Source organism: Falco rusticolus, chromosome 14 (assembly GCF_015220075.1).
Source record: "Falco rusticolus isolate bFalRus1 chromosome 14, bFalRus1.pri, whole genome shotgun sequence".
Lineage (NCBI taxonomy): Eukaryota > Metazoa > Chordata > Aves > Falconiformes > Falconidae > Falco > Falco rusticolus.
Window position 1 is genome coordinate 2,946,804 of NC_051200.1, and position 131,112 is coordinate 3,077,915.

General features: G+C 46.7%; 1 protein-coding gene across 1 annotated transcript; it reads right to left on the bottom strand.

Moving 5' to 3' along the window:
- Positions 1–7,711: 7,711 nt before the first annotated feature.
- NEXMIF (neurite extension and migration factor) lies at positions 7,712–66,205 on the bottom strand. Its single transcript, XM_037408350.1, has 4 exons — positions 66,075–66,205; positions 23,816–23,940; positions 15,751–20,047; positions 7,712–15,022 (listed from the first exon to the last, which is right to left on the bottom strand). Exons 2-4 carry the CDS (start codon positions 23,889–23,891, stop codon positions 14,806–14,808), a joined length of 4,590 nt encoding a protein of 1,529 aa, XP_037264247.1. The 5' UTR covers positions 23,892–23,940; positions 66,075–66,205; the 3' UTR covers positions 7,712–14,805.
- Positions 66,206–131,112: the final 64,907 nt, after the last annotated feature.

Here is a 131,112-nt window from a genome sequence, read left to right on the forward strand (position 1 = left end):
GGCAGCTGCTGAAAGCAGAAAGGGAAAGCAAAAGGAGGAGAAACTGTTTTGTTTTTCAGAGAATAAGGAAAAAGGGGATGGATCCCCCAAATCTCCTCACCACGACTATCTTCAGTCCACAGACAGGTCTGGCACTTACCCAGCTTCAGGTTGGCAGCATCCAGCTGGACGGGAGCAGCCAGGTTGAGCTCCGTCCTGGGCCAAAAAGGAGACAGGCACATCATCAGGCCACAGCTGGGTCCTTTCCCTGCAGACTGGGCTTTGCTAGACCTGGCCCGCAGTCAAATGTGCCAGCAAGATTGTGAATATCCATCATTCCTGCCAGAAATGGTATTAAAAGAATATTATAAGTTGCAATTACCATGGTATGCACTATTCCTGCTTCAGGTCCCAGTGTCATTTAGCGCCCAGGATGGATACTGCCCAATTGATGAGCAGCTATTTGGTATTTTGTTTTAATCTCATGGCCAGTGTGTGACTTTGGACGTTATTTACCGCCTGCTACCCAGACCCCACTCCAGAGACAAGGTTATTTGTTTCCTCACATTTGCCCACCCAGATTCATCACTCCAGTACCCAGGAGCAACACACATATTAATGAATTTAGCGTTGCAGAAGGGTGGGGGAAGGATTATTTCCGTGTTTCAAATTTCGAGCGTGACTGCTCGTTTGAAACAACCTCTCATTTTGGATCCATGATTTGCAACGGCCAAGACTTCCTTCTTATTTCATTTGCAGCAAACATACGATTTGACAGAATAGTAAACCATCATGAAATCAGAAAAGCCTGACTTGGTAGCATGTGGGTGTTAGACCAGAGCACCCCAAAACCTTCTGAGAAATGATCGCTCCAGTGGGCAGAGCTTGGAAGTGCAACACATTTAATACAGAATAAATCTGTAAAAATTCAGTTTATTAATCCTACCCCAGATTCCTGCTTTGGATGGTGTACTGCCACCGGCATACGCGTACAGCATGAAGCTTTGTCTACAGTTCGGCTGTGACTTTGTGGAGACGAAACGAGGGGCTCACACTGCATCCCCTCAGGCACGGGCACACGGGTGGCTGTGTTTGCATCGGGTGCTGCTGATTAGAGAGTGCTGCAAAGCCCACAGACGCACTCACAGCACGGCAACAGGCCTCCTAATTCCTTGTTCCCAGAAACACTGTCATTTCTAGGTTTGAAATATATTTAAGAGAAGCACTTACCGATACCCAACACAAAGCAAATCCCAGTTTTTTTGAATTGACTTTCTTGCATGAAGAGAGGAAAATACATCCACAATTTAAACTCATTACCTGACACCCTCTAGAGGCCTCCAGCCTGCAAATGCTTCAGCATGAGCTAATTTTACGAGAATATTCCCACCTTGTGCTAACTCATTTCAGCTAATGAACCCGGGAGGGCCAGTGACACACGTGCCTGGGGCTGGTGGCCAGGCTGTGTTGGGGCTGGTGGCACAGTGGGGAAGGTTTCATTAGGCAGAGACACCAGCCCATAAGCACAGGCTTGGGAAAAAAAAAAAAAAAAAAAAAGTTTTGAGTCCTCGAAATGCAACATTACAACTCGGTGAAAGGCACAGCAGAGAGAAAATGGTGCCACAGCCCCTCCCCCCCCCCCCCGCCCCCCCGCCCCCCAACTTTTTTTCTTTTGGAAATGGCAGGCAAGAAGTTCAGCCACGGTGCCAGCAGGGTGTAGGAACTGAAATGCTCAGCAGAGCGGGGGTTGCAGCACCTCTCCCCGATGGTTGTGTGCCTGTCCCTCTGCACAAGACCCTTCAGACTGGATCTACACCATCCCTACATGCTACATGGGCACGCAGCCCTGGGCCCAGTGGGCTGGCACTTCTGACCCTTTTTGAGTGATTTTTGCTAAGCTGACTGGGTACTTAGTTAAACAAAGTTAGGTGCTGTTGGATTATTTTTCCCATCGCTGCTTCTCTCACACTCCAGCTTCTTAGGTTGTAGCATATTGCAAATCTTCCCCCAGTGTACTCTGCAGCAAGAGGTGAATTATATGAAAGCAAAAACCAAGCAAGAAAATGTAGAGTGACAGCTCAGCTTCTACATATAATTCAATCCATGCCATTCCCCAGTGCATGAAAATCCACGTGCAACATGCAGTGTGTGTAGTGCAGCTTCGCAGCATGGGGAGAAAGTGGTCACAGCTTCACAGTTACTTGTTGCTGTTCATGAGAGATTACTTCAATGGTATCGACAGGCTTCAACACCATTTGCACATTTACAGGGAGATAATCCAGTAGTTTAGTTACCGGTCAGGAACACAGAAGGTGGAGGAGAAAATCTCCTGTCCATCACACACTTACCATCCAATTCAAGGTAAGTCAAAGATGCCCTGGAGTGTCCGAGGACTTCAGCAGGGCCACGGTAGAATTTACCTGCTTCCATCCCAATGTGTCATCATCAGGAAATTCATGCCCAATCCTATGGACACCGCAGGACATGGCCGAGGCAATTTGGTGCTGAGTAGTGCAGCAGTATCTCAGATTTCATGTTGCTGAGGTTCCCAGATCAGGCGTTTATCAAATTCATCCCTCTGAGGGCTCAGCCCATACTGAACTGCAGCTCACAGCATCAGGGTCCACCCCGAGCCCAGGAACAACCAATGCGTCCCCTCTGGGGCCATCCCACCCCTTCTGCTTGGCCACCTGGAAACAGGGAGACCCAAACGAGACCCTTGTCCGCCCTTAGCCCAGGCAAGTACTCCAGCAGCTGGAAAATGGCACGGATGCAGTTCCCAAAATGTGTGTAACCACAGCTAACGGACCCTTCTAGTCCCAAACCCATGCAAATAGCACCCAAAGAATCTCTGACCTCTCTCAGCATAGGCCCTGGATAATAATACATTAAACCATACCCTTCAAAATAAAAGGAGGCTGTGAGCTTTGGCAATACGAAATGAAAAAAAAAACCTCCACCCAATTCATGGATAACTGATCAGCTTCTCCGGCTTCCGTGCTCTGATCAGGTAAAAACCACCACAATCCAACCTGGCTGAACTAGAACTGGACACCTCCTCTCCGTGGATGCAGCCCCCGGTGTTGGGGTGGCAGCCGGAGGGGAGCTGCGTGGCCGAGCTGCCCAGCCTCGGCAGCAGGCTGCAGGGATGCAGGGGAGCCCGTCACGGCAGGAACGGGAACGCTTCCCGGGTGCTGCCCCGGGAACTTGTGCCCAAGCCTGCGGGGCTTACCTATGGCGTAATTAAAGGAGGTGAGAAAGACAGACAGACCACCGGGCCATTGGTCAGTTGAAGTGGCTCGATGCCATTGTTTGGACCACTGCAGAAATCCGGGATGCCTTGGGTGAATTCCCACCTGCGTTTGGATGAGCTTTGCAAGCGTGTCCTACTTAAGCGCACAGGTTTGCTGTGCCCAAACAGCGAAGTGGGCAGGTCTGTGCCCCACCGGCACCTCCACTTCTCTCCTTTCCTGGCCCCAGCAGCTACGCACCGCTTTGCTGCTGGCTGCAGGGGAGGCAGAGAAAGCAAGGAAAAAAAATAATTAATACATCCCATTTCCCAAGCGTTTAAATAACTGCATTCTCTGTAGAAAGCAGTGCATGGAAGGGCAGGGCTTCTGGCGTCACAGCTGCTGGGGTGATTAGCATGGTAATTAAGGTGGCTTTGAGTCAAGGTACAGCAGAGTAGCCTTTAAGCAGAGGTAAGCTCATAATGGAAAATGCTGTAGGAATTAGATTCCAAATCTAATTCATCGTGGGCTGTGTGCAGGAGGGCTGCTCGGCAGTGCGGTGTTATTTGCCTCCTGACCCCCTTGCTGTTGCTCCTTCCATTAGCCAGGCGAAGCAGTTAAATGGGTTGAAAAGCCGCTGCGCAAAATCCTTCCAAGCGCAGGTGAAGGTGTTCTAACCCATCCTACGGAATCAGTTACAAAACTGTATCGCTGCTTCAGGACGCGGTGAAGGCAGTTAGGCCAAAGCGAGAACCACGGAGGAAAGGCAGGTATTACCGGGGCGGGTTTGTCCCCAGCCTGCCTTCACCTGCCAGAGACCGCAGCTCCCGCTGACAAGACAGAGAAGCTGGTGATATTAAATTACATCCTAATTAAAACCTGACTCTGCTTTCATTCACAAGGAAAAGTCACTGGGCCGTATGCATAGATGGATGATGGTTCATCCAGAAGTTAGGAGCGTTTTAATTATACGTGCATATAATGTAAATGCGTTAGATAAACACAAACCCACTTTAACAGGGCCCCTTCTGTAGCATTACTGAGGTATATGAAGGCTCTGCTGGTTAATTAGATGTGGTTTATTTAGGTAAAAGATGGAGATTTTTTACAGTTAACAGGTGCCTTATTTTATAGGGTAGTTTTCACTGTATTTTCATTTTTTAAATGTGGGAATGTACCCCTTTAAAGGAGCAATACCATGATGACACCTCTGCCTTTAAAATGCTACAAAGATAAGAATGTGCAATTCAAGTGGAAGGTTATCTTAACCCTAATTTACCCTTCCCAGCTGGACTGTTTGTCTTTTTAGTACTTTGCTTTGCCAAGGCAATGACATTGCAGCTTACTCCCCAGCTCTGGTTAGCTTTGGTCCCACTTGGATGCTGTAGCAGGGCTGCTACATTTATCCTGCTCAAAGTTCAGAGGAATCTGCACAGCAAAAATAGCTCCTCTGGGATTTGAGAAGTAAATCATTGAAACATCTGTATTGATGGGCTTTCCCACAAAAATACAGCTGGAACCAAAATTACTTGGGTCCCCTTTTTCAACACCTTTTCTAGAGCTGTGGGTTTTATACCAACAACGCTGGAAGATGGGGTTTTATTGGAAATTAGGAGGATTCATGCAATGCTGTCCTACAGAACAGCAGGGCATCAGCTCCCAGAGCTGGGGCTTGTCTGGAAAACCAAGGTGAAGAATTTCCCCTCCGGCCACTGAGCAGAAGTTCTTGGCAGCTCACCTGATGGATGTGTAGAGACATCTACGGCTTTACTCAGCTCTGCAATAAACCACTGACCCGGGAAGTCCCTGGATGGGAGCACTTCCCAGTGCATCTTTGTGACAGTCCCTTCCATCATGCCACACCTGGGATTGCCAGCTCTAATTACCAAAGTAAAGCAGGCGAACGGCCAAATGAAAAGCAGGAGGGGTCACTGGAACAGCAGCGTTAACCTGTGCAAGCTGGTTTGGGCTTTGCCAAGGAGAGATCCTTGGGTGCCTCCAGAAATACTGCTGGAGCTCAGCAGCCAAGCATCGATTTCTGTTTCACCAGTCTGGCTGCTGGGCAGTGAGATCTGCCGTGGCAGTCACCAACACATGTTTATTGTCAGTCCTCTGCTCCTGGGCTGATCCCTGAGCGTCCCTCATCCAGCCGTGTCACCACTCCTCGTGTGTGTTCACCCACCCTAGCCCGATGCCCACACTAAGCCTCCGGCCGCTCCCCGCACCGGGGCAGCACCACTCCACTTGCACAGCCACTGCGTGCTTGACTGCAGTTAAAAACTGGGGATGTGAACAGGCTGCTCCATCCCGTTCTCAGCAGCTTCTGCATCCATGAGTTCAGCGGGTGAGATGCTGCAGCAAGCAAAAAAAAGGGCCTATGGAAGCAGCCGCCATCCGTGGCAACAGCAGAGGGGCCTGAGATGGGACAGTCCCTGCAAGGAACAGCCAAGGTTTGCTCAACCACAACCTTAACCATCGACGGGAGTTACCCGAGACCACAGGCACTGCCTGTACCACACAGGAGCGACTGCAGCTGGAGAAGCCGCTGAGCTCGGGGCTTTGGCACTGAGCTTTGTTTCTGAGTGGGAAGGGGGCTGGCATCTGTGCCAGCTCGTAGCCTTCGAGCCAGCTGTGAAAGAGCCCCCAGATCGGGTATTGCCCAAGAAACGCCATCTCATTGGGACCGAGGAGGTCAGAAACTGGAAAAGTAATTTTTGTTCTTCCATGATGGGTGTCCTCCCTGGGCGGGGGAGGCCGCACCAACACATCTCCCCACCCCAAATTGTGGTACCACTTACACTGAATGCACACCCGCTAGCATCGCAGCCGCACAGGCAGGCAGCCGAGTCTTGGTCTTGCTGCAGAAAGCACAAGATTGCAACAGGAACTCAAAAGTGCGTCTTTGAGCAACATAACCCCGATTTTGGAAACAACCTGCAATTATGGCTCAGAGAAACACCAGCCTCCCCGCTTGCCCCTCGCCCCAAGGCTGCTTGCTCGCAGGGCTGCTGCTGGCACCTTCCCCGCGGGGCCGGGGACACACAGGGAAAGCGGCTGTGCTGCTCGCTGTCCTCTGCCTCGCACTGCTGCCATGTCACAGGGTGCGCACCAGGTTCACCGAATGATGTAATGGTTTGGGTGGGAAGGGCCCTTGAAAGGCCATCTAGTCCAACCCCATGGGCAGGGACATCTTCAATCAGACCAGGTTGCTCAGAGCCCCGTCCAACCTGGCTTTGAATGTTCCCAAGGATGGGGCATCTAGCCCCTCTCTGGGCAACATGCTCCAGTGCTTCACTGCCCTCAGTGTAAAGTACTTCTTGCTTCTATCTAGTCTGAATCTACCCTCTTTTAGTTTAAAAGCATTACCCCTTGTCCTATCTAATCACCTACTGTGAAGTCTTATTGTCCCCAAGACTTATCCAAGGAGCTAGAACTATGCCCAGTCTGTGTGTCACGGGACCAGTCCCATGTAGGCGGGCAGACTGGGTGGGTTTGGTGGCCATGGGCTTGGCCCAGCCCCTCTACATGTTTTTCTTACCAGAGAGCAGACCCTCCAGTGCCAGATGAGGTTTGGTCCTTAAAGCCGAGCTGCCGACAGCCTTCCCCGTCCCGTGGTCCTGCTCCAGCGCTCGCCCTGCTCGATGCTCTGGGCTCCCAGTGTCGGGATCTGCATGACCGGCGGGAAGCACCAAACTCCTGTGTCCCGTTGTGCCTGTCTGACACAACTGTGGGGAGGCAGCACTCGTTTGAAACCAGCCCGTGAACTCAGGCAGCTTGCAGAGGTACCGGGTCTGCTCCTGGGGGTCGCTTCCCACCCCCTTGCCAAGGAATCTGCTGCTGAACACGGCGCCCGTGTCCTGCTTTCTGCTGGCAGGGCTTGGGAAGACCTGACACTGAAGTAATGCCCTTCCACTGGTCCTCTCAACATGAAGCACTAATGAAAGGAATGGTAGGGATTTTTTAAAAAATAATTTTTTTAAAGCCTTTTTCACAAGAAAATGAAGAGGGAAGACAGCAGCGCCCAGAACCGCAGGGCACTTCACTGCACCCACCTGCTCACAGCCAGGGACTGTGCTCCAGGCACTGCTGGGACCTCGCCGGACCCCCAACCCAGGCCTGGGGGGCTGGGGGAGCCCCCCCTCTCAGCCAGCCTGCCTGCACCGCCCGGCCCCATCACCACGCCCTCACAACTCCTTCCACGGTGATGAGATGAAGTTTTCATTTCTCAATTAAAAATAGCCAAATAGCCACACTTTTAAAACAGAAGTGCCCAAAGAACTTCTTCCCGCTTCTTCCCACCTGCAGCCGTGCTCCATCTCTCATGCGCTGGCGGTGATGAGCATCGGCCCCATTCAGCCGCAGGCTGGGACCAGGAGTGTGCGCAGAGGGGGCAGCCAGACTGCTCCTCATCTAGAGTAGCGATTTGTTTAAAGAAACGATTCCTAATATTCAATAAATGGCAGTTTTAATTTCTTCTTCATATATGATCTTAAAATGAGATTTTAAATTTTTTTATTTATTCCATAAACAATATAACAAAACTCAGCAAGTTAACAATATGACGTTTTCACCATACAGAGTCAGTCACAAATATTTAAAACCTTTGCAACAAGAACAACAAAACCCAAAATATTACAAGAATAATTTACAAGAGGATCTATAAAACAGCAAAGCGCTCACAAATTTTCCAGTTTCCTTTACACAATATCACTACACTCTTTCACAACATTTCTTTTTATTACAAAATTCCCAACAAAAGTTTAATTTTTTTCTTTGTATTTTGGTTTTTAAAACCAGAAACTTTTAAGTATACATCCTTTTATTAACACCCGAAGGTGCAAAAAAAGGGAAACCTCACACATACAAACACTTCACAGCACTTTTCTAAGAAAAATATACACTTACAAAATATTTTACAAATTGGCACACTTAAAAATATACAAGATTTTGTAGGCGTCTTAGAGTGATCCTTAAGAATTATACTTCAATTGACTCTACAGAATATTTATAAAGCTTATTCTAAAAGAAAAAAGGCAAATAATTTCCAAACATGTTAAAATTGCAGTGTAAAATGTGGAACAGAAATGGATATGTTACATTCATAAAAAGGGCCATTTCATAGTTCTTAAATGCTCAAGGGGGGGATAAAAGTTTTCTTTAGCACCATAAAACAGGAGCAACTTCCTAACGAGGTGCCTCTAGTTCTATGGAAGGGAACTCAAGGAGCAGTACATTCACATCTCTGGAGGCAGCAGTCGAAACGCCCCGGCCGGCGCCGCGGGCAGCGGAACAGAGCAGCTCCTTGGATTTCTACCCTGCTTCCCACTGGGAGTAAGAGACAAAAGGAGTTTAACTGGTACCTTTCTTTTGTGTAGGTGAGTGTGGTTTAGTCTGTGTTTAAGTCTTCCCTTTGTGCTTTTGAAATGGACGTTTGTCTATCTAGCGAAGGGTAGTGGTGAATACCAATCTGATTTCTTGTTTCCTTTTGCACCAAGTGTTCAAAGGCTCAGTAAACGTGTCTGGCAACCCAAGCATCCTGCGCGATGGAGGGCATCCTCCTGCTTTAGATCCCAATTCCCTTAGATGGCTGTTACTCCACTGTCATTAGTGTCAATTGTTTACCTGAGAAACAGATTTGAAAAGCCTTGCTTCTACCACAGACATTGTACTTCATTTCTTTTCTTTTTTTTTCTTTTTTTTTTTCTTTTTTTGCATTATTTCATGCGCTGAAGAGATAAAGAGGCACATTCTCAAATAGATGTCAGCGGCTTGAACCATGCAACTTCCACTGGACCCCCTGGGAGCTGCATAGGCAAAGTCCAACACACCGAGTTGAGAAAGTAAGACCGAGGGCCTGACCTTGCACCAGCTGAAGTCCACGCACCTGATCCTTCTCGCTTACACTGACCAAGGGAGTTTTTCTCGTGACTTAACAGCCAGGGGTGGCTGCCATCCAGGAAAGCACCGGCGGAGCAGGAGCCCCTGGGAGCAAGCTCCCACCCAGGTGCTTTGCTAGACAGGGACCTTAAGGAAAGAGGAATATGGTCCAGCAGGTAAAGGATGAAAATGCTCAAAACATTTTTATTTTGGTTTGTGGCTCATTTGAGCCACATAATACCAAAAAACCACCCAGCAATCCTGACTGTTGACAAAAGCAAGCTGCGCGGTAATGGTTTCACCAAGCAGCGGCCGCCGGGCTGCAGCCAGCCCTGCCTGCTGCTGGCCTCCTCCCCCCGAAACCTGGCTGAACCTGGTCCAGCAGTCATTACGCTCAAGCCATTTTTCAACCCCCTCCCCTCTTTTATGCTTAAAAAAGAAAAGCAAGATGTAAACCTGGTAAGTTTTTTTTGTTTTTTTTTTTTAAAAAAACCCTATTACTTGAATCCCCATCACTGATATTTCCCTAATTACAAAACCTCTACACGCAAGTACCTCCGGGAAACCCCACAGCCGCCAGGGGTGGGCTACTGTAGGGTTTCCTTCTGCAGAACACCCTCCGCACAGCACAGCCACCACAGGGCGATGGGTGCCTTCCCCGTGCCGTGGCAGACCTGCCCTTCTGCAGGACGGCATGGGTGCCCAGCTTGGGGGTGGAGAGCCAGGGGCTCAGGCTGAACTACCCCGCGTGGTGTCCTCTCGGATGGACTTTGTGACCTTTCTTTACAAGCAGCCGGTTTCTGCTTTTTAATTTCACTACCAACTATAAGTTGCCCAAACCACAGTGTGCCAGCACAGCGCGGCTTAGGAGAGCAGCATCGCTGCCACCGGGTCCTCTCATATGGTGGCCAGTGGGACACCAGCACCACCAGAGCAGGAGTGAAATGAGATAAAGTAGAAAAGACATTTTTAGGGATGCTGCAGAAGAAAAGTCTTTTGCGGGGCTTGGATTAGCCGCCCTGAACAGCCAGGAGCCCAACCAGAAGATGTGAGAAGGGGCTGGAAGTGCAGTGGGACTGGGCAAGAGGATGAGCCGAGATGGGAGCCAAGGCAGGGAGGTGCGGGGAGCCCCGGGCGTGCACGGATGGTGGGCAGGGATGGATGGGACTGACGTCCCAGTGCTCCCACAGCTGGGAGCAGCGCTGTGAAAAACAGAAATTCACCGGTACTGACAAGAAGGGCAAGTGGAAAAGGGGAGCTCGCATGGCAAGGAATGAGGCAAAGGTGGGAGGGGGTGAAAACCTTGAGGTAGTGATAGGCAGGGGGAGATGAATTTTAGGGAAGTAAACTTCCAGCTGTTCAAGGAGTTGGTCAACAGGACCCCCTGGGAAACCGCCCTTGGGGACAAGGGAGCAGATCAGAGCTGGCAGATCTTTAAGGATGCTTTCCATAGAGTGCAAGAGCTCTTGGTCCCCAGGTGTAAATCAGGAAAGGAAGGCGAGAGGCTGGCATGGCTGGATTGAGACCTGCTGGTCAAACTGAAGGGCAGGAAGGAAATGCAGAGGCAGTGGAAGCAGGGGCAGGTATCCTGGGAAGAGCACAGGGTCATCGCCTGGTTGTGCAGGGATGGTGCCAGGAACAACAAGGCGCGGCTGGAGCTGAACTTGGCAAGGGCACAAAGAAGAAGGGCTTCTGCAGGTATGTTAGCCAGAAGAGGAAGGTCAAAGAAATCACACCCCCACAATGAACACGACTGGCAAACTGGTAACAGCGGATGAGGAGAATGCTGAGGTACTCAACTACCTTTTTGCCTCCGTCTTCACTGGCAGCCTCTCTTCCCACACCTCTGGAGCGGATGGACCACAAGACAGGGACTGGGGGGGCAGAGTCCCTCGCACGGTAAGAGAAGATCAGATTTGTGACCACCTGAGGAATCTGAACATACATAAGCCTATGGGACCTGACAAGAAGCATCCCAGAGTCCTGAGGGAACTGGCTGATGTACCTGCCAAGCCGCTCTCCGTGACACCTGAAGAGTCGTGGCAGTCAGGTGAAGTCCCCGGTGGCTGGCAGGAGGGAAACGCTGCACCCATTTTTAGAGCGGGTGGAAAGGAGGCCCCTGGACCCACCCACCCGCCAGGCCACTGCTGTGCCTGGGAAGGTCATGGAACAGATCCTCCTAGAAGCTGTGCCAAGGCACGTGGAGGGCAGGGAGGTGATTCCCCACAGCCAGCACGGCTTCACCGAGGGCACGTCTGCCTGACCGACCCAGGGGCCTTCTATGATGGCGTGACTACATCAGTGGAGAACAGAAGAGCTACAGCTGTCGTCTGTCTGGATTTCTGTAAGGCCTTTGACACGGTCTCCCACAACATCCTTCTCTCTGAATTGGAGAGATAAGGATTTGATAGATGTGCTGTTCAGTGGATGAGGAATTGGCTAGATGGTCATGTCCTGAGGGTAGTGGTCAATGGCTCAATGTTCAGATGGAGATCAGTGATGAGTGGTGTCCCTCAGGGGTCCGTAGTGGGACCAGCACTAATAGCTTCATCAATGACACAGACAGTGGGACCAAGAGCACCCTCGGCAAGTTTGCAGACATCACCAAGCTGAGCGGTGCGGTTGACACGTCTGAGGGATGGGATGCCATCCAGAGGGATCTGGACAAGCCTGAGAAGTGGGCCCATGTGAATCTCATGAGGCTCAACAAGGCCAAGTGCAAGGTCCTGCACCTGGGTCAAGGGAACCCCTGGTTATCAATCCAGGCTGGGGGATGAAGGGATTGAGAGAAGCCCTGTGGAGAAGGACTTAAGGAAGAATTTTTTTATGCTGAGGGAGGTGAAACACTGGAGCAGGTTGCCCAGAGAGGGGGTAGATGCCCCATCCCCGAGAACGTTCAAGGGCAGGTTGAGCAGGGCTCTGAGCAACCTGAACTAGTTGAAGATGTCCCTGCTCATTGCAGGGGGTTTGGACTAAATGACGTTTCAAGGTCCCTTCCCACCCAAACAGTTCTATGACTCTATGAAGATCAAAAGGGAGGAGGGACATGGCTGGCTCAAGGCAATTTCCAAATTCTGGGGTCTATCAGCAGAAAGATTGCTTTTTCAGACACAGACAAGGGCCAGTGCCACACTGTGAGGGATCTGGGCTCTTAAGATCTCCCCAGTCAGAGATTTCTGGGGAGAACATGGGATGACCACTGAGGGTGGCAGCAAAATCGGAGCAACAGGACAGAATGGGAGAGCAACAAGGCAGCTGGTATTTGTGATTAATACTGTCCTGAAACACCTAGCTGGGTATTCATGGATTTCCAACATAAAATAGTCAATACATTTTATGCCTTATCTTCATGCCCTATTGCACACTTCTTGAATGCAATAGATATTGCTATCTGGTTCAGTACAAGGTATTTTATACGAGTCCCATATTCATAATAAGCATAATGAGCACAGTGCAGGCCAGTTGAAATGTGCTTTTAAACGATGGTTCTGGGCCAAAAAGAAGGGCAGTGCTGCATACCAGCCCTGGGCCTGACCTGTCTCTGTAGAAGCAGCAGCCTGAACATCCGAAAGAAGGGAGCTGGCAGCCCCTCATCCTGCAGCATGTGGGAGGAACGCAGAAAAAATGGGATACACCAACACCATGGCAGTGACTGGAGCTTGCAGTATCTGATGACCCTACGAACAGAAAAGACAGCTGTTGGGGAAGCAGGGGAGAGCATGGAGGCTGCAGGCAAGCCAGGCACCCAGGGATGGAGCCCTAGCACAGCTCTCCTCTCCAAAATAAACCCTGAGCAGCTTCTGGATCTCCCTCCTGGAGCCAGAGCCAGGGTGGGATGCTGCACCCTGCTCCCACCTGCAGCAACCTGCAGGGTACCCAGAGTCTGCTCCCAGCCAGAGCAACTCACTCTGGGCAATGCCAGCATTTCATTTTTTCATGGAATAAATGAACTTACGGGATTGTTTTCAGACTTACTATTTTTTCAGAGTTGCTTCTTTCATCTGTTAAATAAAATGCAATGCAATCACCATGCCGTTCTCTCTGGGATTGCAGAGCCGAGCCTAAGCTATACCTCAAGCTCTGCAAATGCCAAAAACATTTTGATTCTAAATCGACACTCTGCAACTCCACTTCATTTAAGTGTTCAGTCTGCTTTTTTGCTAAATTAACTGAAAACAATTCTGCTGTTTTGCCTTGCGCATGGGCTGAAAAAAAACAAACCTGCTTGCACAGAAACCCGAGTCTAGTCCTGCCCTCTGCGAAACACCACCTCTATGCTCACAACCATGTCGAGAACGTGATCTGTCCAACTGCTATTAAGGCTCCTCTTCCTCACAATTTTCTATTGCATAAACATGTCCAAGCCTCGCATCCTTCTGCTCCCAACAGCTCCCAGTTAGCAGGGCTCTTGCATATCAAGGTTTCATGAGAAATCAGCAGCAAAATGCAATGCACAGGCTCTCAGTTGCACAAGGAAAATAGATATTTCTTGGGTTTGTTATTCTCGTGGAGGGCGAGGGTGTGGTGAGTAGGGTTACAAATAAGGCCTTTTGAGAATACATTTAGCATGTAATACTTAATGCTGTCTTAATAAAGTCCAGTCATGTATGATCTGGCCCTGATTGGTGAGATCACAAATAGCTCCGCTTTTTTTTTTTTTTTTTTACTTATCTTATGAATTGAATGAAAGAAAAGGTTCAGACTTGTATTTAAAACTAATGACTTTGCTTTTGAAAGTTCAAACTATATTGGCATTGCAAGGTTAGACATTTAGGAAACACCAAAGCTATGATAGGAGAGCGCTTTTGACAGGCTCTGCATCGAAAATGTTTAAGAAACTACTCAAAGAAAAAGTAAATAGCAATAAATGTATGAAACTTATTAGTTCTGTTTTTATAACTATTTTAGAATTTATCCCAGGTTCTTATAAAATATATAAAACTGAGATACAAAGAATTAGCAATGTAACTTTGCATTTCAAATGATCTTCAGCTACAGGTTTTGCTTTAAGAAAACAGACACTTGAAAAGCAGCTGTTCTGTAGTCTCTAGATGCAGACACTTGAGTTCCTGGCAAACTTACCATCAGTGGTTTTCTGAACTCCTCCACCATTTCAACTCTCTCCTATAATGAAACTCAACATTTCACCATTAAGTTTTTCTGCTCATGGTTTCAAAGAGAGGACATTACCATTTCCCAGCATCGGTTTCAAAGTTCCTTTTTTCTTTTTTTTTCCCCCCTTTTTTTTCCTTTTTTTTTCCTCTTTTTTTTTTTTTTCTTTTTTCTTTTTCCCTTTATGAGCTTTAAACCACAGGGTGAATCCATGAAATGAGGTAAGTAAATTTGGCACACTTTTAGTCATGTCCATAAAACTTTTGGTAAGTTGTATAAGTGAACAATATCATTTTCATCGTGAGTTACAGGTGCTTTCAAAGGGGGGTGGTTAGTACTTAACAACTGGAATGTTTCTAGTAAAACCAAAAGGCATAGCTGCAAAAACACTCACAACCCAATGTTGATAGAGAAGTAAAAATATATACAATACAGTCACTTGTTCATAGTTTGGCACAATTTTTTTGTTGTTGTGGGTAATAGTGCATAAACTACTGTACAACAGTATGACTTTTAAAACAGTCTTTCACAGAGAATACCAGATTAGGTTTGCTTTCAAATAATAAAATTCCCACAATTTCAAACTCTTCATTTCAGCACTTACATTTCAACATACCACAAGGCAGATTTCGAAAAGGAACCGACGGGAAAAAAAAACCCCAACCAATAAAAAAAAAAAAAAAAAAAAGAAGAAGAAGAAAAAAAGAAAAAAAAAGAAAAAGAAACAAACATCAACCGTCTTTCTAGAAAAGGGAGTCTCTTCTTCAAATACAGGAAAACCCAAAAATGTTGTTTCTGCTTTAAGAAGAATGGAGTCTGATTCCCTGCAGGAAAAAATCAAACATTTGATGCCATCTTAGTTAGCTCGTCTGGAGTCACCACGACGGAGCGTACGCGCTAAAGGCGGGCGGGTACAGAAGATGCAGCTTTAGATGATGCAGGTTAGGAGATAAACAGCAGAGGGGGCCAGAAAGCACTCAAAATTGCCACGTGAAGCTCAATTAGGAACGAGTTCTCATTTGCAAAGTAAAGAGCCGTTTTAAGTTTCGAGATCTTGGCTTTTGGATGCATAACCTCTTTTTTTTTTTTTTTTTTTTTTTTTTTTTTGTGGTTTATTTTTTACAAAATGTTCCAAAACAAACAAAAAAAAAAGTCTTTCCTCATCAAAATCATTAAAAAGAGCATGTAATCGTGTTTTGTTTTGTTTTTTTCTCCCCCCAATAAATAAGTAATTAAAAACTGAAGAAGCCAAACAGCAGAAAAGAGTAGCCTTGTTAGTTTTTTTAACCCCAGCCAAGCCAGAAAATTGGTCATTCTTTTAGGTAGCTTGCAAGTATTAAGTATTTTCATGCACATAAAAAAAACCCAAACGAACAAAAAAACCAACCCCCAAACCAAAACCAACCAAAACTGTAAAAGGGGAATGTCTTTTTTTTTTTTTTTTTTTTTTTCATGCAACTTTTGCTTTCAGGAAGGAAAAACTGAGGAAGAGCGGGCCTAGCAGGTGGGAGGGAGGTTAAGGGGCATTCCAGCCAGTTTGGTGCAGCATTACCTCAGTTTCTCAAAAGCAGCTGTCACGGGTGGGTCCTTGTGGGGCTGTTCGCGGTCCGTTCGCTTTATTTTACAGTTCTCATCCCTCAGCGATTTCGAACTGGATTTATGACGGTAGAGTTTTTTATGGGTAGGTCCGTTATTGCCTAAAGTGCTCAGGTTACTATAGTTTTTATCAAAAAAGGGAGCGTGAATGTCCGTGGTGTACCCAGTTGAGCAGTTGGGGCGACCAGGGTCGCAGGTTGCGGCTTTGCTGTTTTTGCTTGAGCCCTTGTTGTTTGACTTGTGGTTCTTCGCCGCCGCCGGCGACCCGCCGTTCGCCTTCTTCTTCGACTCTTGGGATGTCCCTGCCAAAATTTTAAGAGTTTTCAGTTTCAGGCTGTTGGACTCCGGGGACCGGAATATGTCTGGAACGCTGTTGTGGCCAACAGGCCCCCACAAGGGCTCGATGGAGGCCATCATAAACCTCTGGACATCCGCCATTCCCGACGCAATGTTGGACAGGATGTTGGAAGGTTCCTCAAATTCCCTCTGGTCGTCATCCAGGAGGCTGGTGGCATTGCCCAGGCTGGCTTCTGACCAGCCCGCGCCCCCCTCTTTCCCCAGCGCCCACTCGCCGGAGAGCCCATTGTGCTTGCCCAGCTTCACCCCAGCCGGGCTGCAATGCTGGGCGCCCTCAGGGAGGCCCTTGGTGGCCGTGGCCGTGTTGCTCAGCTGGCTGACCGCCCTGCTGCCAACGGCCAGAGCCTTCTCGCCGTTGACTCCTGCCGTGTTTTTCCCTTTCCTGGCAGATTTGGGTGCCTGCCTGGAGTTTTTCCCTGGCGGTTTTTCGGTTCCTTTGTTGGTTTTGGGTGATTTTTTCCGGGTGGCTTTCTGGGAAGAGCTTTGGTTTGTAACCACATTCTTGCTGGATGAACTTTTCCTCTTCGATTTTGACACTTTGCTATTGGTGCTAATTTGACCAGATGGCTCATTAAATGTTGACAAGCATGGACTCTTTTCGAGAAGGCTGACAGAATCTTCATCGTTGAACATATGGAACTGGAACTGGTGATTATTTAAAGCAAACCCATTATCTGCCTGATCCTCAGTCTGCAGGACCCCACAGTTCCACTTGACCTTCTCAGAGCTGTTGAGGGTGGCCTGGGGGCTCTCCTGAAAGCCCTTTAGGGTGCCCAGAGGCTTGGCATCAGAGCCAGCTATCTGTGGGGACAGGTTGGGAGTGTCCGGAGGGGACATCTCTGAAAGCGACGACTGGCGGAACCTATCAGGTGTGAAGTTGGAAATGTCTAAAAGGTCCGTGGACTCCTTCAAAGGGGTGATTTCATCTATGCTCTGCTGGATCACTAGCTTGGGACTGCAGTGGGCCAAGAAATCATCATTAATATCATCCTCGCCGTCCTTTTCACAAGACTTTAAACTTAAAGAACTGTAATTGCTAGAACTAACTGACAATGAACCCACTGAATCAAAACTAATGAGCCTGCCATCATCTGTACTTAGTGTACCTCGTTGGAAATGAAAGCGCCCCTCTCCATTATTAAAATGACATGACTGATAAGAATCATCAGACTGCACTTGTTGGCTATCCGGCATGTAATTTTTTTGGTAGAGCAATTTGCTGCTATTCAGATTGACTTGAGCGTATCCAGAGGCGGGGAGGCCGTCTGCACCCGCGGCACCGCTGCCGAACTCGCTCGGCAGCCCGGCCGCCTCCCGCATGTCACCGGGGAAGTCCTGGCGGTCGCTGCCGGCAGCCTTGCTGGCCGGCCACATATTACCGAAGCTGCTCTGCTCCATCTCCAGGTGGCCGGGCGACTGCTGCAGCTCGGACTCGGAGGGCGGGGAGAGCACGCAGCTCTGCGCCGGCTGCAGGGCCGGGAAGGGCTTTTCCGCCGGGACGATGCTGGGGAGCGGGTGCTGCTGCTGCTCGGAGGGATGCTGGGCGAAGTATGAGATACCGGTGTTGCTCGACAAATCAGAAGCATCTAACAACGTCTGCAGATACCCTCCGGGGATCAGGGGTACATTGGTGGTGATATTAGCAGATGGCAGAGGCTTGTCTGAAGAGGAGGTGGATGGTAGGAAAGGAGAATTTTTAGCAACCTTATCCTCGTGGCACTCCGGGAGATGGGAGCTGTCTGAAGCACAAGAAACGTTTTCGTCCTTCAGACGCGCCGCAGAGTCCTGGTTTTCCAGCACCGGGGAGCCCTCCGCCGTACTGGTAGCAGCTTTGATCTTCTTGCACTTCAACCTGGCTTCACTTTTGAATTTGATTCTGCGGAGCACTTTCCTCTCCGTCCCCTTGTGCTCCCGTTCCTGCGATTTGCATTTCACAGCGGCGATGCCCGTGATGTCATGTACGTGTAATCCGTTGGCACAGCTGGGGGTGGCGATGGCTAACGCCGGCAGCCCTTTCAGGCCCGTGTCCTCTTTACTGCTGCAAGGCTGCTTGTGATCAGAGGAGCAAGAGCCCAGCTTGTTCACTGATTGCTCGATGGCTTTAATTCTTTGAATCCGGTGCCTGTTTGCTAGCTTGCATTTTCGCTTCCGTGGGTGAGGGAGGAATGAAGCATCTGAGCCGTTAAGATAGAAATTCTGCTTGTGGTAGAGAGACGATCTGAGCAAATCCAGCCGGCTCTGCTGCCTCTCCTGCCAGAAGCCCTTCAGAGGGGCCAGCTTCTTGTATTTGCTGAGCAGCTCCTCGTTTAGGGTAACAGTTGTCTCGCTGGCATCCACTTTGCTGAGCTTCACCAGCATATGCTTCTCCCCTTTAAACCTGTTAATGATGATGTACTTGATGATAACGGGGGGCTCCTTGCGAGAGACTTTTCGCCGCTTCTTGGGGCACCACTCGTCATCGTCCTCCTCCTTGGGCCCGTCTGGGAGCCACTCCTTCTTGTCCAGGATCTTCTCGTTCTCGATGGAGTCCACATCGTACAGGTAGTCGTCGCTGTATCGCACTTTCCTCTTCGCCCGCAACCCGTAGTTCTGCTGAATGAAGGAGCCGGAGTGGTCCCGGGACAGGTACCGGCTGCAGTCCTTGATGTCCCGCAGCACGTCGTAGGAGGACTCTGTGCAAGTGCTGTCGTCGCTGAACTCCCCGGAGTCCTCCGTGGAATTCACCGAGTCCAAGAAGTGGCTCCTCTTGGAGCCCACGTACTGCACCATCTCCGTGCTGTTGCAAGATTTATTTAAGGCAGCTTTCTCCTCCTCCTCACCGTCCTCTTCCTCGCCGTCCTCCTCCTCCTCCCCCCAGATGATGCCTTCCTCAGATTTGAATTGAGAAGGGTCGGTGGCACCGCCGGGCCCCCTTTTCAGGGTGCTCCTGCTGTCCCTTTTGGTGCAGTTGCCAAACACGCTGGGGAAGAAGTTGAACTGGGCATCCTCTTGTAGGGTGGTGGTCTTCTCCCGCACGTTGTCCTGGAAAGATTCGTATCTAATTTTCAGAGAGCAGACATCGCTTCCCAAGGTGGAATCGTCATCATCGAACATGTAATTATCGACGTCTTCCTCAGAAAACAGATTTACAGAAAGCTCATTTTTGGAGCAGAGGTCAAGCAGCTCAATTTTACTTTCACTAATGAAAGACTCAAAATAGCCCCATTCCTGGTTGGGATTTGTTAGTAAAGGTTCCTCACCATTGCATTTGTCTAATAGTAATCCCTCATAATAATTTTTCTGAGTGGGGTCCTCTGAATCACTGTCAGATTTTTCTGCATCTCTTTTGTCCGCTGCCCTCGATTTATGCATAGGGAAGCTTAAAAGCTGGTCTGAAAGCAGTTGATCCCCATATCTCATGGTTTCTCCTGTGCTCATGCAGTGAATCCCTATATCAGAGACTGAACAGGTGTCATAATCCCTATTTATATCCCCCACTTTCAAGCTTATTCCTGGCTCTGCATCAATGCCGTCCTTTGATTCAATAAAGCAGCCCAGACAGGTCCGGCTCGGCTGCATCAAGCAGTCGCCCGTCAGCGCCGACATGCCTCCGGGCTCCATCATGGTGAAGGGAGCCTTCTCGCAGTCGCCTGGCAGTGACCAGGAGCTCATGCCCTTCGTCACGCAGGACGTGAGGGAGATGGCGTGGGCGGAGGAATCATCCGAGGCGTGCTCGGGCACATCCGTGAGCCTCAGGGGCGACGGGGGGCTCAGCAAGCAGGGCTTCTTCGAAGTCAGGGGAGGCAGCGCCCGGTGGCACGCGTGGTTTTCCTTCTGAGCTGACGTCAAGGCTGAGAATGTGACCGCGGCCTCGGCGGCGGTGCAAGGCCTCTCATCGCCGTCCAGGGCGTGCGATTCTGTGAGGGTAAGGACAAGGAGGGGAGGAAAAGAGAAAGAAAGAGGGTTTACATCCCTTGCAGTTCTGCTGAGGCTCGCCACCCGCTCCCCTTCTCCCTCGGCTTCAGTGGTAACTTTTCCCAAGCGCTCCTTAGGGAAGCGGTAGGTGCTCTTCCCGCAAGAACGTGATCCTTCCCTTCTGGATCTAATTAATGTGGTGATGTGCAAGGAAGGGAGAGGTAAACACTCTCCCCCCTGCAGCCAGCTGGAAGAGGTACACGAGTAGGTTTAAATAAACCAAGCCCATCCGTTCTTTCCTCCTCATATACATACCGTTACCTGGATACTGCCTTTCAAATCTGACAAGGTTATTATAAAACAAAACAAGCCTAATAAAAATGTTCCCATTAACATTGAAAAAATTAATGGAAAAATAAGATTCTTAAAGAAACAAAGCATCCCCCCTGCAGTGTCTGCAGCTTAAACATACCTGAGCTGCATTACTGCTGGAGGGTTGGAAAGTTACAGCTATTTTTAAAAACGCAGTAGTCTTTTTGTCACTGGCCACGCCAAGGGAAAGTAGAAGGCAGCACAGGGTTTAAAGCAATTATTGTTAGAATTATTGTGGGTTTTGCCATTCTTCCCTGATCTCTAAAAATGCCTTTTTAATAATGTAAGGATTTTTTTTTAACCTAAGGATTTTTTATTTTTAACTCCTCGCACTCTTTTATGGCAGAACAAAGTCAGTTTTATCTGACTTCTGGCTCAATGGATGATATGACCCTTGAAATTTAAATATGATGTCTTTTCATCCACGAACATGCTCCGCTATCTCTGTATTAAAAAAAAAATACACCAACATGTGCATTCATACCAGGCACAGACCTTTGCCAACACAGAGCTGAGCGCGGTGCTTTTGTCGCTGCTCACGTCTTACCTTCTCGGTGGCTCCACTGAAGGCGGAGGGCGCAAGCGCAGGAGCAGCGCAGGCTTTCCGAGGAGGGACAAGTGCTTTAAAACCCAACTGGAGCACAGGCTATTGCAAGAAATGGGGCGTCCAAAGGGATTTGGCACCTACACGATTGCTGCAACCCTCTGCAACAAGTGCTTTGATTCAAAACTGATGGAAGAGCAAACCCGCTCCCACACCTACGCCAGCCGAGCCCAGCCGGCGCAGGAAGGCTCACAGAGGCACACGTACCATTGGCACCACGACCCACCCACCGTGCCGCCGCGCCGGGGCTGCCGAGGAGAGCGGGGCTCCCGCCTGCCGCTGGGCAATAGGAAAAGGAGCGGGATGTGATGGAGGGCTGCCTGCCCGTGCCAGGTGTAAAACCTAGAAGAGGTCAAAATGCCCCTAATCTCATCCCAAAAGCTCCTGGCAGTTTTGTGCTACGAGGGCCTTAGGGATGGAGCCATCGGTGAAGCCTTAAGCCAGCCCAAGCAAACTGCAGTCGGGGCCATGCAGCGCTCTAAGGGCTTTAAACAACTTTCCAAGCGCTACACAAACCAAACGAGAAGCGCAGTGCAATGCCTGTAAACGTCTTCCAGCACGTGTGGCTTGGGAGAGACCAGGCTGACTTGCTTGAAATCGGTGCTGCTTCCCTTCCCTCCAAAAAGGGTTAAAATAAATAAATAAATAAATAAGCTGATTTTTGAGTCCCTCCCACCAGTTTTTAGATCAGAAATGCAGAGGTGGTATCTTTTTCCTTAAGCACCAAAACAAAGTAACCGGTGCGGTTTCCACTGCAGAAGTAAAAGAAAATAAAAATCAGCTTGAAGCTGATGGGAAGCATGGAAAATTTGAGGATAAAAGAAGAATGTCTGTGAACGTTGTAAGACTTAAAAAAGAGGGAGGTAGAAAGCTGAAATTCAATCTCAAATGCTGCATTCAATACGCAGAGATGCTATTACATAAAATAAACTGTCTCTGGGTGTTTGTTTAGGTTTATACTTGCATAAGTGAAAACTCCTGTGAAAAACAAATGCCAAAACTTGATTTTCTGAGGCTTGTATCATCCTAAAATCAGGCTCACGTTCAATTGATGCTCTAAAGTAAACAATACTCCAAAAGGCTACAGTTAAAAAAGAAAATGCTGGAGAAGCAAAAACCACCTTTCCCAGTTTAACTCAAGAGCCATCCAAAAGCACATGTGCAGGCTGAGCGGAAAAATCCCGAACCATCGTGCTGTCAGGGGGCTCCAAAGGGAGGCCGGTCCCGATGGCTGCTCTGCACCCACAGCAGCCAGCACCCATTTATAGTTAGGGTGGGAGGGGGCAAAAAGCATCAGCCCCGTCCCCAGTGCCACCGACAGGGAGGTGGTGACATCAGAACTACTTGCTGGCTCACTGCTTTGGATTCAACAGCAACCCCATGGCAATGTTGAACTAAAGTGCTTTTTAAGCCCTGTTTAACTGAATTTCATGAAAAATTTCATTTTTAGCAGGTTCTAGAAATCACCCGTCTTTCCTGAGCAGGTAAGCACTGATTTGACTGCCTATTTGATTAGACAAGGGGACCACGGCTAGAAAATCTCCCTGCAGCTCCAGCAGCTGTCATCAGCTGTGGCTTTGCCATGTGTAGCCACGAAGGAGACGTGCTGACAAGGACAGATACCTCCATAATTACATCGCGGGGGCAAGCGCGAGCGTACACTTCACCTGCCACCAGCACATGTTGTGGGGTCCTCGCAGGCACCTGCGTGTCTGGAGTTGCTCCTCGTTTTTGGTAACGAACAAGAACAACATTTGTCTCCGTGCACCTTGTTTTGAGATGACAGAAGGATCTGAACATGCAAGATGTCAGGGGACCAACTCCTTGATATCTAATAGGGTCAAATTTGTATATAAATAAATCTCTCTGTCTCTCAAGATTTACAGACCAATATAAAATGCAAAAAGCCATGAAATAAAACATAAAAGCATGGCAAAGAATGAAAATGTCAAGCTCTGCCTCAGCACTGGGCTGCCATTGCATTTACGGTGGCTAGTGACTGAAGTCCAAACGACCTGAGAAAGTGCTCTGGCGCATATTTATTTCAATCAGGCAACAGAGCACTGTTACTCCTAATTAGTTACTGCAAGTATGGCATTGATTAAATAGATACAGACAAAGTTAGGTATTTTGGGCAGGCTGCTGGAAGGGGCTGGTCCTTCCCCACCGATGGCACTGGGAGCAGGACTGACTCAGTGGCCACCGGGAGTGGAACTGTGGCCAGCAGCACCCGTGCCCGCCCAGGAGCGGTGTTACAGGCCAGGGGCTCCCACGTGCTGGCTGACGGGCCACACAGAAGAGGCAGTAACGAGCTCACACGTTCGACCTTCCCTTTCCCTGGGTGCTAATCCGGGTTTGTTTGTCTACCCAGTCTCTTGTTTTTCCCCACTTTGTAGGGACTAAGGAACCTTCAGTCAAACTGAGCTGAGGTTGGCTCGTGGGTTCGTAAGTAACCACGAAGAGAGGGAGAGATTCCCAACAGAGGGGCTACGTAGTCCTGTATGACTTTTTTTCCCTAAGAAACCAAACTAAAATCCGTAATTCAAACTGCATGTGTACATAAACATTTCCAACCATGCATATGCATGGGCAAAAGCAGTACTTGTTAAGACCTAAAAAGGCATAGATTCATAGCTGGAGTGACATCTGTGCAGAAAATACCCATTCACCCTACTGCTCCACATTGCAGGGATACCTGCGAACCACTAACATTAAATGCACAAAAGGAATTAGGAAAATAAGTTGGCTTGCAAGTCGTCGCTGCTCCCTCATGTACTGTAATTAAGTTCCTTACCATTTTCTTTCACCCCATTAATCAGGATAGTTTCTTGGTCTTCTGAGGCACAATCCTGCTCTTGTTGGTCATCCATCAATTTAACCTCTTTCTGTTCACTCCATGCCCCACTGCATCTGGCCAACCTGCACATTTCCAGAAACATAACCACAGTCAGTACAATTCCCAGAATCGGCTCATGGAACCGTGAATAAAAAATAACAACAATAAAACACCCCCGCACAACCTCACATGCTGCCCTTACCCTGCTTAGGAGGACAAATACTATTTCTTTAGGCTATTGTATTTTCACTTTTCTACTCCAAAAGCCAAGCCCGATGTATTTCAGCAAGGTTAAACGGCTATATATCACCATTTCCTTCCCCAAAGTCCTTCTTCGGGAGGCGGAGCAGTGCTCTGCACCCCTGCAGCACCCTCTGCATCGCCCACCGCTGCTTTGCAAAGGCAGATGGACATTATCATCTCCAGACGGGTGAGTGGAGACATGAAGAAGAAAGGACTCACCCCAGTCCAGGTAACAGCAACTCTGCACTGGAGTTGGAAGAGAAATGCAGATACCCTGAGCGACAGCTGCTCGCCCTAGCCACCAGCTACTGCTCCAGTCTTCCACACGCTGGCAGGTATGAAAAACTCCCCCAAAAAGCAGGTTTTGAGGAAAAAAGTATCTCTAGTCTCATCTTTCATGCAAAACACTTCATCACGAGAGCTCCTCCCTTGGGAGCCTCGTTCATCCTGACACCTACCTCTGCTCACACCACCCTCACTGGGTGAAGCTCCATCCTGGCTGCAGGACCACCAGTGGAGGCTGACTGGGCTTGACAGTACTTCTCTGAAGCCACAAAGCTGTGATCAGAACCAAGCCCAGACCTTCCCCCACTGACGATCGCCCCACATTAAAATGACCACCTGCCTCAGGAGACGGAGAAGGTGCAATGGAGAGATGCAGTTGAGTCCCCAGGCATGGGTGGCACTGGGTAACCCTCGTCAATGCGCCAGGGACAGAATTTTACCTCTTTGACCATAAATTCAAATCAGAGTCTAGTTTTTTTCCTTCTAACAACTTGAACTCAATTTCTTCTCTTTCACAGATCAGGTACTAGATGGAAGCATTGTTTTAGGTGGGGGTTTTGTGCTTTTTTGTTTTAGTGGTGGTTTTTTTTTGTGTTTTTTTGTTTTTTTTTTTTTTTAAATCAACATTTGTCAATGTCTGATCTTCCCACTTCTTCACTGTCCTGGGTTCAGCAGCCGAACTTCATTCATATTCAGATTTGCAGTGGAGTCCTCTTAATTAACGTGAAATCTTTACAACCATCTTAGTAAGTGAAACCTTCACTGAACTTAAAGATGTTGTGACACCGAGAGTAAGATAAGAATAACAAGCATCAGTAACTCAAATCCTTTGCATATTTAGAGGAATATTTAACTAACCCTGAGAGTTTTACTTTGATGCAAATCCGTATTTCAAAGCTCTCCAAACACACGTCGGTTTGCTGCAGTAAGACCCCTCCCTGCCAGCGCCCGCACCCTCCCCAGCACCCCGGGCTCCCACAGCACTGACAACAGCTCCAGCCAAAGCATCGTTGCAACAGAAGCATCGTCGCAACAGAAGCATCGTTGCAACAGGAGCGACTGGAAATGCCAAAGCACAGGTCAGGCCTCCTTGGGAGTTATTTCCATGCAGCTTGAAGATTAACTCCTAAGTGTGAAAGCTGCTCTGCGCTTCCCAGTAACAGGCTACAACCCCATGCCTCTTTGATAATATCTCCTGCCTATTAAACACATCTTAATTGATATAAATATTAATAAATCAAGTTTTTAAACCATCTATTAATAAAAATGTTAATGAAATATCTTGAGCCTCAGGAGAGCCAGAGGCTTCTCAGGAGACCAGAGGACCACCACTGGCCCCACGCATGGGCCAACGTGCCTTCTGGGGAGGGGACTGCTCACTGCCCGAGGAAGCTCTGGGAGAAGGAAAGGCTGAGTTAGGAGCTTCAACAGATTGTGACCTGGTAGATGTGCCTGCACGCCCTTGTGGTTTGCCAGGTGGAAGAGAAATGTGCAAAGATCCTCCATTTCAATTAGCCATGGGCAGGCAGGGTGGGAGGACGGCATGTTCGGCTACGCATGTGTACGGATCTGAACCTGCTGCTCACTTCAGCACACTTGCTGTGGATGATGGGACCCTCACCTTCAACGTACAGGAAGGTTACAGTCAGCATTTCCGCATACTCTGATGGCCCTGCCATCACGCCTTGCTTGCGACTTTCTGCAGCTGAGGGGCTTCAGCATTCAGAGACTACACCCACAATTTATTCTATTAATTTCTCTAATTATTTTCAATTTAGTTGAGACTGCTGGCTATGGTTTGGTATGAACCTGCTGTCCCCCACAGGACAGGCCACGTTCCCTCACAAAACCACAGCCTCAGTCCTAGAAAGGACTTGGGAGTACGACCACCACTGAAATATTTCATAATATTTATATTCACAGCAGAATCACAGCAACATTTCAAGCTATCTAAGTACATAAGCCAAATCAGGACTCTACCGAACTTCTTGTCACCGTTCAGCGCTGAGCCCACAGCACCAGGCGAGGGGTGAGAGCTGCGGGGGGTTGTGCAGAACGCTTCATCCTGCAACTCGAGTCATTATCAGTACAACGAGCACGGACCCGTGGCTCAAGCATCGTCTCTGCACGGCTTTGCTGACCTGGTTTTTGCCTGGGTGTGCTGGTTTAGAGCGATTTGGTGTAAAATGCCACAGGTGGCCTGTTTTCAACCAGGAACATCATCACAGCCATATTAAAGTAACGGCTTCCAATGAATAAAACATAGGACAAAAGCAGAAACAATAATTCTCCAATAATGTAAATTTGTCACTTCCAGCGCACAAAACATCTCCAGAGAGAAAATAACAACGCAGACACAAAACACTAGCAAGCTCACCAAGAAAGATCCCAAGCATTTTAAAGAAGGCATCATCCTATTCCCGACGGGATTTCCACCGGAGGAGGAAGGAGCAGGGTCTCACCCGTGGGTTGCATGCCTCTCCGCCTGCCTGCTTCTTGCTCTTGCAGCCTGTGGAGTCGGCGGTCTGACTGCAGTTCGCAAACAGGTAGGTGAGGGAGGCTTCTGCTCCTTAGCTCTGGCAGATACTCACCGGCCAGCCTTTGAGGAGAGCATCTGGGCAGCGGGCTGAGGCAGCGAGCAATGGGCATGCAAGCAGCCAAGCAAATGGAGGCAGGAAAAGAGTTTATAGGTGGGGAGACCTGTAGGACTTCTAACCTCCTATTATTATTTCTTTAGGAGGCATGTGTGTAAGGGGGAGGTAAGTGCAGAAGGGACATTTCCCAGCAGATGCGACCCAAAGGCTGGAGAAGACGATGAAGATGACGCAATGCAAGAACAAAGGGCTCTGCCCGCAGACCACAATGTGCCTCAACCGCAGCAAGGCAGAGAGCAGGGCTGAGCTCTAGGAACGAGCTGAAAAGAACTGAGAAGAGTTCAGACAGGGATCGTCACATATGGTCAGAGAGAGCTGAACTGCAAAAGAGATGGATGATCTGAAGTTTGCGGACACCTGCTGAACAAGAGGACCTCTTGGGAGCAGCGTGACTGTCAAAGGTCAGATCCCAAGAGGGACAGCGAGAAACACTGGCAACCGAAAAAAGAGCTGACAAAGGAGCCTGATGCAATGCAGAGCAAGAAGAAAGAGAAGGCTGGGAATAGCAAAGAGGAGGAGAACAGCTGGGTCCCTGAGAAGAAAAACTAAACTGAGAGAGGTGTGGGGTATGGAGGTGCCAGGCAGAGAATACACCGGGTAGCAGGAGAGCACAGAACTCAGAGCTGTCTGTGGACAGAAGTATAAAAGGGAGAGAGTATGGATTTCAGAGGACGTCAAGCCACTGAAGATACACGACTGGGGTCACGCTATTATGAAGAACTGACAGGAGGAAAATCAGTCACCAGCTTGACATTTATGAACTTGACTGGAGCTGGAATGGATGGAGGAAGAGGATGGTGTGTGGAAGGTGATGGTCAAAGATGTGCAGTCAGATGAACTCCGGGTCTTTGGAGGAGGAGGGCAGAGCACAGCTTGGCAGGCTGTGCTTCAAGGGTGGTCACAGGTGGTTCAGTCGTAGGGAAGAATTCAGGCGGACTTCTCTTGAACGCACCACGTACTTCAGGGCACTGGTCTGCTAAGATCGCAGCTGGCATGACAGAGAAAGGCACTGGCTAAGAAAGGGGATCAAAGGGAAGAAGTCACAGAAAGCAAGCAGTGGAGCTAAACAATAATTCAACTAGTTTTAAGCACAAGATGGACAAATTAATGGACAGAAGGACAGGATGCAGTTGCCTGTGATAGCAATACACGGGAGACCAGGTCTTGTTGACCTGGAGAAATCCCTTTCAGCCCCATGACTCATGTCAGGTGAAAGCCTGCAAATGCCTCAAAAACACCTTCAGCATCACAGTTGACAAAATTCTCCATTCCTCATGGTTCCTGTCAGTTTTCCCAGTGCTTGTGCTAATGGGGTTGAACAAAAGCTGTCAGCGACTAGACTGCGTGCACAAGCCTGGAAGAACACAAACACAGCACCTGAAATGGAGCCTCCGCTGTAAACTTCCCGTTGCCTGGCGAGCAGGCATCCCTCAGCGCCGGTGGCCAAGGAACGCAAAGCACTTTCTTGTTCTGGTTTAAGAACCCACACGATACTTGAGCACTTTTTTGGGCACTGGTGCCACCGGAGTGGAGGCACACACGGCCAGAGGAGGAAAGCCAACGCTCCAGCTGAGGCCCCACTAGCTCCCTCCGCTCCCAGCAGTGAGGCTGGCACAACTTTTCTCCATCAGTTCTTGGGATTAAACCCAGGCTATTGCTTTTTCTAGAAATTCAACAGGGTATGCAAAGCAACAGCAAGACAATCAATGCTCCCTATAGGAAATGAAATCGAGGGGTGCCAGTTATTTACCTGGAATGGAGGAGGAAATGCCCAAATTACAAAGCTGAAACATCTGGACGTGTTCCCATATTCATCTCGTCACATAAACGATGGACCTTATGTTCACTTAAAAGTGGCACATTTTCGTACAGCTTGGATTTAAGCATGTTCCTATTAATGTTAATTTTACAAAAGCAAAAGGGGAAATGCCACCAATTTTATACAACCACGAGGGAAAAATGCACCTGCTTGGTGCCTGTCCTGTACACAGAAAACAACAGGTTGCTTTGCTTCTTTCTCAGCCAGAAAATGTCCATTCCCCTGTCATCATCATCCCCCCAAGTATTGCGTGCTGCTGCCCCGAGTGGGTGTTTACAAGGCGTCCAGCTAGGGGTCCGTCACCTTGCTGCTGTCATGGGACACACGGGGAGAGGGCATGTAGGACCTGTAGTGACAGGACAAGGGGGAACGGCTTTAAACTGAAAGAGGGTCAGTTTGGATTAGATACAAGGAAGAAATTCCTCACCGTGAGGGTGGTGAGACACTGGCCCAGGCTGCCCAGAGCAGCTGTGGGTGCCCCATCCCTGGCAGTGCCCAAGGCCAGGCTGGATGGGGCTCTGAGTGACCTGGTCCGGGGGAAGGTGTCCCTACCCAGGAGACTGGATGGTCTTTAAGGTCCCTTCCAACCCAAACCATTCTATGATTCATTTTCTGATTCTATGACATGCCCTTCAGCCTCCCCAGCTGGAGAGCCCTGGTTCCTCAGATGCTGCCCCAAGGAGAAGCTGTGCTCTGCGCAGGGAAGGAGAGATTTCCTTCCCCCGGAGGACTCTCTGCAGACTCTTCCTCGGGAGGCAGCAGTGATGTGGCTCTTGGCATTTTCCAGCAGAAGCAGTGATGGTTGCAGTGATGCCCTGGAAGTGCTTTGAGGGGATAAAGCAAGCCAGCTAGCCGTGACTGCCACATAATCCAGTGCTTGGCCACTTAGACATATACATATATATATACCCACAGCTGCCTGAACACCTTCTCGTTCATACTGCTTGGGCACCAGCATTACACTGTTGAAGCCTAATACACTCATTCCAAGCAGAGGAGAAAAAAATATCTACCAGGTAAAAATAAACAGCCTACTACACCGACTGAAAGCCCACCTACACATATGGGAAATTTTATTAGATGGACTAGATTATGGGTTAGCAATGGTTGTTCCATAATTAAAGTTGCAGGAGTGTTTCAGCTTAGAGCTGAAAAAATAAAAGGTCACTAGCACCCAGACAAAACGCAATGTGCCAGTTCCTATTTACACACAACTTTTACATACCGAGTGCTTTTATTTGTTGTAGATCATTTGGGTAGATGGAGAGGCAGTATCCAAAGTGGAGGAAATTCTTTTTATGGAGAAGTGGGGGAAGAAAGCAAAAGAGATGTGGCTTTTTTCCCACAGAGTTGTGAATAAGCGCAGGTGTTCTATATATGCGGTTGTATCTTTCAAAAAAAGAGCTTTAGAGAAATTAATTACATGTCAGAGCCTCTGACAGGTCTTTTAAGAATTATGATACTTTTGAATGAAAACATTATATACTTAAAAAGAAATACCATGTAAATGTCTCCGAGATATTTACATTCAGGGGAGTAATAGTAGATAAGAACTCAGCTCTATCGGTGGTACGAATGGATGCTGAACATGCTGTGCTCTTCTTAACGACGCCTCCTGCACTTGCAGGACTTCATTACCTCTCCTGCAGAAGCACAACACAGAGTACAGGGGCATCCACCAGGAACGGGCTGTAAACAGAACCACGGCCCTCCCGAGGAGCCGGAGCTGCCCCCTCGCCCCCTGGGCTGCCCCCTTGGGCGCACCGCTCCTCTCGAAAGCACAGCCACCCCATCACCCGCCTGCGCTGCGCCGGACGGGGCAGCAAGGCCTGTGCAGAGGAGAATATCCAGGAGGTTTCTGCCTTTTTTTTTTCTTCCCTTGTTTTTTTTCCCCCCTTTTTTTACTTTTAGCCCTGACAAAACCTGGGCAGGACATAGGACAGAGAGCTTCCCGCAGAGAAAGTGTGGTGGGGCAGCGATCCCACCATGCGCCGGCAGCGCTGCAGCGATGCTAGGGCCAGCCTTCACTGACCTGAAGGATGCTGTTTTCCTACCAGATTCTGAAATTCCCAAATACCTTTTATTCCAGGGATTCCATTTGATCCTTGGTTTTTTGCTATAATTTGATAACTGGTGGGTGAAGCGATAAAAATCTTCACTTGCCAGCAGATGGGGATGTATTTTACTACTAAGTCTCTAAAAGCACCTCTCTGAGTAAACCTGTTTTCCCCAGAATTGACATTTTTGTTTAGGTCAAGGGTCTCTGAATTTTGCCCAGCACCATGACAAGAAAAAACCACCGAGTTCACGAGGTTTCTGGAACTGGCAGGGTTGGAAAGGTGAAGATTGTAAGGAAAGGTGCAGTGCGAAACCAGCCTCCCACTCTGCCCATCATAAAGTGCTTTTCAGGCCCATGGAAGGGATGCTGGACTTAAGGGTTCTGGTTTCAAAGTTATTTTCCCAGGAAAATCTCATTAGGAAATGCTTCCAGAGGGTAAGGTTTGATAGAGTCAACGTTAGCTGAGAATAGGTTCGGCAACCTAAATATAAATACAGATAAAAGCCTCCAATTAGGAATAAATCTGGGGGAAAAAAATGAAGTTGATAAAAAAAGAGCTTGCAGAGAAAATGGAGAGAACACAAAAACCATGAAAAGAAGAAACAATTTAAGAACTAGTGTGTTCCCAGAAGGTGTAAAGTATGGATGGCTTGTTAATATTCATAGCAAGCCTCCACTTTTTCCTCAGCTGAAAGCAGATGCAACAATTATCGCAGAGCCCCAGCCCCAACTCCAGCAGACCCCAAGATATGATATGAAGAGCAGAGTATTTTAGAGCTGACTCTAAAATAAAGAACAGTTTCTGACCTTACTCTGGAGGACATAAGGTGGAAGTATTTCAAGACCTGTCACAAACAACTTTAAGGAAAAAGGAAGGAAGTGAACAAAATTATAGCCTTCCTGACAAAGCACAGGTAAAATACAGAAGGAGCTTTCTCTGTAAATGTATTCTCACACATCCAGAGCAGCACTATATCATAAAGGAAAAAAGGCAGCAATTAAAATCCTTGAGAAGCTGAAACCCATGAGGGAACGTCTGAAATACAGCGTATTTCAGCACAGTACTGTACCGGGTTAGGGAGAGGATAGCTGCTCAACCCAAAAGATGAGAGTACTGAAATGCAAGGAAAGAGAGTGAAGAATCATTGCACTACGGGTGTGAGAGGGAGCGAAAAAAAAAAGTCCAAGCAGTAACGTGGAGAACAGGGAGACTGAGAAACTGGGAGGAAAAGGGACGGTCTGAGTCCAAAAGCAAAGGGTGCTGGTCCTGAATGGGCACAGCTCAGTGCCACGTCCCCAGAGACCGCAGTCGAGGACCTGTTAGAAAGTTGATGACTTGGGTAAGGAAGAAACAAATATCCCTTTTCACCAAGCGTGGGGTGAATTTACACAGTGGGGCTGGGGATGTATCACCCTGGGAATAACGAGGGCGAGGGAAGGCAGGAGCCCACCCAGGTAGGCTGCCGAGGGCTTCAGTGAGGCCACTCTGTTCTGAGGTCAAGAAGCATAAAGGGGCTTCCTGGCTATTGAGAGCAAGGGAGGGCTATGAAGAAGAAGCGCTGGGTTTCGTTTTGGTCATCCTCTCTCATTTTATAAGTGGGGAAAGAAATTAAGCAATAATTAGTGTCACCAGCCGCATAGTTTTGAGAAGCACTGGCAAGCTGAGGGGTAGCTTTTCTCCTCCTGAAAATGAAAAAGAACACAAGCTTTGGTTTAGATGCGATGGCCTAAAGTAAAAACATTTCTGTAATTATTAAAATAAATAAATAAATAAATAAATAAATAAATAAATAAATAAATAAATAGCTAGCCTTACCCAAAGACAGACGTTTTTTACAACTGATGACCAGCAGACCTAGCATTAAGCCATTGGTACAAGCCTATTAAAAAAAAGGGCAACGATAACTGCCACAGGTACGGCTGCCACCTTGCTCCCCGTGACAGGACCTTGCTCCCCGTGACAGGCTTGCGATTTTATGAGCTAAATACAGCCTTCCTGTCTTAGCAGGCAGGCTGCTGGCGAAGGACTTGTGGTCCACCCTGACCAAAGGTCACCTCAGAAGAAAATTAACTGCAGTGGCTATCCAGGCAGGGTTAGCTCCTTCTTTTTACAGCTTATTAGGATTACTAACGCATTTAGAGAAGCAAAAGTTATCTTTGTCTGGGATGGGATGAGAGGAAGGCAAGAGAGGATTTCAGGGATTTCCTAAACTTAGCTCTTGATACATCAAGCCTGCAAAGAAAGGAGGAAAAGGTGGTATTTGTTGGAAGAGCAAGACCTGAATGTATCTGAAAGAGGAAGAACCCTGATCCCACTTCTCCGTGGCACAGGCCATATGTTAGAACCTGATATACTCTATGTATCTCCATGAGGGTCATAAATCAACAGGTCTCATTCTTTTCCAGCAGATCTGACTTCAGTAGATGGGAACTCAAATATAACCAATACTCAGGAATAGCTCACATCTACCTTACACTGCCTCTCAGCACAAGATACATACAAAGATTTTCAGGAATATCTAAGAAAAAATCAGTAAATTGCTATGGAAGGCTTGTAAAGCCACAGGAGAGTGAGTAGCTCATTAACAAGCTTATTAACAAATTTGAAGAACACAAGCCACCACCATCAGCAATATACCAAAAAGCAAACCAAAAGCCAGACCACAGCAGCTCAGGACTGAGGCCCTTCCAGCCCCGGGGTTCAAAAACCAGCAGTGGTTCCAGAACATCACCCAGTACTGGAAATCAGAGGAAAACTGACTGTTGTGCAAAGTAGTGAAGCAAATAAACAGCTTCTCTGAAACAAATACTAGGTGAGCCCAAGAGAAGCTAAAAAAGGTTGCCAACCCTGCTCATAAGAGATACTAAGGAAAACAGATGTTTCACTTGGGAAAGAAAACAGACACTTTTGGACAACTTTAAAAGGGATCTCTTCTCTCAGCTGTCTATTTGAGTTTGTGTGAGAGGTAAAAACCTCCTTCAGGCAGGAGGAGGAGATAAAGTCCTTAAACGACCCCCCAAGGGATGGGGAAGCAGCTACTGCCACTTACCCAAAGACTGAGGAGCAAGCAGATCCACCTTGGTTTACAGCTGAATTTTAAGGGCTCCAAAATGTTTTGATGGCTCTGATTAACTAGATTATGCGTGGAGGAAATACTCCCTCCTACTGGACGGGACCAAAGAGAGCTGTAGTAAGCGTATTGGTGACAGATCGTACCAACTTTGTGTCCTACAGACTCACGTCATGGATAGATGTCAATGCTGAGTGCAGGCCATCGCGCTGGCAGACGGCCACGCACTGTCTGGGCTGGGTGTGTGACTCCTGATTGGTCAGCATTGATGGCAGGCAGGCAAACCCCTGAGAAAATGAAGAGGGTACTTAATGCACCACGCAATAGTTACAAAAATAACGTTCAAGGTACCACAGCAAAGCCTCGCGCCAAGCCAAATGGGAAAAGAGCAACAGAAACATTTTTCTTCAGAGAGGAGTTGAGAATTTACATTTTTGCTTTGTTAAGCAGAGCTAGCATGTGGTGTTGCCTCGACGGGGTTAATATTAGCAAGCATGGTCCCCGCTGCTGCCACTGCCCCATGCTCTGCCGGCCACCCCGCCAGCTGTTACAGGTAGAAGAAGAAAAGATGCCCAAAGACAGCCCATAACGTGGCTTTTTGCCTTTCCTGCTTAAAAGCAATTGTATTCCAAACATGTAGCTTTCACTCAATCTCCGGATATAAAGTTAAGATAAATCAGAAATGTTAAGAGCCTGCATTTCTGAGAAAATGAGGCTGGAATGATTAAAAACTCCAACCCTCATAAATCTGCAAAGGTTGAAAATTCAGTGTGATACTGGGGTATTAACCTTACAAAAACACAAGGACCTCTCCAAAGCTAATTATGTATCAGTCCAGTCTAAAATAACAAAAGCCATGAAAGAATAGTGCGGGATGGAGATTCCTTGATGGGCAGAATTGCTTCATTTAAATGAACTTATTACCAAAATTCTCTTTCTGCTGGAGTATTTACGGATAGGTCTATAAGACAGTATCTTAAAAGCTTAGCAAACTCTTCCTGTGAACCTAATCAGGAAATATGAGACACCAAGGTCAAGTGCATTAATATTACAGCAGCTTACTAAGAAAGGGACGTTTCACAGTCCCGTGCACACTGGATATTATCAAATAACTCAGCTGAAGAAGGGCGTGTAAAATTTTGGTTAAAGATACAGATTAATACGGAGCGAGAACACCACAAGGAAATGGATTTGACAGAGGCACGCTGAAGAAAAGACTCAGCCCTAAACTTTATGGTTACCTCTTTTTTTGACTTATTAAGGCTTCCCATCAGACATATTCTCTTCTTGTCCCTCTTAACCACCAGGTTTAAAAAATGAAGAAGGAAGAGAGGGATTTTTTTCTGTACAGATTTGTAATATATTAAAGTTTGGACTAAGGAGGGCAATTAAGCTGGCTGGTGCTGGAGGATGATATGAAAGCTCATCAGGATATTTGCAGTAACCCTAGTGGGGTAAACATTTCTCTTTTCTAATATCTTCAAATTAGAAATTTTATAGGAAAAAGGAAATTTTTGCAAAGCTCGTTTGTCTCTTATTAGCAATTAGCCAACATGGACTCAGGATAAAAAGTGTTAATTTCTAAAGTATACCTAATTTTCATAAAAGCACAGCTAGGAAGACCAAACAACTGCGTGCTTGGCTTAGGCACAGGAAGAAATTAAGCTGGAGCAAGGGGAGGAAGGGCTCGCTCCTCCCGTATTTTATGCAAAGAATCATTTGGAGGAGCCTTGCAGGGCCAGTACCCACTGGGCCAGTACCCACTGATGGTGGGGAGCGATGGCTCCAGCCGGCTGCGGTGCCCAGCTGTGTCGGGGGAAGCTCCCACAGCAAAAGCCAGTCCCCCGGCGAGCTCTGCCCCGGCTGTTCCCCCCTCACCCTCCTCCCCGGGGCACTTACCCTGGGCAGCACGCACCGTGTTGTTAGCTACGAACCAAGGGGCTGTCTGCACGCCTGCAGGCATGTCTGCATGCAGAAGGACTCACTTTCTGTCCTTGCTGCAGTTCCCCTCCCACGGCACACACAGTGCACTCTAACGCGGGCCGTCGCCGGCTATGAGAAACTAAGGGAAGTAGATCGCTAGAGAAGAGACAAAGGTGAGAGACCCCCCCCAAAATGGTGATGTTCCTCAGGGATGTGGAAGACAAAAATCCCTCAGCCATCACATCCATGTTTCTAGCCAGATCCTTTGAATATTCATGGAACAACTTGAAGTTTTATAAGGATTTTTCCTTTCTATATACGTAAAAATGACTATATTGATAGCAGATGGGCTCTTCCATATGATTTTCTTTTTAAACTTCCAACTTCATGCAATTCCTGCCTATTCCTTGTGCGGGGAAAGGAAAGCCTGTGCTTTTAGCTCCAGAGTACAAAGCTGGGTTTACTTCTGTTCGTTTGCTTTTGCTTTCAAAACGCTGAATTACACAACCGGGTAGGAGCTCTGAGATACTTCGTCGTCATCATTTTTTTCCCAGAGACCACCTCGGTGCATTGGGTCTGCCAGGCAAGATGGATCTAAAAGTAAGTTACACTTAGAGAAACTACACAGTACCTATTGACTTAGCCGTATTTTCATAGCAGAGTGAGCAGCTCCCTATAGCTGACACAGTTAGACCATCAAATTTTACGGGTAAAATAGCTTCACAGTCTTGTCCTGTGATGTGCATCCGAAGGAGCGAATGCTTCTGACTAAAAAGGAATAAGGGTAGGGAGGAAAAGCAAATGATCGCAACACTCATCACACCGAGAAAAGAAATTATTAGGCCTGATAAGGAGTCTGAACTGATGACAGTTATAAGATACCACCCGTTTTTAGCTAATGATTCAGAAAAAGGATGCATTATTTGAGGGATAATAAGCGGTCATTTATTTAAAGACTTATCCTAACGTATATGCTGGAAGAAGCAGAGCAAAGGCTGTACGAACACTTTACCACTCTCCTTTCGGACCGTTATACCCCACTATTCAAATACAGAGATTTAATAGCACTGTATTTAGTTGTAAAATGCAGCAGCTGGTTTAGTTTATAGGGCTCCTGCATTTACAAAACAGCAAGCCATTTTACAGGGCCATTTTATACCCATTCCTCTTTCCCTCCACTTTCCTATTCATGTTTAATAAATCTGCCAACATTTGCCTTTGAGAACTGGTTCATTTATTTAAAATTCCCAAACAGCCCCATCCACGACTCTGCATGCCGTAGCAGTTCACCCGATTAGACGAAAGCATCAATTAAATGTAAAGTTACATCTCTTAATTTTCACTTGGAAAGATTTTGGGTTCCGCCAAACACCGAAGGCAATTTCTGAAGGCAAAATCCCGCATTAAGAGAGATTGCAGCTCCTAAGATATCAGTCCAAATCCCCATCCGTATCCAGGTAACAATCTGGAATGCTGATATTTAAGAGGAAAAATATCTGGACAGCTGCCCCATCTCCCTGGGAAGCAATGTTTAGTTAAAGTCTTGGATATCACTGAAAGAAGATGTGGAGATGTCACACTGCGGCTGAAGCATTTTTTCAAGTGCTGAATTATTCACCCGTGAATCTCAGATGTGAAATCCAAATGCTCCGGTACTGCCCTGGCTTTAGACAATGTCTAATTCCTTTCTGTGCCACTGCAGGGTCTCTTCATCAGCTTTCTTTCATCTATAATCACAGCCAGGTCATGGATTATTAGTCATATTCACTGCAGAATTCAAACCCTGCTACACCAATCAGCCAGCCTGGGACCCCCGAAAGGCTCCCCCCGCATTACTAACCGCATGGCTCACCGCCGTGCCGGGGACCCTGGTGCTGCTTCGCAGGGCACAGGGGGCACAAATCGCCGCAGCCATTTGCCCGAGAGGAGAGAGCTGAGGGGCCGAGCTGGGGAGAGCGCCCCAGACCCACCTGCCGCCCTGCAGCTCTGCCCGCCCGGCCATGGCACGGCATGACCTGCGGCGGTGCAGCCGCACGGCACCAGGGAAGCCAGCTCTCCACCGCCACGCACGTCAGAAACTTGAGGTATTTGCCCCACACACGGCGCCTGTTCCTGGGATGTGAATTCCTGCAATTCAGGAATGGAAGGAAAAGCCATGTGATGCTTTGGGCTCCTTTTTCACAAGCCTCAGGTACAGCGAGGCCGGCAGAGCACGCCAAGCTGCCTGATGTGCAGCCCCGCCAGCACAGCACCCTCACTGGGGACCTGCTGGGGACTGAGGACCCTTCATCAGCTGGCACCAGCCTCAGCACCCCCTTGCAGCCCCAGTGGCTGAGCATCACCTGGCCACACGCGGGCCACTGCCCTGGCCACGCTCCCCAGGTCCCGCAGCCACCTCGCCTCCCCCACTACCCAGCATCCAGCACCCATTATTTTCCTTTTTGTTAACTTTTTTTTTTAAACCGAAAGGAAGACAATATGTTTCCCCGTTCTTTCTCCATGCAAACGGAGTGGGAAGAAAAAAAAATCATAAACAAAGGCATTTATCAGCTTTTGCTGGAGGTGCTACTCTGCATATTGAGCTGCACGGCTGCAATTGTTCCATTAGGAGGACCTCGGTTATGTCTGCAACGTTAACGAGTCTTGGAGAATAGAGGAAAAAATACTACGGGCAATGCCGCAGCAAAGATAAATAGGTAAACATCCTATGCCTGACATTAGTTAATACATCACAGCTTTATTCACTTAGGGCAGCCGTGAAATCAATTCCTCAGTAAAAATAAAAAATTTGTAGCCAAATCTGTGTTCACAATATGAGTGAGGCAAGGAATGATGTAACGGGGAGGGAAACCTTGCCTTTGCTGTATGTTTTAAGTCTTGCTGATTTGTCTTGCCTAATGCAAAGCCCTGCTAAGTACTTTGTTTTCCACAAAACACAATTTTTGCCATTTTTCCTCAAAAGTAAACAATCTGTCTTTTTTAAAACTTTCTCAGAAGTCAGCAGCGATGTGTTCCCAGCCTCTGAAGGACACTTTATTGTAGTTTCCAAAGTATCCTGGCTAAATTGGTAACAATGATGGAAACCACAGGAACTGCTAAAAATAAAAAAAAAACACCTTCTCTTTGGTAAAAGCTAAAAACCATTTTAAACTGGTCAACATCCAGTCTTATTTCTGGATAAACTTCTGCCTTACACTGTTAAGAATGAGACTCCGACAAAGTCAAAACAAAACCGAAAGCAGCCTACTAAATGGAGACCGACGGCTGAATCCATGGTTTCATGCCGATTCCCCTGGAAAACCAAGACTAGATCATGGATAACTCCTCATCTGCAATAAAAACAAATCTGTCGGCATTTCCTGCAGATCCCGACGTGGCTGGAAACAGGGCTCGCTCTTCAAAGACAAGCAGTCATGACATGCAATCCAATAAAGCAAATTCTGCCCAGCGACCGAGCATTACAGCCCTCCAGCAGCGCGCATGCCGTGGCCACCGACAACCTCACCTTGAATTAAAAGGGCTTGGAGGGAGGAATCCGGCTTCTACGGGAATGCTGTGAGCTTGGGGATATCCACTGTTGCTGCAGAGATGCAGGAAACCACTACAGACCCAGGATTTTGCAAAAGCAACACGCACACTGCACCTGGAGGCTTTCCTCTTGGGTGCACGTTGCTCGTGTCCCCATGCCACCCATCCCTCTGTCACCTGCCCATGCCGCCCCGGCCCCCAAAGGCATGCAGAGATGGACAGGGGGACCACCTCTGGGGGTGTGCCTGGCCAAAGGGCTGCGTGAGGGGCAGCACGTCTCCATTTTCAAGAGCAGGATGCAAGTGATGGATGGGCACGCAGTGCTGCTCAAACCCAGTTCTCCATTCACCTAACAGACCGATGGCTGACATTCATTACAGAGCCCGGCAAACAGTGACAAAAGGGGAAACACAAAGGAAAATGAAGCGTTCAGGCTCTGGCTTGGCAGTAGAAACATCATGAGGGAGGACCGGTGTCACTGAGGTGGCTGCACAGTGCCATCTGTACCCTGCAGCGCTCGTAGCTCCAGCAGTCGCTGCCAACACGACTGGCCTGATCTGGACAAAACCCAGCTGCTTCCGCTCCTCAGAGTAAGTGTTAGTAGATCACCAGGGTGCACATTTATTATCTATAAGAGGAGCAAGTAGCTTCTTTTCTACACCCTACAGCCAGCCCTACTGCTGGGATAAACAGGCGGTGGGGAAGGATGCGACCTCCACGTCCCGTGGCAGCGCAAGGAGACACAGCCATCGTCAAGGGATGTAACACAATCCAGGCAACGCCACGGCTTAACAATCCTGCTCTCCAATCTGCAATTAAAAGGCGCGCAAGGCAGGAGCTTGGGGATCCCGCACATCGTACTGGCACCTCGAATCCCATTCGGACTTTCCAAACCATTCAGTGCTTTTTTGGGCGGCAGCCGTGGGTTACGCAGGGGCCTGTCTATTTTGAGCTCAAATTGATTGGCAACTTTGAAGAAAGCACTGCAAATTGCGGTGCTAATCACAGCAACTCCAGCCATGTAACTATATTAAAATAACATCAGTTCTGAGACAGAAAACTGAGAACAGCCAGGAAATGCTGAGCTGAAGTTGCCTGCTCTGGATCCTTCATCTTGCCCGCTCGTATCAGGATGCTGTACCCTCCCTGTTTTTTTCCCTCTCCGCAGTGATCTGGTTCCAGATTCCAGATGGCTGCTCGCACCGATTCAACAATAATAACACTCAGTATTTCAGCGCTGCTTTCTGCTTCCTAAGCGCTGGGGCGTGTTTTCAGAAAAGCGAGTGTTTTTGCGGTAGCTGCGCTCGAGCGGTGGGTATTGACTTTCCCAGGCTGCAGACATCTGCCCGATGCCACCTGCCTGCCGGCACACATCACTTGCTGGTGCAGAGCTGCAGCCCTGTATTTTTAAAATACAAGTGTCAACCGTACCTGGAAAAGGCCACTCATACAGCTGAAAAATAATGTATCCCTCCAAGGAAACATTGACAGATGCAGAATAAGGAGATGGTTTAAAATTTCTCCTATGCCAAGTTGTCTCTAAATCCTTTCACCGGAGATAAGGAGAGACGGGGCTTTTTGACAAGCTGGGAAAGGTGGCAATCTGCTCCAGGCACGTGGGTGCCTGCACCTGCCCCCCAGCCCCATGCAGCTCTGCCTTCCCCCAGCTCTAAACCAGAAGAGCCTTAGGGAGCACCATCTTCTCTGTTCCCCAACAGCCTGCAAGGAAAGACCAGGTTTCCATCCCCTGCAGTGAAGACTGCTGGCTGCCTCCCTTCTGCACAGGCGGGGTGAGACCTCAGCATCTCTCACCAGTGGCTGGAGAACTTGGGGCACCAACTCCCACTCCAAGGTAAAAGCTCTTCAGTCGTAGAGACATGATGACACTGTGAAGCATGCTTTGAAAAGTGCATTCTGTGGGTGTTATTTTCCAGCTCATCAGTTAAGATGTAAAAAAAAAAGTTTCATTTGGACTAACCAAACATCGTCCTTCAGACTCCAAGCAGGGACACACACCCAAGGCTGGTCCTGATCACTGCCATGGGTCAACCAAGCCATGGGCATTTGTGTTCTGTGGGGTGCTCTCGAGCTCAGGCAAAGGGGCAGGATCCTGCTCGGGAAGAGGATGTGCTGCATCCCGGCTGCCTGCGTGGGACAGGCATCAGCATGTGTGGGGGGAACAGCTCTTCAGTAGATGTGGATTAAAAACCTTCAAGAAGAAGAATCTGCCTCCCATATGCTGAAGGGTGTCCCAATTACTGACTATCCAAAACAACAGATAAAAAGGGAAAGGGAACAATACCCTCCCCGCCGGCTGACAAACACAAAGGTCGTTACAGAAGGATAAATCACTCAGTTCTCCCCTTCCATGCACTTCACTTAGACTGGTGAAATATCCTTTACAATAGATTAAATCAAAGTCCATCGTCAAGTTCAAGAACACGTTTAATGCAGACCTATTCATTTCAAGGAAGGTCTGTACAATGGATAGCTTTCCCCTTCAAAAATTATACAAAACTGCATGCTTCCTTTTCATTCTTCTGCATCTTAACATGTAAAAGAGAAATATGGCATATTTGTAACACAGGAACGTGTTCTAGAAATCGTAGTCTGCTGTAAAAAGTGTATTTCACAAAGACTTTCCATGGTACAGGGACAAGGATCACTTGTTGATAAATTACTTTCACTCGAGAGAGTGGAAAGACACATTCGTGTGCACCATAAGTGGTGTGATTGTTGAGCAATTTGATGGAAGTCCAGTAAAACGTGCTGTACAGGTTTTATTTAAACTCATTTAAATCAAATGAATAGACAGGGAGAGCACTGAGAGACAAAGCAGAGTCCTAGATGTATATGCACCAAAGCGTATCTTTGGAGTTAAGGAATATGTATACCGAATTATTCACTTAGGCTGCCCTTAACCTCTTGAGACTCACCTGTAACAACCGTGACCTGAGCAGCTCCATGGTGTAGCTTCAATTCTACATTCATTTTTAAGTCACGTGAGGAACGGGCAGCAAGGGACACAGCGCAAAGCGCCATCGTTGCAAACAGCTCCACACCACCACAGGCACCTCACAAAACCAGAAACCTCCACTGGAGGCTCAAGACCACGCATGCATTTGCTGATGGAAAGAGGTTTGGTACCACCTCAAGAGCTGCAGGTAGACACATGTGCATAAAAAAAAGAAATAAAAAAATCCCTACTACCATAAACCCAACACGAGAACAGAGCCGAAAGCCAAGACACACTCAAACCACGCAGCAAGCTTTTCAAACCAAAGACACAGGAAAAAAAAGACTTGGGTAAATGCTTCTTCTCCCAGTCAGGGAGAAGAGCCAGAGTTTTGTACCTGAACTCTTCCTATGGCACAGAGGAAATGAGCCCCCGGGATCTGTGCCAGGGAAACACCATGTCCATCCCAAAATGAGAAAATTCATTTTGAAGATTTAGACTCCTGGAAATCAGTGCAGAGCTCTGGATTGCAAAGATAACAGGCTGCCTAAAAAAGTCCCAGGATTTCATTAGGACTAATAGCTGTGGGGAAACAAAAATGCTCCCAAACATGCCTTACAAACACAGTCTCTAGAAATTCTTTCAAAGATATCTCAGTTAGAGCAAATGACGTGCAGAGACTTGGTTTGCAGCAAATAAGTGATCCTGCCTCCCGGAGAGCAGTGGGAGGAGGAGCTGGGGGGACAGAGGCTGCAAGGAAAGCAGGGGGCAGGCTGAGCCTCTGCCCGGGGCAGGGTGGGAAGCAACCAAAACCTTTGCTGTGGCCAGGACCTCCAGTGAACTCTACCTGCACAAGTGCCTACAGTTCCGAAGCAGGAATTCATCGCATCTCCTCTTTGCTGAAGAAAATCCAGTTGCAAGACAGGAGCTTGGTGAACTCCAGCGTGGAGGGAAACAGAAGAGCAAAGGTGAGCGGGCAGAGGCACTGGGCGCCCAGCCTTGTGCTGCCACAGCACCACGCGGTCAAACACAAGCTGCTGTCACTGCAGGCTTTCTGCTGATTTCATCAGCAGAAATCTTCCTGATGGAAGAATGCAAGAGAATTGTAGAATCACCGAATCCCAGACTGGTTTGGGTTGGAAGGGACCTTAAAGCCCATCTAGTTCCAGCCCCCTGCAGTGGGTAGGGACACCCACCACCAGCCCAGGCTGCTCCCAGCCCTGTCCAGCCTGGCCTTGGACACTGCCAGGGATGGGGCACCCACAGCTGCTCTGGGCAGCCTGGGCCGGTGTCTCACCACCCTCACGGTGAGGAATTTCTTCCTTCTATCTCATCTAAATCTCCCCTCTTTCAGTTTAAAGCCGTTGCCCCTTGTCCTATCACTACATGCCCTTGTGAAAGCTCCCTCCAGCTTTCCTGCAGCCCCCGTCAGGCACTGGCAGGCTGTGCAGGGTCTCCCTGGAGCCTTCTCCTCTCCAGGCTGAACCACCCCAACTCTCCCAGCCTGTCTTCATGGGAGAGGTGCTCCAGCCCTCTGATTGCCTTCATGGCCCCCTCTGGACTTGCTCCAACAGGTCTGTGTCCTCCTTGACCCATCCGGTCCATGATGTCCCCCATGGTCTAGCAGACAGTAACATCAACTGGCATTGTGAAAAAACAAGCCTGTGTCTTAGCAGAAGAGATAAGAGCAACAACCCACTGAAGTAACTTAAGAGCAATGCATAAATTAAGTTTTAAACTAGTCCTCTGGCTGTGTCCAAGGCTCTTGTTTAAGGGAAAGACATTAGCGCAACATCTTAAAGTCACTTAGAGGATTCCTGTCCATTACCATGGAGAGGTGAGGCCGTGAATGATGCAGCAGGCAGAGCCTGGTTTTTCACCCTGGATCTTCAAAATGGGGATTGGCATGTCGAAGTGTATCTAAAGCACAGGGGACAGGCTGCTTTCACAGCAGGACAAGGCCTGCAGCAATTTAAAGTGATGGCTTTTGGCTTGCCACGTTGGAGAGGTTAATGGAGGAGGTATTGGACGGCATGTCTCTCAGCCTGTTTGTTAAACCGACATGATATCCCGGTGCATGCTAAAAATCTCCGAGCAGGAACTGATAAATGGGCTGCGGTAAGCTTAGGGTTGCAAAGCTGAAACTAGACCCAAAGAAACGTGAGTTGTTTCAAAAAGAGCCAATTTACCCTGGGCACGGTGAGGTGGAAGCTGTCACAGCCTAAATGAGAACAGAAGCTGTGAGGACCGGCCAGCCCCTCGCACGCTCCTGGATGCGGAGTTGCAAAGGGCTTAGGTTGCGTTATAAAAGGTTTATTTGCAAGTCTGTCAGTATTGCAAAACTGTGTGGGAAAACAGAGTTTTTTTTCAGTGGCAAGCAGAGTGAGACAAGCACCCCGAGAGCTGCAGCCTGGCTCACCCCTGGTTTAAAATGCTTTCATGGGATGGATGACAGTTTTAGGGCTTCTGCTTCGGGTTCACCCCCACCTGAAAAACACAAAGGTCTTGACAGAGGAGTGGCTTATCACAGCAAAAACTAAGCACTGTAGCTTAGAAGCAATTAAACCACTCAGTGATTAAGTCCATAAAACATTTCCACTGCTATTTGTCTGGGAATAACTTGCTAGAAATGACAGACCCCGCTTATGTGTAATAGGTTTAGGAAGCTGTAGAAATCCCATGGGATGGGATGCCAGGCATCCAGGCATCCTGCGGCACCAAGATGCTGCAATCAAACGCAGCCCAGGGCCCAGCAAAGGTTGCACTGCCGCCTTGGCTGCAAAGCTGAACCCCATCTGATGGGAAAAAGCAAAGCACTTGTGTGCAGGAGAACAACTGTGCCCAGAAAGAGAGGTCTGAAACAATGGAAACCTGTGCTAGAAAACATACAGCTCGCACCACCGTGCGTGTAGTTACAGGGTATTTTTGCCAAGTATTGCAGCAAAAATAGCCAAAACCAAAGAAGTGAGGAAGTAACTGAAAACCATGGCTCAGGGCAAAGACACCCAAGATTCACATCAACTGAAGAAATCTTTAAAATCTGAGAATATTAAACATTTCCTGGTCTTTTTAATAGAGGGGGTTGCATCAAGGAAATAACCTATGACAACAAGTTTGCTCTCCTACCTGAAGCGACCCACAGAACTGGGTGCTGCAACTACTGGGGTAAGGGCGGTGGTGCAGGGGGTACTCACGGGCTCCAGGGCTCAACCTACACCTCGGCATAGGGAATGACGATGAGCTGCCACTCAACCGCACAGACAACGGCCATGCAAACCAGGGCTGGGAGGAATCCAGGTTTTTTCAGTGTCCCCTTGGGCAAAAAACCCTCGCAGTTGTGATTTTGGTGACCCTTCCACCTTTCACCTCGGCCCTGATGCTCCACGTCCAGCCAGTTTCCCCCAGGAATCTGCCACGCTCCATTAGCCCATGGACAAGCAGGAGATTTCCACGTGCAACCCTGAGCCCCAGTAACGTTTATTTACATGGGGGCAAGCAGTCCGGTTACGTGTCTCAGTTTGCCAGGTGACAAATGCCCTCAGCTCCCATTTACTCCAAGATGTGCTGAGATCCTTTCAGAAATTAAACCTCTTTATTCCAAGGTAAATGACGCATGTTTTGCTGCACAATCTCTTTGCCTATTATCCACTGTGCCCATTACTGAATGCAGGTGTCACAGATGGTGCAAATCCATCGTACTGAAGGGCTTTCGTCCTCCTTTCTCTGAGCAAGTAATATTTTCTCTCAATAGCAACCAGAACTCTGGGTTGAATTGGCTCAGTCGTGTCAGGTCACTGCTGTAACTCCCCTGCCAACCAGCACAGATTTCTCTTCTAGCTTACTGTTGCTTTTCCTGGCATTGATTTGCTAATATTTCATTAATATATCCCTGATATGTGTTCTTTGTATAGCTTGGGAAAAAAAATGACATCGTTACTCTCACTCTTTAGAACCGATTGTGGGAGGAAGGTGAAGTGCCACTGAATTTATGCTAAGATTTAAAAGGATGCTATCAATTTGAAACTCACAAAGTACTTCAATTTTTTTTCACCTCAGTTAACAATCTAGCAGCACTGTAGAAGTGAAGGATTTTAAATGATCTAAATTTAGTGCTTCCAGCTCACCCAGTGTCATCAGCTCTGACTGTCTGGTGTCTTTCCGAATGCTTGAGCTCCTGGAGTCAAGCGATAACATGAGAGTCTCACCTAAAACAAACACGTGCGTCTAGCCCATCAGACTGCAAAAAAAACCCACTTGAAAATATGAATCAAATATGACCTAGAGGCTCAAAAAACAACCCGCACGTAAAAGAATTAAAGATTTAATTATTTTTTTTAAATTGTGTGATTTAAGTCAGTCTTACAATTCCTGAGCATGTAAGGATTAGCCATGTTCCTTATCTTCTACCATTTCTCTAGTTGGTTCGTATTTTACCCTGAGCTCATCCTTGCGCACTCACCGTTGCTGCGGCTCCTGCTCTGGTTTACCTATGTGATGTCACAGTTGCATTAAATGATGTTGATTTGCTTGGAAATGCAAAGCTACAAGATGTCTTATTTCTTCCTTTTTACAGAGGTTCAAACGAAACAAAAAAAGGTTTTGGATGGCAAATGACATTGTACTTAAAATAGCGTGCAAATAATAGTTGTGTTTGCTACCAATTCACTACGCAAGGTCTCTTTTACAGTCATGAGCATGTACTCACACTACAAGCTAAAGAAAAACTAAAGTACAGGAGATTTTTTGGGAGTCACATATTCTTGAAAACTTTATAACGTGTAGATGTGCATCATCCACAAAAATACTCCACGGCAAGTTAAAATCTAACTTTTAAAAACACAGCTCTAAAATGGCTCAATGGATGAAAACCATTTTTGTTTTCCAATTTTACTTTTCTTTTTTTTTAAAAAAAAATTGCATCTGGGCTGACAGCTTGAACACTGAGCTGCAGCCCATGAGACAGAAATACCAACTCAATCTTAACAGTAGTGCTGCTACCAGTTGCTATAATGATCTTAATCAAAGAGTATTGTGATAAAAAAAGGACTCTGGTGTGGCTGCCTTTGGCATACCCTAGATATCAGTGTCCAGATTTCACACGATGCCGTCGGAGAAGCAAATTTCCCTCTCTGGCGAATTGCTCCCTAATCCATTCTCTCGTAAAAGGGTACCTGCACGGCACTCTCAATATTCTCGACGCTCCAGTTTATCCCTCTACACCCCAAAGTCAGCAGGGAGCCAAGGGGAGAGATGCTGCCTCTTGCTCCTTCCCTTCTTGCCATCCCTGCAGCAGAACCACTGCCTGCTGTCAGGAGGAGAGACTGCAGTGTTAAACGTCTATTAGCATGCACTGACCTTGCGTTTTTCAAAACCAGAGTGCTGCCGCTGGGTGACAGAGTGGGATTTCCACGCCGCGTTACACCAAACACAAGCACATGTCAGGAGGCAGACGCACGCGTGCAGCTGAGCAGCAGCGGTTTTACCGCTGTCGTAGGCAAGAGCATCTAAGCAAGAAGCCAGCACGAAGGCTCAAGCCAGGGAACCGGGCTAAAAGGTATTTGAGGAACCAAAGCAACACTTTTCAAAGTTCCTGATGGTATTTCACAACGTTGTCTGGTCTTAAAAGAACGGCCGCCCACAACCATCTCCCCTCGCTGGATCCCTGCCATCGCCCTCCCTGCTGCCGTGCGTGGTACCCACGGACCCCGGGCAGGATCCAGCTCTGCAGTGCTCAGAGCCACACAGGCACAAATTATCGCTGCTGTGAAAATTTTACGGTCTAATTTGTGGCAAAATGCAACAGGTGCTATAACACAGGCAGGGGAATGTGAGGAGGAGGAGAGTAACACCAACGGGAACAAATGCCTAGATAGACAAGGCATGCACAGGGAGATGCTCTATTTAAATACTATGCCAGTTAAAAGTTAAGCAAACAAGTCGATGGAACAAATAATGCACTCCTACCTCCCACCAGCTGAGAGATACCACGGCAGAAATAGGTCATGCAAGTTCAGATAATGAAAGCGTATCACGAAATACTATTTACACCACATACAACCGCATGTGGCTGTGTATCTGCTAGATGGAGGCAGCTGTAGCAGGCAGGCTGTGTCTGCGGGCACGTCAGTAACCGTGCTGAGGCTTCCCCTCTGCTAGGCAGGCTGGGGGCGGGGGGGGGGCTGGCTGCAGCCAGAGTCATGTCTCCTGTGGGGCACACAGGTGCCAGCGCTGCAACAGAAAACATCTGGAAAGCGTCGTGTGCTTGGGACACATCTGCCGGATCAAACCATACAAGCTGCCGGGAATCTGCACTGCCGGGCAAAAGCAGGAGGAGAATGGTTTTGAAGGCAGCAAAACAAGCCAGCAGCCCGGTATCCCAGGTTGAGCCAAGTAAGAAGGCAGAGAGAAGCTGCAGCCCACGGTGCCTCGTGGGCAGAGGGCACTTTGTCCTGAAAAGACTTGAACGATGATGCTAATAATAACAACCTCTAAAAGCTCGAACGTATTTATACTGGGGAAAAACAAAGAGTTAGCATCTGTCACCAGCCCTCGCTTGCCAAGGCGCAGCATCCAAAGTACTTCTTCGAGTCCAGATTGGCAACTCTGGGCAAGCGTGGCCAGAGCGGCATGGGTACATGATCCGCACACGTGCCACCGGCCCGGCCACCACGCCAGCGTCCCAGCCACACCAGCACCTCCACTGCCACGGGCACCCTGCAGCTTCCCCTCGGGTGGCGGGGTAGGTCTCCAACCCCCCCAGGAGGACAGAGGGTGATGAGTACGATGGGTGCCATGGCTGGAAGGATGCACTCTGCCTCGTAGCATCACGCATCCCAGCTCCAGCTGCCCGGGCCTGTTTTCCTAAAATTATTTTTCACTGGAAAGAGCCAATGCATTGTGAAGGTGTTTCGGCTCCGTGAGGGCATTTCTAGTGTCCTGGTGAAGAATCCACTGTGAAAAGCAGGAGTAATTGGAGAAATTCAGCTCACTTCATGGCATCTCTAAGCACAGATTAATTATTGGGGTTTAGATCACTTAGATCATTTAGAGAGGTATCTCACAGGCAGCTAACAGAGATGACCGAGGGATTGCCATTATGGCTGTAAATCCATGTTAGCTTTCCTCCCTAACACTACCAAGCCACACACTCTCCATCATTTCCTAATTTGCAAACCAGACGACTACTGTCTTTAAAGCTGACACTTATTTCACTGTATTTCCCAAGGATGCCAATATATAAGGTGACTTCCCTTCTGTGTGTTATTACTAAAATAACTGAAGATCACTGGCTGCGGTATTACTGGAAACAAAACAATAACATTTTCATTTCATTCCAGAAAAGTGTCTTTGCTAGACAGAAACATTCTTACCTTTGCACCATGCCTATTTACTGGGGGAGCAAAGCACAAACAGAAATAAGAATAAATGTTCACAGGGAAATACGAGCAGGTTTAAGTGCAACTTCAGGCTTAAGCAAAGCATTGTTTTACATAGCTATGATCAAAAGAAATGCTTCCTTTTTATTAGCTTAAATTAAAATAGCTATTTGGTTTGAACTTCCCTCCTCTGCATTTAAGTTGCAGCAAATCCGCAGCATCATATGAAGTTATAAGAGCAGTAAAGATGCCACAGGAAAAGTAACAACACACAGAAGTGGAACTGGTGGATATTCACTGTCCATGGCCAGCAAAGCACCAGCAGTAACCGGTCTCCATCATTAGCGAAAAGAAAACAGCATTTTAAAATTCCTTTTATTTAAATAGTGTGGTGCCATTGCTGTGCTGTGCGTTGATGGGAAGAGCTGGCAGAATTCCCTCTTCCCCCCTTTCTTGCCTCCCAGCGCCACGCGTTTAGCAGAGGACAAGGATCGCTCTTCCACACAGTCCCACTGGTGGGGATTGCTGTGGATGAAGATGCCCAATGCATGAAAGCCCAGTGCCGAACAATTGTCACCTGCCAAACTGGGCAACATGCAGACTGCTACGTACCACCCCGGGCAGCAGCAGAGAGCTGGATGAGAGCCTGTCAACAAGGAAAAGAATAATAATGATGATGATAAAAAAATCAAAATGCTGCCTCCAAGCCTTTCCCACCAGGAAGGGATGGATGTACACAGGAGCAAGGTGGTGCAGGTGGGTGCAGCACATACCAGGGGGCTTGGTGGCTGGGAGGGGTCCAGCAGCGATGGGTGCAGCACATCCAGGGCCTGTCCCCGCCATGGAACTGCAGCTGGGACCCAAACCCGTCACTGAATTGCACTGATGCCAGCCTCCAGTACCTCTGCTGATAGCGGAATGACTGAGCTCTCACTGCTAAAAAGGCCTCTTTGAAAGTATGAGTGTCTTACATAAGATTGCTATAAACTGGTACCAAAGAAGAAAGCAAGTAATTACACTACTGCCTTGTAAGCTTTGATTCTGTGTTGGTTGGGAACAATCTTAGGATTTTTTGTTAGGCTTATGAGGGTAATGCAGAGAACAGCAAAGGTTTGGAGGTGGGGTGGTCTAGCTTTCAAGCTCCTATGTAAAAAGCAGGTTTCCTTAGAATCTCACAGCCTCACAGGCATGACTGGAGAGAAGCAGGAGACATTTCTGCCCTCTCCTAGCAGCTTATGTATTATTCCTTAAAACATAAAAAATAAAAAAAAAAAAGGAAAAGAAAAACTTTCAGAGAAATATGGTGCCTTTATTCCCTTATGTTGTTTAAACCTTTTTTCATGGCGCCACACAATGAGCTTTCTTTGGGAAGCAGAACAGTAGCTTTTCCTTAGACCACAGTAAAGCAGTTACAGCTTCAGTGCCTTGAGAAGGTGGTAGGTAAAATAAGAAAAAGGAGAAGAAGAAAAAGAAACCAAAAGAAAGGGAGAATGAATGAGGATACAATAGGGAACTTGAATCACTGAGAGAAAGGGGGGGTGGGGAGGGAAGAGAAGAAAAAGGCATCAAGTGTAGGTATAATTGCAAAGTACCAGCACAGTTCTGGCACCCGGGAAAAAAAGGCATTGTAGATGATTCAGGATTGTGACAAAGAATCCCTTCAACAAGTTGTCTTTTATCACAACTTTGCTGCCATACAGCTACACCGCAACAGGGAGAAATTGCATCATGTCAACAGCAAGTTTATAAAGATAAACCGATTCTGAAGACAGTGGAAATATGCTGGCAGTTACTTTGTGTTTTGCTTATCACGCTGCAATAAATTCACTGAGAACAGCATAAACAGGACGTTAGAAACAAAAATATGCTGGCACCTACAAGGGTCAGCTCTGCAATACTTTGGGGGCACAGACTCGGCACGCCGCCCAGCCCGCCCCCCCAGCCCCCAAACCACGGTCCCCAGTGAGGAAAGCTGAGGGCACTCGGATTCAGGCTCCTGCTTAAAACTCATTAAAAGCTCCTTAGGCCAGCCGCTACAGAACACCCCGACACCTCTTTGCAGCAGTGACTGAAGCCTCCCAATACACCAAGCAATAACGCTGTTAGCGTACGGCTGAAGTAGTGATTGTGTACGGGTGACCGAGCGCGGTGTCGCGTTTTCTGGCCCCAGGATGGTGGCAGGGAGGCAAGAGCTGCCAACCGCCGAGGGGACCTCTCGCTGCCCCGCGTGGGAGCTGACAGCCCCATGTTTCAGACCATGTCTGCAGGGAGCAGCGAAACCTTTGCAAAGCACCTGCCCCAGCAAAACAGCCGCTTTGCCCTCGCAAGGCCTGAACGACGAATGCGTTCAGAGCTCAGGAACACAATACTCTTTCACCACCTCTTTCCCATCGTTCGCCAGTCAGAGTGGACGTGGAATTGTACGGAAGGGCTTCTCCTGCCTCCTCTCGCAGGCTCCCTCGCCCTCCTGCCCGGCCTCACCCCTCCGCTCCATCCCAGGGAACGGCTGCTGGTTTAAATGCAAATAGCGCACATGCAGGCACAGGATCTTTTTTTAAATTCTGAAAGCTGAGACTTCTAAGTTTATCTCAGAAGGACACTGGAAAGATGAATAGAGAGAAATTATGCAGAGAAAGAGAAAATATTCAAAGAGTAGAATTATGTATGCATAATTGCCTGGCTCCCTGGGGTGCATGGGTGAGTACACCAAGTCACTTTGTGAAATCATTCCCCACAACTCCTGTATCCTAATTATAGTGCTGTAAGTGGGGAGAAGCTAATTTCTAAACAGTCCTGATGGGGTAACTGGAAGAACCATGAGGATGCTGTTAACCCCTTGCCTACTGAGGGTCTTCAAGCAAAGAAGCAAGCACAGAAGAAAGAAATGAAATGCCAGTGAGCCCAACACATCGTTTTCTGGTTGATTTAAAGGTGTCCAGCACCAGAACCGAGCAAGCACAAGCTTTCAGGCTAAAGGAGAAAAAGGGCAGACCTGAGGAAATAGGCCAGAATGAAAAACTGCCAGTGAACACGACCCCTGCCCAGATTTCAGAGTTGTTTGGAGTCAGTGTTACGGTGCTTCTGCATCCCTTTGCTCTGTACAGCATGTTCTCAGCCAAAAGCTTTATAAGCCCTAAATACGCCTGTAGAGGAACCACTTTAACCATCCAGAAAAAGCAGCCACAGCTGCATGGTACCTCCACATGCCCCCCAGCGCAACATGACTACTTGCAGCAGAAAAAGCTCAGTTTGGTGCTCCCGGAAAGCAGCCGGCTGGTTCGCACGGGAAGGACCTGGTTCCAGTCAGGACCTGCTAATAGGACTCCTCATCATGCCCACACAGGTCACAGACATCTATGCAACAGCAAGCGAGAAAGGTCAAAACAATGTATTTTTGATTCATTACCTATGCAGTGCTTGAACCTGGCTCCTTTCACAGGAAAAATAAAAGGCACTGGCAGGGCAGCCCTGCCTTCAGCCCGTGCCCTCACATCGCCCTGCCATCTCCACTAATGCAGAAATCAGTCACCAACCGCCTTTTATTCTTGCCATGCTCAACAAGTTTAAGCTAACTAAAAACACTCCTGAAGTCCCTAAACTCAGATATTTTGACTAGAACTGTCACTAGTATTTTGACCAAATTCCCTTTAAGTTTCTCAGCCTGGTAATGTTTGTTCTCATTTACTACAAATCCCTTAAAACGTTCCAGTTAGCATGGGTTTTCCTTATTGGAATAGGTGCAGGCACGCAATGTTAGAAAGGAAAAAAGATAAAATACTCCCCTTTACTGATCTTAGGCAGGCAAAGAATTATTTTTTCCCTCAGCCATGCCCTGCACAATGTCACTAAAAGCATGAAATGTTGCTTAGGGCTTCCCCACTGGGGCTGGTGGGGCCGCGCACACACGCTGGGCGGCGGCCGCATCAGCCCACTCCTTGCAATACCAGGACTCCAACAGCTATCGCTGGGAGAGAGAGAACAGCGAAGGCCTTCACTCCAGGTTGCATTATTTGGAATCCCCTAGTTGTCTGGGTCTCTGTATTTCTACCACGCTCGTTCAGGCAGGGCTTCCCATGGCCGCCCCCCAGCAAAGCCCCACACGGGGCTGGATCTCCTTCAGCGCCCGCAGAGTCTATTCATCCAGGTAATGCAAGGCTGACACTTGCGTTTCCCCTCTCTGGGAAAAGCTCCCTCCAAAATTTTATAGGTATCCATGGGATTTAAGACTAGAAGATCATTTAAGAGGACCTCCTACGATAATGAGCAATTAAATCTTAGCCAGGCACCTCTTTGTTCAGGCCAATTATTTGTTCAGAGGAGAACTTCCAGAAAGACGTGCTTGACTTCAAGCATTGATCTCAGCACGTGAAGAACTCTCAGCGCAGTCTTACAAGTGATGAACTCTCTGCCAAGCCCAGATTAATATCTAACCCTTGCGTCCTGAAAATTAAATATTCAAGTCAAATTAATAGTTGTTGGGGTTTTTTTTGGCCAAAGTAATAGACACAATTTTACTACTTAATCCTCTCATATTGTCTCAAGCTCACTCCAATTACAGCCATTTGAACTGTGATCTGAGCTCCCCTGTGCTTAACGAACTAATTAGACCAAGGACAGCCAAACGTCCCAACTTCCTGAATACTAAAATCTTTGCCTAGCCAGGAGCGGCAGGACGAGCACCGCGTGGGGTGCCAGGGGAAGGAGGGGAGCCACTAGCAGAAGCGGGTCCCGTGTGGGTGACTTGGCCCCAGGGGTGTCCCAGGGCTCATCCTCATCAGCTGCAAGGCAGTGGGAACCACCACGATGAGTTGAGAAAAAAAAAAAAAAATCAGGAGACTGGAAAAGATAGTTATTCTCCTACGTATTTCTGTATTTCCTCGGAAGGAAATGTTCTGTTCTGTCTGAAGAAAACACACCATTTACAGACCCTCGTTGGAGATGTGAAGGACCAGACCCGTAAAGCCATTCCTGGGGGTGTGAGAGGTGACAGCAATGATCAGGGGCTTCTTTATGTCAACCAAGGGACCTGGGCCCACCTTCCCCTCTTTCAGAAGAGGGCCGCAAGCACAGACAGGGCAGGACTGTCTGAAGCTGCTGCACTGGGCAAAAAGCAAACACAGACTGCAACGTTGTCTTCTCTCTCTGGACCAAAGGCCATTTCAGCAGTCAGGGAAAAATAATTAAGTTCTAACAGGAAAACCTGAGGGAGAGCATCAAAACCTTGTTCTTCAGGGCATTTGCCCCAAAAGAGGAGATTCTGGTTTATAACCTTATTTCAGGGGAGGGTGGGATTCCGCCTCCCTCCTATTGATGCTGTCTTCAAACCCCTCCACAAGGAGCGTGCCATTCGCCCAAGTTCAGACGGCCCCTCAGGCTTTCGGCTTGCACCTCCTACCACCTCCTCTCCAGCAAGGGGAGGACGATGCAACCACACAAACTTAAGTAGATGTGGGGTGGCATCTCGCTGGGGCACACAAGGTCAGCACTGTAACATACGGACACACAACGCTGTCTGTGCAAACTTACTTCTCTTATTCTTGGGAGAAGAGAGGAAATCAAACTGCTGGGGTAGTAACATTGGAAAACAGATGCAAAGAAAGAGGCTGAGGAGGAGAAGTAGGGCTGGAACCGCAACGTGACAGGAGCGCCTCACCTTTAGCTCAGATCTGGACCAGATCAGCAGTGAACCAAAAATTTCCTGATAGACTGTTTATGGCTGAGCCTGGTTCTGAGCCTGCCGCAGCCACCAGCAGCACGATAGCAGCACGATAGCCTCCCGCATGACAGTACAGCAGACACGACACCACCTCAGCAGATACTGAAACTGCTGTCCATGGGAAAGGTGGTCCTGTCTGGACAAAAATTTGTAACTAAATTTGCACCACCTGGGTTAAGTTCTCTGGATGAACTTCAGGGTTGTCAATATAAGACTCATCAACCACATTAAATTCTTCTTATTGTTATCGTTATTAGTCGCCACATACCCAGAGGTATTCCCGAAGAAGAAACCTGTTGATGTTTGATGCAGCATCATTGCGTTTGCCATCAGCAAAGGTGAAGGACGTGAGATCAGGCAGAAAGGTTACAAGGATGAGGTCACAGGCTTACTCGATAAGACTTCATAACACCAGATATATCTGCCGTCCTTTTACACTGTCACCTCTTGCAGACCAGATGTCGGAGAAGAGTTTAAGAAGGGTCTGTAGGCACATAAGATGTCCTGCAGGAGCCTGTTCAAGCCACTTTCAGCATAACACAAGAGCAGGCTTGCAAGTGTCGGGAAGACATAGCCAGGAGACACAATGGGTGGTACAGAGGCAGAAGCTGCAGGACCAAGGACCATTGGGCAAGGGCAGGAAGGAGGAACCCTAGAAGAAGACTAAATTCAAGCAGCTTTCCACAAGAATTTGCAAACTGGCTAAGAGGGTGTCAGGAGATTGAGGACAAATCCATTCTAGTTGCTTAGCTGGGTCCTTGGTGCCTCCTGGAGACAGATCATCACGTTGAACTGGGCCCACTCCACAGCAGGGAGGTTCTGAGATGGGCCATCCTGCCAAGTAAAAGTCAACCAAGTCCTACCCCAGAGTCAGTCTCTTGGCAACACCGAAGAACAGGCCTGGAGGACCAGAGTGCATGTGTCACCCTTCCACCCTCAGAGCTTCCGTTTGGTGTGGGTGATCTTATGACAAGATCAATGAATCCTGATATAGCAGCACTCGAGATAAACGTTGCTTCAGAAGGGCTCTCGTGTATTTGGAGTGAAGAGGAGTTTGGGAGGGATGGATAAGGAATGAGAAACAAAGGAACATCACCAGCTGTTGGAAGCACTATACCACCTTTTGTACAAATACACCTTTCGCGGGGCGATACTTAAAACTACCTGCAAAATTATTTCTTATTTCCAAACCTTCCAATAGCTCTTGCAAAAGCTTTTTTTTTTGCATCCGCACAGAAAACAGCTATGGCTGTCTATGACACAAAGAGAGCTCCTATGTAATTTGCTCAAACGTGCTGCTGCAGCTCCCGCAGACAGGCAGCCCCGGTTATGAGGCAGCCCCAGGTAAGAGGCACCCACAGCAGCTTTCACATCCACACCCACGTATCTCCCTCAGCTCTGCGTAGATGAGTGCTGCACTCATCTCCCTCCTCCAAGCCCCAGGTTCTTCAGAGGGATGCGCTCCAAAATCCCAGGCATCATGAACCTCACGCTGCTGCCGACCTGCCAGTATCCTGGGATGTTACACGGGTTAAACACCTCCAAGAGGACTGCAGCAGGCTGCATCTCTGAAACGCATCTAGTTAGACCACAACCGTGTCAACAGAGAAACAATCACCCCGATGCCTCCTGAGACAAGGCTGCAGCAAGCGCTGCACACCACGGCAGCACCAGCACCAGAGGCTGGTGGCGCAGCACGGGGTGAGCCCTGACCCCCGCAAAGCCAGGAACAAGCAAGAGGCTGAGGCACACCAGCGCATCGTTTGAGCAGGATGCACAATCTAGGACACAGATCCATAGACAACAGCTTCTTCAGGGACTCAAGTCCCATAACCACGTAGTTTTTAATTTCTGCATTGATGTTAATTAAAAAAAAAAAAAAGGCAGGAAAAAAGTTAGGAATCTTCCCTCATCCTTTGGCCAGGTAAAGAAACGTAAAAGCTCCCAGCTCTAGCTGGCACAATGGACAGCATCACGGAGGGGAGGGAATGTTTATAAAACGTTTTTAAACAATTCAATTTTAAAGCAATTTGTGCGCAGCGGCAGTAGGCAGCCTTGACTGCAGCAAACAGACAGCAGGCTGGATCAATTGCGGGGTGGAGGTGGGTGCAGGAAAGCAGGAGCAGCAGACTGTGGCATTGAGGCTAATAGCTTTGTAGCAATTTATTCAGTGAGAAATACTGCATAGAGCGACGTGGGGGTCTGCACAGAAAGTAGGCAGAGTACGGCAATGCCTGGGAGGGAGATGGTCCCCGACTCTGGAGTGGCAGAGGGGATCAATACCCAACACTCCAGAAAAAGCAGGAAACTCTTCTTCTCTTTCAAAAAATAAATAAATGACAATTAATGGATCTAATCAGGCCATGTACAAAAAAAAAAAAAAAAAAAAGGAAAAAAAATGTTGTTGAAGGAATGTCATGCAAAAACCCCTAGCAAGATAAAAGCTTCAACGCTTCACAGCATCGCTCCTGGTACAGTCCTTCCCTGCAGCCTGCACCCTTAGGGGTCCATGGCCCTGCCACCTCACCCTGAAACAAAATCCTGTTGCCAGCAATGGGGACGGGCTCTTCATTTTCTGTACCCATGACAAGGGAAACCCCACAGACTTATTTCCAACCCTTTCCCCAACTTGGTCCCACATCGCCTCTTCAGCAGAAAAGCTTTACATGGAGACATACCACCATGTCCCCCCTCTCCCTGGTGGCCTTCATCCATGCTCTGGATGAATATTTAAGGAATGGACAGAGAGTGCTAATTCTGAGATAGAACAAAGGGAAATGGCTTTCTGGAACCTGGTTTTGACAAACGAGCAAAAAAATTGCATTTGATCGTTATGCGTGTCCTATGATGCGAGCTCAAGAGCTCTGGATCTCCTTGCAGACAAAATTTGCTCTGAATTGCTCCTGCTGGTGTTTGCAGCCCAAGGATAATGCGATGCTCTTTCCACATCACACTATCTCCATGCCCAAGCACATATGGTCTGGCTAAATAAGAAGCCTTGGAAAGGCTGTCAACAAGACTAGAGGAAGGTGCGCATCTGTGCAGAAACATATGCGTGCCCCAGCACTGCGCAGTGAGCCACGGAAAGGATGCTCACGCCCAGAATCCCACCAAAACCTGCATGGGTCCAGCAGAACTGTGGTGCAGGACCAGTGACACTGCTGCTGCCACCTTCACAAACCCTTCCCCTCGCTTCCTTTGTGCCGCCTGACTGAACCATCAGTCTGCTTCCGACGACCTTCTTGCCAGGATATCTAAAGAAGATGGTCCCTCTAAATTCAGCCAGCACAGGCTCACAGCATTGCTGCTCTAGCCCTCATCTGTATACCCACTTATGTGTTTGCTTGAAAGTACATACTTTATGTTCATCTACAAAAATCTCCCCCATGGTACTAAAAGCAATGGAATAATCTACTATTTCAACTTGCATCCCTCAGAGAATTCTGCAGTTGAAAAATAAAAAAAAAAAAAAAGAAAAAGAAAAAAAACCCGGTTGAATTTGATTAAACCTTTGGAATCTCTCCAATATTTCCAGTTATTCCATCTGTAGAAACACTCTACTGGCACTTGGCACATTTATAGCATTAACTGCCTTCTAAATCAGCAGCAGTTCTGCCTAACAATTTGGCATTTGCACATTGCCTTGTAAATTACCCACCTTACATCTCTGGGTATGAGGACAGTCCCCTACAAAAAGCCTATTACTGCCTTGTAGAAATTCTTCAGGAAGAAAATACCTTCTTACGGGCTTGTCTCTTGACAAAAAGAGGGGGGGAACGGCATTCGGTGGGTACGGTATTAACACTGTGGCTCATGGTGTTACTATGGCAGTAAAATGAAACCAAATGCAACCAGCTGGTTGCTATACTGCTGTTAGAGCCTCTTTTCTGTTTTTGACCTTTCTAAAACTCTCCGAAAGGCATTAATGTGTTCAAAATCCATCCAGGACCTATAGCACGGCACAAGGTGAAGGTGCTGGCGAAGCAGTCCTCCCGGCGGGCACCGTGCATGGAACAATTAGGAATCCATCAGCCAGGCTTAGCTTTGCTTTTTTTGTGCTGCTGCGCCGCGAAGTCAGGAACCCAGCTAGGAACGGCTGCAGCTCCAAATCAAGCCACAAAGCAGCAGGAAACCACTCAGCAATATCAGCGATTTGTGCATTTCTTGGTTGAAAACAAAGAGAGGAGAAGGCCAGCATTATTACCGCCCCGCTTCCAAGTCACCTCTCCTCCTTTGTCTACCCAAGTTGTTGGAGGCAAAACCCCTCCCCTTCCCAGGTGGCTCCCAGCTCCAAGCTCTTTTGAAAAACCTTCCTCCTTATCTTTATTCACACCTGACCCATTCTTCTTATGCCTCCCCTACAAAGTGTAGGAAAATCATTAAATCAAGTGCCCAGCTTGTGCCTTCCTGTGCAACAGCCTTGCCTGCGCCTCAGACCTTGTTTTCTGCTGCTGAGCTCTGCTCTGGTCAGCTGGTCCTTCCTAGCACGGACCTGCTCTACAGGCTGTAGGGGGAATGGGAAGGAAAAAAAATAGCGAAGAAAAGGACAAGGTAAAAAAGAAACACGTTGAGTTATCTCTCCTCCTGCCTTTGGCTTCTAAAATATGCCTTATTGATTTTTATATTTATTATGAGCCTGTAGCATTAGAAATCCAGGGTCACCTGCGGACTTTGAGACAGTCACTGTGCCGTTTGCCATGACCGCTTGGAATGTGACAGCGAGACAGAGTTCAGAGCTTTGTGCTTAAAAAGGGCTGGCCATAACTATCCGGTCTGAAAAGGATTTTCTTCTTGTTTTGCAGGTAGAGGTCCAACACACAGAGCTGAACTGCTCTGACCATGTCCCACAGCAAGAAGTAGTGACTCAAACTGGCTCACTCATTATCATTCTTTTGGAATTAGTGACTTAGTTAATGCTCCCCATGCTAACATTTTAAAAATTGCATTTATTTTTGTTCTTTTGTATTATATACCCTTCCCTTGCTCAATATGTTTCTTCTTTCAACTCCAAGGAGGAATGATTTTCCTCGGCCACAGTTAACAGCGAAGAGTGACCCACAGCTGCAAGGACCCACAATCTTCTTCACCACTTTTCATCAGTTGGAGCAGGGTCCCATCCTACATCCCACCACACATCGGCAAGATCCTGTGCCATATCCATAAGCCTGGGGTTGTGGGTGCTGTTGTGGGTCCTGTTGTGGGTCCAGCGGGGCTGGAGCAGGAAGAATGATTGTTGCTGTGCATCTTTGAGATGGGTGAGCAGAGCCAAGTGCCCCCACAAACGGGGCTGCGAGCGCACAGCAAGTACTGGCCTCTGAGACCACTGAGCAAACAGATAAGTCTCAATTCCGTGGATGCTCCGCACTTGATGAAAATGTCTGCTCCCTCACACACACACACAATTTTTTTAAAAAAAAAAATAAATACAGCTCTCCCTGCAGCCAGCGATGCATACTAGATGACTGCCTTCTCAACATGAGAGCAAAAGGGCAAATGAATCACATTACACTCCATGAATAAAAACAGAGTCTTAATGCAACAGCGACTTAATGATTTCATTTTCGATGCACTAGACAGTTTGGCCTCATTTGGAGAGGTGCTGAGCACCCCTGAGTCCCACTTCAGCTAATGGGGACAGCAGGCACTTTGTACCTCGGGATTCTCCCCCGTGCCCCGTGTGCGCTGGGGAAATTCTCCCACATGGTGAGGACACTTTCCTCAAGGTTTGTGAAATGAAAACATGATAGTAGGGATAAGCCTGGGCCAAAGACCTTGGATCTCGACCTGCTGCATCAGTCCCGGGGCAGGTGGGATTAGGGTTTGCAGCTCTGTTTGAACGGTGCATACTGAAGAGGAGCCCAGCGTTGGCCGTGACGGTGCCCGGGCAGCCCTGGCGATGCGCGGCGGGGAGCAAGCCCTGTGCTGGTGGGGGTGGCTGCTGGCAGCACCAGGAGGCAATGAAGGCGTCTGCCCAGCGTGACTCCGCACCCCCCCGTGCCCAAGTTGAAGGAGATGGCGGTGTGAGCCACCTGAAATGGAGAAAACAGCATTTCCCAGCTACCCCTTGGCAAGGTGCTGATGGAGCAGTTATGGAAAAGCACATAGTGGAGGGACAGCAGAACAGAACCAAATCCCACTGCCGCTGCGGGATCAGAAAGGGGCTTCTGCAGCAGATCAAACCCAGCCAAGAAGCAACACCAGCACGTGCAGACACACAACTATCAGCACAGGCAGGTCACAAATAACAAACTCTGCTCAAACCCTGGCAGGGTGTCAAACATACACACCCCTGCCTGAGCTTTTTGGGCTCCCTATGGCCTTTAACCCATCTCCTGTTCCCAATTTGCTTGGTAGAACTAGCCATTTTCTTTCAAAAATGCTCCTGCACTGGCAGCATTTCTCAAAGCCCCGGTGTCCACATCTAGTCACAGCAAACACACCCACTGCGCAGGCAGTGTGAGCTGTACCCCAGCCTTGGCACCATCCTTCTCAGGAGGAATTAAAAAAAAAAAAAAAAAAAAAAAAAAAAGACCTTCACTGTTTTCCTGTATCTGTTTGGAAAATACATCCCAGGACAACCTCTCCAAAACAACATCAGTCCTCTGGCAAACAAAAAGAAGTCAAACGCAAAGCATTTATTGCCAAAAGCTCTTCCTTCGTTGTAAAATACTGTTTAATTTTATCCCTTAGGCATCTATTATCTCATAGCCCATATTATTTTTCCAGCTATTACTGCTTAATTTTCCCCATCCAAAAAGTACGTACAGACACAAGCCAATTTCCGTCTTGGCATAATTGTTTATGAGAAACAAACAGCTGTTTCACTGGGGTCCTAACAAATAGATGGTGAATCGATGCTTCTCATCTCTTCATTAGCTTCCCACAAGAAACCGGCTGCTGTCACGTGTCCTCTGCCACCGAGCATCGTCACCCTCCCTGCCACAGCCGCTAACGAGCGGGGACCCTCACTGATGAGGGGGCACCTTGTGGAGGGAGGAGAAGCCAGGGGGGATCTGCCAGAGCCCCTCGTTTACAAACTCATGCTGCGGTGGAAATAAGGGCTAAGCATAAACACCTTTTTTTTTTTTCTTTAAATAAAAGCTGCCGAATTGTAATCAGAGCTTAAAATAAAAAGTAAAAACCATGGCTAATGGAATACACTTATCAAAATGCTTGGACTGCTTCTCTTTTCCCATTTCTGGTTGCAATTGTTTGTTTTACCGCTTGTTGATTTTGTCGTTTCTTTTTCTACTAGTGGAGCTCCTGCGGGGTCTGAAAGGGGTTTTTTTGCAAAATTTTACCGCTGGCTGCACAAGTAAGCATAGGACCTTCTCAAGGTACAAAGTCTGTAACCCCCATTGTATGGAGATGGTGGCAATGTGATTGCCTGTGTGGCTGCCAGCAGCAGCCGGATGGCAGGGAGCAGCTGGAGGTTTGCAGAACAGACCCCAGGAAACAACCTCTACTTCCCAGACTGGAGCATGGAGCGGACAAAGAATGGCAAACAAGCTCAGAAACTCAGATTTTAAGAAACGACTGAAGCAATTAAGAAATATACAAAATTGCAAAATATTGTAAAGGCATAGAAGAAACTAGCCAGAGTCACTAGCAAAACCAGCTGTGTCTGTGTGAGATGGACTGAAAACCGGGTGTCGATTCTGGTCTGCCTTCCCACAAGTATTTTCCATGCAGAAGGTTGTAATTCAGCCTAATTCCAGTTCTGAATTCACTGAACCACTGCTGACTTTTTTTCCCTTAACACGCAGCTACTCAGAGTAGGGTTGGGGTACTCGGGGCTTGTGGACTTGACTTCTCATGTTGTGATCCAAGGATTCCCCAAAGAGATGGCAGAAAGGGGTCTGTGATAATGGAGAGGAAAGGGAAAACAGGGTTGATGCAGGAGCCTGAATGGGCTCAGCACCTGGGTATGGGCCAGAGCGTCTCCCAGCATCAGCCCCATCTCGGCAGCTGGTCTCAGCTGGGAGGCCGTTGGGGACGGAGCCTGTGCTGGGCATGGGGATGGCAGCAGGCATTCTTGGCTCAACTCCTCACGCCCGCCTGCCATGCACAATGCAAGAGGCATTTCTTCTGCTGCTTCTTCATTTTCATACTTTATTCACGCTTCTGACAAAAGGCATCACTAACGTTTTCCTTTCTGTCACCTGTCCTGGCTTTAGATGCTCAATTTAAAAAAATAAAAAGCTCCAAAAGCAGTTGCAAGCATCAGTGCTTTGCAGCACTCTGGTCCTGTCCAGTGGGTGTTACCACAGCAAATAGAAATTGCAAGCAGAGGCCGAACAGCAATGAGTCAGGAAGGCAGAAAGGCGTGAAAACAAAATGAATGGAAAGGCAATAAACCCGCAATATTTCACCACCGGTACTGAGTTCCGGGATAACCTCCATCTATCAGCGTTATCAGTGCCTGGGAGCTCACCGGAGCTGTACTTACAGCACATTAGTGACACCAGCCCAGAAAAGGCTGTGGCAAGGGCCCTGGCCATCCAGCCTCTCCAGCACCTTGGGATCCTCCTCCAGAGTAAAGAGGAAAATGCTCAAGCTTTTACCAGCGTCCTACGTGAAGCAGAAGAGAAAACCAATGGGGCAATCCCAGGCAGCAAGATGTCCCTGTTTAGGAAAGGGATCGATGATGGATGCACGTGCTGAAGTGCTGTCCAGCTGGGGGACCCTGTCTGCGAAGGAGGAACAGGCTCACACACCTCAGGTCTGACTCCAGCAGAAGCCAGGTGTGCTGCTTAGGGAATAGAAACCTGAGAACTATGTATCAAAAGGAAAGTTGTTCCCTGTAAAAACCTGGAGAACAATTCAAGGAATCAACTTAGAGAAAGGAGACCCTTTTCCAGTCACCCCCAAAAAACACCAGTGCCCCATCATTCCCCATTTCTCACAAAGGCACAATGCGTAGCAGCTCCTCTTTGAGGCAATGATGGGCAACCCCCCTTTCTCTGTATCTACAAAGAGATTATAACAACATTAGCAGAAAAACGGAGGATAGGGACCACCTCAGTTGTTTATTTTCCAGAGCACCAAGTACAAAATACCCTACCGGTCCACTTTTAGAAACAAGCCCTTCTTTTTCACTCCTATGCAGAACAACGTAGACAGCTGCCTGCAACTGCTGCCCCTGGCTGCCCATCTCCCGCACCATCCCTGCCACGGCACTGGGAGCCCCAGCCATGCTTCCAGTGCAGAAAGCAGTCGCATATGGGCTTTGCCTGCAAGTCAGGCTCCTGGCATTACACAGAGAGCTGAACCCACCCCTGAAAAACCAGGCTCTGCCTCCCCTCACCGACCTACAGCTTGGATACAGGTCGGGGCCCCCTGCCCAGGCTGCAAATAAAAATCACCATTGTCTCCCCAAAAAGAAGCTAATTTCCCATTAGCACCGCAGAAAACTCAGGCAGCCAGCAAGAAGAAAGCTTTTTACAGAGATATAAAAACAGGATTTTTGTATTGAAACACATGCCACAGATGGTGTAGCAGACGAGGATTAATTCATGAATCATATTTCTTAAATGATACAATCTCTCTTTTCACTTCCATACTTTCCCTTTTTGACTCAGAAGCAGGGATTTAAGATGCCCTTCCCAGATATGAATTTTGCATGAACAAACATTGCGGGGCGGGGTGGGGTGGGGGGGAAGAAAAAAAAAGGCAGCAATAAACCAGAAAACCCAGATGTTTAAAGCTAAGTTCTCAAATGTAAGCAAACGCATATCCTGTCCATCTATGAAAGAACAGAACATGTGTGGAAATGCAATATATGCAGACACAGATCTGGGACTAGGGTGGGAAAATGCATTCCCTAACATTTGGAGATTACTAATGCTTCAGCTAGGGTTCTGAATTTCACAAAAGCTGATTTTATATCTCTTCCTATCTTATTCGCCACCCTCACAGCAAAAGAAAAGCCTTAAGGCAAACAATTCCACTGAGAGGCCCTGCTCACTCTGCCGTTCGGGTTTGTCCCTCCTCCAGCCCCCATCAGCGTTTTCCTTCAGACCCCCCTGGCGCAGACACTGCCAGGTTGCTCTCCAGGAAAAGCTCACGGAGCCCACAGAGCCGGGGGGGCCGCAGAAAGCCACAGCGAGCCAAAGCGACCTGCACCACGCAAACAGCAGCTATAGCTCGCTACCATCGCTGAGTGATGCTTTAAGTGGAAAAGGGGGAAGGAAATGACAAAGGAGCTCTTCAACAGCCGGAGACGCCCAACTCCCAGCTCCTTCTCAACTGGAAAGCTCTTCCAGCCCAGCCCAAGCCCAGAACCACGTGCCTGCGCAGATCCACCGCTTCTACCCAGGCAGGAGTGCAGGTTGAACCAGGGCCAGAAGAAATAGTACCAACAGTCCAAACTGCCAGCACGCTGCCCTTCTGGGCATTTTCTCACCTGCAAAAGGTGCCATTATAGCTTTCCTTCATCACCAAATCAGCATTTCAGTCATTTTTTCCACTTTGCACATGAAGCAGCTACGTATATGCTTAACAGCTTCTTTATACAGCCTTGCACTTACTATTGTAGCTTTACACACAAAGCTTCAAGTTAGAATAAGGGCAAAAAAAATTACTTACCCTTAAATTATTTCAACCTTTCCCTGCTTTGTGGATGACGTGGGCTTCTCTTTTGGTTACTATTTCCAGATTTGGTCTTTGGGTAGGTGAATGGAAGAGGAGAATGAAAGGAGTTGTATTTGATGATGATGGAGACTGTAAAATAAAGAGAAGCACTTTAGTGCAGAACCATCCTCTCTATACATACATATCAGATTAAATTAAATTAAATTAGTGACACCTACATAAATGCTTCCTACTGTTTTTATGCACACATACAAATATCACAACTGTCAAAGAGAATGCAGCTGTCAGTAATATGGTGGGGGGGGGGAGGGGGGGAGGGGAAGAGCAATTTCTAAAATGGAAGGAGAAAACCCTAGCATAACAACAAGCATTTGAGTAGCAGCAAAGGGGTTTCCACTGGTTCGCAAGAGGGCAGGCAGGGCACGAGGCAGCTGCCCAAACCAGGCTGCCCACAGAGCTGCAGTGGGTGCAGACCACATGGGAGCACCTGGAAAGGGCTTGAGCAGAGGGCAGTGTGGAAGGAGCACAGGGAGCAGAACCGCAGCAACAAACCTGACCAACGCTCTTTTGCTTTCCGAAATACTACATCAGCTCAACTGCTTTTGAGAAAGCATGGAAGGAGCGCAGAGTTTCAGAAAACACAATTCACCCATACCCTGTAACGCTGAAAGGACTCCTAGCACAGGAAGGAATTAATAACTTGGTCACCATACCAGCAAGTACCCCCCTAAAAACCAGACTGATCTCCCACCATCTGCTTTAATAGCAGGATTTCTGCTAAGTGGCTTTCCCCTACACAGACCCACATATCCATGTAAACACACAAACAAACCATTTGGCTTCCCGCAGTCACGGGGTATGCAGCTGCTCGGAGAAGGGCTCCGTGCCTTTGACATGATGCCAAGGTTGAATTCCTGCCATCCCATTTACACCTACACCTCTCCCCCCGCTGACTCCGTGCCCCGCTCCGTGCAGACTCCTTGAGGCTGCAATCAGGTGGGTCCCTCCCTCCCCTCCGCTCGCCTCCCCAAATCACTGCCCATTGCGCGTGGTAGGTTGGGATCCTTAAAACAGAATTTCGCTGGAAGTAATGGAAAAAAAGAACAAAGACGAGAGGAACGGACTTCCACGCTATTATTTTTCTTGTGACAACTCTCCCACCTTCTGCACACAACTGGCATCTCCAGCACCGCCAGCCCCAGCACAGACACCGAAAGCATTCCCGAAACGGCATATTTACCAAATTATTTAGAAGATGCTGTGCCTGGTAGTGGAAAAAAAATAGTCCCCGAGTCAAGGAGACTGTCCTTATTTGGTTGGAAAAGCACAAAGGTCACCACAAACAGTATATAAAAACACATGCTAACACTGAAGAGGTCTAAACATAATATTAAATAACACTTTTCATAACCAGCTCAGTATTTAACACTTGCCCAGAGGCCTCTGGTAAATCCTAGGCGCTTTAACAAAGCAAGGAAGCTTTTCATTGCTATTTAGCAGAACAGGGTAAGCAAAGCACAAGAGAATAAAACTGCTCAAGACATCAAGGACCAAGTCAGAAGCAAAAAGCCAGGTCTCCTCACCCAGCCCCTCCACCACTGAATGCCTTGCTAGGCTGCTGTATTTAAATAGAAATATTATTGTTAGCCATAAGCAATGCAGACTCATTAACATTTATTTTAGTGTTATAAAATATATTTTTAAATACTCGAAGAAATAATCTGGAGGAAGTGCTAAAGCTCTGAGCATATTTTCAATATGTCCCAGCTTTTCCAGAGAGATTTCAGACCTCCTGGTAAGACACAGACCGTCTCAGAGGCTGCAGTGCGGGAGCGTGCGGGTACCTCCAACCTACCCAGAAAAGCAGCACATGCAAATTCCCTGCCCTTACTTCTCCTCCCAGATTGCTCAGTGAGAGGTAAATCTAAAAATGCCATTGATTTTAATTACTCGTGGACAGCAGAAACCCAAAACTATCATTTCCCGCATGTTTTTAATGTGTGTGGGTGTTATATGTGAATAACACTTGGAAACAGAGGAACCTGATGCCTGCAGAGCCACCTCCTCGAGCAGCACACCAGCAGAAACCCCTGCCAGCACGCACAACTCCTGCTGCACAGCTTCCACAGAGCCCAAGGTCAGCGTGCAGGTCCCAGCCACGCCGCACCTCATCCCAAAAGCTAATGGAAACCACCCATGTTTCCAACTTCTAATTTGCCCAGCAGAGCACGAGCGTGACCAGGGAGAGGTGACGCAGCCTCCCCCCATCCTCAGGAGAAGCAGGCAGCATGGGCAGCTGCCCACACCGGCCCCTGTCAGGAGCGGGGTTTGGGGCGTGGTTGAGGGGAGCAAGCAGCGGGTGGTGGTTGTTCCAGTGGTATCCGTAAGTACATCCAGAGAAAACCATTGCGGGAGGATGCTGAGCTACAGAGGCAGGAGGCAGATTCAATACAGAGACCAGAAACCAGAGGTAGGCACCAATATATGGAGCACAGTGCCCTGTTCTTACCAAATCCAAATGTCTCCAGAATACAGATGGTGCATTTTATCTTATATACACATTTTACAAGACAACTCCAGTTTTCCATATGACCCAGCCAGCCTTGGGCCGCCTTGGACAAAATAAAATGGGAGGAGGCAAGAAATAGTTTTCATTGTCAGAAAAGTTATTGCACAGTTAGCATCTGAGAGCTCCCCCCGATCTCGGAGCAGTCTTTCATCAGTGTTTTGGTGGGGGAAAGGAAGAACCAAGACAATTTCTGTGGTTTCAGAGCGGGTTAAATGCACGCCTGCTGCAATCTGCTGTTTGGAGACGGAAGGAGACAGCACCTTCCATGGGTCCGACCTGGCACCCACTGCTCCTCCCCAGGCTGTGGCAGCCACTGCGGAGCTGGAGGAGCTGCTGCTCCAGTGTTTCAAGCCACGCATCTTTTCCCTAGTGCGGAGAAGGAGGGACGTGCTCTGGAGCTCAGCCATGGTGGTCCCTGGCACTGTGCAGATGGCAGCGGTTTGGTTACCCGGTGCTAAATGCAATCTGCACAAGCTACAGCATACACCAAGTTCAAAGTCAAAATGAACATTTGTTCTACAACAAAACACATTGCAAATGATCCTTAACAAATTTTAACTCTTGGTACAGTCAGATAAGAAGCACAGTAGCATGGATCATACCCTGTTGTTATTGCAAGCTCTGTGCTGCTAAACATATGAGTGGCAATGCAGAGATATCTATATTTTGTGTTTTGGTATAAATTATAGAGCAGCATAATAGACCTGAAGAGGCAGCTTTGCTCATTCCTGCATTGCTTCCTTCACATTTTTAAGCCCATTAAATTTCTTCCCGTTTAGTTGCTTTATTTTGGTTCCTTGCTGCATAAAATTGTTCCGCATTCACCAAGCGGTGAAGCCGAATAAATAATGGCAAAACTTTCCCTGCAAAAATTTGGAGAGCTGTTATGTAAAGCAGAGGGTATCAGCAGATAGAGACAACTCAGAGGCAACCTGAGGTTTGGTATTCTGTGTCAGCTTGATACACAGGGGAAATAACCCTTTAATCCAGTGCAGTGTATTTCATTTACTGTAGTGTTATCCAGTTCGAAGATGTTATGAAAGGAATCCCCGGAGAGACTTAAGACTTCAAAACCAGCCTGAGTTTGAACTTAATTCCACCGTTGCAAAAGGCTGTAGCAGTGGAAGATGACCTTTTCCGTACCTTGCATGCCAGGAGCCATTCTGCCTCATAATGTCACACCAAATTAGAATATTCTCTTTTTGTTTTACTCGGGAATTTGTTTTGTCTTTTCTTTTTAATTAAAAGCATCTGTCACTATTAACGAAACGGAGGGGGGAAAAAGAAAGAAAAAAAATCAATAACAAACAGATTAAAAACGGTGATGTCAGGAGAGATGGGGAGAGCCAAAAAGCCAGGTAATTAACAGAGGGAGCTTTGCTGCGTAAGCTCATCACCAGAACCCAGGTCAGGAGCAAACGAGTGGTGGTGCTACCTCCTTGCTGCTCATCCTCGTTTCACCCATTTGAAACAAAGGGATGCTCTTGTCCCAGCACCAAGCTGGTCTCCCCCAGATACATGCCCCAAATCCCACCAGCGGCGGGACCTTGGATGGTCTCTCTCCTCTTCTTGGATAGGAAAGGAGAGGGGAAAAATACCATCAAAGTGCAGATCTCAAAGTTGCTCAGGTCTTGCCAAGGTTATCCTGAATAAATGTTCCAATACATTTATAAAAAAGACCATAAATCTGTGGTAGTGCAACAGAAGCTGGTGGAACTCCCTGTGATGATGGCAGGGATGAAGTGGTCTGACCTTCAACCGACTGCAGGCGCTTCACTGACCAACACGCATTTTTAAGTAATCCTGCAGGAAGCTTAATAGACAAGTTATGGGAAGCCCAGTTAAGGTTGTTTGCTGTGTTAATCGCACCCATGGACTGTATTATTTTGAGGTGACCCGTAAAAGGCCAGTTTTCACTTGCTGCATCTTACCGTTCAGGTATGAATGTGATTAAATGTAAACTTGCATTTTCCAAAAATACAGTTCTCCCACAAAATACTATAAATTAATTACAAAATGTCTTCATAATGTGAAATTATTTAGCCTGTTAAGGCAGTACAAACAGCTTTATTGTATCATTAATAGTTAGAAATGTTCAGTCAGCACAGTTGAAAAAAATGTAAACTAAATATGTCAAGGATACATTGCTTCCTACTCTCACTATTTTTTTAATGTCTTATTTCATGGTAGATAAGTGAAAAATCTTTTTACCTGACTTAGTGAGAGGCTCATTTACTCATGCAAATTTAAAACCAAGTGTCATAATACAATGAAATTATAAAAACATATCAAAAAGAAGTTAGAGAGTCACTAAATTTAACTCCTAATGGAGTTCAACCTGTCGTATGCAGTTGTATGTTAATGGGAAGAGCTACAGGGCTCTGTAAACATCAGAGCGCACTCAGAAACCATCACACATGCACAGGGCTTCTGGAGGAAGCCCTTCAGGTTTACAGCCTTCCACACCTTATCTAAGGGAAACTTGAATTTCGACCCCAGCCAAGGTTACGAGTGTGCCCAGCACCAAATCAATGAAAACGCATCGCGCTGGTCTCTGCAAGCGCCGGGTTCTGCGAAGCTGCTTCACTAACACCGGTACCCGTGCAGACCTGGGATGATTTGCAGGCTAGATACTTTACATGCGTAGGGATTTTCTAAATCCGTACAACATATTACGGCTGACATGATGAAGCGCTGACTTTGTGGGCTGGAAGATACTTAGCAACTTAAGGGCTTGGCTCTGAATCTGGGTAGATCCAAGTAACAAAGAGAAACGGGTGCGTCTGAAATAACAGCAGCAAACCACGCGCTAAGGCAGAGGCAGGATCCTGCGTTACAACTTGCTTTATTTTTTTTACTTGCTGATAGTCTGAGGACAGCACTAACGTGAAGTCTTTATTCTCAGAAACAATCTCTTATTCCAGGAGCAAGCCAAGAAGATGAAAGGGTTATAAGAGAAGGGAAGGGAGGGCCAAGGTTTAAGATATGACCAGTCCATCTGGTAGACCTCCAATATTCATCAAAACCAACCCACTAATGAGGCACAGAGGGAAAAAGATGCCTCTGCAGAGAAATTGGCTGAAGATATAGGGAGGCAATTTCCTAAAGATGCTAATGTCCATCCCCCTGCCCATCAGACTGGGTCGGGTTTGGGTCCCAGCCGTGGGACCCCTCCATTCACCGCCGGGACGGCTGCAGCAGAAGGCACGGGCAGGGAGCAGTACTGCCCTGTGCAACCCCCCCACCGGCTGCCACCTACCCCACCGCAGCTGCAGCGTGAAGCTGGGGCCCAACGCCTCACGAAAGGAAGAAACAAAGATTCCCTGTGCTTCCTGACCCGACAGAAAATCGTGAAAATAAGACCCTGTAACAAGACAAGGTAAGGGAACTAATGGAAAAACATCAAGTTGCATTAAGGGCTGTGTTAAAGGTTTACAACATAGTCTCCAGACAAGTCCACTGATATTCCTGAACCCTTATCGATCCACAGGTCAAACCAGAAACAAAAAATATCAATTTCAGAAAATATCACTTGCTGTGATACAGAAAAACCACCCCATCCCTGTGCCCAGGTAAATACAGGGACCTTTCCACATGAGACAAAAATCTGCCGCAGAGCTAGACTGTAACTACAAAATCACTAACCTGTCCCTGTCTTGCAAAACACAAAGGCTGATACACGGAATTAGGGAGATGTCCTACATAAATGCTTTAATTAATTTGTGAAATTTTGCACCCTTCTTGGAGGCGTGCGACATGGCACTTTTTGCTCCCCTAGATTGCCACAGTTCTCAATTTTATTTTTATCCTAAGTTAGATATGAATCAGGATCTGCAAAAGACAAAACAACACTCTGTAATCATCCAGCATGCCAATTAAACTAAAAGATACCCTGGAAATTAAAATTAAATGCCGTATCTATGAAAAGAAACAGACAGCTTCCTCAGAAACAACAAAAAAGCCCGGATTATAGGAACATGACTATGGCAGTCCAAAATTGTAGCCGAAGCAGTTATATAACTTACTATCATCCTTCACATCTGCATACTGTAGATCTTCATCAAATCGTGTATGTTTTTGCACATTTATCATCAAGATTTATTGAAGTTGATTCCATAAATTTCATTTAGTTGTTCACTGCTGCTATTTGTTTCCAAGGCAACAAATGCACTTTGCCCAAGCTGCACAGTAAATCATGATTGTTCGGAATTTGGGGGTCCCTGCCCCTCGTGCTGCACAACGGCTGCACCTCCCGACACAAACAACAGCATCGGCTCGGCGGCGGCAATAATTAGCAACAGATTTGGTGAGCATTTAAAAAAAAATAATAAATATAATCCATGCTATGGAAGGAAAATGCAAAACTAAGCAGGCAGACAGTGGGCTGCCGGCAGGAAGATAGGATTCATGCAAAGCCCCCTCTCCTATCTTATTTACACCTCGGATGGCTGGAGGTTGAGAAATCCATTCGCAGGTTCAGGAGGAGTCGGAAGGCTCTTTCTGCAAAAAATAATGATAAGAAAGTCGCCTTCTCATTGTAGTCGTTGCAAAAGGGACAACTACAATAGTAAGGAAAATAGAAAAGCAGAGGATTTACCAACACTGCACACACGCCTGAGCCTCCCCCGCTGGCAGCATCCAATGGCTCTGCCCCTGCGGGCACCGGGAGTGGAGCCCCCAGCACAGAAACCTGGCAGGCAACTTCGGAAAAGTTCAGCTCGGGATAAGAAAAACTCTCCGTCTGACTGGTGATAGCATAGCGTCGTTATTACAATTTTCAGCAGCTGAACCACAGGAGGTGGGCAACTCCAAGCACTAACTGGGAGCAAGCATTATTGCCCCATTTTATGCGATTCAGAAAGCGGCATCAAAGCTGTCCTGTCCAAGCTGCCCTGTCAGCACCGAAGATGCTCGGGAGCCACCCGGGAGCATCTCTGTGCCCCTGCACCACAGAACTGCTGCACAAGTCGGAGCAATGACCCACCATGACGGGCACAGGATCGCTAAACCACCTTTTCAATAAAGGGCAGTAAAACAGAGACCAAAACTGCAGGAAGACAAAAATCAAACGCAAGAGACTGAGCTAAAACATGCTCTGTGCTCCCGGAGACGACTCCGGGGAAAAGCCTCACACAAAAAGCCATTACTTCAGCATTTCTAAAAACAAAACCAATCTCATACACGATGTCGGTATTTTAATGGGACATGACGTTTTTCTAAAGACAATGCAGTTATTTCTGTTTATCTGTCATAAGCAAATAGCCATGACTGCAAAGCTGCTGTATAAGGTAGCTGACAAACTCAGCGCACTGATGCTGGCCAGTATAGACCGAACTGGAAACTTTATGGTGTGAATGAGGGAAACCCACACTCAGCTCCCCAGCCCAGTCACAGGAGTGCCATGTAACTGCAGCCACTGCAGAGGAGCCAGCCCCAATTCCCCAGCACGCAGGAAGCTACAATCCCTTCCCTTTTCCCCCATTTAAAAAAAAAATTAAAAAAATAAAAATTGCTCTCAAACCCCCTTTGCTGGATAGCACATTCCCTTGGATTCACACATTATTGCGGGAGTGATCAACGCAGACAGCATCCCTAATGACAAAAGCCACCAGTTTTGCTGCTTTCAGCCTCAGAAACGTTAAGATTGTTTGCTTTCTAAGTGCAAGTCCCCATTTAAAAGGCATAAAGAATTTGCTATAGCAGGCTGGATCAATGATGCAGCAAGCCAAGCATGCGACCTCCAGCAGGGTGGCTGGGTCCAGCGCTCCTGGAAACAATAAAATAACCTTACGCTGCTCCTGATCAACTGCACAATGCAGGAAATGGGGAAAAAACTTACTCCTGGCCCTTGATGCAACGAGCTACCTCCTTCAGCTCTATGAACTGATTGCTGTCATTATTATCAGGCATATTCACTCCCTTCTCCCCTTCACTGCAACGCCTGGCATCCGAGATGCAAACCTGGCTTTCATAGCCATGACACTGGTACGATGGAAGCAGGATAGATGGAAATCAAACAGCATCATCTCCAGTTCAGTAGCAGGGAAGAAGAGCCCTCTTGCTGTCACGTTACAAAGATGGAGCACGGTGGCAGCGTGCCGGTCAGCAGCTACGTCCCAGGCAGCGCCCAGGCGTCCTCACCAGCACGGGCAGGGATGCTGCCCGCTAACAACGGCCGCTGAACACAACCTTGTTTCTCTGATAGCAGCAAATGAAATCCACCCTGCGAACACCATCATCTCCTTCTAACAAGAGACAAAGGTATCGCGCTGCTCATCAGGCACCGAAGTGACAAACTGCATTAACTATCCCAATTACAGGAGCGCTACAGTGCTTCAGCCTCACCCCTGCGCTCACGACTGTGGTCTCCGCTGTTTACGTGAGCGTGAAAAATAACATGTTCCAAGGGCAGCTTCGTGTTTTACACTACGATAAATAAAAAACAACACAGGGGTCACAGTCCACGAATTGCCCTCTTCTTTCAGGAAGAGCACTGGAAATGTATGGTCCTGCAGTCGGGTGACAGCTGGAGAACATCCCCATGCTGCTAAAAACATCTAATATAAGAATATTCTCCAGCCAACAGCACAAAAGCAGGGAGAGGGTGTAAATAGCCTTTGAGGAGGGTGCATAAATAACTATAGGTACCATATTTATGCTATAAAAATCCTCAGATTTTGGCCTGGCTTTGCAAACATGAGTTTTCTTTCTCAGTGCTCTGCTGGTGCTGTGTGGATGGGCTTCCCTCCCCTTCCAGCCGGCACATGGGGGAGAGGGCAGGCCTCCGCTGGATCCCCCAGTACACCCTCGGAGGAATGGCTGGCAAGGGAATTTCCTTTGCCAGCTGATTAAAAGAGATCCTATCAAGGCTGATGGGACCAACAATTGGCTACGTTGGGCTAGATCCTGCCAGGGGTTACAGCCACGGGGCAGCTAGGGGCTGTGATTTCACACGCCTGCCTTCGACACAGAAAACAAGCAACTACATACGCGCACACGGGCGTATGCACATCTCACATTGGTGCGCTCTCTCCGAAAGCAATACTATCTGCTCTCTGAAGAAGCGTGAGCTGCCAGCCTCCAAGCTGGGCGAAAACACATAGAGGAGTGCAGCCGGTGCATGTGCATGTGACACAGGCATCTGCATATCACGCCACCCCTCTGCCTCCCTCCCTCCTGCTCGCTGGGTCCATTCTTACCAACCAGCAGAGGATAAAAACGCTCTTAAAAAGACCTAATTTTCCGCCCCGGCTATTTGTTGGCAATGCAGCCCATGGGGTTCACGCGGCCAAAGGGGCGCTCCCCATTCAGGGAGGGAATTTCACAGCGACAGTCTCGGTTCGGCAAGGCTGTCCCCTCTCCTCTGCCACAGTATCAGCATCCCCAAAGATGGTCCAGCCCAGCCCCATCACTCTCAATGTTCCCCCAATGGCTCTCCCCCCGATGAAGCAGCACCCTGGCACATCCGTCCAGCCACAATCTCACCTCGGATCCCTCTAAAAATCTCTAACAAGGGCACGGCGAGGCCAGGGAGGGAGCGACTCCCTCCTGCGCTGCCCCCCCAGCACGCTGGGAAGCGGGGCTGCAGAACAAGGCTCGGCGATGAGCGCTGGCACAGCTCGCTTACCACCCGGTGAGCAGCTCCCCGTGGCGTGCAGGTGGCTCCTTTGATTTCCGATTATTTGTCAGCCTTGCTTCTGGCTGGCACCATGCCTAGGCCAAACTTTGCAGCAAGCGGGTCATCCCACCGAACAGCCTCTCCAAATTGTCTCTCGGAGCTTGTGCACCCACGGGAAGGGAATATACACTCTGCACTGCCCTGCTATGGATGGGACCCACAGTCCCAACTGCCCTTCCAGCCAGGGGTCCTCACCAGTGTTTATCGAATGATGCCCAAGCAAAAACCTTGCATGGCAAGGAAAGCCCATGAGAGCTTCAGACTGAAGCTATCAGAAAAATTCCTGTTGAAAAACACTAACTCATCAAGGCCAAAATGTTGTACAGGAATATGCCAGTTTTAGCAGAAATCTCACCAGGAATGTCTTGCAAACCCAAGATGCCCAGAGCAGCTCACAGCATCGTCTCCCAGCCAGTGAGACCTGGGTCCAAGTCCCTGCTGTGTCCAGCTCCAACCATGCATCATCTCCCACACCCCTCCAGGGGCAAGGCACATGGAGCAAAACCAGCAGAGCAAAACCATCCAGGGGCACTCAGCATCGAAAAAAGGCACAAATGTACATACGAACGAGTTGCTACAGAGCAGCAAACTGCTGTGTCAAATCCACAGCTCCACGGGCTGGTAACAGCAGCTATCCCAGTCCCACACTCTTCAACATAGAAAGCTGGAGAGCTCAAGACTCTGCTGGGGTACCTAGGCACCCTCCAGCTTATTGTACAGGCAGCTGGTTAGTTTGGCCTTTTTTTACTTTGCACAAATCTTGCTTTAATTTCACCAGCATTTCGGGCACATATACTTCTGAATCTGGGTTTGGCCCTTCTGCTGAGGCTCTGTGTGTGTGAGAGTGTCTATACACAGCGGGGACTATTCATATTTGTGGGAGAATGAAGGAGCTAATTCAGGGCTTTGGTGAGATGAAAGGAAAAACCTTAATTAAAATAAGTTTTAAAACCCATCAAGATTTTTTTTTATCTTATTCAGATTAGCAGCCATCCTAAGATTACACTCTGAATCTAAATGTATCGCTTCTCTTCAGTCGTTGTGGGCTTTGCACACAAAGCCCTTAAGACATCAAAACCCATGCCAACCTAATAAAATAAATATGGGGGGAAAGTACATCTGACAGTAACTAAAATTACATAGGCTTCAGCAAAGAATGCAGGTAATGCTGTTATTTTATAAAAAAAATTCCTTTCCCCCTACCTCAGCTCAGAAATAGTGCTCCTGGAAGCAAACCACTGCGAGCGCGGGGTCTGAGCAGCTCTTCTTGCATGAGAAAGCCAGCAGAAGGGCTGGTTCATGCACAGCTCCACACCTCACAGGTGAGGACGTGACTGTGCAGATCCTCCAGCACAGCCAGGCAGTGAGAGGAACGCCGTGACTGAGCCACTTGGACCACCCTGCACTGGGTGCCAGGCACGAGTCTGCACCCTCAACCTAGGGAGCCCCATCCCAGGGCAGAAGTAGGGCTGGGACAAGGATATGTTTCCACAGCAGGCTGATTTTCAAAGAAAATTGCCAAATAAGAGTCACCAAAGCTCTCTGCACATTTGCAACGTTCACGTTCATCCCAACAGAGGTGGAGTAATGAGTGATCGACAGCGCGTGATAAAACGCAATCTATCGCCCCAGCTCCCCAGCCCATGGCTTCGCCTTCACCACGGTGTGCCTAAACCCCAGGCACCCACCAGCACCTCCTGCAGAGGTTTTCTGAGCAACACCTGAAGAGTTAGGGCAACGCTCTCCCACAAACATATTTTTACAATGAAGAGCAAATACGGAGAGGGAGAGTCTTCTTACCGCAATTCCAACTACAAAAAAATACATTATATATAAGGAAAATCCTTCCTGCTTGGAGGTTCCTCCAGTAACGCCAGACCTTACCTCCTAGTCAACTACCCGTCCCCCAGCTCTCGAGCAGAGAACACCATCCGGACTGCTTGCTGCAACCGCAGCCCTTCCAAGCCTACCTTTGGGGCTGGGTGGCTGATGCAGCCTGGCTTGCTGCGACATACAGCGAGGCAGGGAGGAGGGAACGCAGCCTTTCTGAGCAAACTGTGCCATTTGACAGGTTTTTGTTCTCCACCCCACAGCAGTCCAAGCGAGTGCACTGCATACCAGGTACCATTAGTTCGATATTGAGTTTGCTTTAAGAAAAAGAAGAACCAAATCAATTTCTTGGGAGAATAAACTTGCAGCTAAAGGGAAAAACTACAATTACACTTTTCAGCCATGAAAAGTAAATCAGATGGTGCTGAAATCCCAGCAGAAAACACAGATTAATTAAAGTCTGCACTTTCTAAATCTGTTATTCAACTAAACACAGCTGTTAAAAAAATGATGCCTTTACTGTAATTTTCATGTACATTCATACGACTGAAATACAGTGAAAAACATTATTAAGTGGCGTTCAGTTAGCTGCTGAAGTTGTACCGGGAAAGGACGCACACATATATGTTTAAATATGACAAGGACTGGTTTGTTTCAAAGAAGAAATTTTATGTGGGAGCTCAAATCCTGTCTGCAAAGAAGGGATGGAATTTATGACAATGGGGCGAGAGCAAATGAGGTGGAGCAAGCCGGCATTGCCCCGGCGGGGCGGGAGCTCAGGGCACTCCCTCCTCCTGCATCACCGGTCCATGCCCACGGCACGTGCCATCCATCAGCCAGATCCCAGCACTCCTTCTGGTGCAAAACCACTTGTACTTCCAAGTGCTTTTGGCCATCTGTCCATCACAGGCAGCGCTTCCCAATTTCACTGATTTCATTAACCCTAATATATTTTAAGATCTTACACAGGGGGGAAAAAAACAAACCCCAACCCACAAAACAGTTTCTTCACAGGGCCTCATTGGAAGCCCAGGAAGGCAGAGAGGCTCGTGCTGAACCCTGCTAGCTTCAGATCAAGCTCTGCTTCCACACGGAGCCAATTTATTCATCAGGAGATGGCACAGTTACCCACACAGTGCTGGGTGCCGGGAATATTGTACACGAGACACAACCTGGTCCCTCTGCACGCCCCGATCCCCCCCCTCTGCGGGGGCTCGGCGCGGGGTGGGTAACGCTGGCAGAGCACAGCTCCCGCTGACACCCTGTCAGGTGGGGAAAACACGACATGCCTGAAACAAAAGCTTTCCTTCTCTTCCCCCCCCTTCCCTTCTCTCCAAGTCTACATCAACGATCAAAGTGGAGAGCTCCTTGCTCTGTCACAGAGGGAAGCAAAATTGCTGTGATTTGAATGCAACCTAAAAGGCACTCTGCAATTCAACTCAATCAGTCTAAACTTACTTCCAGCCCTGACACAGCTGTTCCTCCCCTATGGAAGAGAAAATAATACTTGAACCTTGCCTCCTCTGCAAGGGGGAGAAGGCATGGGAGAGCCCTCACGGCCTCTCAATCCTCCCGAAATCATTTCAGCTTAAAATATAATTAGCATGATCTAATACAGTAATATATTAATATTGGCAATAGCTCCTCGCCTTAATATCAGCCTGTAAAGCCTCTCATAATCGAGACTCGCCATCGCTGCAGACAACACCAAGATGACAACGATGCCACCAACACGTACTCACAGGTATTCACGTCAGAGCTGGGAAAAGCCGCCAGGCCAACGCCAGCGGCTGGACTGCCGACGCGGAATCACAGTCCCTGCGAGACAGCAACCTCCGGCGTGTGACGGTCAGCTAGCGACGAGATGTTACAACATCTCGCCCTTAAAACTTGAAGTGTGACAAGTCCTTATTTGCATTTAACCTGCAATAAAAATCACTATATTTTCATTACCCTCCATAATTTTTTTTTTATTATTTTTTTTTTTTAGGAAAGCAAAATTGCATGCGAAAAAAATCTTCACATTCAAGGAGGCTGTAAGAAAGTGTTCTCAGGTCCAAGGAGACCCCTGAGCCTCTACACGGCACCGGTCAATGACCTCTGTGTAACAGTGCACCAAATAAACTGCTCTAGGCAACTACCCCACAACTCCACAGGAAAAGACACTTCTCAGTAGGTTTTACTGTCGCTGGCTTTTACATAAAACACCTCACTGCATCTACTTATTATTACTCCTCTACCTAATCTACCCAACCATATCAAGCATGCACTTCTTGCAAGTTCCTGAAACATGATCAACTAGAAGAAAAAACAATTAAAACCAAGGAAGTACTGGTAAAAAAGAGGAGCTATATTTTTTCAAGGATGAGCAAGATGCACTGGTAGCGAAGTATTTCCCAGAATCTTCCATTACAGGGTGAAGGTTTTAATAAAAAGAAATAAAAAGAGCTCACATTTTGATCTTTTCCCAGAGCTAGACATGGTTTAATTAGCTTGATCTCATTATGTAAACTGGAGAGGAAAAAAGAACACCATTAAAGCAATATCCCACTGGCAAATGAGACAACCTTGACATCAACTAAGATATTTTCTTGGAAAAGTCTCCCCTGCCTGTGATGCAGCTTCCACACCTCTTCCTCATCACAAGGTCTTCATCATCCCACCTCTTCCAGCTGCCCTGCTCAGTTCAGTGGCATTTCTTGGTTTCTGCTCCCCTCCAAGCAGCCTGGAAAATGCCAGTAGTAAAAAAAAAACGAGCTAGATTTTGACTTGGTTCTATTTAGCCTGAGATCATTCAGCATGTTCTTTAGAAAAGATCAACTGGAACTAAACATTGCCATAATATACTCCATCTGTTAAAGTACATACTTTTGTAATAACGCATTTAGAATTCAATAAGAAAAGCGAGAATTACAAACAAGGTGTCCATAATGAGCCTCAATATAATTATTAAACCAGATAAAGTAGGCCTGGTTTTCAATACAAGAAAGTTATTTGTACCTTAATGATAATGAAATGTAAAAAGCATCTGTAATTTCCGCTGAAATGTATTGCAGAAAGTCAACTTAGTGCACGTCACTTTGTTAAGACTATTCTTATTATTGTGTTTGCAATGACAGCAAAATGCTTCTTAGTTCCAACTCCTGGGATATATAAAAATATGATTAGAGCACTATAACAATACAACAATGGATTAATTTGCCCAACCATTACATTCGGATCTGAAAGACTTTTATAATTTATTTTACCAACTGAAAGGTGGTTATTTTGGGATCCTGGCTCATACCAAAGTAGTTCAGCGCCGCATTTTCAAATATTTTTTTTATATTCCAGCACCGGCAATACTGCAAGGTTCCAGTGATTCTCCCCCATCTGCGTGTCCCCCTGAGCATTTTTGCTAGCCCCCTGCCATGCCTTACCCCGGGGTTCAGCTCGGGATGCTGCAGAGCCGCCACCAGGCTGCCTATCAAAAGGGTACCGCGCACCCCACAGCCTGCAAAACATGGCGGCGGCAACATACCTGGTAAACCCATCACCTACGCAAAAGAAACAGCCATTTGGGGGGGGTGCCTAACAATTATTACCTACACCAGGACAGGAGAACACAAAGAACTTATCAGTGTCGAACAACGCAGCTAACAAACATAGGCCAAAAGGTGTTGAGAAATCTGGCCCTAAGGGCAGACAATATAAAGGAAAATAATTAATAACTCATTTGCTGAATGTCAACAGGAGCCATCCGCTACAACTGGCATGGAATAATCACAGATTATTAGCAAATTCATGTGCTCACCACCCTCAAGTTAAACCAGTGCTGGTTACGAGGGCATGGACGTTTCCAGTTTGGCCTAAAATGGGGACCAGAACCCATTTTTTCCAACAAAGCAAAAACCCCTGGGATCTCGGCTGCAGCACTATTCAAAAGGAAGCAAGTGTGCAGGGGCAGGGACAGCCCTGTGGATCAGAAATAAAGACCAAACCAGAAATGTGCAACACTGGTGCGACACTACAGGCAGGACAGTCGAACGCACTTGCTGTCACCCTCCTCATGCCATCAGCATCACCACAGTTTGGTTTGATGGAACCCAAATTTCACTTGTTAAGACAAAAATCCCTTCTCAGACTCTTGGCCCAACCCTGTCCATTCTCCTGCTGACTACCTCTCTTAAATTTACTCCTCCACTATTTCCTTGCAGGTATGCTGGCTGCTGCGGCTGCTGGACCCGGAGACTAGCCTGCTGTGAGCATCTCTCCCCAGATAACATCCCCACGCTGCTCGGTACACCGTGTTACACCTGCACTGCCACACGCAGACAGACAAATATATCCTTAGCCAAGCAGGAAAGAGTTGGCAGGCCCTAGTTTAAGGCTAAGCTAAACGAAAAGCATCCCAGCACTCAGGAAGCAAGCTGTGTATTTCAGGCACCGCTGAACCACATCAGTGGTCCAAGCCAGCTCGCCTGTCACCAGCCCGGTCATTAGGAGCAGAGTCCTGACCCCTGCGGTCTTGTCCCATGGAAACCCAAAGGCAGGAGTCTTCTCCACCTGGTCTAAATCCATGGCAGAGGACACTCAACATTACAGGAGAGACCATCTTCTGCAGGAACTGCTGCACAGTTTAAGGGCATTATGGGAAAGCACATATGAGCGAGCGCTATGTTTCCATTAGTCAAGACTATATTTTCAGTTTTATACTCTTGTACTTGTTTTGCAGTCTCTGTACTACACCGTAAAGTTAAACTGGCAGCCTCACCACCAGGAAAATCAAGTCTTTAGTCTTGTTTTGAATGCTGACGTCTGACATTAGCCTTTGCTGTGCTTCCTCCAGTCCCACAAACCATGCCCTTTCTTCTCACCTACCCTGAACGCACCGCAAGAGCCTCCAAGATGAGGGCGCTGCCTGGGTTAACAAGGAGAAAAATTAATGCAACGTCCCTTTTAATTGCAGTGGCAAGGCAGAGAAAAGAAAGTGCAAAGGCAAGCTTTACTTGCTTATGCTCTCTGCTTCTAGCCAACACAGACCTTCACGCCGTAACAAGAGGCACAGCACACTGACATTGTACCAACTGAGAGCTAATGTCGCCCTTCCACCGGTGTAATCTGTATGTGATGGGTTAAACAACTATTTCATTTCTGGATCATTGTTTAACTAATATCCTCAGCTTTTAGGCAGCGAGACTTATTATGTAGCAAATTGCCCAAATCTTGCAACTGACTTTTTTTTTTTTTTCCCCCTAAAGGAGATTTTCAAGGAGTAAGAAATTTATCTTCTCTTTATCTTCCTACATAACTCTAGTTATTTTGCAATTAACTTTTGTGCTTACTTTTGCATTTTACTAAAGTGAATTTGGTCAAGTATAATATGCTGCATCCCCTTTTTTTCTTGAGAAGCCAGAAAAGAGTAAAAACAAAAACAGGACGTGCAACTGGCATCTCAAGACAGGTGCTGGGCAAGAAGGATGGGTCTAAAAAACCTTGAATTTTCAGAGGTTTTGAGCACTCTGAAATACCATGGGCTTGGATCTACACACAGTACTTCATAAGGGTTTTGCTGCCTCCCCTGCCTGCAGTAAGGCCAATTTACAAGCTAGATAGCGGGATAGGATGGATTTTGGAAAGTAAGAGGAGGATAAAGGAGAAATGCAGGCATGTGTGCATACATAGTCATCTTGAAACTCTTCCTGCCCTGCTTTCCGTATGAAATCATATGAGCTTCCCATTCATTACTATCAGTGCTCTTGCTGGATTTGGATGATTGCCCAATTGCTACTGTTGCCAGAAATCCAAAACATCAGAGGGGTGATTCATCTGATGCCTTGACAGCTCTGGAGCTCGGCTAAGGAGAGAGGTGGAACCCAAAAACCCAAATACCACAATGGAGTCCTCTTGCATCCTGCTCGGAGCCACCGACGCAGGCACGGTCATCGCTTTGGGCTGCACCTCTCCTGCACGCGTGCTGCATGCCCCAGGGATGGTTTTCTTAGTACCGGACGCAGCTTTACCTATATTTTCTTTGTCCGCACCACAGGAGCTAATTGTCGTAATAGAGCAAAACTGTATTTCCATACTGGCAAAGCTCTTCCACACAGATGTCATTTAAGTCTTGTTTATATGGTGCTCACTCATCCAAAGAGTTAGCAACTAGAGAACAAGAGGGGCTTTGTACCTCCATGCTCTGCTATGTTAAAAATTGATTTAGCATAATGGTTTCAAAGAGATTAAAATCCAATTTTGTAAATCAAAGCAGGAACTGTACTGACTCACTTCTACAGCAGCAGAAAAGAACCTGCTGAATTCTGAAAACGACAGTCGCAGCCCTGATCCTCTATTAACGCAGAGAAAGTAATTAACCAATCAAAACCACAGTTTAATAAGCTGTATTTTGCTGTATGCATCTGCTCTTTATCCTCACGTCAATAAACAAGATGGAATGTTCATCTGGAGAAGAAGAAAAGGCAGCTTGTGGGCTAGCCACAGCTTCTCAGGTGGCATGGGCCAGCTGACCTGCTCAGTGCAGAAGGGCTGTTCATGGCAAAGCCAACAGGAGATCCCTGCTCCTCAAAGTAGTTATCATCATTCGGGATTCAGCTTTGCATTATTCCAGTTCTACAAATCACTTTTAGCATTAAACTTCATTTGGAAAAAAACCCCACAACAAACCACAAATGAGTAAAATAAGATAAATTGAGATTAAACAAATGGGCTCTGCAGATGTCCTAAGAACTCCACATACAAACTACCTCCTTCAAGGAAAACACATTCCCTTTAATATCTTGGATATGCAGATATAGCTGTAAAGAAAAAAATATCCACACATTCAGATTAATTTATAGTAAGTATCTTTGATGGTTATAGCATCTTTTGAAGAAAAACGCAGACATACTTAACAGGGCCTGATGCATACCACGCAGTTCGCAGATGTTATGTGATACAGACAACCCAGGACTCATTAGATCTTTTAAAAAGATTTCGCATAATTTCTTACAAGCAGTACAGAAATCATATCACAAATTCACATACGAAAAAGCAATCTGAGCTTTAAAGAGCACCTGAAGCTTTGCACAGGCATGCAAGAAATCATGGATATTCAAGCTCATGTATTTACATAGATGAGGTAGAGTTTGTTGTTTGTTTTTTTTTTTCTTTTTTCATTTTGTTTTCTTTTAGACGGAGGATATTGGCATTTTCCCTGGCGCTCTCTTTAATGCAAAAGTTAGCCTTGCTTACGCTACTTATTTCTCACCTAAATCAAGATGATCTCTGTGCTGCTACACGGAAACGTTTTGCATCTATCACCATTCCCCAGCTCTACAAAAATATATTCTACAAAATCCCCACGGAAAGATGAGGACTTGTCCCAGGGACGCATTTAGGGAGGTTTGGAGCCACAGAAATGCAAGGCAGGGAGGAAGCCCTCATGTCACAGACATTATCCCAACGAATTTTTGGGATAAAGCTGGGAGCAAAGAAGAGCAAGTAGTCACAAATTTCCCATTGAGAAGAGTGAGATTAAAGAAATTCATATCGAGAACAGCGCACGTGGGCATTGGTGGGCAGGCAGCATCAGATCCACGCTGTGCCCCCGGGATGCAAAAACTGAAAGGCCCTGGCCAAGCCCAGATCTGAGACAACCACTCCGAGACGCCTGAAACAAAGCGGGTGAAGTTCTTCACTCGTCAGCACATACTCTTGAATTTCGGTGTGCACTCGCAGCCTGCACGCAGCGTGCTGCCGAGGTAGGCACCAGGCACTGCCGGCTCTGCACCCTCCCGAGCCAGGCAGAACAACCCGCTCTTCTCCTCGGCTGGGCAAAGCAGCATGTCCCAGCACCACGGTGGCTTCGCTGGCTCAGGCACCCTGGGGAAGGAGACCACCGGGCTCTGCAGGGATGGGTCTCCCAAGCTCAGCAGTTTTGCCAGCGCTGCCGGTGAGCAGGCATGTGCCACCGGAGCCTGTCCCCAGGAGTACGGGACCCAGACTTGTGTGGCTCAGCTAGTGATTAAAAAGGGGGGAAAGTAAGAAACCATTCCTTCTTCTCTTATCTGCACTGACCCAAATACAATTATCCCTTAATGAGTATCACCCTCCAAATCCCCCACAGCTGCAGTTTTGATGGGCATTTCATCCAATCCAGCAATTCTGTGCAGGAAAAGCAACCACCTTAGCCACACCGATTACCTGTTTAGGTGGATTTCTGTTGGCGCCGAGTTAACTCTCGATGCTTTGAGCATGAGACAGCAGGCATGACACCAGGGGACAGAAATGAACTGCCTCAGCTCCAGCCAGGTCTCCGGTCCAGTTCTAGAATTTAGTAACTGGAAGAGAAATTGCATGATCATGCTGGTACAGCCAGCAAAAAAAGTCTCTCCTCCTTTTTTCCTGAAAAACTGTGAGAAATGCTGCCTCGACGTGCATCTGTCTCTCCCTCTCTATCATCATCGTCAAGAACGTTCAACGTACAGCAGCAGCTCTCACCTCACGAGTTCTTAGTCCTGTTGCTTTTATCTCCAACGGTTATAAGAAAAATGGTGGGCTATTATTTCAAGGAGAAAATGATCTTCCACTGAGAACTCAACAGCTTTCTCAGCTTCCCCTCTTGTGGGAAGGATCCCTTCTGGCAGGCACTGCCTGCCACAGAGCAGGACACCCCCGAGATCCTGGCCCACCGCTGCTCAGGGACGAGGACCGAGGGAAACGGTACCGCACTGCGAGGCGGCCTGCAGCAAGAGAGTTATGCAAATGAGAAAAATGAATATTTAAATAAAACATTTATTAAGAACAGATTAACTCTGTCAATCAATATTCACTTTTGTTTTCCTGCGCACACATTCGGAGGGGCTGCACAATAACCAGTTTCAGTTTTTCCAGGGTATATTTAGTTCTGTATTTAGAAGTGTAGCTTCCTGAAAGATATTTTTTTTTTTTTAAATGAAGTGCATTTCCTTGTGCAAAGGAGAACAAATTGCTACTTAAACTTTCTTCTATTGTCTATTTGCCTGCAATTTCCACCTCATTTACAGCTTTTTTGTGTCTGCCCTTTTGTTTAGTTTTACCTTTGACATTCTCTTAATTTCTCTTCAGAGATACCTGACACCTTTACATTAAATTCACAATACGCATAATGCTGGAGTTTTTGGAGAAAGGCTGTGCAGCAGCAGCAGCTCGAGCCAGGCTGAGAACCCTGACGTCTGCCAGGAGGTGCTGTTTGGAAAATAATTTCTCAGCTGCAGAGAAAACTTTGAATCACATTGAAAATTATTTCTGAGTTCCCAAGTTTGTAGGGAGAGCAAGGAGTGCTAGCGGGCTGGGGCGGGCTGACCTTGGCTGTGTGCCCGGCGCCCACCCAGCCGCTCCATCACTGCTGGGCAGCGGAGGAAATGTAACGAACAGCTCCTGGGTGGAGATAAGGGCAGGGAGAGCAGCACCAGTTACTGTCAGGGCAAAACAGACTAGATACAGGGAAATTAATTTAACTGATTGCCAGTTAGAAGTCAGAGTAAGGTAATGAGAAATAAGACCAAATCTTAAATGTGTTGCCCCACTTGTTCCTTCTTCCCAGGCTCAACTTCACTCCCGGTTTCCCTCCCTCCTCCCCCCAGCAGTGCAGGAGCTGGGGAATGGGGCTGGGGTCCGTCCATCACACGCTGGCTCTGCCGCTGCTTCCTCCTCACACCCTGCCCTGCCCTAGCCGGGGTCCCCCCACAGCAGACAGCCCCCCAGGCCCAGCCGGCACCAGGGGGTCCCCGTGGGGTCCCCAGCCCGGCTCCAGCCCGGCCCCCCCCCCCCCCCCCCCGTCCTGCCAGGAGCTGCCCCAGCGCCGCTGCCCGCAGGTCACAGCCCCCTGCGGGCACCCCCTGCCCCGGGGGGGCTCCCGGGCTGCGGGGGGGGGGGGCTGCTCCCCCGGGGGCTGGGGGCACAGCCTGCCCCGCCGGGGCTGCCCACGGGCTGTGGGGGGTCTCTGCTCCGTGCCTGGAGCCCCCCTGCCCTGCCCCGCCCCGGGTGCTGCAGCGCTGCTTCTCTCGCATGGCCTCGCTCCTCTCCGCCGCTGTTGCGCAGGGGGTTCCCCCCTTCTTTAAGATGTTCCCCCAGAGGCTCCCACCGTCGCTGATGGGCTCGGCCTCGGCCAGCGGCAGGGCCATCGCAGAGCCGGCCGGCGTGGGCTCTGTCGGACATGGGGGAAGCTTCTGGCAGCTTCTCACAAGCCCCCCCTGTAGCTTCCCCGCTACCAAAACCTTGCCACACAAATACACACGGTGCAGGCCTCGCCGATGCTGCTGGTTTCTTTGCAGCTCCAGCAGCCGCACACTGCATAACCCAAGATCCCGGGCAACATTTACCTTCCCCTTGAGCCCACGTGTTCTCAAATAAAACAGGAATAAGCCACTGAGCTGCTTCAATAACCAGCCTAGATGTGAGGAAGAAGATGGAGAAGTTTGTTATTTAAGGCTGGCCAGCTCTTTATTATCTATCAATGTAAGGAATCAAGCTTTAAAATTAATTGATATTATGATAAAGAGCTTTGGGGCAAGAAGGCATTTACAATGACCATCCCCTTCAGGTTAGCAGAAGGTAAAAAACCCACGTAGCTGCCTGAGAGCGCACTTGACAACTTGATTAACATATCATAACAAGATTTTGTGCCCAGCTACAGATAAGGTGAAGAATTCACTTCCCTGCTCCAATCCTCCCTGCAATCCAGGAAAATCAGGGGAGGAAGGCGGGAGTTTTGAGGATTCATGGCAGAAATGGGGAAGATAGGCAGGTGCATCCCCACTGATGTTTACAGCGGAGGCCATGCGGGAAGCGCAGCGGTTCCCCCCCCCCCCCCCCCCCCCCCCCGCCTCCCCACCAGGGGACACTGGCAGCAGGTTCTGAGCACAAGGGGTGGCACCTGGAGAGGACTCCATGCCTCAGCTGGCCCCAAGCACAGAGACAAGGAGGAAGATGGTGTGTTGTGAACAAGGCTACACTACTAAACCCTGCGCTTCCTGGCATCTGCCAAAGGCCAGCATGCAACGGCTGACCTGCTTTAAATTTGATCTGTTTCTGATCTTTTGCATTTGTTTGAGTGCTAGGGATAAGCCCAGCTTTGCCCATTCCTTCACCCCACCTGGAAGCCCTCCCCGATTTGGCCAGACTTACCAGCCTTGCTGCACTGTTCAAATACATTTTTGGCAGCTCATGTCTGCTGCTCCTGCCCTGCTGGGGTGCCCTGCAGCTGGAGCAGGCTCCCAGCATGGCAGACGGTGCAGCGGCACCCACCCCGTGTGTGGTCATAGCAAGGACGGATGACCATGAACCACGACTGCTCAAGCTCCAAAGCTGTGCAAAGTCATCCCCTTGCCTCCACAACTCTTTTCTCCTCCTACTAGTTGCTTCTTAAAATGACCTTAGTGCCACACTGCTATACATGTCCAGGGCAGCCTGGTGCCCAGCTCCCCACTGATATTTGGGGAGTAGGAGCTCTACAACCATCCAAGGGTCTCAATCTTCCTCAGAGCTGTCATGAATTGACAGAACTCGGCCCATCACTAACGCTGAGTGGACCCATTGGAGTGGGGACGGGACGTAACCCTCGCTCAGACCAATCTCACCAGCAGAGACCCTGACTCGTCTCTCCCTCATCTCAGGTGAGTCCCTCCTCACCAGTGACCCAAGTCCCACCTTCTGCTGCAGCCCCCAGCCCCCACGTCTCCTGCAGCCTGGCCTTTCCAGGCAGCAGATGGGAGAGGGCGCACCCCGTGCGGGTCCCTGCTCAGCTGGCAGGGTTTGCTTACCAGCCATCCCTTCCCCAGGGCTCCCCCGGGTTTGCAGAGGATGCACAGCCCCCACTGCAGCTCCCCATCCTCCTTCGCAGGGCCGGTCAGGCACTGGCACACCAAACTTCACAAAGTTAAAGCATTTTGCTGCATCTTGGTCCTTTTCATTCTCAGTTTCCTTTCGAAGAGTGTTCCAGTTCAGTATCTGCTGCTAACAATAGATGGGTTATATTATATTGCTGTTAGAAGAAATAACAAGAGTGTCCTCCACCTCACCGTTTTTCAGAGACCATCGAAGCTGGAGCGATACTTCTTTTGCACGCCAGGAACAGGGCATACTCTACTTGGGAACTTGAAAAGCATTAAGCCCATCACTCCAATCCTCAGTGGATCACAAACTCCACTTTTGCTAATGCTTCCATTTTGTTTGTGGAATAAAGTGAAACAGGTTTCACCCTAAATGTTTGCTCGCTCTCCATCTCCAAGCACTCATTTACTCTGGCTTTCACCCCTTCTGATCTAAAACCACACCAGCTGTTCCGTTTTGCTCCCCAGGCAGGACAATCTGCCCATTTTCCTTTGCCTTTAATAAGAAAAAAAGGAGAGGGGGGAGGGAAACAAAAAAAAACCCGAATCCCAAAATTAGAGATAGTCAGGAGTTGGCATCTCCATCAAACACAGTCATGACAGTAACATAAAAAAAACAAACAAACATAAAAAACCAAACACACACACCCCCAAAAAAACCCCAAACCAAACCATAAAAAACCCAGAAAGACACTTGGCTGTGAAAGCATGCGTTTCCCAGCATTTCTGCCGGTCCTGAGGCTTCAGGACGTGCCTGCTCCCAACACACAGGAGCCAGGATTAAGCCCTGTGTGCTGTCGGCAGCGCAGTTCCCCCTTCCCCAGCACCTCACGTTTCCTCCTGGAAACATCACCACCGGGACCACAGAGCACCAGGTCGGAAATTCTGAGAGCGTCGAGATTTGATTTTCATCTACTTTGTTAAATTTCTGCTAATTGCTTTTAACGTACTTCCTCCGCCAGAGTCTTTATAGCTTAATTCCTCATGGGCATTTATTCTGGAGTTTTACTAAGTACAGAAGGAAAATGAAATCTAACTACATGCCAGTGATGTAATCGCTAATGGCCTTTGTAACAAATGCACACAGGGGTTTTTTTTTAAGGGGAGGGGTTTTTTACCATGGCTGGCCTTCATAAAATCTCATAAATCAATGAAAACCGAGCAAAAGAAACTGCAGTTCTATAAATGCTATGAGGCACTGGGGCTGGATGTGATGTAATGCAGTCCAGTCTTTTATAATTAACAAAGTACAGTGAAAAGACTCCGAACTGCAATACTTGAGCTCAAGTTTTAATAGAATACATCACTGACTTCCTGGTTTAGACTAAGATAAGTTGTCACCACGAACCAAGAAACTTCAGCTCGTTTTCAGGCATCAGCAAGCTACAGCTAGCAGGAGTTAGAGCATTAATACGCTTTTACTCTCAGACAACAAGGATGTAAGACCTGTAACTCCCAAACAACATTATGCATAGAGCATACTTTTCATCATTACACATTAATAGATTTGGGAGTGAAAGTTGGAGGGGTGGTGTTATATGTCAAAATTAATTATAATGCCAATAAGCTGAAATTCAACAGGGAAGATCAGGTTGACTAAATTATTGTGTTGAGTTATCATCACTGAAAAATCAACTGAGAGAGGCTGTAGCACTCTCGCTGCAAATCAAAAGGTGGATAGAAAAATAAGGAGAAGTAAAAAAAAAAATCCCAGACCAATCCATTGCAGAGGAGTTTAAGTGAGTAAGGACAGTTCCAAGTTAGCCTGAATTTATCCAGGATATAATTCTGCATTACAGCTGTTAGGGAGTTCAACTGTATCTTATCTTTTCATCACAGGCTTACTACAATCTGGGACCAGTGGCCACAAACTATGCCAGTTTGGGTAAACCAGGCTATTTGCTTCCTTCTTAATGTAAGGCCATAGAGGAAACTTCTGCTCCATTTCTGTAAGGCTTTCTCAGTGGCTTTCCAGGTCAGGCACCTCCAGCATCCCTCGTAAAGACAATGAAAGGGATTCCAAAACTTCCACCTGTGCTGAAAATGTGCCAGTTGGCAACTTCAGAAGAATACCACAATTAACATAACATTACTAAAACAAAACCAGAACAAAATAACCCCCTCCACAACCCAAAACCCCTACAAGCAGAGACACACACCCCTCAAACCCTTAGCATTTAAGTATTCAGTATTCTTCATAAGGCCTGCAGTACTAAGAAGAATATTACTGTGAACAAGGATGAGGACAAACAAGCAAGTGCCACATGAACATTTAATTCCTACAGAGTCAATTAAATGGCAACAATAAAATACAGTAAGAGTTAATGCTAGACAAAAGGATTAAGGAATGAGGGAGGACTTATTTATAAACATACAAATGAAAACCTGGTTAAGAAGTAGGGGAATTAATAAAAGATAAAAAGAATGATTCAAATATGGCTAAGAAGGGGAATTCCTTTATTAAATTTGTCTTCAAAAGTAAATTAAGAAAGATGCCTGTGCTATCAGAGAGTGATGGCGAGTTTATAAATATAGCTACCACCGAAGGAGAGAAAAAGGGAGTATGTGGAAAATGCAGACGTGTGCCAAATCACTCAATCTGTGCAATTAACTAAAGAAATCAAGTGTTGTTATTTGTGAAGAATTATTTTTTAAAAGGGAAATTTAGCAAATTCCTTCAAAACATAAATCTAACACCTAATTCTGGAAATTACTTACACTGATGGATGCAATTAACTTCTATTCCTAGCAAAAGAATGGGAAAAAAATTAAGAAAAAAGTATCTGTGGCAGATAGCAGCTCAGCAAGCTGCAAGAAGTACAGATTTGCAGAGAGAACACCTCTTGTTATGCACAGTTGGTTTGTTAGCACATATTATTTATTTAATGAAAAGAAGAAAGGAAATGCCATGTGGATTACAGTAGCATTTTTGAGAGTCAGTCCTGAAATTAAACGCAATAGTTCTGCAGAAATCTGAGCAGCCTCAATTCTCCCTACTTTAGGAGGGATTAGGATGTAGCACCTGCAAGACTCGAGGCCAACTGAAAACAAAGGAGTTAGAGGAAACTGCCAAGGAAGGTATCACATGGTTCTGTGTTAGATTTAATCTGAACAGCTTTGTTAACAATCTGGAAGAGGAAAGAATACGGTTTATTAAATTTCACCTACTATGCCCTGAAATGCATTGCAGGACTTGACAGGAAAAATAAATACATACAAAGAAGATATTGCTTTGATTGACTGGGACATCTTAAATGAAGAAAGGTGCCCATCTTCTCTCAGGAACACCTTGTCAACATCATTCAAAGAAGAAATTTCTCTGTCCTCTGCAGGAGGCCCTCCCAAACCTGCCAGATCTGAAAGAAGATGGAAAAATCATACGAAGATTTTTCTGCTTGGAAAAAAATACAGCTGTTTCTGAAGAGATCTATCACCAAAACCCAGCCATACTCTGAGAAGGAGACATTGGGAAGGCATCCATCCGAAGAGGGCCCTGGGAAGGCAGAGGGCAAGCAGCTCTAGATGGAACTGCAGAAGGATGCAGCAGCTAAAAGACAGTTTAGTTCCAGAGACAGAAAACACAGAAACATGTATCACATAGCAGGATGTTACAGTCCTCTCTCTCTACAGATGTAATTAATCCATAAATGGAATAATGTATTCACTTCTGGACACCTCATTACCAGAAAGACATTGACAAATTGAACAGAGTACAAAGAAAACAACAAAAATGTTTAAGGGTTTGAAGGGAAAAAATTCTAAGGAAAGATCAAAAGATTTGAATACGTCCAGCTCTAAGCACAAGCATAGCTTAGTAGGACAAGATATATATCTATATGTTTTTGAAAGGTGTAAACATCAAGCAGAAAAAACAGCACGGGGGGCTATTAGGAGGAAGAATGGAATAAAATTACTAAAGAAGAAAACTTAAGATGAAAATCTTCTTGCCCTATTAGGATGCACAGTTAATCTCAAGGGATGTGGTAAATGTGCCAATGCAAGAGAACCAGACTAGGCTGGACAAATTCTTAATAAATGTACAGCTCGGATAACCACACACCAACAGGCAGTGGGGCTGGGAGCTTCTATTTCTGATCCCTGATGTCTGCTTCCCCTCTTATTTTATATACAGATACAACATCCATCCATGGACTTTCACATAAGTACCTTGTAAGGACGTGAACCAATTTAAATAAAATTAAAATAAATAATAAAAAAAAAAGGAAAGATCTATATGCATGGCTCCCCTAAACCAGATCAGAACTAAAGGACCAAATCCTGGCATCCCAAAACCGCAGTGGGTCTCGAATGGTTATGAACGCTGCAAAGGCAGCCGCAAGGGGGAAAAAAACCCTGCATCAGACCACGTGCATGAAGAGGTAATGACAGCGGATGCATTTCAGCCATTTATCACTGTGTCTAACTGATGCTGCTGTAAATAACCTAAACTGCTCTTACACCTCCCTGCCAGCGCCACAAACCTTTCTCAAGCAAACACTGTCTTCAAGTCAATCAGGCTTTGCCCAAGGAGATCTTGCCGGGTCAGATTAAGCCTTTGTACCAGGAAACGTTCAATACTAACACATTACTCCTCTTCTACTTACCACACAGTATACCAAGTAACTTAAGTCAATGTTATATTGAAAAAAGATAATTAAAAAATTACATTAAGCCAGATGCAAGCCTACAGCACCTTTTTAATGACTGTCATTGAAGTCAGACCGACACTTCGTAGCTGTGCCCCATCTCACAGGTTGTTATCTGAAGGACTAAACCATGGAATTCCCTTTAAATAACAGTCTTTCAGAGTGCCAAGCAGGGGAAAAAAAGAAAACAGAAGCAAAACACCCAACTTGATAGGAAGATGCACACCAAGAAAGCCTGCTGTAATCCTCCCCTCTCTGCTCCAGCAGCAGTTCTCTAGGCAATACCCTTCCATCAGCAAATTGCACTGCCAGGCTGTCCTTGGTGTGCATTTCTGCAGTCAAGAGCAGCTATACCATGAGATATATATCACTGCTTCCTAAAGGATGGCAGGCACCGCTTCCTCATCCAACCTGCAAACGTAAGAACTGGAGTCCCGGACTGAGCCGAGCCGCAGACAGATGCGGAGCGTGTGGTCCCCATACGGCCAGTCCTGCACCAGAAGACACCTTGTTATTTCTCTCTAAGCGATTTAATTTCCCTCTTTTCTATCTGTAGGATCTTCAACAAAAGGTTAAACTGTAAAAGAAGAAAAATCTGCAAGACAGGTCCACCTAACAGCTCTCTCCTGGCCACCCACACAAGGCAGTGTTTATAGCTTATTGATGTGCTTCAGACTGGGTCAACTGCACGTTCAGCGGCCTCCCTCTCTCCCTCTTTCTCCAAACAGGCTGAATGAGAAGAGAAAGGCACTGCAGTGGCTGGCAGTGAGTGCTGCCCAGGCACTGCCTCATTACCATGACAAAGGGAGGGTTGAACATCCTTCAGCAAACACCATGGCTCCCTTCTAGCACCCGACTGCAAAGCTGGCAGTGAGTGTCTCCAGCTCCTGATAGCCTATTTACTCAGGCAGAGGAATAGGATCAAATAGATTTTAGGTCCTTCTGCAGTTTTCCGTGGAATTGCCTTTTTCTCCATAGGATTCCTCCCAGCCTCACACCACCACAGCAGTCCTGTGTCCACCTTCAGCAGCTCGAATGCTGCAGTCCCTCTGGTAGCTCACAACAAGGACACAAACTTTAATCAATTCTTCCCTCCCCAAAGCACTACGAGGAGGGATGGCAAGCTTTTTACAATGTGAAAATGTCAGTGTTTGTTGCTCGCAGAGGCCAGATTTACAGCAAGCCTGAGCCAAGCAGCTTGTTTCACACCTTCAGATTTAAGGGGAACAGTGTTCTCCTCTGGAAAGCGTGGCCCAGAAGTTGCAATGAAGCAGACACAGATATGTCAATCACCACGGATGCAAAGCTGTGAAAGCTTCCCAGAGGAAAGCATTTAGTACCCGATACAGAATGGCCAACTGGAAACCCTAGCTCGGAGCTCCCTGCAGCATGCCTGTCTGGAGGACTGCCCCCAAACGCAGCCTGCAGAGCATCACTGGAAACTCAATATACACAGGAGAGAGAACAGGACAACAAAGAAGAAAGTCCTTGTGAAAAAGAACAGGATTTGGGCAGCTATTTTATGATACAGTGTGCTAATTTGCAGCTAAACCCATGGAAATCCTACTGAAGCATCACCCAACAAAGACAGCCAGCAAGAACCAACTGCTGCGGTCGGCAGGAAAACCTTGGGAGCCTTCGGGGAGCGTATTCCTCCATTAATCCTTCGGCTAATGTGAACTTAATGCTGAGATGAGAACAGATCTGTATTGCCTTTGCTGGGAAGGTAACACCACATGAGATGATCACACTTAAGAGGTTGCTATCCTGAGCTGGGGGGGGTTGTGGGTTAGATGAGCCCGGTTAAACTGCATCAGTGTCTGCAGCCAGCACCACGCAGGTAAGCAATGCAATTAGCACTGCGGCTCCCTGACTTTTCCTCCAGGCCTAAAGTCTGGGCAGGTTCTTTCAGCTGAGCTAATTTGGAAGAGCCTTCAGCACAACAACGCCTTCAGACCTCTAGATTTGTAATGAGATATCTTCACCAGACGGGATTTTAGCAGTCTCCAGGAAAGCAAACAGAAATACATCTTGCTCACACTTTTCTGCAAGGTACTCTGCCCCACCGCGCTTTCTGCTGCCGTGCGTGTGTCAAATTAGTCTCTGCAAAGGCTTTAATTTCCTCCCATGTTGGACCCAGAATGAAGTTCAAGGGTGACATGACCCCAAAGTCTTATTCCCCTCTTCACCAATGCAGAGCTCCCATCTGGAGCCCCCAGCACACTCTGGGGCTACATCTGCTACTGATGCTACAGCACAGCCCTCCCCCTCTCTCCCAGGGACATATCCTTACTCCAGAGGCATCTCCGCAGCGATGTCCAGCCATGCCTCATACTTCCCATAGCCTCCCTGGACAGCCCTCCTGCCTAATGCTTCACCTCCACTGTCACAAAGGTTACACCTGAGATGTTCCTGAGCTGAAAAAGGCATCTCACTGTTACAAATTATGTACATGCTTCCTCCCAGCATTATTTCAGGATACTACAAGACCCTCTGTCTGTGCAAGGGAGGACTTTGCAGTGAGTTTCTGTGACCTCTGCTGCACTTTCAGCACAGGTACCCGCAAAGCAGACAGGCATCCCTCGATGATGCTCTACCTGACTCTGTTTACCGCGTTGCAGAAGGGTCCCTGCTTTTCAGTCAGACTGTGGATGGCACCACATCCACAACCAGCAAGCCCTTGTCTCCCGAGGCTGGCTTCTCACCCACGACAGGCTCGTGCCTCCACACGAACACGGTCTACATCCTGACAACAAGTACAACAAGTCTACCACAGCTGCTAACAAGACTCTTCCCGTTTTTATTTTCTTTTTCTAGATATTCTGCACAGCACAACTGAGTTTCTCTGTACAAATTGTAGGTGCTAGAAAACAAGATGTTGAAATTACTTCGGTTACACTGAAAGAATATCCTACTGCATCCTTAGGGAGAGAGGAGAGAAAACACATTTTTTAAAAAAACCTAACGTACTGGCTCCTATGTAAACCAACTCTTACACTGGGGGCAAAATTTTTTTTTTTAAAAAAAACCAAACAAACCTTTGTGCAAGTTCAAATAGGAGGAAGGTAACTCCAGCTAGCAGCTCCTCTCTCCTGCTCGAGGAGATTGCCAGCAAAGCCACAAAAGAGAAGCAGAGCCGTGCAAGGATGCTCTCCAGGCAGAGCAATCCGGCATGCAGCAGGAGGAGCGCGAAGCTGTGGTTGCACAGCCACTTGGATCCAATGGCTGCCATGGGAAGAAGCTGTTTTGTCTGATCAATTTTTTTCAAAATATCTGAATGTTTTCTTGTTGAGTTCTTAATAATTTTTTCCTTAAATTTCTCACAGAGTTTCACCAGCTCTGCTTACAACAGCACTTGTCACCCCATTGGCAAAAGACAGCAGGCACGGATTAATTTTTGAGGGAAGCTGCTTTCATGCCAATGCACTTGGCAATAGAGAATACAAGAAAAGCTATCCCAAAAATGCAGTATTTATGAGAGGAGTGGTTTCTAAAATTGTTTTCGCTATGGATACCAAGAAGCACCACCTGATTCCATACTCTCTCATGCACACGCTTTCATATGATTTTTAAAGGTGACTTGAGCATCTCTTTCACAGAACTCCTATCTCAAAGCGAAGCAGTTCCAGCTGGACATTCAGCATAGCCGTTTTCCAAAAGTCACTGCAGAGAGTTTGCAAATGGAAAATGCACTTTTATACCTACAGAAAAAATAAAACGCCTGCAGAAACAGAGAGATTCTCTCAGTGCGATTGTGATTCCAAGATTTAATTATCTCAGCACAGAACTGCAGGTATCAATGCTTCAGAGATAAAGAACAAACAAGGCAATTATTCCCAGAAGTCCTCATTTTTCCCCTCTAACAATCGCAAGGGTTACAAACATGCCAAGGTCAAAGAATGTGTAATAAAGAAATTTATTTCCAATTGGAATGCACAGAAACCTTGCACAATAATGGTGGAAGAGCAGTGGTGTGAAACTCAGCAGAGCCAAGATTAATGCATGGCTAAAGATCATAAAGACTATCACAGAACCGTGTCTGAAATGACAAGGAATAAAATTAACAAGCATCTTTCCAACCAACTCAAACTCTTTCCCCTACAATTTCCCGCTGAGCTGCATCACACATGCCCAGCCCAGAGATCTGCCATCTATCAGACGTATGCTGTATGTATTAGAGACGGCTCCAAGCTGTACGGTGCAGCTCTGGGTTTGAACTTCTCTGGGGTTTGCCCTCTCTAATGTGAATGGATTGGATTAGAGAGCACAGAAAAAAAAGCTCTGTACGGTGGCAGCCTCTGAAGCTTCTAAAAGCAACACAGAACAGGATGGAAACACATTGTTCAATTCCCCGGACTTCTTCCTCAATTATTCGCATCATGCTAGGACACCACTTGAAATATTTGTTTGTGGGCACCTATGGCACCAGCACAAACTGGAGCCATGCACGCCACGAAGAGAGGGGAAGCATTAGGCAGCAGCTTAAATCCTTGTTAGATGTTTACATGGACAACGCGGGCAAGTTACTGTCATGAGGGCAACGACAGACAAGGAACACTTCATGTAAAACTTACTTAAAGAAATAAGGATATTTTCTTTTTAATAAAGAAAAGCCAAACTCTACACAACTCTGCTGTGCTGCAGCTTCCACTGGGATTAAAAATACTCATGCCCTACCTCTAACGCAGCAAGCCTCCATTGCCTCATTTTTCCGCAATAACAAATCATAATATTTTCAGACATAAAGGCAGGAAAAGTGTAATCTGGTCTAAAAAAGGGGGAATACCCTATGTACTCCAGTGGACTGAAACCTAGTGCCACACGACTGTGCAACAGCAAATTTTCCATTGCTTAGAGGACAAAGTAAACTGAAAGTCATTCTGAAGTGAAAATAACGATTTGAACAGTTTCAAGTTTTGTACTTTAGACTTCTTAAAACCCCTGCAAAAAATATTAATTTTTTTTTCTTTTAAAACAGATACATGTTTCCTTGCTATTCAACTTGTTTTACTCAAACTTTCCAGGTCTCTCAGCAAGAGCCCAAACAAGAAAGTTTTTGCCATCAAAATTATTGATTTGGGAAGTTTTTTTGGAAATAGCAACATACACAGTGAAACCTTAATACATTATTCATCATGTGCAATATTACGCAAAGTATTCATATTTATGACAACAGACATGCACCTGGTACATACCATAGACCATATTTCTAGAAACCTTTGAGCACGAGTACGTTAAAGCATGCCAGACATGACTTTAAACCTTCAACCCCCAGATCAGACAATTACAACTCACTTCATTTTGTGGATGGGCATTAAGTAATCTTCCGAAGAGTACGAGACAGCAGAACCAGGAGGCAGACACAGATGCCCAAGTTTCCAGTCCTTCCAGCCAGTAGATATGCCCTGAAACAATCACACCGGGCATGACATACACACCTTGTGAGCACTTCAGCTAGCCCGTGCTAGAGACCGTCTGCTGGGCTGGCTTCCTACGGCTGGTTTTATGTAGACAACAAGAAAAAGTGAGGGTGGGATCATTCCGATTTGGCTGTGTGCATTACAACTTGCTCACTGACGCACAGTCTTTATGCTGTATTCTCAACTTTTTTTAAAATTGAAAAGTCTGAATTTCTCGCAAAAAATTCCACCCATTGACTACTTGTGTTTGGCAGTAAAAGCAAAAGGAATAAATAGAGGATGTAGCATTCAGGCTGGGGGAAAAAAAATACTATCTTTGCTCCAAATCATAGCTTTACTAGAATAATATTGCAAATTAAAACCATCCAGAATTAAATAATAGTTCAAATTTTGCCAGTCTTCCCCACCAGTGTGAAGCCAGCTCCTAACCCTGGCTCCCAGCAGCCTGGACCCAGCAATCCCCCCGAGCCTCACCGGGCACCTCAGCTCTCTGCAGCTCACAGCCTGACTAACACCTCACTAACAGACTCCTCCAAGGACTTATTATGCAATGAGCACATTCAAGCAAAGAAACACAACTTTTTAGCAATGAGGAAGGGAGAAAATACTGCGGTATCTCCTGAAGCACGGGAGAGATGTGCAAAGCTCAGCCAACGCTCTGAGTCTCTGTTTCTGCGATTTTTTGAGCGCATACTACAGTTCTACGACACTGGCAAGTGAACTAGCAGCAGATAGCAAACCTCAGCTAGAACGCAAGCGGCTCTGGTTTTGGTTGAAATCCACCCTCGCTGGCCGGACTGAGCCGTCCCCTCTCCCAAGGGCAGTCACAGGGCTGCTAGCCGTGGTTGCGTTCGCATCAGACCATGTCCCACAGCGCAGAGGACAAAACAAACCAGAGAAGGGTGGATGAGGCAAGGAGGATGATGAGAAGGACTGCAAAGGATGATGAAAGGTAAGAAAAAGATATTGGCAACGAATGCGTTGTACTGAGCCAGTGACCGCTCCAGCCACAAATCAACCTGCTCCCCACACGCAGCCAGGGCACAGAACAAGGGTGTAAATCACAGCGGCGCGATTGCAAAGTGACTCACTGTCATACGAGTGTCGCCAGCGCTGCAGACCTCCAGGCAGGAGGCTCTGGCTCTGTTACGTCCTTTGTATGGGAGCAATCACAGAGATGCCACCACCATTACCAACAAGGCGAGAAGGTACCAACACAGGATGCGCCAAAGCCTGGCTGGAGAGCGAAGAGATGAGCAGTAGGGTTTTATATCCTTCCCTTAGCCAGACACCCCTGCTTCTTCATTTCAAGGGAGAGATACTTACTCCCAAGTCTCTCTTACTACGGCGACAATTCTCCACTTCTCCCTGGGGATCAGCCGCACAGAGTGAGCTCTCTCTCTCTCTCTCTCTTGTTGTTGTTGCAGCTGCTGGTAAACCGTGCTCACCAATCAATCCATGCCTGAAAAAACTTCAGGAAGCATGTGCTCCTGGCTGAGCCCTGCCAGGAGGGAGGACCTTCCGCGTCCTGCCCAAGAAAAGCTCCTTTGACACCTTCTTCCTACACCAGGGGACAGTTCATGCGACCTGCAGGCCAGGGAGAGATGGGAGAGGTACCACACCGAGTGAAAAACCAATTTCTCCTCACTTTCTACCTGCACTGCTCTTTGTGCAGAGATCACCTTGGGTGTGATGCCTCAGCCACACACAACCATGCCAGGTATGCTTAACGAGCCAGGAGTCTACATCAATTTTCTGCTTATCTTTGTCTTCACAAATAGGCAAACAAACAAACAGGAGATCAAGGTTCAGGATGTGAGTTTTCAGACCTCAGGTCACCAAGAACATTTGTAAGTCGCCACTCCCCTTCTCAGGCCGCTTTGCAAACGCCGCCAAGAGGAGAGCACTTCTGAGGATGTGGAAATGCATCGCGTGAGCCATCTCCCCACCATGCTCACCACAGCCTCTGGCTTCCCTGGGCTCTGGAGGAGCAGGGGGGGAGACCATAGCTGCCCGCCACAGTCCAGGGAGCAACAAGGGAATAACAATGAGCAAGTTCTGCATTGCCCCTCAACAGTTTTCTTGGGGAAAAAACAAATGATGCGCAGAAATTAACTGTATCGCTTTGCAACTCCATCACAACATCCTAGGATAAAGATTTTCCTACTGCCTTACAGCCTGCCCCACAGGCACTGCAGATAGGCAGATTCTTCATATATTAACACAGAAAGGCAGTCCCTGGTGGAACAATAACACAGCTCCTGGCACTTTCAAAAGGGTCCTTTACAATCCCAGTCCTAGACATGCAGCGGCTTCTCCAGCTGCTGCACAAAACAGCAGCATTTTCACGCACTTCCACAGCCCTGAGAGTAGACAGAAGCAAATTCACATCTGCCTGAAGCCTCCTCTCTTCAGCAAAATACCACCAGATACAGAGCTGACCTGATGTTTCTAGGAGCGACTGAATATACACATTTATTTTTGTTTTCTGGAGGGATTCTGAGCCCACCCTCCCGCAGCCCCCCGCAGCACACACACAAAGGAGGGAGGAGGATCGCAGCTTCTCCAAAGAGAACGGAGTTCCTGAGGTCTGAAATAGCATGGCACAAAGGTCATGTCGCTACTGCAGCAGCCGGTGACCAGGGGAGAACAGCTATGGGTTAAAAGAAATTTGGAAAATAAATGCATTTGCTAATTCATTTTTATTCTGTATGAAAATGTAAACTGAGTGCAAAAAATAAAACAAACAGAAGAGGTCTAATTATTTATACAGGCATTTTAATCAAACAATGAATAGCACACAGCAACCTTCTACGTCAATTAATAAAGCTGGCTTCTGCAAAACAAAAGAGTTACACCATGTGCCCTAATTATAAAATCCAGCCTAGAGATGCTTTTTTTTTTTTTTTCCCTCCCCCCATACACCTGGCTTAATATATACCCACTGCATTCCTGAGCTGAGGACACTCGTTAGCCCCACTCTCTATTTACAAATTCATTACTGTACTGCATATTTACTAATGTCTCTGACAGTAGGAGTGGTCATAATGCAGCACTCCGAGGCAAAACAGCAGCTAACTGAACGTGCAGGGGCTGGGGGTGGGTGGAGAGGGGGGTCTGCCTCCCTTTCTCTGTGCAGGAGGCAGCTGCTTCCACTTAAGCTTAGCACATTTCATGAGATGAGGATAAAATAGGAGCTATTAGATGTTTGCATTAGATTCCAGGGAGCCACCTCTATGTTTTGCATTAACAAAGCATGCTTTACAATGTGTTTCTTCATGTCTTACCTTGGGCTTCACTTGATCAAACATCATTCACCACCGTAACATATGTGACCAGGCTGGCTAATGATGAGCTGTCACCTTTTTGATGAATCAGTGCATATGCCTTCTGAAAGCAGATATATCAAAAGAAGCCCCAGTGCCTTGCAGCTTCACGCACATCCACGGCGCAGGGTTTTCCGTTTGCCTCGGAAGGGCTGGTGGTGCTGCAGAGGAGCCGACAGCATCTCCACGTAAGCAGTCCAGGCTAAACAGCCCAAGCATCAAGTGCATTTTGTCCCCAGTTCAACAGGGTTTGGGGTGCAGGGGATGCTGCTTGTTTAAGTAGCAACGACAAAATGCAACATATAAAATGTCAAAACCCCTCTGAGGCATTAACCTCAAGTTAATGAACATTTTATAAATGTATCACTTTGCCAGTGCACAACCCCCCCCAGCTACTTCAGGGCTTTCTTTGGGGCTCAGCAACATGTGGTTTGATCCAGGGCACTCAGAAAGCGGGGCCATTAAACCAGAATGGACTCCTGTGCTGGGGTCATTCTTTAAAAAAAGCATAAATGAAGCTCTCCCTCGTTCTCATCCAAACAAAACGCACCCAGGAACTCAGAAAATTCATGTTTTCAAAGCCTCAATTCATGTTTTCAAAACACCTCTCCCTCCTCCCTGCAGCTCACGTGGCTGGGGAAGACACATGTGCATGCCCAGGAAGACAAGATCTCACCCAAGGCAAAGCGGGGCAAGGAGGACATCCCAGCAGATGAGGACACAAGCCAGGGCTCAGTTTCCCATCGTGTCCAGTAACGTGTTAGCATCACCATGCTCATGTAGCCTACAACGGGTAACATTGGCAGGGAAGAAGCAACAGTCCAGTCTACACTCACAGCAGCGGAATCTGCCTCGAGGGAGCCAGGTCCATCTTCTGGATCCTCATCTAGCACTTGTGCTCCTCTCTGAGTTCACAAAATATGTCCACACTGCCAGGGCTCGGCAACTTTTGCTCAACTAGGGCAAGCTAAAAGCTCTGGGTGCATCCGTTCACCCAGCTGTACAAACAGGTTACGACAGTCGCTTATGAGTATGGAGTGTTTTGAGGGCTATTTCTAAAAAGGACAACTCGTATTCTGTGTTCAGCATTGCAGAACATCTAAAAATGGTGAAGTGAGATCAGCATTTATTCACACAAATAGAAAAAATATTACTGTAAAATAAAGCTAAATACAAGAGGCAGATTCCCTTTCGTCTCTTTTAGCAGCATGAGGCAAGACACTGATAAATTAATTTTAAAAATTTCATGCTAGAAAAATCATACTCATTTAAACAATTTGGTGTAAATATTAATCTAGAGAAAGCTTTACGTGCTTTAGGAGATTGGGGAAGATTACTTCAAAACCCAAAGTGTATGTTTACAGATTATGTTCCATTTCTCAACAGGTAGGACAGGCTGGTAAACAAAAACAAAAATGATGACTGTACTTGGCTGGCGCTTTACTGAAACCATCCGTATTTACTTGGTGTACTTGTAAGTCCTTCATCCAGAAGTCAGGCGCCGCAGTGCCAATAGTCATGTGGTACTTGACACAAGGCACAAAAATACAAATATAGAAATGCAATTGCAATTTAAATCTGTTAAGAAAAATTGATTTTTGAAACTCACACCAAATGTAATCAGATACTATTGAAGTTCAATTATTCTTTGTTATATTTTTTTAAAAAGTTGTTAACATGTATTTGATTCTCCAAGAGAATATCATTCAATTAGAAAGCTCTCCAAATTTCAGAGCTGATGCTTATGTATAGTCAGAGAAAATGTTAAAAATTGTACTCGTCAGCTCATGTTGCATAATAGACTGTGTTCCAAAGGAAAGCAAGTTGCACACTCAGTGCCTGCAATTATGAATTACCAACATGAGTCATGTTATGGGTTCAATTGCATGTAGGTGCCTTACACCCTAAATCTGAGTTGCCAAAGTTTAAACAATAGAGTTTTCAACAGCACTTGTACTGACAACAACAACAAAAGCCAGACACCAACAGAGTACTTGATAGAGGCTACAGAACAGAAAACATCCACTTCTCCCCATTAGCTTGACATCGCGACTCCAAGAAATAATGGGAAAACAAAAGCAGCTCATGAGTTGCTTACTCCTAACGCCCGATCTGGGTGTCCAACACGGGCCTGGGCAAGGGGCACCAGCTGACCCCCCACGTCCTCTCCACACTAATGGTCCAAAGAGGTGGTTGGGTGCCACCACATGAAAGTGAGACACGTTAAAAATGATGGTGACAATGACGACTATCGGGTCCATTCTGCCACTAAAGGAGTTAGTCACTGACTTGCAGTCATCAATGTACAAACCTCAGTATCAACAGCAAGAATAACCCTCCCTTTCTTCTTCCTTCCCAGCCCCTTGAAGTCTTCTCCAGAAGTACAGGACATGACCGCTGAACAACATCACCGTCAGCCCAAGAAATATTAACACATAATCACTGCTAGATTGCACAACCTGATACTAGCCCCCTCTCCTCCTGCAGACCCTGTAATGATCTCTCGATTAGTAACATTTATTAGTGTCCTTTAATAACTCCTGTAATGATTCACTTAAAAAACCAAATAAATCATTTTTATTGTGATACTCTGTCTCTTTAGGAAGACACAGCGTACTGACAAATAAAATCTACCTACTGAACACCAAGACCTTAGCTGTGACATTGTGAGCAGTGAAAAAACACTTGGAGAAAAGATGTATTCCAGAACCAAATATCCCCAGGGAGCTTGGATGTTAAAAGCAACAGCACTTGCAATTTTGGATATACACATCTGAAATACCCTTCTAGGCTACAACACAAATTTCACAGGTAAGGAAAACGAATAAAAAGAAAAAAAACCCTAAGTGCTAACCAGAGATGTGATTCAGAGAGGGGACATGCTACAAACAGGGCTGCTTTCTCAGCTAGCAGCATGACTTCTCCTCTTTGTGATTTACAGATACTTAAAAACAAGTAGGTTAATGAAGCAACAATACACTGACTGCGGAGTGCTGATTAATACAAACTTCAGAGCACAGTGATCCACAGGCCAATTCAGCACTAACGCAATGTCCAAACGGTTTGCTGGGTTTATTTAAAAAATAAAAAAATAGAGGCCTTGAAAACTTGTCAATAGTATTTATTTAATAGTGTTGACTAAATAAAATAATTCCTCAGAAATAATTGTATGTGTCTCCTCTCTAGGCGGACTAAAAACCGTATGGATAGTTTCTTGCTCTGCATTTTGATCTTAGTATTATCACTATTAGCTTTTTAACAGTTTAGTTTAGAAGGAACTTGGCCCACCAAATGGATTGCACAGTGAACCATCAGGACTCTAAATGAGCCTCTGATGCCCAGTGAGTATCTTTGCCTCAGTTTTCTTTTCTCGAAGGTAAAGACAATACCCCAGAGTTGGGAATTAACCGCAAAAATGCTTGGGAAGCATTTTGAACACTCAAAAATGTGCAGTTTCCCTTTCTGTTAAGGAAGCACCCCAGCCCCGGTTCCTGCCCCAGCAGAGGAAGGTGGCACGGCCAAAGCGTCGGCACAGCGCTGGCAACTCTCACCGGCACCTTGTCCCCAGCTGTCCCACCCCACTGGCGGGCCTGGCCAGAGCCACACGGTTGGGAAGAGGTGGGGTTTTAGGAAAATAAGATGCAGAAGCATCTTCAGATTCTTCAAGGGGCTTTTTTAGGGGGCAGTGCTGACTTACAAAGGCTCTGGACCGGCAGGAACAAGGCACCCCCAGCCAGGAGCGCTGCAGGGTCACATCACCTCGGCTGTTTGCACTGGCTCCAAAGTGTACCCCATCCAAGCCTAAGTCTACACGCATGCAATTCAAGCATTACTTCCCCAGAGCTGCATCTGAACACCTGATGCCATGCCCTCCTAGAGAAAATATGCTGCTGGAGGAGGGAAATCATCCAGCTGCTGTCATCACCTCCCCAAACTGACATCTGTACGCACCCAAGCACTGTGGTCCTTCAAGCTAACCACAAGATACTGCAGCAATATTTTACATTTTTCTGGTTTTTCGCAACAGAAATCAACAAAGGTGATTTTTTATTATTATTATTTGTATGCTGGTATTTCTACCTGTCACCTAAAATTAAGGTTTCCTGAGTCATACTATTACAAAAAAAAAAAAAAAAAAAAAAAAAAAAAAAAGAGTTGAAAGTGAGGGGCCTTGAGCAGGGTTAGTAAGACCATATGAGGTCATTTTTTTAACCAGCTTTTCCATCTCTGACAATGGCATAGCCAAGTCCATAGGTGATCTGAGCTGCACGATGGCTGTTTAGCAGTCAATGATATGCTACTGGAGGTCTCAACCCAGTTCTCAGTGAACAAATGGTTGTATAAAAATAGCCATTACCTAAGATGACCATTTTCATTCCAGGACAAAAGAACATCAGGCTGGAAATTGCAGAATTAATCCCTTGAGACCGCAAAGATTGCAACCCACCACAATGTCTTGTGTTTAATTTGCAGTGGGGGAAAGAAAATAAAAAAAAAAAAATTACATAGTGGTGACCAAGAACAAAGGACTAAGAACAAACATAATAGGAACTAATTTCAAGGTAACTACTACTGAAACACAGGGCAAACCGCACCCGCTGTTAAAAGTTAGACCAATGGCTACTGGGCATCAACTGAAAACAGAGGTGCTCACTTTGCTGCTGCTTGAATTGTTATAACCTGGCTTCTCTGCTGTCAGACTCTGCCTGGGATCGAAGGGGGAACAGGCACCAAACACAGAGATGTCAGGGTGCAACAGAGGAAACCACTCTGGCCGTATTTTGCCACCTTTACAAGTGATCTACAGCACTGCAAGCACTGCTCCAGCACCAGAGCCTTCTGCTACAGCAATTGGTATGCTGAGTTTGTCACCGAATAACCCAACTAGTGAAAAAACCCAAAAGTTAAAAATAAAAAACCAACAACAACATATCGACAAACAAAGCAAAATGATTTTTTTTTTTTTTTACACTGAATGTCTCCACTATTTGGAGATATTTTTCCCTTTTAAAAAAAATAAATGTATACCATCACCTAAAGAAAAGACACACTAGTTGGAAACAATGGGCCACAAAAAAAAAAAAAGGCAAAAAAGCACCCATGTGTTCCCTTCCACCTAGCCTGCTGCATCTCCTTGTTCTCCACACTAAAACTTGCCAAATTTGTGACAACAAAAACCTGTCCTTTCAAATCCCGGGGGTGGGGGGGGGGAGTGGGCTGTGTGTGTGTGTGCTGTGCTGGGACAGAAACGAAAGGCTACAAATCAGGCTTCAAAAAAGCATAGCAGGATGGAAGGGCTATCTATCCAAGCAGAACATTTATGTGTTGTGACTCTAATATAATTAAAAGAAGTAGTAGATTAGTACAGGGTTATCATCAAATGCAACAGCTCGTTTACAGTGACTAACTAGGGCAAACAGGGATAACTGTCTTAATGAAGCAAGGAAGTCCGCAGCTTAAGCTGAATTCTCAAAAAAGATACCCGAACAAGCAAAGGTGTGGAAGGAAGAGTAAATGATGGTCATAGTGACAGAGCCAGCTTTTTTCTCATGGCTGCTGCACTGAGCCTCACAGAAGATGCTCCCGAGCAAGGCTGGCATCAAGGCACTGCCCCCCATGCCCAGCTCCACTGCAGCATCCGACAGCTCCCGCGCCAGCCACGTCCAACCCTCTTTCCTTACCGACCTTCCCTTCCTCCGGTGCCACCAACCCCAAAATCAAGCTGCTGCAGATGAAGGATTAAGAGGAAAAATTAAAATTAAAATAATAATGATAAAAAATAACCAGTGAACCCATTTTTTAGGGTTCAGAGAGAACCTTTTAGGCATGGCCCAAATGTCACCCTGCAAACACTGGTCTGCAGGTGGCAGCTGCATTCTGCTGTCGTTGGATTATATTAAAAACATCTGAGCACTCTCCTGTGCTCCCTGTATATTACCGAGTATTTAGGGAAGTGCTGGCAAAGGTTACCCCCAGAAGTTTACCTCTGAATGAATACTGATAGGAACGAAAAACAAGCAGATGTTGGATGACTAACTTGAATGCGCTTGAACAGGATTTTGGAGCAGTCAAAAAAGAAAACGTCCCTAGGGGATTTATCTCGATTTTATGTTCAGCATAGTGCATATTCATTAAAAGCACAGTCACCGGTGTAGGTATGTGCTAACACAATATTGTTTTAACACGTAGAGAACTGGGAGTCACGTGCATCTCCAAATGCCTCCCGGGTGCCTCACCACCACCCAGGGTAATGACACAGCCCTGGCTGGGGAGAACTCCCCCTGGGGAAGCTTTTAGGAAGTCTTCAAGACAGCATGTGATTGCAAACATTTCTAAACACCTTACGCTGCTTCCACCCTGTTTTCATAAATACATGCCTGATGTGTCTCTTAAGGAGGTCTCTCAGCTACAAGAGGAAGCAGCGACTCGTTCGGTTCTCATTGTCCAACTGGAAACAGTATTTTGGAATGAAGAACACTTGCAGTTTTCATCGCCTGAAGAGCAACTGCTAGAAGAAATGGGGAAACAGAGACAAAAAAGAACGACTGACATGCATTTTGACTCAAAAGTACTCGTAAACCTTGTGTTTAGCCAAGTTGCAGCTGAAGTGTCTGCTGCAGCAAGGTGTCAGTCTGAAGCCCTGAAGGCAGAGCCGTCGTGCTGAGCAGCCCCTGGGGAGAAACCTGGAGGAGAGCGGGTGCCATCTCTGACAGTAGGTCACAGCCACGCCAGGTCACGCCGGAGGGTGACAACTGGTGTCAGATCCACACCACGCATACCTCTACAGCCAGTCAGTCCACCAGGCTTCTCCTCCTGCGGACACCGGCACAACCCAACCCAACTGACCAGGCTGTGCATCACAGTGTGCCCCACCATCAGATTGCAGCTGCCTGCAGAAACAGCATCGGTTCGGACCTGCAGTACGCCTGTAAAATATCTCAAGAAGTCAGTCTTGAACGCAAAGGCCTCTGACTTGAGGACTTGCTGCTCCTGATTTCAGCCAGGAGAGTGGTCATCTGGCCAGGAGGCCATCTGTGGCCCAGCAAGGGTCACAGGTATCATCCATCCTGCATTGCCCGTGGTTTTCATTATATCACTTTACCCCCACAGATGACAAATCATACTTTAGCATCGTTCCCGAGTACATGTTTTCCTCCTTCATTGCCGATACACCCTGACCTCTCAGGAACTTCAGCCAAGAAGGTGAACACCATTAGCCCCACCACAGAGCCTCACAAAAGAGCACATTTAATCAGCTCAGCCTTGATTTATATGTCTACCTCTTACAAAGCCCAATTTCTGATGCTGGAATTCTGATTCGTTATCACAACCTTTAGACCTACAGCCAAAGACTGTCATTTTTAACGCTGGTCATTTGGCAAACCACAAAGAAAGCTCACAAATCTCAGTAAAAGAGGTTTTAAAAAAAAAACTAAAATAAATAAAAAAGATTCCACGCAACAGTTCTGGCCTGCTGCATAGCAATGGGGAAAAGCACACAGTAAATCACCCGTCTGACCATTGGGCAAGGGCCAGCATTCACTGAGAACCTGGCTGGAGACAGCACTTTCTCAGGTTCCCCACAACGGGCTGCTTGAATTCACTTTTTAACTACCCACAGTCTAACATCAGCCTTTGCTGGCAAAATAATCTCAAAAAAAACCCCACAAAAAACACAACCCAACAAAAAAACACAAAGTCAAAGTACCTGGTGTGCTGCAGCTGCGTGTGTATGCCAAAAGGTTCAAATTCAACAGAACCTCAAGGATCCAGGTTTTGGACAGGGGACCCCATTACAAAAAAGTTATAAGTTAAAAAGAACCCCAGATCTGTTTAGAACTGAAAAAGTAAAGATACAGCAGTAAAACCTTTAACAAGACATATAATACCCCATCTCTTTTTTCTGTCTTCCCATCCTGTTTCTTTCCACCCACTTCATTCACCAGTTGCCCCTCCAGAGCGGTGACGGTCCCTCAGCACATGTGCACCCTCCATCTGCATCCTGCGCAGGGGAGGGATCTCCATCACTACATCTGACATACTTACTCTTGTAGAGTAACAGATGCTCAGCACTTATCTACGTGGCTTCAGATACCGCTCTGGCATACCAAAACCAGAGCCCTGTACAAAATTAGCTTGTAAATACCCACAGGGAGCAAAAGGATGATGGCTAATAGTTACAAAAGAGGCAGTCACACTGTTCACACACGGCATAAATCTGATCTACATTTCATTGGTGTGTAAAATCAATCTAACAGCAAAGGGGCAAGCAAGCCCCGTCTCTACATGACTTTGTGTGTTTGTAGCACCTACAACATGATTTTCCAAACGCTATCTGCAAAGAGTGCACTCTGGAGAGAAACTGAGGCAGCCAGCCTCATTTCCATCTGTGTTTAGCCTGTTTCTGTTCCTCTGTGACTCACCAGAAAATAGAAGTAGAGGAAACCACTCACAGATTCAGCTGAAAAGCAAACACAGAGAAAAAAGCGATGACTTCACTCTACGGAGTCTGGGCAGTCCAGTAATGCTGCACACTGGTTGCTCCCAAAATTTAGCCTGAGAACATTTCTTACCCACTTTCAATGAGAAAAAGCACAGGGAGCACTGTGGGCCACATGCAGCTGTTACAGAGAGACCTTTATTAGTCTGGTAATGCAACCCCACTATTTTTATATGGAGCCTCCAGGCACAAAATGTCCCTAGGACAAGTGGTCTCATAATTGGTTAAAAAAGGCAGAGAGGGTCAATCACTGAAACATCAGGCTTGTAGCCACCTATGTACTCAATTTCAGCACTAATTCCCTTCCTTCCACAGTCAAATCCTGCTATTTACTCCCACCTACATAACATCAGGCAGATGGGAAACACTCAGCATAATTCTCCACTCTTATCCCTCCCTGCGTCCCTCCAAAACCTGATTTGATTTCCTACGCATCAAGACAAAAATCATATTAAACTGCAAGGGAAAAAACCCCAAAAAAACAACCAGCTATGCTACACACAGGATTTGCATCTGATCCCAAATTTCCTTCACACCCAGTGCGTACATTTTGCAGATTTCTACCGTAGCAGGACTTTCATCCCTCCCTCCGCACAGCCACTACTTGTCTTGCGGTGTGAGATTGAAGTAGACAAGTGTGAAAGAATCATATAGGGCTCAACATCATTAGGCTCATCCTGAAAGCATAAGAGTTGACAGGTTTGAGGAAGCAACTTCCGATTTTCCCCTGGGGCTCAGATTTGGGGGCTTGGAGGTTGGGGAGAAAAAAGGAAGATCTTTAGAAAACAAAGCCAGGGAGGCTGGGTGTTTGTCTTTTCCTTTGCAGTCTTGGGGCACTCATGAGCCTTCCAGGGCATCAAAAATTATGAAGAATTAAATAACTATGAAAGCCTCAAATTTAACATAAACCCAAACTGTGAAAACACAATGAAAGTTCAGCCTGTTAGAAGTAATGTGCTGGGCAAAACATTAACACATTTACACTTGAAAGTTGTGAAAGAGTCAGAATGATCCTGCTTAAAATGTATCAGTCAGGCGAGATCTGATTTCAGGGCAGAGCATCCTGCAGATACATAGAAGAAAGTACTTGAATAGGCATCATAACACAAACATCCATTTATTTTCTGCCAAATAAGATCAATGTCCTAATGCTCCCTGCAAAATGATGGAGTTCAACTTGCTCACAGAAAAGGAGGTCACAAAACCAAACGCCCCAAAATGTTTAACTTATTAAACAGGCTCAGTTGCACACTTAAGGGCATTTGTCCTTAAGTGAGACTGCTGCATTTGTACAAAATAGGAAAAAAACCACCAACAAACAAACCTAAAATACCCTCACCTTAAAGGCTAGCAGATCAGCTTTGCCTGAAAGGTCAACCAGACTTTTCCTGACTGAATCAATTGCAAAGCCAAGACTTTGCCCACTGAAAAAGCCCAGTGGTTTAAAGCTTGTGGCTGTTACCTATGCAATGATTACCTTGCATTAATCACATTACAGGTAAAACCCATCTTCCTCAGTGGCTCATGGAAGAACAGCCTGCATCTCTGAAATGAGAGCAGCAGCTTAAAGTAATAATTGTGGGGGTTTGGTTTGGTTGGGTTTTTTTTATTATTATTTTTATGTGGAGTGAACCACTGAAGATCAAGTCAAATGCATTCCCTGCAGCAATGGCCATCAAACAGGCAGGCAGCTACATTTTGTACCAGCTGTAACTTCTCCCTGGCCTTTTAGCTTAGCCTTGTTCAGAAAACTGTGCAACAACTCAATCTGGACAGCACAGAGGATGAGATCAGAGAGAAAAGGTCACTAATATATAACCAAACCAAGGTGGTACCTAAACATACCAACACAATCTACCAGTCTGGCAACCCCAAAGCACCACCCTCCAAAAGTGCATATTCAGCTCAGAAGATGGGCAGTCTCCTCCGTACCTAGCTAGGAAAAGTTTCTGTATTCTCAGATGCATCCATAATTTGAAACTGCCAGGTTAAAAAAATAATTGAAATTCAGTAATTCTGTGCTTCCCAATGCCTCCTCTTCCGACCAACACTGTAGACATGGTGCCGAGGGACACGGTTTAGTGCTGGATTTGGCAGTGTTAGGTTTACACTGGGACTTGATGATCTTAAAAGGGTCTTTTCCAACCTAAATGATGTATGATTCTACACTGTCTAACCCAACAGCCCTCAGACTGTCCTGGGAGGCCTTGAAGTCATCTCAGCTTGAGTTTCAGGTTCCTCAGGACAGAAGACCCATAAATGTAAGATCACCTGCATGGTTCTGTAGTGCCACGTTTTCACAGCAAAACCAAGGCAGAACACTGTGCAAGTACAAACAATGGCTAAACTCTTTCAGTTTAGCAGCCATGGTTGTACCTGTAATTTTTACCATGAGTTCTGTAGTATTCATCTTCACACTTCTGTTCATAAATTCCTTGGGCTGTATTAAAAAAATACCTTCCCTCCCCACCCATCCCCCCAAGCCAAATTGCCAATTCTGACAGCTGCAAATGAAAGATTGGAAAATCAACCAATGTGCATCCCAACAGGTCAGAAACCAGGTGAAAAATAAAAAGCAAACTCAGTTAATTGTGTAAAAAGTATCACCTGATTTTGGGGAGGCTACTTCATGACTTTTTAAAATAAATACACCTGGCATACTGGTTACAATGGGAATATATACTCATTAATTTCCAGCCTAGTGTCAGCTTTCTAGATAATCCCACAACAATGACTGTAACAGAATACAAATGTTCCAGATCATCATTATGCCTGGGGTATTAAACAGCACTGACGAATAAAAGGTGGAATGAATATTTCAAGGGGTTGCAGGCAGCAAGAGTAATAGATGGGGATGAGAACTGAGCAACTCCTGACCCAAGCGGTTTCAAGGCACAAAGCACGCTGACTTTCAAAAGCCGAGAGTGAGCCATGACTTGTGGCATTCCCATTTATGACTCCCCCAGGTGAGGTATTTCAGCTTGCTTGCTTTCCAGAGGACGGGCATTCAGTGCTTCTGAAATCATTCCTCCTCATCACATCTGGGTGCCCCAACACTGGTACTCCTAAAAAATTCTTTCTGTGTCTCAGTTCCTCAATTGCAACATGGGGAAGTTTCTTCAACTATAATTTCACAGTTCCCAAGGTTGCTGGGAAGGGCTGATTCATCAGCATTCACAATGTTCCTTGAAAAGAAAACAAGTGATACATATGAATTCTCCTCTTTGTCATTTACTGATCTCTGATGCACCCCAAAACTGATTTAACAAGTCCTGCTTGTTAAAGTGAAAACCAGACAGGAAGAAACTCTTCTTGCTATTAAGGTGCTTGCCAGAAAACTCAACTGCTAATATCCCTGTGCAGCACAGAAAGCCTCTCCCGAAACCTTTCATGTGTCTCTCTACACGTCAAGCTCCCTTTCTTCTTCCTTTTATCTTCATATTTAGATAACTCTCACTAAAAGCAAGGTGGTCGTTCTTGCAAAATTACCATAACGTCTCTTGATGGACTTTTAAGATCTCTCCTGCTTGTTACACAGTACTTCGGATGTGTTTTGCCAAGAAGCGAGACATTGTTTATTCTTGTATTAGGAAGACAAAGTGTTTCCCACTTAAGGGCTTCATCTCTCTTAAAACGCGCCGCGTAGCTGAAAGAGCGGCACAACTGAAGGGAAGAGACTCCTAACGGCAATTGAATTTCAATTTCATTGATTAGTAGTATCGCCAGCATAAGGAGATTTAATGGCGAGCCTGGTGTAAATTGGATTCCAATTGCTGCCCCTGTGTAAAAGGGGGTCTCGCATAAAGGATTAAACGCAGGCCAAGGTTGCACAATGAACCCACTGGCTCATTCACAATCAGCTTTGTGTACTCATTAGAAAAGGGAGCTAATCACCCCAGTTTGTGCTGGTTTGAGAGCTGCCAGCACAAAAGGCTGTGACCTCCCACTGAGAGTCAAAGACAAAATACCCCGCTTTCTCCCATGTACGAAAAACCTCTCATTTTGTGCCTCCAAAATTCAACCTTCTGATGGAGGCACAATAAAAATTCGCTATGGTCAGCAAGATTTGTCTACCCTTAAAATCGCAGTTATGTCGCTAATATAGGGGGTGAATTACAAAAATTAAACATCTGTCCAGTAAGGAGTCTACCAGTGACCTAGTTTTGTCCCAGTGTGTGGCTTGCTTGTAAATGTATTAGGAGCATGTGCAATACAACAAAGCATGGAAATTTCCTAAGCAATGCCACAGGTAATCCAAAAGATCTACATTTTAAGCAGCACATAGAAATGTATTTCTACCTGCGCTTGTTGGTATGGCACACAAAAGTACAGGAGTTAAACCAAAAATTACATGTAGTCAAAAGATAGGAAATTTTGCTGGCGAGCAAAGCTTTTGAAGCAGACAATACAGTGCAGGCCAGGAGGTGGGTAGCACATGGTACGTTCCCCCCGCTTCCCCTTTGGTCCTGCAAACAGCTGCTCAGAAACAAAAAATACTCAGAGGCTGGACACCAGCCTACCAGCTCAGCCCTCGCACGCTACACGCCTCTTTTGAATTTATAGGCTCTCGGTAGATGCCTGCCAAGGAGTTCACAGCATCCCACACATACAGGATGATGTGCACCTCTGAACTGCATGTCCTTGAACTCTCTTTTCACATTTCCCGGGCAGAACAACATCCACCCAGCCCCTCAAAAACCAGGGTGACTACCCACTGCTGAAATCACACCCCAGGCAGGCAAGGCTGGCTCCCTGGGGGAAAGGAGCGCAGGTGAGACCCCACCTTGCAGATGCTCACCATGTCCACTGTTCTCCACGGACTCTCACCACGCTTTTGGCCACCATACGTCTCCAAGCAGATCTGTATCGGTGCCCCTCCCATTCATCATCCTGAAATAGCTCAGTGCCATTGCGTGGAACGTAGTATCAGCAGTGTGGCTGTGTATTTTTAGCACAACAAACGTTTTGTCCTTTCTGAGATAATTGCCCTGTTTCCTTGTTCTTCTCTGTTCTCCCCCATCTCCTGGCTGTTTTGCCAGGCTGCCTGGTTCCCCACATGGCCAAGCTTGAGTCCACAAAAAGCAGTGAGGGTCTCACCAACCAGCTCATGAAAAATATCACTGACATTTCTGTGGTCCAAAGCATCTCCTGGGCCAGGAGAGGAGTTGGTCCAGCCGCCCATGCACCCCTTTCACTGCACACTTGTACAGTGCCTAATGTACCACAGCATGACCACAATACAACTATTAATAAATAACAGCACAGAGACACTGCTGACTGCTTTCCATGCTGGAGTAAACAGAGAAGCATTACTCTGACACAAGACCTCCACCCCCCCAACTGGTCCTAGATTGTGGACACAGAGGTGTTGCAGGGACCAGACCCCCACATAAGCAATAAACTCCATCCACTTTGTGGGAATTTCAGGGAAAAGTAAAAAGTAAGAGCAGCTTGCATCAGGAAAGGTTTAAATCTTCTAAATGGTCAGACCTTAAATTACCCTTTGGCTAGAGTATAACCCTTGGTTTCCAAATTCTCTTTTACTATGGAAAGCTCCAGGCCAAAGGAAAACTTCCAGCATCCAACCATTCTTGTATTAGGAAAACGAAGTTTGAAATCCCAAGTAATCAGTGACAACGGGACCGATTAACACCACCTGCTTTCATTGTGCCTAACTGCCTCCTCAAAAAGAGAAGGGGAAGCAATTCCTTGCTCTCACAGAAATTAACCCTGCGCAGACATGCCAGACAGCGATATCCACAACACTTCCACAAGGAAGGACCAGTGTCGGGGTAAACAACAGATCTGGCACAAAAAACATAATGCAGAAAAATGAATGATTAATCCACTGACCCCTTTTTATACCCCTGCCCAAACAATCATACAACCGCAAGTGGACACCACCCCACCACCACACCTGTCCTCCCACGTCCCTCCCAGCCCAGGGCAGTGGGACACATTACTGGTGTCCCAGGGAGAGGAAAGTGGCTCAAGGGAACTGCAGAAACACGGAAGAAAAGGTCAGGATGTTAATTTTTATATTATATATAACATAATTATTTTTTTTTTAAATAGGGGATGTTTAATGGGTTGGGGGAAATTAGTGGACCTTCAAGAAGGAACAATTCCAAAGGAGAGCAGTCCAAAAATGTGCTGAAGACCACTCTTGTCAATGGGGAAAAATTTCTGTCCACATAGGCCTTTGTCAGGCAAATAAAATCTTCTGTCAGCAGCTGCACACAAAATCTCCATTGCTGGAGGACAAAATCTGATTGTGCGTACATCTGAGAAGATGTTATCTATTCACTACCCATTGGTGCATAATGTCTTTGGTAAGAACCGTTTAACCTAAAATCTCACTCTCTTCAAAAAAGAGAAAGAAAAAAATGTAGGCCCATGGCACCAACTACAGTCCAGATTTCTCTCTCTGCCTATATATAAGTGTTTTATTAAAGGATAACCTGTTGGCAATAAGAACGCAGAGCATCCTCTATGCTTTTCAGTGAGACCAAATCTAAACTTTTTTTTTGGTGGGGGGATATATGAGAAAAAATGAAATCCAAATGACACACAGAAGTCACAGAGCATTAAAATCACCTCCTGAGATTTTTAGACTGAACGATCCCCCAACAGCGAAAAAGCTTTAAGTTTTCTTTCTGGATTTGCAACATATGGACCAGTTTAAAGTTACATTTAGTAATATTCACTGTTTTATTGCCCCAGGAAGTCCCTGCTTGGTAGCTTGATACTTCAGTGACATGATGACCTTACAACATACTGAAGCATCTCTTCAAAAATTTCACCTCGCATTTATGCAGCTTGACCAGCACCCTGCAACAAACGTGTGAATCTCTGCTTCTCTGTCAATATATTCACAACATTCTCCCACCAAGATGATAATACTCAATCTGCACTTATTTTCCAGATCATCAACTGGACTTGTGCGCGCCTTACAACCTGGCCTTTGGCATTCTCAGCAAGAGTAGCATTAGGTCCAATGATCGTTATCTCCATGACTTCAATTTTCCTCTCAGCCTCTTGCAATCTTAAACCAATGCTTTCCAGCTTCTTATCCACTGCAGCATGAATAGCATCTCGCTTTTCTATAATGTCTGCCAACCACTTAGCAAGCCCAGCACTGCTTGATAAGCCAAATCCATGCCTCCTGACGGTAGGAAGCTGAAAGCAGTCAAGCCTGACCCACCCAGCTATAAGGAAGTTTGAAAGTGAAATATCTGGTCCTCAGTGTGTCCAGCCTGATTCGTTTTTCCCCAGCAGTTATTATTACCGAAAGCAAACAGGAAACCACATCCCATCCCCAGGATCACACCCACCAGCTCCTAGAAGTTGCCCACCTTTGCAAAACATCAGTCAACCTTAAAGGTCCATATAAGCTTATGTAGCTGAGCCAGATAAATAAGATTTTCACTTCTAAATACTGGACTGCACACGCCAGGTGTTATGTCCCAATTCCAGAGGTAATAATGGCAAGGAAAACCAAGGGAGGCAACTGTATCATTTGCCATTCAGAGCTATGAGAGGTGAGAGATGTGCCTGATGCTGCAAGCCCGCTTCCCAGTGCATGCTCAGGGCCGAGAGCCCCAGCGCTGCAGTCCTTCCTCTGTGACTCCAGACATGTCACTTCAAGATGCACAGACCAGACCTCACACAGGCAAGTTTCTTCCTATGTCACGGTGAGTTAGGAAAAAAGCTGCCTAGGTATAAAAACCACACACCATCTCCCTTACAGTAATACATTCATTGATTTCCCTTTCACAGACTAATTCTGATCCCTCACATTAGGGTTAGGGAGCAGCGCAGTTCCCACTGTGCCTCCCCATGGATTATCCTCGCTCCCAACAACAAGGCTGATCTCTTCTTATTGATTTAAACCTACCCTGCTTTTTGTCAGGGATCTATGAGGAATCAGTTGTGGGCTGAGGAAAGAAATTCTGTAAAATAAAGGTGCTTTGGTTGGCGTGAGGGGGCACAGAAAGAGGAGGGAGGCTACAGAAGACATAATCTCTCTTAAAAACTCAAAATATAATGGACTAAAATCTTTTTCTTCCATCATATGAAGAATACAAGCAGCACCGAACCACACGCTCTAGAAAACTAATACCTGAAGGACTCAGAGTATTTGATGCATCATCCCCTAGTCAGCCCTGAATTGCAGCCTCTTTCACTAGGAAACAAAATAGGGTAGAATGGGAAACAAGCAGGTGGTGGAGGACCAGGAAAGGTTAGGAAGATAGCTACCTGCAATTTTTCCTTCTTGTTTCCCCGTTCAGCCACCAGCACCTCCTAACGCACTCTTGTTCTTCTCCACGGGCCTGTACACGCAGAGGCTCCTGTCTGGATTTAGAAAGGTGAACTTGGAGAGCTGGGGAGAAAGGAACGGGGGAGGATGGTGGTGCTCCTCAAGAGCCACTTCTGGAGATGGGAACAAAGACCACAAGGAGCGGGGGACATGAAGATGAAGCAACTTCAGACTGCCATGAAATGCTGCTTCACACATCATGCACCTGCAGCAGGCAAGTCCCTGTCACAAGAAAACAGAATCCAACAGCTTGATATCCACCCCCCCTCCCCCTTTCTCTAAGAGCTACATAATTGTTCTGACTAATAATAATGGACCTGTTACTGCTCCCACTATCCTCAAAGGGAGAAAAATCAGGTTTGGCATTTGTAATTATGAATGCTAAACCAGAAGTTATCAAGTGTCATGTTAAGAGAATAGAGGGCATGATCCCAGGCAGTGCCGAGTGTTCCAAGCCTTACTCAGAACAATGGATAAGCATCTATTTATTTATTTATTTATTAATATACCTAAATTCATTCTGCTTGCATCTAAAGATGCACTCAAGTCACATGGCTGGACCACAGCAGGGAAGAGAGGACTACTCAGGGCAAGGAGAAAGTCTTCCCCCATGGAGAACTCATCTCAAACTGGCTGAGAACATCAGGCAAGGGGAAGGCTGCGCTGGCCACGGCTGGAGGCAGCAGGTGACCTACCATCGGTCTCACCCCTCGCCCTCCTTGGTATTTGCTCTGTGCTCAGGTGGGCATGTGACAGAGAAGGAAATCAGGGTCAGACAGAACCAATTAGGCTCCAAGAGTCCAATCGTGAATTGTACCCTTAAGGACTCCAAAGCATTTGTTGCTAGAGCTAGTGGATGTCTCATCCTATTTACATAATATATGACCTAATTTTGTGTTCACTGAGTATTTAATTACAGTCTATTGAATACAAAAATGACTCAAAATACTCTCAGCACTAATAATTAATGTTTTAATTGTGTTTTTTTGGGGGGTTGGGTTTTTTCCCCACGTGCAACATTTAAATATTTTGAGCACATACCAAAAAAAAAAAATACCACCACAAAACAAAACAAAACCCTGAAAATGCATTGCTCCTTCTGGAGCCAGCTCTGAAGGGACAAGCACTTGCTCAGCAGGGCGGCCCCTCCTCTTTTTCCAAGGAAAAAGGAATAATGTATTTACAGAACCACGGAGTAGCCCAAGCTGTAAGGGCCATCAAGTCCAACTCCCTGCTCCAACCATCCTCTCAGTGAAGAACCTTTTCCTAATGGCCACTCTGAACTTCCCTGGCGCAGCTTCACTCCATTTCCTCGTGTCCTATCGCTGGTCACCAGACAGCAGCACCTCCCGCCCCGCTGCCTCCTGTGAGGAAGGTGTAGGCTGTGATGCGGGTGCCCCTGGGCCGTGAGGGAGCCCCTGGGCCGTGAGGGCATCCCCGGGCCATTTGGGGGGGCCCTGGGCCATAAGGGCACCCTTGGGCCATGAGGAGCCCCTGGGCCGTGAGGGAGCCCCTGGGCCATGGGGGGGGGCCTGGGCCGTGAGGGAGCCCCTGGGCCATGGGGGGGGGGTGGGGCTGGGCCATGGGGGTGCCCCTGGGCCTGTTCTCCAAGCTGCACAAGCCAGCTGCCCCTCGCCCCCAGGACCGTCCACCCTCCTGGCCGCCCCCTCCGGACACACTCCCGGAGCTGGATGCTGCCCCGCACCGAGGCGCCCAAAGCTGCCCACAGAGCCGCGGGGCCGCGCCAGTGCGGAGCAGCGGGACAGTCGCCCCCCGGCCGGCTACTGTGCGGCGCCTGACGCAGCCCAGGGCACCGCAGCCCTTTGGGCTGCCAGGGCACGCCTGACCCCAGGCCAGCTTGCCGCCAGCCCAGACCCCCAGGCCTCTTTCCGCGGGGCTGTTCTCCAGCCTCTCGTCCCCCAGTTTGTCCATGTACCCAGGATCAGCCCATCCCAGGTGGAGAATCCGGCACTTGCTCTTGTTAAATTCCATACGGTTGGTGATTGCACAGCTCTCTGGTCTATCCAGATCTCCCCGTAGGCCCCTCTACCCTCGAGGGGGTCTGCAGCCCCCCCTGTTTTAGTATCATTGGCAAACTTACTCAATGTACATTCAGTTCCTGTGTCCAGATCATTTATAAAAACGTTAAAGAGCACTGGCCCTAAAATTGAGCCCTGGGGAACACCACTGGTGACTGGCCGCCAGCCTGATGTAACCCCATGTACTATAACTCTTTTCACACTCCTGCTACCAGAATTACTAATTCCAGCCCATTTCGTGAACTAGAACCTCTGTCAGTTCACTCACCCAAGTCCATCCCTCTGGGACAGGGCCTTGTCAGGCTGTGGAGCATCATCTGCTTGCCTCGGGCAGAGCTGAGACACAACTGTGTTGAAAGGAATTCGAGCACAGCTGCTTGACGAATGCTCGCCCAGCACAAGACAAAAGTGTCTCTATGAGTAGCATCAAACTACTCATCGGTATTTGTAAGATGCTTAATGGGAACCTCCTTAATAAGTGTGTATTTCCATCCCACGTGGGGCCACATCACCAAACTGTTCACAGGCAATCCAATCCTGACCATTTCTCATGGCAGAGTGGGAATAGCTTTGTAATACTGCATTTCAGCTAATCAAAAGAATTCATAAAGGAAAGACCATTTAATCAGGCCAGTTCAAAACGTTTCCAAAACTGGTTCACACTTCAGAGAAAGTGACAGTTAAGAAAAAGAGAATAAAAAATTAGCAAAAGGACTAATAACCATAGGACTGTTCACATACCTTAAATTGAATAAATTGAAACGGCTTATATGTTCTTAACATATCAGGAACAAACCCTTCATGATACCGCTATCATAGAGCGCCACAGAAGTATCAGTCTTCCTGCAGTGTATCTAACATTAGTACTCTCCGTATTTTTTTCCCTAAGAGTGACTCAGATAATGATAGCAAGTGGTAAATTAAATCATACCAGTGCTATCTGAAAGCTGAAATCCTTTATTATTGGGGGGGGGTTGTTTGGGGGGGAGGGGGGGAAAATCACATTTCAAAAAAGCTTATCTCAAGGATAAAGGCCCATTATTTTTAAACCATTTGGGTGGTGTTTTTTTAATAATGTCAGCTTTTAAAAAACAAAACCAAAACTACAACCACCCCCAAAACTGTAAAAGGTCTTCTAAGCAGAGGCTTATCATAAATAAAACAAAGAATTAGCCTGTAAACCACTGTTCCTGCAGAGCCAACAAGTGCCCAAAACATATGCAATGTGTTCATCCCACCCAAAGCTATCCATTAATTGTTTTCACCTTAACCTAGATAACTGGAAGAACTTAACTATTATTCCAGGAATTACAGTTTTATTAAAATGATAATCTCCTCCTCCCAATTCTTCTGTTGAAAAGATAACTGCACTATTATATGGACATAAATGAGTAATCAGACACCAAAAAAAGCAGAAAATTGTAGAAAGGTCTTTTAGCTCTTGAGATCAGTAAAAATGACTATGCTCAGCATTTCTCTCTCAAGATACTTATACCATGCTCATCACCTTGGTATCCAAGTTCAATACAAGAAAAGCAAAAACTTGTTCACACACAGCATATTTAATCTTCAAATGCTTGACAAGCATCAGCCAATATTCAGAACTCTCTTGTGACTTCTCTGAAAGAGCAACTTAAGCACTCAGGTTAAGAGGTTGAATATAGAGTGGGACTTAATGCCTAGAATGGCTTTCAGACCCAAGCAGTCAGAGACCAACAGGACTCACATTCCCATTCAGGTCTGTTGGTTCCATTGCAGCACTATTATTAGTAGTATTATCATTATCATTATTATCATCATTGTTATTATCATCATCATCATTATTATTATTGCTCTGTCCAGTGTTAAACTCTTCTACACACTCTGTGTTAAACTCAGATTATGGGGTCCCATTCAGAGATCTAAGCACTTAAAAATATGATGCTGTAGCAGCAAGTCTTTTATTAAATTTAATCCTGAGTGACCTCTGATATCAGAGCCACGGTAACTAACCAAGCAATAATCAGTCAATTACTTTGGTCAACACTCCATACAATCATGAGGAAAAAATACTGGAAACAATCTCAGGATTTTGGTCTTGTGGAAACCTGGCCCCGGTCGCGCTACGCACACTGATCCTTGGGAGGGATGGCAGAGCAAGGCTATGTAATCACTTAGTGTCTTTTGCCTGGATATAAGAAAATCAGTGGTCAGAGAAGGCTGCTTCACAGGTGAGGCTGTCATGGACAGAGAGTCCGTGTCAGCAGTGACTTCAGATCTGCTTCTGCCATCATCTGATGAGGTATGAAGCACGTCCCCCTGACCTGGGGGCCTGGGAGACTTCAGTGCAGAAAGATCAGCACTGCCTATAAATATCCTTTAACACATCATTCTTATTGCTTCTAATTCCTCAGATTAGATTTGGTTTCATTTTTAAATGGAAATTAGATCTTCATCAACCTTGAATGCTCATTCTCCGTCTACCGGTTATACATATTATCTATTCATTCTTGCTGGGCTTTAGCAAGGATTGCTTGAATACCTCTTAGAAATGAACACTGCTTTGTAATTACTAGTCTTGATTAATAAACAGAGCCTCAACCAATATCTAATTTGACTTCTAACTATAGAGATCCTAAATAATCTTACATTTAAAAAAAAATCTTACATTAAAAAAAATTAAAAATTACTCTACGGACTTGCTTCATTTTTTTTATTTACTATCCGTTACCATTCAGTTTCTTAATCAGCCATTTCTGTGAAGGTTTTATTAATTTTAACTGCAAATAAACAATGCAATTCCATATATTCATGTGTTTTAGCCAGTGATTAACTACTACTGACCTAGTACTTCTGACTGAGCTTGAACACATGTTTTCTTCTCAACAGGAGAGCTATGAAGCTTCCCAGCCTCTTGTGCTTAAATGGTCCGCAACCATTTCCAGGAAAGGAATAGATGCGGTATCACCTGAATCACTGTACCCACAAGTTAATCTATGAAGGATGATTCAGAAGAGAGTGGTTAATAAGTAAAGAGGAATTTCTAATTCTGACAGTGGTTTGATGGGTGACCATCCCTCTGCTTCTTTCTGCCCAGACCAAGGTTCTCCACATAGGAGGAGATAAAGAGAAGGGAAAAGAAGGGGGGGGGGGGGGGGGCGGCAGAGAGAAAGAAAACAAAAAAACCATGCTTTGTCTTCAACACATTTTGTAGTTTCTATTTAGTATTTTAATGAAATATTTACTGTTCTTATATTTTATACTTTAATTATTCATTACTGAGATCAGTTTAAAAAGCTGACATACTCTACAATGCAGTTCTAAAAATACCTTGGAGCTCCCCATTTATCGTAGTTTGGTGACTTTCATCTCAAGTCTGCTCTGCTTGCAAGTCATGAAGCCCCCTTCCTCTTCACAAGGACCTGAAATTTCAGCATTATATATTGAATAAAGGCAATGTTTGGACATACAGATGGTCCACAGTTATCTACCATTGGAATGGGGCATCTGTCTTGTTAATGAAGTGCCTTGTGTTCAGCATGACCTCTAAGTATGAAACAGCACTGGATAAACCAGATTTTTCCTCTCCGAGGCAAGCTATTCCTGCAAGGAGCAGGTAGTTGGACTTGATGATCCTTATGGGTACCTTACTACTCAAGATATTCCATGATTCTATGAGCTTTTCATTGTCCTAATGCCACTTCCAACACAGTGGGAAAGACTGCCTACGAACTGCATGCCGAGGCAGCAGCTGATGCAGAAGTCCGCTCATTCTGCCCCAGCACAGTGGTGAAAGGCCATCGCTACAGCTGACCACATGGGGAGAGCACGCTGCGGTAGTGTGGCAGGGCTTTGGTGTCGCCTAGCGTCCACTGCACAAGCTAAAGAGATTATCAACATCCAAAAATCTTTAAAGGCAAAATATGGAAAAAAGAGGACAGAGAAAACTGAGTTGGATTCAGGGCAGTCAGAGGCGCTGCTGGGAGCAGGACCCATGGACAGGCTCCTCCACCCCCAGCCAACCTGCTCCTTCAGGGTTACCTTCTCCATGCAGTCCCTGTGCGTAAGGTTTGCAGCACATGAAGTACCCGAGATGGGGCTGCTGGGTGTTTTGCAGATAAAGCCTCAGTCCCCTTCACACTCCAAGGAGAACACCAAAATACAGCTAGAGTAATGCAAATTTAAAGTTCACCTTGTGCGTTTTCACAGCAAGGAGTGCCCATGGATGACACAAAAACCTGTTGCATTGACAGGGCCTAACAACAAAACTCTATCCTAAAACTTCTCGGTTTGTCTTTGCAAAGAAAACAAGGGCTTTTACCTCACCTTCACCAACACAGGGCAGCTTTCAAAAGACTCAGCTGAGGTTGCAGGTTTTGACAAATTACCATGGTCAGACAAGCCTGAAGGCCCCTATCATCTGCCAACATGACTGAAAACACGTTCCTTTGTCTTCTCTGGAAGTGCAGCTTGTGGCGGTGATGACTGCAAAAGTCCCAGCTACGGGTGCTGTGCAAGCACAGAACAGAGAGATGATTTCAAACAGTGCTCAGTCCAGCCTTGTATCACGGCTTAGGGGAGAGGGGAATAGAAGCAAGCAGGCTATGCTGGTCAATATGACAGTCATTTGTCACCAGCTTAACAGCTGGCAGGTTTGGGGCCTCTTCAGCATCACAGCAAAGGAGGTGACCAAGAAGGATACTGCAGTATCTGGGCAGATATGGAGAGAAGTCTCCCCAGGAGAGACAGCAAGATGTTCATTTTAGTATTTAGGAAAGGAGCAATGGAAGCTGACTGTGCCAGCTCAAGGAGGGCTCTTGCTAGGAAGACAACTGGCAAGAAGAGAATTGGCCAGAAAAGCGGAGGGGAGCAAGTCATGCCTCATGGAAGGGCAGAGAGGGGCCAAGAAGGTGCTCTGTGTTCATGCAGTGTGCATCACCCAGGCCAAGTAAGGAGTGCTTAATAATAATATCTTAATTAAGTCTGTGTTTTCCTGGAGCTGTACACCTGAGGGCTCCCTGCAGCATGCAAACGGGCAGGACCTCAGAGGGAACCGAGCAACCTCTCAGGGTGGCTGCAGGCTCCCTTCTGCTCTGCTTCGTTAAGTAAACTAGGTTTTATTAGCAGCTGGAAAGAGGGGAAGTGGAGCGATGGAGGCCAAACCAGGCATACCCGCCACTCCACCCCACCCAGGGAGAATAAGAACAACGAAAGGCTCTGAAATGTTACTTATGCAGAGCTCTGAGGACTCCGGCAGGGTTCTGTACAAAGCCCAGGTATTTGTTCCTGTGAACTCCTGCCTCCTAGAAGAAAAGGAGGAATGAGACAGTGGCAGAGGAGGGTGTGGTTACAAAAGGAACAGAAAAGGGTTAAAAAAAATAAATCATTCCTAGTCCTCTCAAAAAGCATTTTTTAGTTTAACTAGTATTTTCTCGTGCTGCACATGTATCTATCTAAATACCTAAATAATCATTTGCTGAAAAATACGCTGCTATTATTTCTTGAACATTAGATACAATGTAAAATCGGACCCTGAGAGTAATGACGAGGTTTGGGATAATGCTACTATTATTTCTGGTGCTCAGTTTCTGTAAATAGTGTCTAATGCATCTCAGAAGCTCACTATTAATCACAAAAAAAATAATGTCTCTCTACCCAATTCATAAACTGTGAACAGTAAACACTTTCAGACTGGGTTTTGTTTGTTTTTTGGTTTTGTTTTGTTTTGTTTTTAAGAACTCACATTTTCAAAAACATCTAGAGGGCTCCTAAGGAACAGCACAAAACAAATACTTTGCGTTTTCAAAATTAAAATTCTGGAAGAGGCTCTAAACCTAACACCAAACATTTATGCAACTTGAATTTTAACCATCTTAAACATCCTTAATCTTCATCATGTTTAGTACATTACATTTCTTTGACAACTAATCAATCAAAGGCATCATACCTTCTGTAAAGCTGCCAATTTAGTGTCATTTTGCCCTCTCTCAACAATGATTTATTTTCTGCAGAAACTTCCTTGTTTATTTTATATATGTATATTTTTTATATATAAAAATACAGCAGAACAGCTAGGGAAATAAGAAAAGCAAAGCAGCCAACACAATATTGCATTACTCAGGACTGTCAAGAAGAAATCCATGGATCCACAGCCTCCAGTCAACAGATCACCAAGGGCATCCCAGCAGCTCAGTGCCCGACAAAGGAAAGCAAAGAGTTGGCTCTAAAAGGGCTAAGAAGCTCTGGAAACAGGCCATCAAAGACCCAACAGCAGTAATAAGCTCTTCTGAATGAACAGAGAGGAGCATTTAACAGTTCTGGCAGAGGAAAAGCAGGAGACAATTTTGAAATACAGCCTGATAGTTATGCTCAGTGAGGATAGCAGTACCAAAAATAAAACCATGGAGTACATAACTATTTGTCCATGACCTGACATAAATGTCATAAAAGATAAAGGAGTAGTGGAAAGAGATCAACATTAAAAACTAACACAAGCAGCAGCTTAAAACTACTCAAGGAAATGCCAGTTTCAAAATCACAGCAAATCTCCCCCAAACAGGAAAGCAAACATCAAGGGATGCCCACCACAAGCAGATGTCTCCAGGGGAATTCTGCCTAGCAGAAAGGTAGATCCTTCTGTCAAGTTCTGCTCTTCTCAAAAGCACAGGGGTTTTCAAAACAAGATTGATTTCCTTAATGGGAACAACAGCACAGACTAATTCCATTATTTTCAATGGAGCTGAATTTGAAAGGTCTATTCACGTGTAATGGTGCCTTCTGGGGAAAAGGCAACAAGGAATCAATTCTACAAACCACGGTGATTGAGGCCATTTAAAAAACAACAAAAACAATCAAACCTTTCACAACAATTCAAAGAACCATCGTCTAAAGCATCTGATAGCCACAGAAGCAGCTCATCCTTGCTGCAGCACATCTCCATCCCGGTGGTCCCACATGCCCGCAGATACTCTGAGTCAACAGCTGCTGCCTACAAGGTTTCACCTTCCTCTCCAGAAAGCTTCAGGGCAAGGAATGCTGACCCGGGACCTACCCTGGCTAAGTGGCCTGAGTTAATGGTTGCTGGGCCACCACCCCTACAGGCACCCTGAGAAACGGCAGGAAGGGGGTGAAGAACAGCCTGAAATAATGCTTGGAAGCAAGTTCTGCCAACACTGACTGGTAGCTGATATAAAGATATACCCAGCCTACAAGCCTCCCCCTCAGCGTTAAAGCAAAACCATCCCACACCATGGCAGCACTGCTCTCAATCATCTTTAAGAAGAAACAAAGTGTTTCAAATCTGAGGCTCTGAATTAATTGTGAAGAGAGGAGGGTGTAGGGAAGGAGGGTTTCCACCTGCGGGTAAAGCTTACAGCTGCTCTTAAACTCAGTAGCAGAAATCTGTGCTGAAAAATAATAAAACTCTAAGTTCAAACACATGGTTAGGGAGGATATCTAGGCACACAGCAACTCTCAACTCTTACAATATTTTTTTAAAGGCTATTCATAAATTTCACCAAAACCTTCCGGTTACCTTGGCAGTATCCCTGCCAAGCTGTTAAGCAGTGCTGTTAGATTTGGGTGGGTTACAGAGTGACCTTTTCACACCACATTAGTGGCCATAATTTGCTGAACTAATATTTCCTCCTGCTGCTTTTGAGTATATCAAATGACTTTTGAGCTACCGCTCAAGTCTTAAAAGCTTCTTACAATCCGCTCTAGAGTCAGCTCTAATTCGGTGTGCTGGACACAGAAATCCTACAGCACCCTGCAAGCCTTTGAGACAAAAAGTTCTGCCCAAGTTTTACATTTGACTGCACTAGCACGGAGAAAATAAAATTAAGTGGCCCAATGCTCTAGTAGGTCCTAAAAGGACCACAGGTACCTTCCATTTGGTTCTTGAAGTTACACTGCATACCTCTTCTTCAGAAATTCTTGTAGCTCCAATTCAACTCTTTATGAGACTTCAGTTAAACAATTATATTCTTACCCTGTGCAATTGGAGACCCAAAGCTCTGCACGGAAGCTGTAAAGTACATACCTTCTCTGCAATAAAACATATCAGCAGTCCGAGTTTAAATATTTTCCTCAGTTCTGATCATGTTTTGGCTGTTCTTGCGAACATCACAAAGAAACAGCAATTCCCCCACCCCAAGTCAACCCCATGAGACACTGTCGCAGGCAACTGTGCACTGCCCTGCCCGTCCAACAGCAAGGTTAGTCAAGCCTAGAAGAAATAGTTATTAGCTGCCTGTGAAAGGATTAGCGAGTAACATCCTAGAGCTGGACATCAATGAGTGGAAGGAAGACAGAGAAACTATCAGATATTAATCTAATAAAGAAATACACAAGTATTTATAAACTCATCTCATACTTACCCCCCATATGCAGTCTCTATTCTACGTAGCTCAGGAAGCACTTTACAGAAGCAGATTTGTCATCTATTAACAGGTGTAAGGCAACGTTGCTCTGCCTTCCAAGGTCCTGGACCACTGCGCTGGCAGGTGACATGTCCCCGCAGTTATTTCTCCTTCCTCTTATTCTAATGAATCTTGTTTACTCCGCTCCTGTGCACCTCCAGACAAAAATGGCCCTTCAGCTACTGTACATCTTATTTGTCCTTGCTTCTGCAATAAGCACTCACATCAATGAGTGTTTAAAACAGTGCAAAATTCAAAAGAAACTCCCCTAGGTGGTCTATGCATACAAATAAGTATATATTTTGCTTTTTTCATAAAAAGACACCCTGCAGGTTTCAAGCTTCTCTCACTGCAAGAGATATTCTCAGGCAACAATGCTGATTTGGTGTAAGCTGATCCGTATCACTGAATCCTGCCTTTGTTTTTGGCAGTCCCCTTTCAAGGTGACTAAATTAAAGT

Excerpts from the sequence above, each read along its gene's own strand:
- NEXMIF (XM_037408350.1), bottom strand. The coding sequence starts at position 23,891 with ATGGATGACCAACAAGAGCAGGATTGTGCCTCAGAAGACCAAGAAACT. Across the intron at positions 20,048-23,815 it reads TAATGGGGTGAAAGAAAATG|AATCGCACGCCCTGGACGGC; the intron begins GTAAGGAACTTA and ends TTACCCTCACAG. Across the intron at positions 15,023-15,750 it reads GCTGCTTTTGAGAAACTGAG|GGAATCAGACTCCATTCTTC; the intron begins GTAATGCTGCAC and ends TTTTTCCTGCAG.